Genomic DNA, 107,063 nt, shown 5'->3' with positions numbered 1-107,063 from the left:
GAAAGAAAGAAAGAAAGAAAGAAAGAAAGAAAGAAAGAAAGAAAGAAAGAAAGAAAGAAAGAAAGAAAGAAAGAAAGAAAGAGAGGAAGGGAGGAAGGCAGAAAGGGAGGGAGGGAGGAAGGAAGGGAGAGAGGGAGGGAGGGAGGGAGGAAGAAAGGAAGGAAGGAAAGAAGGAAGGAAGGAAGGAAGGAAGGAAGGAAGGAAGGAAGGAAGGAAGGAAGGAAGACAAAGGAAATTATTTCAGTAGTTCAAGTGAGAGGTGATGATGATAATAATAGTTCACTATGATTTAACACTTTACAAATATAATCTAATTTTATCCTTAAAACAACCATGGGAGGTTGGTGCTATCATTAATTCCAATTTACAGATAAGGAAACTGAGGCAAATGGAAGCTAAGTGACTTGCCAAGGGTCATAGAGTTGATAGGTATCAGATGCTGGTTTTGAACTCAGATCTATTAATGACCTATCACTGACCACCTAGCTACAAGCTGATGAGGTTCTGAACTAGTATGATGGTCATGTGAATGAAAAGAAAGGGAAGTATTGGAGTAATACTGTGGAAATAACCTTCTGATGCCTTATCTTGGCTAGAGACTGAGCCCTAGACCCCTGGCCACAACGAGGTCAGCCTAGGATCAGACTGTCTCCTAACCTTAAGTTCCATCTCCACCTCAAACTGAACCTCAACTCTCACCCTCATCTGATCTGTTAACCCCAACCACTGACTGGACCCTAACTCCAACCTGACTCCCAATCTCCCTCCTGACCTTGCCCCACAGCCAGAGTCCTAATGCTGACCGCAGTCTGAGACTCTGAATGGCTTGGGGCACCTCTTCCCCATAACATAACAAACATAAATAATTCCAGGCTCTTCTTCTCATGCGGATGGGTTAAGGTGAAGAACCTACATTGTTAGCTCTTGTCTATTACACCTGAGGATCACAAACTGTTCAGATTTAGCTCTGCAAAGGAAATTAGAAAGAAATAAGATAGTCATGGACTTCTAAAAGCTGAAAGGGATCTAGCTATGGCCACTTCTTCATCTTACACATGAGGAGGCTGAAGCCAAAGTAAGTGGGACCTGTCAAAGGTCAAGCACATTCTAAGTGGTAGAATCAAGATTCTAATCCAAGACTTTTGACTCAAGTGTTCTTTTCATGACATCATGAAGAGCTGGAATCCTCTCTGGAAGGAGAGTTACAAGCTGTGGTTCATAGCCAGCTTTCATCCCCCCAAAATGAGTGAAAGATGATTTTTCCAAAGCAAAATGAGAGCTGAGTAACTGAGACCCCTTCCTTAATCCTCAGTTAAAGCAATCTAATGCTTCTTGGAAGCAGAGTGGGAGTCATGGAGGATCAGGACCCAATGGGATGAAACACACTTTCCTGTTCACATCACAGGAGTTATTTTTGCAGTTCTCGTCTGCCCTGGAACTCCTCTCCCTAATCCAGCTTCCCCAGGCTGCCACCCAGAATATGTTTCTGCCATGTTCTATCCCATCTTCTACCCCATATTCTATCCCTTTAGGGCTTGTAACTCTTGCCTTCTAAGTATCTAGAAAAATTTAGTATTAAAATCTGGGTTGATTTATTTTGAAGAAAGAAGGGGAGTGAAGAAATTACCATTTGGTTCCCCTTTCACATGCACATACATTCTGGGCCCTCTTTCTCTTTGGCAGTATGTGTGTGTTTTTCACAATGATCTTCTAGAGATGGTACCTTCACTATTGTTGCATTAGTAACTATAATGGTAGAAATTTCAGACCAGTTTTAGTAGATAGAATCCAATCAGAGCAAGCCTATAAAAGAAATAGATTTAGAATCATTTGAGTCCTAGAAAGGGAAAGGAAATGACCTTAGTGGTCATTTAATTCAATCCTCTGTTCAAGGTAGGAATTGTGTCTACATTGGGCAATCAATTCATCAAAAAACATTTATTATACCTCGCAAACCTAGGCAAATCTAACAAAAAGATAAGCAAGAGATGAGTTAATGACCTGAATGGAGTCCTAGGAATACTAGATAGGATGAATCTCTGGTAGTTACTGAATGTGAATTAAAAGGAGCATACATATGTCTGAGTGGTATGTAGCACCTTTACAAAAATTGGCCATGTACTAAAGCAGAAATTCCCAAACTTTCTTGGTTCACAATACCCTTAGTGTCTCAGGAATTTTTTCACAGTGCACCTAGGTCAAATGAAATAACTGGCAGTTCCATTTATTAAGTATTTATGTCTAAACAGCTTATGGATTATGTCCTAACAACTTAGTGGTCATTTAAAACAATATACAAATTGAAAGAAAAAATATTTTTATCTCATTCTTAAATAATCACGACTTACTAATGAGATATGTACATCTGTTGGTCACTTACAAATTCTTAGAATTAAAATGGATACCACCATCCTCATGTCCTATTCCACACTGATTTTTACACATTACTTGATTTGATCACAGCAACCACCAAAAACCCCAGCTTTACAAAGATATAAAATCATAAATGAGGAATTTGAAGTTCAAGAAGTTACTGATGTAGCCAAAAGCACAAGAAAACAAAAACATATCAAAAACATCTGAGAATGTCATCAAAAAGAATGTATGGATCCGAATGATGAAACTGTGACCTACCTCAAGCTAGTAGTCCCCATTCAGCCATTCATGCGGTGTCTGACAGATGTCAAGCATCACTGTGTTTCTCTTGAAAATTTAAAATAGCATGGTGCCCCCCTGAGTTCACTGTGGCACCACAATATACAGTTTGGAACCCATGGTGTTATGACATTAAAAACATCATAAAGTAATACAAAAAAGCTGGAAAAATTAAACGCATCCTCGCCTGCATATAGCACAATGAGAAGTGCAATCCATAAAGGGCATTTGAAGAAAGGATTCAAACTTAGCCTAAGTAATTTAATTCTAAAGAATATGTGGGTCAAAGACCAAATCACAGGAACAATGCAAATTTCATCAGAGAAAAATGACAACAATAAGACAATATAGTAAACCTTCTGGAGCATAGCCAAAGCAGTCCTTACAGGGAAAATTATATCTCTAAACATACTTGTATCAACAAAAGAGAGAAGGAACAAATCAATGATTTAGGCATGCAACTAGAAAAGAGAAGAGTCTAGAGGTGTCTATTCTCTTTCCCTTCAAGCCACACCATGACACTGCATGGAGAGAACAGCCCTTACTCTCCTCATAAAGCTGTTGTGATGATCAAATGAGATAAGAAGGGAAAGCATTTTGAAAACTGTGACCTATTAAGCTATCATTGTTCTTGGTACACAGTAGGTGCTCAAAAGATAATTATTAAAGGAATATACTTGGATTTGGACAGGCTTAGATACAAAACCAGCTTTCAACACTTACTTAGCTCTATGGTGAGTCACTTAACTCTCTAAATCTGTTTCCTTATCCATAAAATAGGGATATTAGCTGTACTTAGCTGATAGAACTTTTGTGAAGAAATTTTGAAATGCCTCAGGAATAGGAATTATGGTGATTAAAAGATTCGATAACTTGAAGGAAGCTTAGGAAGTATCTAGTTCAAGTCTTGTACCTGCATTACAAAATTGCTGTGAAATGCCAATGAGATTATCTATGTAAAACATCTTGCAAACCTTAAAGTGCTATAAAAATGTCAGATATTACCGTTATTAGATTGTTCTCATTTGATGGAGTTGAGATAGAAACAGTTAAGGAGCAAGCCACTATTCTGCCATTATTCTTTCATGTTTGATGTTCTGTGGACTTTTACAAAGGTAGATAAAATGGATTTTTGAAATTGGATATAAGTTTTAGAGATAAGGTTCTCTTAGGTAGGGTCACTAGAAACACCTGAGGTCATACATAACTCTTGGAGCTATAGAACCTTGGATATGGTAGGCACCTCTTCCCATTCCTACACTGGTTGATGACTTCCACTAGTTCTCTATATTTTGAAAACTGTTCATTTCATGTGGCTTGAAGATTGTCAGTATTTGACATGACAACATCTATTGAAAACAGTGTTCTTAAGTCTTTTTGAGGCAATGTTATATCCGGACAATTGTAGGCAATAGATTTGTCTGAAATCATCTCTAGTTCCATCACAATTTATTTGTTGGATTCTCAAGAGAATTTTGAGGTTTGTATTTGTAATATGGGGATTTATCATCTATTAGTTTATAATAATGTCATAATTATATTAATATTATCACAGTAAGATATAATTATACCATGTATATTAATTATAATATATCAAGTATTAACATATTGGTATAATTACACAATTTATTAACATAATATTTATAGATTTTTTAAAATGAATATCCAAAATATCCAAGTATAATATTTATAAAGTTTATTATTAAAACTAGAGGGAGCTCATCCAAGCCACTCACATGGAAGAGAAAGTGAGGGGGAGGAGAAACCAAACCTATATACAAACAATGTAATGACACACATACATGAAAGGGAAAAGGAATTGTGGGAAACGTAGTCTTGGGGGTACTACATTTCTAACTGCACATTCCCCCCTGTGATCCTTTGGGAGATCAATCTCCCCAAAGGGATTATGGAAACAGAACTAACTTGTAACTTTAACTAGAGATTTACACAATATTACAAGTTCTAAAGGGAAATTATAATAATTTGGGGATAAAGGGAAATAAAAGAGAAAAAGAACAAAACCAATGTTAGGTGCATTGACAAAAAAACCAATTAGGAGGCAATCCCCTTTGGTATAAGAGTGTACTTTCAAAATAAATACATTCAACATCTCAAAGTTCACTCTGGATCTTCTGGTGCAACATGTGGTCTCTGTAGAAATCTTTGTGGTGTCTTCTCCAAACAGTTCACTTTCTGGATTCTGGGAGGTCATCTCTTGTTCTAAATTAGGCTCAAATTGAAATCAAAGTCACAACAATAACATAGTTCTCCCTAAGGAGAATAATAATACATTCTCCCCTGAGGAAGATATAAGGATACACATAGGAATCACACAGGGATACATGGTCGAGTCAGAAGGCATATGAATCAATTATCAAAAACAAATAAAAGAATCTAAGGAAATTAAAAAATAACTTCTGAGTGAAATATAGAATATCAAATCTGTGAAAAAATTCTAGGAAAAAGGAAAAAATTCACAAATAACAACAGTGATCCATGTCTGTTGTAATTATGGGAGTGTAGTTGAGGAAGTAGTGGTGGTGGTGGTGGTGGTGGTGGTGGTAGTAGTATTAGTAGTAGTGGTAGAGGTGACTCAGAGTTGAAAGACTCCAGTAATGGAGCCTCTTTCCAATGGGGCTTGACTTGGGCAATGATCTCTGCTTTGCTTTCTTTTAATCTGGCATCCTATGTGGGATGGCTGAAGAAGTGTCCCTGTGGTTAATAGCTTGAATATTTTTTTTCCTATCACTAACTCCAGCCTTCAAAGACTTGATATAATTGTACTGACCTCAGCCTTCAGTCTCCTAACTGGCCAGAAGAATATTCTCAGGGATGAAGAGCTTCTAGCTAGGGTAGCTCATCTCACTTGAATTCTATTCCCATTTTCTTGCCCCTCTCTAGTGGGCCAGAAGTTGTAGGTCCCCTCTTCTGACACTGTTTTTGGAAGCTGCTCTGTGTTTCAAAGAGAACCAGAGTATATTAGAAAAAGAAGAGATCTTAGTCACAGCTGGGAGAGATCCTTAGAACATAGAATGTTGGAGAAGTAAGATGACCTTAGAACAGAAAATATCGGTGCTAAGAAAAATCTTAGAACACAAAATGTTGGAAAATAAAAGGACCTTAGACCAAAGAATACAGAAGCTTAGAAGGGATATTAGATCAGAGGCTCTTGATCTGGAGTCCATGAACTTAATTGTTTTTTATTTTAATCATTATTTTGTGAACTGTATTTCAATATTAATAGTTTACTTGTAATCCATGCAATTTATTCATTTAAAAACATTATTCTAAGAAGGGATCCATAGGCTTCACCAGATGGCCAAAAAGGAAAAGAAAAGAAAAAAGAAAAAGGTTAAGAATCCCTGTCTTAACATGTCAGAGCTGGCAGGTACCTTAGGACACCTAATCTTGGAGCTGGAAGGAGCCCCAAAGATGATCTAACCCCTTTATTTTACACATGACAGAGCTTGGGCCCAGAGAGAAGTGATATGTCTGAAGTCAAAATTGCTAGTTTCATGGCCACAATGGGAAATAGGTCACTTTCTGAGTAATCCACTTGTTTGGCTTCTCCGGAAAGCAAAGCTTTCAACTCATTGACCTGAGCAAGATGTAAGCAAAAGCAAAAACTTTGGAACTAGGAGAAGATGGGGGCGATGGAGGGGGAGGAGGAGGAGGGATGGATGGTCCAGGTGTTCTGCCATCTTCCCAAACAGATGTGCTGCCTTCAAGATACACGAGTGTTTGTTCAAAGCTTTCAGCTCAGCTCGACAAAGCTTTCCACCCTGGGTCGGATGGAGGATTAGGGGCTTAGCCCACAGGTATACAAATAACTTCTCTTAAGCTCTAGGGAGTAAGATGCTGCTGATGTAGCAACTCCAGCCCCTTGGCTTAGCACCTAAGATGCTTCCTGAAGTCTGAGAAGTTGGGAAAAGAAAAGAAGAAAGCAAGACTTTACCCCATCTTGCTACCATTTTCATCTTTCTGGCTAGGAATGATTCCGCCTATATGAATGTTTCTTTCTGGAGCTACAGTTTCTCTCTTGGCTTTTTAGGGTTACCTTAGCCCAGTCACTCAGCTGTGTTTATGAGCAATATCAGGAAGAAAACACAAGCAATCTCTGAAAAGAGGTGAATAAACAAATGGGAAATCTGGCCAACATTCTTAGTGCTGATTCCTTTAAAAGAATCAACTATGAACAATTTTGATTAGGTCAACACCTGGAAATTTCTCAGGGTTTTGCCTACGGCTGTGGACAAATAAAGTTTTCAAACTTGAATGCCCCAAATGAATTTGATTTAATGAATATTAGATGCATGCTCTGATACTTACCGGATGTTTGAACACTGCAAGTCACTGAACCTCAGTGTCCTTGTCTGCAAAACGGAGACAAAGAGACTTGCACGGAGTTATTGCAAAGAAGATATTTTGTAAGCTTCTAAGCCAAAGGCTCTTATGTTGGGGCCTGGAAGCTGGTTTATTCCTTAAAATGTGTTTGATACCTCACTTAAGTCAGATTGGTTAACATGACAGAAGAGGAAAATGACTGGAGGGGATGTGTAAAAATCGGTACAATAATGTACTCTTGATGGAATTGTGAACTGGTCCAGCCATTCTGGGGAACAATCTGGAACTATCAGCAAAGGGCTATAAAACTGAGCTTATCCTTTGACCCAACAACATAACTATTAGATCTCAATCCCAATGAGTTCAGAGAAAAGGGGAAAGGACCAATTTGTACAAAAATGTCAATGGCAGTTCTTTTTGTGGTGGCAAAGAATGGAAAACTGAAGAGTTACCCATCAACTAGAGAATGACTGAACAAGCTGTTGATGGAATACTATTATGTTATAAGAAATAGACAGAAAGACTTAAATAAACTGATGCAAAGTGAAGTGATCAGAACCAGAACACTATTTACAGTAACTACAAGATTTTAACAATCATCAACCATGAGAGACCTGACTATTCTGATCCACACAATGATCCAAGACAATTCTGAAGGACACATGATGAAACAATTGCTATCAACCTCCAGAGATAGAACTGATAAATCCTGAGTGCAGAGTGAAGCACAATTTTTTCACTTTATTTTTCTTGCTTTTCTTTGGCAACATGGTTAATATGGGAATATGTTTCGGATGATTCATATGTGTAATTGATATTGTATTGCTTGGTTTCTCGATGAGTAAGGAAGGGACTAGGGAGAGAGAATTTGAAATTCAGAATTTAAAAAAAATAAATGTTTTGGGTGGGAGGAAGGGAGGGGAAGAACATGAATCATGTCACCATGGAAAAATAGTCTAAATTAATTAATTAAAAATGTTCATATTAAAAAATAAATATGTTTAAAGTGTTTGATAACCACATTTCAATATAGTTGATTTCTTTTGTAATTTGCTTTGTATTTTGTGCATTTAAAAATGTAATTCCGAGATTACCAGATTCACCAGATTACCGAAGGGGTTCAGGACACAAAAAAAGGTTAAGAACTCTTGCTCTGAGCACTATATAAATGTGAGTTATCTTTAAAAACAAAAACAAAAAAAGAACCCTTCTCTTAAGCCTGCCATGTCCTTAAACTTTCATTTTGCATCTCTTCTCATTTAGCACCAAATTTCTAAGAATGCCTCTTTAAATGCTCTAAATACAATGGCCTTCCCTCCATTCCCCTTTTCCTTTACTTCTCCAGCTTCTGATCCTGTTGGCCAACCCTTCCTGCTAGATATTCTTTACTCCCTTGGCTTCTTGGATGCTGATTTCTCCTGGTTCTCCTCCCACCTGTGTGACTCCTTCTTTTCCGTCTCTTTTGCTAGATCATCAGTATAAATGCCCTCTAGGATTCTGTCTTCAGCTCAGTCTTCTTCTTACTCCAAACTCTCTCCCTTATGGATCTACTATGCCCTAATGGAGTCAAGTATCATTTCCATGCAGATGACTCCCAAATCCCTCTCCTCACTTCTAATCTCTCCTTCTTGAATTTAAGTCTCACCTTCATAACTGTCTGATGAATATCATAGATTAAGAGGTGGAGAAGCAATGGGGTGGTGAGTTGGAAAAAGAATCAACACCTCTAAGACCTAGGAATTTACAAACAAAATGGAGGCCATCTCCTTGCCATCCACCGAGGTTGCCACTAGACCAAACTGTCCGGCTTCAAAGATGAATCCTTTGAACCAGAAAGTTCAGGACTTAAGCCTCTCTCTCATCTCTGGAACAATTCTTTCTGTACTATCTTCCTCTATTAGAATGTAAATTCCTTGAGAGCAGGAACTTTCTTGCTTTTAATATATACATCCCCAGCTCTTGGCTTTTATTATTACTATTCTTTGTGCTGGTGAATTAGAATCAGGACTTAGAATTGAAAGTCTCTAGTAATGAGGACTTTTTCCAAAGGTGTTTGAACTGGGCAAGGACTTCTGATTTGCTTTCTTTTAGATCTGGGACCATGCATGGAATGGAGTGAGGATGTGTCCCTGTAAGAACTTAGTAAAGGCTTCTTCACTGTACTTATGTATTCATAAACAACAACAGCTCAAAGATACGGGAGGATTTGATGAAAAAATTTTAAAGAAGGGGGAAATCTGGATATGGTTCTAGTCAATAGAGAAAGAGCTTATAGGAAGGGAGAGGTTTAATGTGGGAGATTCCCAGAAGGGATCCCAGGAAATGAGAGCCAGGGCACAAGCAGAGGGGTTGGCCTTGACAAAAAGAAGGACCACCTATTCCTCAGAGGCTGGAGCAAAGGAGAAAGGACATGTAGAAATGTAGAGAGTTTGGGAGCATGGAATAAGAGATGAGATAACTTATGGATGACTTCAATTTTTCAGCAAAATAGCAGGCACTGTCACCTGCTGGGGAGTCTGGGTTGTGGGGGGTGGGAGTGGTTGGAGGAGAAAATTGGGAACAGCTGCTGTAGAGAGCATGACCGTCAATCAGGGAAGAATCACTAGATGGTTGTGCAGCCGGGAGGTCCTAATTAGAGTTAAAGAATATGAAATTGAGGTGTACCTAATCCATTCAGCGGTTCAAGAAAAGGAGCAGACAAGGTGGATGGGGGGATGACTCAGAGTTTATTATTAGCAGGATTTGAGTGATGGTTGTATAAGGGAGCTATTCAATTCACTTCAAAAAACATTTCTTGAGTGAGAGAACCAAGGAGAGAAGACAGTATATACTTAAACTGGTCGAAAATAGGCTAAAAAATTATAAAGAGAAATGAAGACAGAACAAGAATGGTAGATTGGAAGAACAGGAGATGGATAAACTAGAGATTATGGTCAACAAACACCCACAGTGTCCTAGATTCTGTGCTAAATTCTGGGGATAAGACAGGCAAAAACGGTCTCCGTCCTCAAGGAATTCGCAGCCTAAACGGTTAGCACAAAGTTTTAGGGAGAGTGAGAAAAAAGGGAACAATGGAAAGAGATTATTATGAGAAAAAGGAATTTCAAATTTTGAGGTTAGGGAGGAGGCAGTTATGGTCACTCCATATATATTATTGACATGTTTTCTCTCCCAATGGAATGTGATGTCCTGGAAGCCAGGACTGTGTTTTGGCCCTTTTTTTTATACTCCTAGAGCTTAGTACAGTGCCTGGTACACAGTAGGTGTTTCATAAATGTTTGTTGTTGGTGATATGATGGTGAGACCTAAGACATGACTACTTCTATGGGTGAGAGGTCAGGAGAGTTGATGAGGCTAAAAAAAAAAAAAAGAGAGGGCGGGGCATTTGAGGAGGAAATCCCCAACTATGGAAACAATGAGTTGGAGAGGAATGGGTTGGAGAGGAAGGACCATGAGCCAAGTGCTGGACTCCTTTAGAAAGGAAGGAGTAAGAGCTGGATGCCAGTAGATTACAGCATCAAGAGTCTCTACTGGATGATTTAGTCAAATGGAATTAATCTTGAAGTTGCAATCAGTCAAGCAAAGAGACATTTATTAAGTGCCTACTATATGCCAGACACTATGCTAGGTGCTGGGGATATCATGACAAATGCAAGAGAGTCTCTTCCCTCGAGAAGCAGTTGACAACTGCAGAGGGAAGGCTTGGAAGACAGATAGGCAGACAGAACAAAGGTCAGAGATAGAGATAGAGAAAGAAAACAAGGAGGGAGGAAAGAGAGAACAAAGAAGGGAAAACACAGAGAACAGACAGAGACAAAGAGAGAGAGACAGAGGCACAGAGATTGAGACAGAGAGACAGAGACTGAGAGAGACCGAGACAAAGACACACAGAGAGAGACAAAGAGACAGAGAGAAAAGAAACACCAAGATCGAGATAGACAGAGAGAGAGTAAGAGAGACAGAGACAGACAGACAGAGACACAGAAGAGACACAGAAATTGAGACAGACAGAGAGGGAGAGAGAGACAGAGAGAGACAGAGAGAGAGACAGAGAGACACAGAGACAGAGACAGAGACAGAGACAGACACACACACATACACACACAGAGAGAAAAAGAAAGAGACAAAGAGAGAAGAGACATAGAAATCAAGAGAGACAGATGGAGCCTGAGAGAGAGTCAGAGAGAGAGACAGACAGAGACAGACAGACAGACACACAGAGAGAAAAAGAGACAGAGAGAAGAGACAGAGATCAAGAAAGACAGATTGAGACTGAGAAAGAGAGAGAGTCAAAGAGAGAGACAGACAGACAGACAGACAGACAGACACAGACAGAGAAACCTTTATTTTAAATGGCTCCAAGCTCTTGATGATCTATCTCTACCTTTCCTGTCTTTACAGTCTCCCTCTGAGGAAGCGGGTTGTCATTTATCTCTATTTCACAGGTAAAAAAATGACCAGAGAGATGAAATAGCCCTAGATCAACAGTGGTTGATATAATAATAGAAACTCAGAGTCAGAAGAGATGCTCCTGCACTCCTTTCCAAATCCCCACACATACACATCTCATTCTTACATTCTTATAGACTGGGAGTGACTTGTCCAAGACTACTTAGGGGCAACACCTAGCACAGTGCCTGACACACTAGAGGTATTTAATAAATTCTTTTTTAAAAAATTCTTACCTTCTGTCTCAGAATCGATAACCAAATATTGATTCCAAGGCAGAAGAGCAATAAGGGCGAGGCAATAGGGGTTAAGTGACTTGCCCAGGATCACACAGCTAGGAAGTGTCTGAGGCCACATTGGAACCTGGGACCTCCTGCCTCCAGACCTGTTGCTCTGTCCTCTGAGCCTGCTTAATAAATTCTTGCTGGTTAATTGATGGTCACAGCCAAGTCTCCCCATCCTCAGTCCAGTGACCTCTCCATTGGGCTAACTAGGCTGGGCTTGAGGTTTCGCAGTGACACTCCTAATTTCTGTGCTGCCTTCCCTGAAGGCTTTGGAGTCATTACCTGAGCTAATGCCCATCTCCATCCTCAGTCGCCTCTTCCCATCCCAGTGCCTTCCACGGCGGACCATCTGATCTGTCAGCATGATTGACATGTTGCTAGGTAGGGGAGGTTTTCCCCCTATCTTTTCCCAGCCAGATGACTTCAGTTCAAGTAACACACTGATGAAAATCCTAACACATTCATAAATGTTTAGCTAGAAAGCACGCATGCATGATTTTAAGTAATTAGATACTCCGATGGCAGGAGTTCTGTTGGTGCAGCACTCCTTCTGCTTTTCCTTCATTTCTCTCCAGAGAATATACATTTCCTAAATGCGATTTCCATCTTGGCCAGTGCAGGTAAAGAAGGGAGCACTAACTGTGGTTCGGAGCATCTGGGAAGGTTCGGCCTGGAGAACAGCAAGATTAACGGAGGACCAGGGAAGGGGGAGGAAGAGAGCACAGACGTGTTCTGCTGGACCCCAGAGGGTGGAACTAGGAGTACTGAGTGGGAGCTGCAGATTTGAGGGGAAAAAGGGCTTCCTAACAAGGAGAGAGTAATGGGGTGTGGAATTGGAGGAATGGGTTCTTAGGGGGCCAGGGGAGGTCTTCTAAACAGACCCTGGCTAGTGCTAGTTAGGGATCTTTTAGAGATTCCTCTTCAGGGACTGGTTGAAGTAGATGACCCAGGAGGTCCCCTTCTGAGTCTAAGATGCTAAGATTCTGTCACAGCAGAACAAAGAAAACTCTTCTAACAAAGGTAGCCTGATTTTAGAAAGAGCCTCCGAGTGGAAATTGGGAGAATTAGATTTTAGTCACAGTTCTGTTAACTAGCGACATCACCTTGAGTCACTTTACTCCTCTGAGTTTTAGTGTCTTTTGTTTTATGAGAATAATAATCCCAGCCCTCACTCAGGGGCTGAGAGGATCTAATAAAACATGGCTTGAGATGAGGCTTTGAAAGGTATCATGTTCTTTAGAAATGGAAAGGACACGACCATCACTGTTATTTGTCTTTAAATGTCTTCCTGTACCGAGGTGAAAGCTGTCAGGGGACAGAATACATTCAAGACAATTTGGGCTGAATCCAAGATGGGTTTGAGAACCAGAAAAGTGAGATCCGCTAGAGAGATAAACTCGGATGTTGGCCAAATGGGCAGCTTGGTTGGCCCAAAGTTGGGACGGTGGTCTTGACCAGTTTTCTAGCTTTGAATGGAATCATACTTTGATTCCACAATTCTTTGTTGTTCAGTTGTGTCCAACTCTTTGCAATCTTCATGGACCATATTGTCTGTGGGGTTTTCTTGGCTGGAGTGGTTTGTCATTCCCTTCTCATCCAGTGGATTGGATTAAGTGACTTACCCAGGGTCACACAGCTAAGTGGCTGAAGCCACCTCTGAACTCGCGGTGTTCTCTCCATTAGGCCACCTAACTGCCTCCTTTTAGGATACTTACTTTGACTCTACTGCTTGGAATGGTTTGGGGTTTTTTTTTCCCTCTTTTCTGATAGCCTAGTTATCTGCTTTCTGCCTCTTTTCCCCTTGTGGTGTCCTCCTTGCAAATTGAGATGCTAAGAAATATTAGGGTCTATCTAATTGCATTTTCATTCCAGTGAAAGGCCAGGAAGTGAAGGGTTTATGGTGGGCCGGGGAGAGCAGGATGAAAGTCAGCCTGGAAAAAGAAAGCTAAGGAATAGGACTTGGCAGCCCCCTCAAGATTCCAAGACAGCTAACTACCTTGCAGGATTCTGTAACTGTAGCTTTGGATTTTCCCCAGCTGGCTCCCCCTCTGCGTTCCCTTATGGTTTCTAATAGCAGAAACTTTAAGAAAACTTGAAAAGTAGTGTTTGATTAAAGAAGCATAGGAAAGGGTGGAAGAAATTAGGCCTATGGCTTGCATCTGCAAGTGAGCTGGAGCAAGGTTCTGAGTTGGGCAGGAAGAAAAGGAGGGGACCAAGTTTCGGGTATCCCTGAAGCCTTTGCAGCCACAGAAAGCAACCTAGCCTGTAAAGGTCTGGGGAATGGTAGGGCCACGTTCACACCATTCTAAACTGAATGACTAGCTGTTCCCTGGATACAACCCCATTTTGTAAAGGAGGCCCCCCACCTGGAATGCACTCCCTTGTACCTCTGTACCTCAGAACCCCTCATCTCCATCAGTGTTGCTCAGGTGCCACTTCCCAAGGGATAGCTTCCCCAGGGCTCCCTTCTTACCCTTATTCCATTAGAATGGAATCTCCTCTAGGGCGGGAAGGTTTTGCTTCTCTCTTCTGGGAGCACTATCTCCCCCACTCTTTTCTCATTTCCCCTCATTCTGTCTGTTTTCTTATACAAGAATGATTTTTTAACTGACTTTTGCTCTAGAAGGACAGCTTGATTTTTAAAAACTGTTCTTGCTTTCTGTGGCTAAGCCAGGTATTTATTTCTTTGTGAATACTGTTCTTGGTAATATAAAAACAAAATTTTAACCTGCTCCATATTATCATTTCAATTAAATTAAATTTTAAGAGCACACAAATGTAATGTTCCTCCCTGATTAAATTAGAAACAGGTGCATTTTTGCATAAGGAAATTAAGTTGCAGACAATATGAAGATTTGCTAAAGTACAGACACTGATGAAAATAAGTAGCCCTTTTATTTGCAATTATTGAGGCAATCTGTTCGCAAAGTGTACATGCTAATGGTCTGACAGATCTGTGGACTCCAGCAGGCTGCTATGAACAACTCCAATCAACTTCAAGAGTAACAGATTTTTTTTAATAGAAAATATATGTACGTTCTCTTTTCCATCTCATGGTGCTATTTACAAAGCAGAAAATGCCATAAATAGAAATTCCCTAGTTACACTTTCCTCCCCACTCCCCGATCCCCCAAAATAATTTTCATCTGGACAGAAAACATTTTGATCGTTTTAAATGTTTCATCTTTTTTATACAAATATCTTGTAAATCTGAAAACGCCTGGGCATAACAAAGGCAGGGCTTTGGGGTAACTGGAGGAGAGTCGGGGAGGGTCACTGGCTGGCTTCGTCGATGCGTCTCCGGCAGTACGGGCAGCAGTTGTGTTGGAGCACCAGAAGCTCGTAATCCTCCGAGTGAAACATCTGGAGAGAAGGCGGGAGCCAAGGCCTCTTCAGCACCTCTGCACTGGGGCTCCCCGAGCCCGAACCAAGGGCCTTCCCTCCCCCGAACAGCCCTTGTCAGGGCTGGGCGGCCTCTGCCCGCTCCGCAGCCCACAGGCAGACAAGGCCCGGGGAGGAAGCTCCTACCTGGAAACAGGAAGGACACATCGTGATGGAGGCGTCTGGGAGGAGAGAGCGGAAGTACTGCCACTGCAACGGCCTGGGCCAGCGCTTAATGAGGACGTCCCGCCTGCTCATGGACCGAAGCACCGCCCGGTTCACCACCACCGGAACAAATTCAGAGCCTCCTTGCTGCAGGAAGCAGGAGAGAAAACAGGGAGGAAGAGGGCCCCGAGGCTCCGAGAAGAAGGTGCTGCCACCCTTTAGGCCCCTCAGCCGGCCTCAGAGGCCCTCCTCAGGCCACCACCTCATCCATGAAGGAATCTTCCGACAGCATCCGTGTCTGCCAGACGCAGTGGGGCGGGGAGCTCACTACCTCTCCAGTTCCCTTCTGCTTCCTTAACCTGAGGGGAGCTAAGCCACCCTGTATTTGCCATCCTCTGGTGACCCAGAACAGGCAGTGGATTCTGCCTTTTACACGGGACACCCCTCGAGCACTGGCCTCAGTCCTCATCCCCAGGACACACACATCCTGGCCGTCCCTGACGGCGACACTCTTCAGCTGTCCACGTTCTCCACGAAGCAAAGTGCCCCGATCTGAACATACGCTCTGGATGGTCAGCTCTCTGCGGGCACGACTTCGAGGATCCCCGTGGCCTGGACACACCGCAACTCTTGAAGGGCCCCCTTCAAGTCCCCCCTGCTCTCGTCCCCAGACGCCTCACCTGCCAGGGAGGCCTCGCCACGGCGCTGCCCGGCGCTCCTGTGGGCCCCCGAGGCTGCAGGCTGAGCTTATCCTTCCCTGCCTAAGTCAGCCCGAAGTCAGGACTCCTCAAAAGGCCAGCAAGGGACCTCGGCAACAGCCCTCCACAAAGCTCTCACCTCAAAGCTCAGCTTGGCCGTAAATGGGTCGTCTTCCTCAATGCGGTCCACAGTCTCATCGAGTCTCAACGTCTGCGAATCTGGAGGATTTTAGTCAAAGGAAGAAGCCTTGGGAGGCCTTATGCAGCGCCCCGAACAGTTAGGACTCCAAACGGCGCTCCCTTTCTTCCCTGGCCGTAGAGCTCATATTCAAGGTGTGAAACCTGACATCTGGGAGGAAGAGGGCGAAGAGCAGCCCAGGGGTATTTAAAAACCAACCTCTCAGACAGGGGGCAGAAGGTAGAAGGATGTCTGCCTAAAGTCACCAGTGAATCATCAACAGCCCAGAACAGGCCCAAGTCTCCTCCCTAGCAATACAGCCCTCGGGCCACTGTATTAAATGATAAAAACAACAATACTAGGAATGGGGACAATGGCCACAACAAAGGCTCCTGCTTTACAGCACCTGAACAGCCACCAAGCACTTCCATAGGGAGCCTTCCTTAGTCCTCACCTGCTGGTTCCCCAGGACTCCCCATCACCCCACCCCACCCCACCCCACAAAGGATACTATTGTTGGCTATTTCTTGCCATTTTCTCTCCTTTTTCGTTAACCTCGGAGCCTCCAGGTCAATGAGAGCCACAGCTTCTTCATCAGTAATTCCTTCTTCCAGGTAGAATTCCACCAGGTGCAAAACCTCTGGAGACCAGGAGTCCGAGGTTGGAGATAAAGAGGATGTTAGTAGAGCTGAATGGATCCCAGTGTTGGACCTCTGCCTCTGTTTGGATCCCCAAAGGCTTTACAGATTGTCAGCCACCTCCAGGGGCTGCTGAGGGGCCTCACTCATCCTCACAAAGCCCCCTGTTCCCTTACCATTCACAGAGTGAAAAAGGAGGAGGGAGGCTCCCACTGAGCACTCTCTTCAACTCACCGTACGAAGAGGCTGAGAAGACAAAGGGCTGCCTGCAGTTGATGCACACGTTCCCCAGGTTGTTGAGCAGAGGGTTGTTGGTGGAGCACCTGTAACACAGGGGTACGAGCTCCTACAAAGACAGAACCCAAGACACCGCCTGAAACCACATCCACAGACCGCCTTCCCCGTCCACAGGGGCACAGGCAGGGCCAAAGCAGGGTGTCTTCCTCCTCCACCTCTCTTTCACTTTTTCTTTTGCTCCCACAGTAAGCTGGGCACTGGACCAAATGGACAATCGTGTGTCCAGAGGAAGCAAACACTATGGCCAGCAGCTCTGTGGGCAGAAAGAAGGGGCATCTGGTGTGCCTGCTGTTGGGCCGAGTCTCATTTCAGTATGCCCTCACACAGGACGAGCTAGTCCAACCCCTTTATTTCATCCAGGAGGGAGCTGGCCAAGAAGGGAAGTCACACAGGAGACATGAGGAACAGTCTTCACAGGCACCGAGGGTTCCCCTGCCATCAGGTCCACACTAGGGACATGGGGAGGTAGGGCAGGAAGAAGGAAGAGCCCTCAAAGGTTCCCTCGCTTCTGACTCCTCTGTTGCTCCCATTTCTTTCCCACAACATAAGAATGGTTCAGGGCAACATTGTGAATGATGCGATTAGAAGTCATTGGTTAAAGTGTTCGAAAGTTTAGAAGGTGAGGGGAATGACCAGCTGGGTTGGAGGAAAAGGAAGCTCAAGGCCAAGGGGCAGCAGGAGCGAGTGCCCAGCCCAGGTTGGCTCCAAACCTTGGAGGCTGGGAAAGTTCCTGCTGCTGTCTGGAGACTGCAGGCTGCTTCCCAGGAACAACATAAGCAAGAACATAATCAAGAAACTGAGGGACCTGGAATGTGCCTGGACCACTGGAATCCCTCAGGCCAGGCTGAAACCGACTCCAAATTAAGGAAAGGATAAGGGAACTGGGAGCAAGGTCATGCCTGGGACTCTAAAAGGGGAAGATTACGGGGAAGGTGGTAACAAGGGAGATTCACCCGGAGGAGTGGGGTCTGGGGTCAGACAGGGAAGGGAACAAGAATCCTGGGGGAGCATTTAGAAACCAGCACAAAGTTTAAATTGAATTTGGAGAAGGAAGCCATCGAGAAGAAGGGCTGGGCTGACTGGGGCAGGCACTGGGCGGCCAGAGGGACGAGGGCTCAGAGCCCACACCAACACTCACCTCACTGTCGTGAAAGGGCTTGGAGCGGATTGTCAGGCTGCCCAGTTCAATGGATTTCTGGAACCTGGAAGGGATCTGCAGACCCTGCAATTTGTCGTAGGCATGACGGGCCAACTTATAAGCACCCAAAGCTTTGCTCTGTTTGGCCAGGGTGAATAACGTATTTCTGTCATCAAGTTGAGGAAGGAGGCAAAAGGCAGTTAGGTAACCAAGGGTTACTTTGGGAGTGAGCTTCGCATTAGAGCTCAGACCTTCCCAGTGCCAGGAAGGTGTGGGTAGGAGCCTGAGAAATGCGTTTGCACATTTGTAAGATGCAAATGTACTTCTCGGATGCAGAGGCATATGATTTTTTCCAGAGATAAAGGCAGTGCAGTTTCCATTAATATTTTAACCACACTTGGGTTCTCTGGCCTCCTTAAGGCTCATCTTGCTCCCTAAATTCAGGCCAGAATGTTCTACTGCATTTAGCAATGGCCTGTGACCCAACCTTCAGGCAGAGACCGATAGGCTGAAGGCTGGGACAAATGATGCCCTCTGCCCTTGATCTGGCCAGGGCTAGAAGCAGGTCCTAAAGCATCTGGTTTGGATCAGGCCTGTTCTTTTCTCTCCTCCTTCCCACTCTAAATCCTCTTCCCCCATGTATGTGATGCCTTCCCAGACCTCCCCCACGAGCCGTGTCTTTCTCATTCTGCTGTTTCCCGCAGGGTGTCTCCATGAATTCAGGTCACTAGGACCTGGACCACCTGTGTCAGGAGACACTCCACAATCTGCCCTCACCCTCACCTGGCCCCACCTTACCACCCTTTAACAGCTTTTCTTCTACTTTAGCCCAGATGTTCCCTAGAACAAAGTATGTTCATTTCTGTCTTTGTCACTTTGCTCATGCCTGCTCCCTCCACCCAAGCCCCAAGCATGCTTTCCAGATCCAAGTCTGAGAAATCCTGTAGGACTCCCACACCAATCGTGCCTTCTCTGGGAAGCCTTCCTGGTTAGCTTGCTCTCACTGATGTCCCTCATCTCTGAACTCCTTTAGGACTCCGTAGAGGTGTCCCAAAACTTAACACACGTTTAGACTGTTTCTTAATTGTTCCACATGGGTCAGTCTTGTCTGTCCTATTAGATGGTAACATCCTTAAGGGCAAGAACCGTATCTTATGCTTCTGCGTCCTCCATGATCCTAAATACAGTGCTAAGGAAAAGACTGTTGCTCAATCAATAATGGCCGATTTACAGGCTGATGAGCAGAAATGAGACGGCCACCATCCCAGGCCCCTCCTCTCCATAAATCCCTCGGTTCTTTTTTTTAATCTGTTATAGTCATGTGTTTTGTTTCATTAGATGTCACAGAGGAAGAACGGCTGAATGACATTGTATAAAGGATGTTGTCCAGGAAATGAATATGCCATTGGAAAAGAGATGGTGACTGTAGCAGGGGGAAGAGGTAACAGCTAGCTAAAACCAGAGAAATGTTAAAAAAAAAAAAATTTCCTCGAATGAGGCCCCCAGCACAAGGCAGAAGTCCTCTATGGAGAGCAGAGACAAGAAGTGCACAGAATGAGAAGGCTCAGCAAGGTCTCCATCAATGACCGGAGTGCTGGCCCATGAGATGGACAGACAGATTATAGGTGCCGATGGACACACATCTGAGACACAGGAACTCCTAGTGGGAGACCTCCCTCCACTGATGCAAAGGAACTCTCCATTTGTAGCTGAGTCTGAGAGAGAACAAGGTCCTGGGACAGTGAGTTAGTGTGAGGCGTGGGCCCTGAGCATGAGGATTATTGATTAGGATACTGACATATTACCCAACTCTTGAAGACTTCTGCTCCGAGGCTTCCTCACACAGAGAAAGTATTCAATCAATGTTTGCTGAGGTGGATGCTGAGGGGCTCCTTTACGGGCCACTCTGCAGGGCACTTACAAAGACACAACAATGATTCTAGGGGTTTAGGGACAGGATATTAGGAACAGAAAACTCCCCGGAGGCCACCAGAGCCCAGAAGGTCCTTTAGTGCTAATTCCCCCTTTGGCACAGCTGCCTTCCTTTCCCTGGCTGATTCTCTACCATAAAAGAGGTCTAAGGATGGTTAGCTTGCTCTCTTCAGGGGCTGTTGCAGAGATAAATGGTTTTGTTTGCAAAGTGCTCTAAAAGGAAAAGCTCTGAGCAATTAGGGCCAGGGGTGCGGCAGAGTTTTGCACAGAGAAGGTAGAGCAAGGATACACTTTAGAGATACCCAAGGGTGTCTCCTTAGACAGGCTGTGAAGTAGGAATCTGGAGATATTGAAAAGTGTTTCAGGAAGATGAAAACTGAAGGGCTCCTCCTGCAGCAAGAAAGGGGGGGGGGGGAAGAGAAGAGTTAAATTCCTTAGTTAAATACATGGCATATCAGATCTAGAATTCATTTCACTAAATTCTGAGATAATTCAATTTAAGCTGAGAAACATTCTATTTTTGCACTAGCTATGAAAGACCTTAGTAGGCAAATTTGTAGTATAAATAAGGTTTTGAGAAGAGTGGCCTAATTGATTTGAAACAAAGCATTTTTAAGGAATTTGGTACATTTCGTAGTTTGTAAGCACATAGATGATTTTAATTACATACAGGTCTTTGGATAAGATTGATTCGAGTAACCTGGCCAACCCCCCTACATGGCAACACTTTCTCAGCAGTTTGTTGTAATTGCAATGGGCCCTAGATGAGAATACAACTAGATTCCTTTATAAGATATTTAATAATTTAGATCTTTTGCTGAGTTTCAAGGTCTTCTCTCAAACCAATCTGAACGTTTCTGGGATAACTGCATTATATTCTGCCTTTCTAGGGGCTTAGTACTTTCCATTTCACTCTCTACTCTTCATTATCGACATGATAGTCCCAGCCAGGTACCCCTTGGAGCCCATCCTCTTTCCAGGCCCCTCCTGGGCATTGGCTTCCCCAATTAGACTGTCAGATCCTTGAGGGCAGGCCTGCCTTTTTCTTATTTGCATCCCCAGTGCTTTACATAGGGCCTAGCACACAGAAGGTGCTTAATAAATGTTTGTTGAATTGAATTGAATTTTTGGCTACCTCACTTTTCTATGCACTCAGCCAGCCTTATAAAAGTGAATTATTGTCTTAATTCTCCCCTGAGGATTTTGCTTTATTTTTTCTAATGAGGGAGGTAGAAGAGAGAAAAGGAATGCCTGTTAAATGAAATAAAACACCCCCTACCCCCTGCAAAAAAGTTCTAATTAAAAAAAAAAAAACAACCCTCAACCCTGGTGGCTTTCTTTACCAGTCTAAAACTGAGTCTAAGAACAGGCTCTACCATGGCAGGAGTAAGTGGGAGGGGAAAGCACTATCCCAAATCAAACCTCCCAGATTCAAGCTGCTCCTCTGGAAAAGGAGCCCTGCCCCTGGGCTCTGGACGAAGGGGCTGGGCTGTCCATTCTCAGTCTGTGCCTCTATTATTCCAATGCCAGTTTGGGAGAGAGGAGGATGCTCCTTAGTAGACCCTAATGCCAAAGCCTATGGCCCACTGGTTACTGTGGAGCAGAGGAACCCATGCTTGGGTCAGTACTTCAAGTCACCCAGGACCAAGTGGGTGGCACTTAACATAGCAGAAATGACCAGACTCAAGAGAGCCTAGTACTTAGAACAGAGCCCTAAACAAAGCAGATATTCAGTTAAGTGTCTGTGTTCCCAGAACTTAGCACAGTCCCTGGCATACAGTAACAGTTTAATAGAAGCTGGTTGTTGGAACTGATTCTGGAGAACAATTACTGGGTGTTACAGAAGTGAGAAAATGGAACATCTTGTTTCTTTTTACCTCTTAATGAAATAATGCCAATATCCCCCTAGTAGAATATGAGCTCCTTAAGGGCAAGGAATGCATTATTTTTAGCTTAATAAATGCTTACTGAACCAAATGAAGACATCAATTTCTGATCTTCTGAGTTTAGATGAACACCTAGTGATTTCCCTCCCCACCCACAATGCCCAACATGGAACCCTTGGTAGAGACTGAGAGACTTATGGAAGGGGAAATCCACAAAAAGGGATCAGAACATTTCAGGGCCCAGGAGTGATGTCAAGATCTTAGGATCATCCACTTTTCCAGGATCCAGAACAACTACAAGAAAAGTAGCTGTCCAGCTTCGCTCTCCACACTTTAAAAAGTTTATGAGCGGGGGCAGCTGGGTAGCTCAGTGGAGTGAGAGTCGGGCCTAGAGACGGGAGGTCCTGGGTTCGGACCCGGCCTCAGCCACTTCCCAGCTGTGTGACCCTGGGCAAGTCACTTGACCCCCATTGCCCACCCTTGCCACTCTTCCACCTATGAGACAATACACCGAAGTTAAGGGTCTAAAAAAAAAAATTAAAAAAAAAAAAAAAAGTTTATGAGCTAGCTAGCTCAGTAGATTGAGAGCCAGGCCCAGAGATGATAGGTCCTAGGTTCAAATCTGGCTTCAGATACTTCCTAGCTTGGTGGCCCTGGGAAGCCACTTAGTGCTTACTGGCTGGGCCTTACTGCTCTTCTTACCTTGGAACCAATACACAGTATTGATTCTAAGAAGGAAAGTAAGGATTTTTTTTTAAGTATATGAAACAATTGGTGGGGGGGAGTACAGATAAGAGGACTCAAAATCATTAAAGAGATGATCACAATCTTTGGAAAAAATCCAAGAAGTTGAGGAGCAATTAGGGTAGTTATAAAGATATGGTTGAGGAAATAAGCTTAAAATGAAAACAATTCATAGAATATTAGAGTTAGTAGGGCCCTCTGATCATCTGGCCCATCATCTCATCTTACAAAGAAGAAAACTGAGGAAAAGGAAGTATACTTGCTCATACAGTAACCTGCCCAAGGTCACAGTAAATAAGTAGCACAGCTGGGCCTAGAACCCAAGAGTCTGGGTAGACTTCACTAGGAGGTGAATTAAAAAGTGGAGGGGATAATATGGAATTTGCATTTCCAGTAACCTTTAAAAAACCAAGAGACCAACACTTCTAGGAATCATCTGACTTACTAGTGTACATTTTAACTCTAGAATTCTGGCTATATACCAACTAAGTAATCTATTATGAAAAAAACCCCAACATTTCTAAACAATGTTTCTTAGCAGTCAGAATTACTCAGCAGTAGTTTGGGTCTAAATTGGTTTCTTGTGTATCAAGGTCTGCTGCTCATTAAACAGAGCAGAGCCCCCTGCTCAGTGAGCCCCACTTCCCAGCCCACCAGCAGGCTCACCGTGTATCGCTGAATGGAGTGATAAACATGGTACAGCTCAGCCAAGTGCTGGAAGTGGTGAAACTTGACCAGCATCTCCTTCTTCTGGTTTTTGTCTACTGCATAAATGGAGGCAAGAGGTAGAAGACCAATCAAACCTAACTCCCAACTGCCTCTGACTCAGTCATTGGGGGGGGGGGAGAAGGGGCCAAAGGACAGATGAGAAGGACTGGAGACAGAATCAGTGCTTTAAGGGTCGACCCTGGGATCTAGGAAGTGGCTGGAAGGAAGTCTAATGTGTTTGATGGCTTAAGAACCGGGTAGCCAAAGCTGGGGGGTGGGGGGGGGTGATTCTCAGCTAGATTATTCATGGTGGAACATCCATTCAGCACAGTGCTGTAGGAGGGACAGGTCGAGATCACCATCAGCTGAAGAAGCTGGGTTGTTAGGGCAGCAGAAGAATGGACACTAGCCAACAGCACCCATGTCATTTTGTGCAAAGAGAAGGCATGAACAAGTCACTGGTTTTGCTCTCAGCCAAATGAAGGAGAATGCCTTTCCCTTCCACCACCATTCATTCACAGCCATCCTTTTATGAGAAACTTTCTAGAACCGGACCAATGCTGCAGGCACCAGTTTTCTCCCTAGCCCATAAGAGCCAAATAACAAATTCCAAAGTGTGCTATTACATATGATTTGTTTTTCTTTTTATGAAAAAAAAAAAAGACAGAAAAAAACTGGTGCTCAGATGGTTACAGCTACAGGTTCCTGCTGCAGAGGGAAATGTTCTGAATTAGCATGCAGGGCAAGGACTCTCGGTTATAACCTCAGCATGGCATTCAGGTATTTGTTAATGCTTACAGGCAAACTGGAAAAAGATGACATGCTAGATTATGCTTCAACACAGGGTTCTAGACAGCGCAGGCCATAAACAAGCCCTGAGTTTTAATTAAAATGTTACAGCTCGTGAGATGTTTATCTCCACGCTGGAGTGGGGGGTGGGTAAAACAAGGCGGCCCTCTGCTGTAGCCTTACCTTGAGCTATATCAAGACACTGCATGGACAACATCCAGTAATAATACGCTGCGTCATTAAATCTGCTTTCGACCACAGCATTGTGAGTGAGTTGTTCCAACACTTTGACTGCCTCGCTCTGACGGCCAGCTTTGTGGAATGCTGCAGGAAGCGAAACATTAAGGAGGTGATGCAATTAAGTTGCTGAAATGGCATTTCACAGGGAAGAGAACGAGGACTCAAAAATGGGGATGCCCAGTTTGCAGGTTGTTTCAGCCACATTTGGATCTATAAAAAGTGTCTGCAATTACCGAGTCGCTGTCAGGTTGGTGCGAGGCCCCAAGTTTCTACATAACAGTTGTGAGAACTGCACTAAAGTTAAGCTAGTGGGGAGCCAGCTTTTGTACAAGGGAGACAGAGCTAAATACTGAGGGACCTTTTAAACTAACTAGTATTCAGAGCACCTGGTGTCAAATTTCACATGAGAATTAAAATTCCGTAGATCCACCTCACTGATAAGTCAAATCTGCTCTGGGGTTGACCATTTTCTTTTCCCTGCTCATCCTCAGCTGAGGCATCTTTGGAGTCCTGGCCTCTGAAAAACTGGGTTAGAAAGTGCATCAAAATATTTGGATAACAAATGAGAATCGTCTCTAAGCGTGGCATGGGCTTTTCACCTGAGCACCACAGACCAAAAGCCTCTACCCAGGACGCTCCCACATTCCTTCCAAACTTACAATGTCCAAATTCATTTTAAAGAAAGGAAAGAGACTCTTGCCTTTGTTCCAATCCTGCCTCAATCTCTTCTCTGAGTACCAAGTTACTATGGTGATGGATTCTTAGAAATGCAGAGACAGACAGATGGATAGGTTGATATGTTTTGCCCAAACATTCAGATACTTCAGCAACTGGGTACTCTGGAAATGCTTACGTGATAAAAGAACACTCTGTCGTTTGGTAATGCCTAAAAACCGTATCCCCCAACTCCTCTATGAATTAAGTAGATGACGGCTGTTCCTGAATGTATCTAAGTAAGAACAAGAGGCTGTGGAACAGAATATGGACCCATTTTCAAAAGAGAGTAATAGTTATTATTATAGCTCTCCTTTCCCACTATCTCCTGCATCCCCACTGCAGTAGAATAAGCCCTCTTTTGAAACTTCCAAGAAGAGAAAATTATTACACTTTAACAAATACCTCCTGTAGGATACCTATTCTATAGAAAAGGGGGCTACAATGATTCCGAGTAGAGCCAAAAACAGAACCCAAAAGTGAATTTGGGCTTTTGCCACTGAAAACATCTCTGAATGATGAAATACAAGATCTGCAGCCCCAGGGAAGATGGTGGGAAGGCCAAGGCCAAGTCTGAAAGCTGGGCTTTTGCTGCCAACAAAGGCTCTGGATTGTCTAACCTACCTTTCTGAGCTTCTTCAAAACGATCATTCTCTGCCAACCACTGGGCATAGGGCACATAGACATCGTCCTTAAACTCGGGATGCTTCTCACCCAAAGCAAAGGCCTAGAAGAAGGAGCAAATGTGTTCTTAATGAACCAGCTTACTTTGTCCTATGAAAACACTGCAGTTGGATGAATTAATTATGGAACTGTCAGATTTCTCCAGCATGACAACCCTGCATGGGGAGGGGCTCTTTCCCCTCCTCCCTGTCTCCAGAAAGGCAAAAACAAAACAGCCTCTTTGAAAACAAAAGGCAATTAACAGCAATATGCAGAAGACTGGATTCAATAACAACACAGTCTGTTTCTGGACCACAGAAGCTACACCAAATCGGAAACATTTTATTTTGAGGGCTTGCGTGGGCTTTGGTAGTGCTGAAAACAGATTTCTTTTAATTGAATCTGACACCTAAGGAAATATAATTGACGTTATCATCATCACTGCTTATTATCTGTTGAGTGATAACTGTGGCCTCCGTGCAGTACGGCCCAGATTAGCCATTTCTCCTGAGCCCCAGAATCAGCTGTCAAGTCCTGCCTTGTGCCCATTCTCTCTGCATTTCAAATATCAGATACTGAGGCATCCACTCCAACCTCACTGCTTATTTTTAAAGAAAAGGAATCAGTGAACAAGAAACAAGCTGTAGCAGGAAACTGTATGTGGCAACCAAGAACTGCCTGATGCACAGTCTGGATGGAAGTGTTCCAAGATGCCATAATTTATGCTTCTTGAAAAACCTTCTTATCAATCAAACTCAGTGAGCTCCTGATTCTGGACCCCTTTCACCCGCTCCAAATGGGGTCACATGGACAGAAAATGAGAATTGCTCTTATCTGGAAAATGTCTGCATTCACCCACAACTGGCAGCTTTGAAGAACCAGTCAGAGAGGGACATGGAGCATGGAAACAAGCTGACCCAGGTGGCTTTGGAGCAACAGGGGCCGACTGGCCTTCCCATCAGGAGCCTTTCCACCTGGCCCTGCTCATTCCTGTCCCCCCCCACACACACACACCCCAATGGAGTAGAAACTCCAGGGTCAGAAGGGGGCTTTCTGGCTCATGAATAGCACAGGTGTAGTTCCCAGGCAGGAAAACTTCTAAACATGCTTCTATGGAAACCAGGCAGCCACAACCTCAATTTCAGTGAGGAAAGAAAGCAACTTGTACAGGGCTTCACCAATAGTGGCAGAGCCACATCTCTACGTATATCTGTTCCACTGTCCCTCCCTGCAGAGCCCCATCTGTCCCCTCTTTCCGACAGCTTCTCCTGGTCCACCGAGGCCCCCTCCACGGTCTGAGCCAGCACCCTGGCACCCTGGATGAAGCTCTCCTCACCTCGTCCCAACGCTGAGTTTCCACATGAAGCTGCACCAAGGACTTCAGGTCCCCTATCTTCAGGTAGGTCTCCGCCGCATAGCCAGGATTGTCCAGTTTCTTGAAGTAGTGAGCGCACAGCAGCAGGGGCTCTCGTTCAGCTTTATCCAGTTTCCGGGCGATATCGATTAACCTGGGAGCAAGAAGAGGGAAGGCAGGAGTCAATGGCTGAGGCTAATGGAGAGGATGGGACCTGCAAACTGTAAGCCTGGCCTTACCCCTGCGAGTGCCAGACTTGACCCAGTGGCTTGTGACCTGCTCTGTTCTTACCTCTCAGAAGCAGGAAAAAGCCCACCCTTCCCTGGTGATTCTTTGGCGAACCCTCCAGGGCAGATGGAGTCAGCACACCTGGCCCTTACAGACTACAAAGGCTCTTTAGAAGTAACAGACTCTGCCACTGAGATGGCATGGGGCCACAGACTCAGAGCTTGCAAGGGACCTCAGAGGCTATTTAATTGAACACCCTCATTTTACAGGTGTGGAAACTGAGGCCCAGAGAGGATGAAGGTCATGCAAACAGTAGGTGACAGGAGAATTTGCACCCAAGCCCTCTGACTTCCAAGTCTTGTACTCTACTACCTATTCCAAATGACTCCCCAGACAGCACAGCTCCTTTGCCAAGATCAAACCCTTTCATACCGCTAAGAACAATCCCTGAGGTACCTCTGGCCTCTCAATCAAGATGAATTAATGATGGCACAATCACAAAATGATACCAAGTTTTTTAGAAGAGTTAATACAAGTCTTTAACTTCCATGATGGCAGCCTACTTAATTGACAGGAGCTAGTCCAACCTTCCCTGGAAAAGGGGACGCCCCATGAGCCCACACGGAGTCATCCTGAGAAGCATGAGGGGACACAGGAGTTGCCCTTTGAAGTAGAGGAGAGAAGGAGCTCTTAAAAAAATCTCACCTTTTCTCCTGGTCAAACCCAACCAGCCCCCCAGGATAAGATGGCAGAGGTGGTCTGTATGTCATCTCTCTCCAATGGGGAGTGGTTCTCCTATACTTTGTAAAGAGAGCCAAGGATGAATGGGATGTGCTCATTTTCTGGTCAGACCAGAGTTCAGAGGAAAACCAGCTCTTCTGGAGAAAGGGGCCATGGACAGAGATTATCACTCCTTCCCCTCTCTAGCAGAAAGGAAGGGAGGTAGCTGTCTCTAGAAGTGCCTGCTGTAAGAGAGTCCTGTCTTAAGGTTATGTCAATCGGCACTTAAGAGAGTAATAACACCTAAAAATAACTCTTTCCAGCAGAGAGGACACATTAAGACAGAAATATGACACAAGCAGCCTTTCAATCAAATGGAACATCCAGAGGGTGGCACTTTTTAACAGAAGCCACCACAGACCTGGAAAAATATAAAATATGTTTAAAGCCTCTCCTCTGGGTGGGCTTAATGTGCAGAGGTACTTGGAAAATGTCACTTGATAATGAAACATCCTAAGAGAAAGAGGGGACCCTAAATCTACACAGCTCTTACAGAGCTCAGAGCATTCCTCTCTTGGTGATAAAAATTTATCTTATTGTCTCAGCCTGTAGCTTTTCTGTTAGAAGCTTTGTTACAGGCCAGGGGGAAGGAGGCAAAGGCCAGGTGGCCAAGGGGGAGGGCAGAGGTGGCAGGAACACACTCATTCTGTCTCTACCATGGCTGCCCAGACAGTGCCCTGCTAACTCATAAATGTCCAAATCTGTGACTCCAAGTCTTTGCCATCTCCCCATTCATCCCACCCTGCCTTCAGCTGTCCTTCAAAGGCAGCTCCTCACCTACGCTTTAATTCACAAGCGCAGGGCCCCCAAGGCTCTGAGTCTTACACTTTAGTTTCCTAGAATGCATGAGGAGAGAACCCAGGGGGCAGGCATCTGAGGCTTCTTTGAAGAAACATTCATTTGTCATTCTCCAACCCCACCCCCAATTCGGTCAGAACCCAAGGGATGAGATGGCAGATACTTCCAAAGGCTGAAAGTGGACACCTACATGTCTACCCAGCCATGATCACCACTGATCTCTATGGCCTTGATGTGTTCTCCTGCCGAGAGGTACATCTCCACTGCAGCTTTGGGCTCATTGATATTTCTGGCCCAGTCAGCCTGTTTGGTAATCAGCATCTTGGTTTCTTTGGGGTCTCCAGATCCAAGGAAATCCTGAGGAAGCAGAGCAAACAAAAACAACACTAGCACTTCCTGCCACAAGCATTACATCAGGCTGCTAAAATCTGAAAAGGGGAGGGCTCCGTCAGGCTAAGCCGAGCATTAAAGACCACCCCTCCCCACCAGCCATGCTGCATGAGCCAGTTTCAGCAGCCTGGGCTGAAATAGGGGAGGGAGGATGTAGGGAGGAGAAAACAGTCCAGGGGCACCTGGGCTCCACACAGGAATTGAGACACAGACCAAAGGCCCTTCCTTCCCCTTTCTAATAACAAGCAGTTATCCTGTTTTGAAGACATCTATAGAGCACTACACCTCTATCCCATGAAACGAATGGCCAGTGAGTCACAGTATCATAAAAGAACACACATAGGCCTGGTAGTTTAGATGTTCTACATCTATCACCTCACAGGATCCTCATAAGTGCCCAGGGAGATAGGCAGGGCATTCATACATGAATATATAGATAAAAATTCCCCCCAAAATAAAGCCAAAGTACACTGAAAATCTACTTTAATTTTTAATTTTTGTGTGGCTTCCAAGGGAGACTATATAGATAATATAGAAATAGTCTAGTAGCAAGGGTCTCTGGAAGTATGGCTAGAAGATCTCAACTAAGACTCAAGCTGTGCTATCACTATTGGGATGATCTTAGGCAATCACTTAACTACCCCTGGTAGCTTATCAATAAAATGAGAATTCTAAAAATGGGAATGACTGCTGTTATTATTAATAATAATGTAAAAAATGGTCACCATCCACCTTGGTGGGGCTCCTGGCGGGGGTGGGGGTGGGCATAAGGAGAAGCAGCACTCTACCCTTGGGGATCCTCTGATTTTACAATTCCCAAAGTGGAGGGGGATGGATCTTTTGGTAGGCTTGTGTTATACCAATTATCTATTAATGACTATCTGAGGATAAGACAGACAGACTCAATTTCTGTGAAGAATCTACATTCTCTACACAAAGTTGTGACATTTGATAATCTGGTCAACTAAAAAAAGGTTGGTGCTAAAAAAGTCTGCTCAAAGTACCCAGTCATCATAATGGGGGAGAGAGGCGGCATAAATCTGAGTCTAGTCTGAGGGCCACTGGCTTGGTCCACAATTCAAAGGTTCTGTGGTATACTTCTGTAGAAGAGACATGAGGTCTTCACAATGGTGGCCAGTGAACAGTCCTATTCTCCAATCTGTGTAGATCTGACATATTCATCAGAACCCTAAACTGTTTGTTCAAGGTTTTCCCCAGGTTTTCCAGGGACTTCTGGTTCAATGAACCTAATCTACACTTTCCCTAGGGGTCATGGTGAAGACATTGTCTTGCAGTAGGCAGAAAGAGGTTGTGTTGAATGGTGCATGAGACTAAATAGTGTTTTGATTCTTGGTAATTTTGATAAGGACACACTACATAAGACATTATTAGCCATTTTATCACCAAATAAACATGTCAGTTATCCAAAAAGCATACAATTAATTTGTATGTAGAAACGTCATTTTAAAATTCCAAAAAACAGATTTAATCCTGAGAAGCAAATTTGTGAATAAACAAAAATATGCCATGATAATAAGCTATGTATTCCACATTCCCTCAAAAAACATAATGTGTATGTACACATTTTCTCAAATTCAAATAGTGATACAGAAAAGTTAAAGAAGAAACAATCCACTTTGAATCCTGATCAAAAAACTTCAAAACAAAAACAAGGCCCAGAGTATTCATATTATAGGCTGTATTTTCTAGGTAGAAAATTCTACATAGACAGGAGAAAGAAATATTAAGATAAACAAATCTGAAGGGCAACCAAGTGGCACAGTAAACAGAGTGCCACGCCGAGAGTTGGGACAACTTGGGTTGAAATCTGGCTTCAAACACTTCTTATGTGAGTGACCCTGGGCAAGCCACTTAATCTCATTTGCCTAGCACTTGCCCTTCTATCTCAGAGTTGTTACTAAGACACAAGGTAAGGGTTTAAAAAAAGATAAATTAAACTGCTACAGCTGAAGTTAAATTGTAGTAGGGAGGAAGAGAAGCCCAGAATCTAAATGTGACGGTTAGCATTTATGATAGCAGCTGACACAAACTTAAGGGGTGTTAAGAAGATGTCCATGTCCCTTAAAATACTTCTGCTACTTATTTCTTGAAAACCCAAATTCTATCTACCATCAGGTTTATAAGACTTCATCCCACATTAAAAAAAAAATGCAAATATCCTGGAGAAGAATAACCGAGAATCCCCAGTTTACATGGAAACGGAGCTCAGATATGATCTGGTCCAGATCATCAATTCTGCAAATTAGGAAAAGGCAGCTCCAAGAGAAAGGGGTGCTTTAGTGCAGGTCACAGGGCCATTTAGTGACAGTGCCAGGACTAGAAAACAGGTCTTTCCTCTGCTTCTCCAAAGCTCCCAGATTTCTTGTTCACTAGTTTCATCTTAATTAAACTGTTTTGGGTAATTTACACCTCAGTGAGAATTAGTTTTATCAGCTCCTTCTGGGTAAAGGTTTTGAAAGATAAAAGTAGCACTGAGGACCTAAAGACCTTTTCCCAAATAAAGGAATCTATAACAGGGGAAGAACCCTTATGAGAGGCTTTGGTTGATGGTTTAGAAACATCAGGAAGAACAGTATGATCAAGTTAGTCAATTTAAGGTCATCAAGAACAAGGCATATCACCTCAGTATATAGAGTCAAAGGAAAGCAACTTACAGTTTTCAGAAGGTTATCTATTGTAACATGAAAAAAGGCTCTAAATAACTAATGATTATAAAAATAAAAATAACTCTGAGGTGCCATCTCACACCTATCAGAAATTATAAATGCTAGGGAGGATGAGGGAAAATAGGGACACTAATGCATTGTTGGTGGAGTCGTAAATTGGTCCAGCCATTGTGGAGAACAATATGAAACTATGCCCTAATGGCTATAAATTTATCCATGCCCTTTGACCTAGCAACATCTGAAAGAGATAAAAAACAAAATTGAAAAGGGCCTATATATACAAAAATATTTGTAGCATTTCTTTTTTCTGGTGGCAAAGAATTGATGCTCATCTTTTGGGGAATGACTGAACAAACTGTGGTATATAATTGTGATGGAATACTACTATTGTGCTATTAAAAAAACAACAACAACATGGCAAGACTTATATGAACTGATGCAAAAGGAAGTGAGAAGAACCAGGAGATTATTGTGCACAATGACAACAATGTAATGATGATCAACTGTGAAACACCTGGCTACTCTGATCAATACAATGATCCAAGGCAATCCCAAAGAATGCCAGAAAACACAGTATGCCCACAGTTTAAAAAACATTTTTAACAGTCTCCCATGACAGCCTGGGTATAGTTGCAATTTCATGTATAATCCTTTTTCATTCTAATATATATACATATACATATACACATATATATATGTGGAAATGTTCAATTTATTTGGTATTTGTTTAGAATTAAAACAGAGAAAAGGGGAGAGAGAGAGACAAATAGAGGAGAAAGACAGAAAAAGATAAAAAGAGAAAGGAGAAATAAAGAAAGAGTGAGAGGAAAGAGAGTCATCTAGCACTGAGGAGTCAAATCACTTGCTCAGGAACCAATATGTGTAAAAGGTAGGCCTGAAACTGGGCTTTCCCTCTAGAAGGTCAGTTCCTTCTCTATAGCATGTTGTCACTCCCTTCTTCCCCTACATTTGCCTGTTACAATAACATAGGAACATACAATATGGATACAATAAGGGGGAGAGGAAGTCTGTATCTCATGAAACTCATTTGTATCTGAAATAGTAGGCTCAAAATGTAAGTAGGTAAGGATAGGGAGAAAGAAGAGTAGGGTTAAGGATGAAGGTAAAATCAGGGGACCTTGATAACTTTAAAATAAAGCAAAAACAATGAGGGACTTCAATTATCTAAGTATTTGTTGAAGTTTGCTCTGTTCAAAAGCAGAATAGCTAATATTTTCCTGGTTTTTTAATTATAATATCATCCCTCTAAAAAGGGATGATAAAGGAAGGGAGACCAATTGGGGGAAATTATGCATCTGATTCTTACCAACAAGGAGAAACTGGTTGCTGGGGTAGAACTGATAGAAACTTTGAGAAGTGAAAAGTGAATCTTAGAATTTATGACAAAAAATAAGAGGAAGGCTGGGTCTAGTCTGACATATACCTCAGATCTGGGAAGAGCAGATTTCAGCAAGTTCAGAAGAAAGATAAGACAGACTCTATGGCCTAAAATTCTATAGAAGGAAGTCAGCCCAGGAAGGACAGGAAACTCTTAAGAAGGAAATTCTGAAGAAAAACAAACAAACAAAAAACTCCACCAATTTTTATTAGGAGGAATCAATCAAAAAATAAATTGGCAACCATTTATCAAGCACTACAATGGGCCCAGCACTGTGCTAGGAGCTGAGGATAAAGACAAGAGGGAAGTTGTCTAAAGAAACTGATACAGAAGCCCAAGGAATGAACATATTGGTGAGATGAGATTTTAAAAAGCTGGATTAAAGGTTTCCACAAACGGGTTCTAAAGAATGAAAACAAAAGTGTGGCCTTCTTATCACAATGAATGCTGGTAGTATGAATGCTCAGAATGAATCGATCAACCAACAAGCATTTCAGAAATGCCTTGTGTGTGCCTTGCTCTGTGCCAGGAGCTAGATACAAAAACAAGAATGAAAACAGTCCCTCTCCTCAAGGAGTTTACAACCTGTTGGGGGAGGTACACGAATCTAAGTAAGTGTATAAAAAATAAGCACACAACAAATATGGTGATCAGAGTGGGCACTGGCAGCTGAGGGGATCAGGAAAACTTGACAGTAAAGGTAGTGCCTAAACAGTTTGGAAAGAACGAGGGATTCTAAGAGGTAGATGCAAGGAGGGAAGCATACTAGGCAAAGGCAAGGTGATGGCCAATAGCATTAGTAGGAGAGCCAGTCCCTGTTTGGCCAGGCCTTCCAGTTTGCGAGGGGCAGAACAAAGACACAGAGGTGAAAAATGTCAGGTGTGAAGAATCACAGCATGGATGATTGGTCTGAAAAGGTAAGTGTAAGAAGACCATGTCATGAAAACTGTAAAAGCCAAACAAAAGGGTTGGTGTTTGATCCCAGAGGCAAGAAGGAGCCACTGGGATGGGATGGGGACAGTGACTTGGTTGGAGCTACATTTTAGGAAGATCACTTTGGCAGCTTTGTGTAGGATGGGTTGAAGAGGGAAGAGACAAGGCAGGGAAACTGAGGCCAATAAGGAAAGTTGAAGACAACCAAAAATGCCCTATATTGGAAAAAGAAGAGTAGCAAAGAAAGGCCAGACCGGTGCTCAGGGCTGATGAGACAATGGTTCTGCTCAATGCTTATTACCTTCTGGTTTCTCTGCTAAGGAGAATGGTTTTGGATTAATAATGGACAAAAAACAACATGGTCATGGCTACTAAGGAGTTATTAAACAGGGAGATAAGAGAACATCTAGTAGCCAGTGATGAGTTCAAATTTCCAGGCCCACATGAGCCATGTCATCAGGCTCTGAAAGAACTAGGAGATATGACAGCTGAGTCAATGTCAGGGAAAGTAGAGAGATTCTGGAGAAAAGGAAAAGAACTTTTGGACTAGAGAATGGCAAATGTGGTCCTAATTTTCAAAAAGGGAGGAAAATCTAGTGTACAAACTATAAGTTAATGGTTTTGACTCAGATTCCAGGAAAAATCCTCCAACACATTAAAGGGATGAATATCTACAAAAAGAAGTGATCATTAAGAAAGAGCCAACATAATTAAATCAAGAATAGATCATGCTACGTTGACCTTATTTTCCTTTTAGATTTGGTCATTAGATAGAAAATTAAGGGAACAGCATATAGTTTTCCTAGATTTCAGCAAAGCATTTGGCAAATTCCCTCATATTATTCTAGTGGCCAAGATGAAGTGATGTGGGGTAGATGAAGGTATAATTAAAGAAATTCAAAACCAGCTGAACCTAAGTGTACTAATTAAAGTTCAGTGTCAGTTTAAAAGGTCTCTAGTAGAACATCCCAAGGTCCTGTGCCTAATTGTGTGATGTTTAACATTTTCTATCAATGATATGGAAAAAGGCACATTAAATTCTCAAATGACAAGAAGCCAGAATGTACAGCTAACACACTAAATGATAGAGTCAATATTCAAGAAGATTATGATGAGTTAGAACACTGGGTCAAATCTATTAAGAAAAAATTTAATAGACCTAAATATAAAAACTTACACTGCAGTTTTAAAATTATCCTCACAAATAAAGGACGCATGACCAGACAGCTGCTCATCTGAAAAAGATCTGAGGAGTTTAATGAACTATACGTTTGATATGAGTCAACAGTACAATATGGTAGCCAAGAACACCAATGCAATCTTGGGCTGCACTGAGAAAGACATAATTTCCAGGACTAAGGAAGTGACAGTCCCACTGCCCTTTCCTGATTAGGTCACATCTGGAGGATTATATTTGATTCTACACACCACAATTTGGGAAGGACTCTTTTAAGCAGCGATAGAAGAGCAACTAGGATGGTGGAGACCACCATGTTCTGCAATTCAGTCTGAGTCAATAATGTGACCCAGCAGCCAAAATGGCTGATACAACCTTAGAATTCAATCAAAGTACAGCACGCAGAACAAAGGAGGTAATGTTCTTAATGGACTCTGCCTTGGACCAGTTCAGTTCTGGACACCTCATTTAAGCTGGATCATGTGCGAAAGAGGGTAAAGAGACTAAAAACCACACCACATGAAAATCAGTTGGAGATGTTTAGGCTGGACAGAAGACATATGGGAGACATGATGGATGTCTGTAATGCAAGCATTTGAAGGGCTGTCATGCAGAAGAGGGATCAGACTTGTTTTATTTGGCCCTGCATGGCAGAATTAAGACCAATGGGTAGAATTTGCAGAAAAGCAGATTTTTGGCCTGATACATGGGGGAAAAAATATGTGTGTGTGTGTGTGTGTGTGTGTGTGTGTGTGTGTGTGTGTATATATATTCTTGACACTCAGAGTTGTCTAAAAGTGGTACAGGCTGCCTCAGGAGGCTGAGTCTTCCTTCACTTGTGATCATCTAGCAAAGGACTGATATCTACCTATTACAGAATGATGTTGTAGAAGGGAGTGTCTTACTAAGAAATGGGTTGAACTTTATGATTTTTGAGGCCTTTCTGAATCTGACTTTCTATGATCACAGCAAGGGAATGAAAAAAATGTGAGGATCCTAAAGTCTAGGATAAGGGCAATGACAAGGCTGGAGAAAAGAGGGAAAGCATAAGGAGGAGAAGCTATCAGAGGAAATTTTACCTGCTTCACAATTTGTGTAGGATTGATCCTGATGATGAAAAACAACTATGAGGCACATTACCTATATTCAAGGTATAATAAAGGAAACCCTAGAATCCTCAAATGCTGGCGACTCTCTCCACAGGTATATAACTGGTGTGATTTTCAGGATACAATGAAGTAACCAGAAAGAAAAGGAAAAAGTGAGATCTTCAAGAACAGAAAATTGAAAAGTGGGAATAATTTCCATCTTAAATTTGTGAGCTAGAAAAATACTATTAATAATGACTAATTGGTGGTCATGTATGGTTCATTTAATAATCTTCTGGCTACCTCCTTTCATATTATTGGTAAAAGTAGATTACCACCATTCATAGAGGAGTCAAAGTTATTCAATGTTCTGAAGGGTAATTGAAGCTCTAGGTTATATGCTAAGCTATAATTTGCATTCTGAATGATTCTGTACTCCTTAATTGGACCTAATTTCACTGAAGCCACTGGGAGCCTGGCCTAAGTCAGACTTTAGCAAAAGGCCCTTTTGAGTCCAACACTGTTGGAGTATTAAATGGAACGGGATGTCAGCAAGCCCTCCAAATACAAAATTGAGTCTTGGCTGCACAGTCAGTCACACGTAGCCATCACTAGGAGTGAATGAGGTGTGGTTGTAAAATAAGGATCCTCATTCTCACCATATGGCCTGAAGACTCCAGCTCAGTCTGTTATTGTGCTTGATATTGGGCAGAAACACCTATGTGTTTTCAACATGACCTCCCTAACTTACTAGAGAAATGCCCTCCTGGATCAACTCAGTGTTCTCTCCAATACTTAAGTGCCAAAAGAAACCCCCAGTGACTGTGGTTCTTCCTGACTTTGGCAGAGCTTTATGGATCTGTTAATCAGTTTTTCTAGGACCTCTGGGAATCCATTTGTGTGGTCTGTCCCTACCAACTTTCATGCATAATAAGCCTCCCCAGGCTGGACTTTGAGAGGATTACCTTTGCATACTCAAACATGCGTAGGTCAGTATACATGTCCAGTGCCAGGTTCTCATGCCCACTGCGCTTGTACAGCTTGGCAGCCTCGTGGAACTTCCCTTGGTAGGCAAAAACATCTGCTAGAAACAGTTCGGTATTGGTCTCTCCACGCTTCTTCCTCTCCTGGAAAAATGAGCAGCACAGGAAATGGGCTTTGCAGTGCAGGCAGGAAGCAGGCTTTGCAAAGGTTAGACAGAGCTATTTCAAGGTACCCTCCCTCCCAGGCTTTCCCTTGGGAAGCCAGAGAGGACAACTGGGCAGTTGGGTCTCTTTCCCAGGTTTTTGGTGGGAATACTTGACAACAAAGGCAGGTTTTCTAAAACAAGTTAACAATAAAATAGCGGGCTGCATAAATTTTAAGGAAATAAAACTGAGAATTTGGTAGAGACCTCCAAATGTGTAAAGGCTCTGTGTGAGCATAAGACAAACTCCTAAAAACACAATATGGAGATTTGGCTAATTCCATAGAGGTATGGAGAGGAAAGTGGGGCTGGGGAGTGGTGAGAAGTGGAGAGGGTAGTGATGGAAGAAACCACAGAGACAAAAGATATCAGATAGAAGATTACACCAAGCAACCTCTAAAAGTCATAGGATTTTAGAGCTAGAAGGGACCTGAGTGATCATCCTGCCCAATCCCTTTATTTTGCAGAGAAGAAAACTGAGGCCCAAAAGAGGGAAGTGACTAGCCCAAAGTGATTTAGGCAGGAAATAGAGGAGGCAGGATTTAATTGAGATCCTCCAAGTTCAAACCCAGGGATCTTCCCATAGAGACCAGGCTCAGAACATGTTCCTGCTGATACTTAGGTTACACGTGTGTCAGATTTTAGGTGATTTTCTGACTATAGAACAAATCTGCAGTTTCAAAGAAGGAACTGGGAGAGGGGATGAGACTAGAAGGTCTATTAAGTTTACATTCCAATAAATCTCCAACAACACACAGAGAAAGAAAAAGGCAAAGAAAAATTTAAAGATAAAGACACAAAGCATATTTTCTTTAAAAACCCTTGCCTGTGATGTGTTTGTTGTCAAGTATTTTTATTAAAAACCAGAGAAACAAAATGGCACACATCTTTTCTTCCTATGTTGGAGAGTATTCACTGCTATGAAGCCAGAGAATTTGTCAAAATGGGTCTTCTAATAGTTTATTTTGCATGCTTCCTCTTAACTACATTATAGCATTTCATTCTGAGTGATGAGGAACTCATTACTTCATAAGGCAATCCATCACATGCATGGACGACTCTAAATGCTAGGAAGTTTCTTTTGCTAAATTGGAATCTGCCTCTCTATAACTTCTACCCAGTTAACTTCATCGTGCCCTCTGATAAAACAGTGAGTCTAATCAATCCTTCTTCTACATGATAGCCCAAGTACTTGGAGGACAAAAATCATGTGCCGTCTTCCTCAGTTATCTTCTCCAAGGTAAACAGCCCCAATCCTTAAACTGTTCTCCACAAGTTTTCCCATCCCCACATCTCTGGACACATTCCATTTCATCAATGTCACTTGTAAAGTATGGCACCCAGAGACGAACAAGTCTTGCAGATGTGAGCTGACTAGTGCAGAGTTCAATGGGCCTTTTTCAGGACACTACTATTAATGCAGTCTAAGATTGCTTTAGCATTTTTGGCAGCCAAAACACATTGCTGATCACATTGACTTGGCGCTCATCTAAACTCCTAGATCTCTTTCCCATGACCTGCTGTTAAGCCAGGTCTTCCACATCCTACGTTTATGCAGCTGATTTTTTTTCTGTAATGGTAGGATTCTACATTCCTCCCTATTCAATGTCATCTTGTTAGCTCTGGTCCATTGTTCCTGGTCTTAACAAGATCTCTGGGTACTCCAATTCTGTCCCCCAGTGTATTAGCTTGCTCTCTCTCTCTCTCCCTTACCAGCTTTGTGTACCCAGCACATGGGATCAGCATGTCTTTGGTGTCTCATCCAAGTGATTGATAAAAATGTGAAACAGGACAGGGCTGGGGACAAAGTCTCTAAGTACACTATGAGGGCTCTCCTTGCTAACGGACATCGATCCATTAACCAATGCTCTTTGCCTAAGAGTATTATTTGGTGCCTACGTCAGTTAGCTGGGTTAGTTAGAGTACTGTGTTAATGAGGCCAAGGTTATAGGCTGAATCTTTACGTAGGCCACTTATTTTTGCACAGAGGAAAAACTCTGTTCCATAGTTGTAGATTGCAATCTCGAACCCAAAAAGTTATCTAGCATAATGCATGTCACTGGTGGGAGGAAACTGAGCAGACAGAATGGGTGGACAAATGCAAATCTGTCACCACTCCTGGAAAAACAATTCAGCATTCATGTTCTCCTGATGGGTGTTTAGGAAGCTGCATTTTTTATAGAAGGCCCAGTGTATATTTTCATTGTTTTTCTACAGCTTATCACCATTTAGAAATTCAAATGTGTTATTTACTCACATATCCTTACAGAAAAGTTTTCAGAATAGAAATCACATTTTTGGCTCATCCATTCAACAAATGGTAAATGCTTGAAGTGTGTGACACAATTGGAGGGCACTGGGAGAGATAATAAGGCATGCTCCCTGAGCTCCAAGGGTTCCCTTTTACATACTGCTGACCCCATGGCACAGAAATTTAAATACTTTGAATGCATCATCCAGAAAATTGGGGACAGGGCTCAGGGTGAAACTTGGGTTTTGAGATTCCTGGAGTCATCCACTCATGAAAGCACTTGATTATTTTACCACACCAGGTTCTGATGATACACAGATGCTTAAAGCAAAAATGGGAGTCAGCCCATGCTGCTCCAAATTCTCCCCTCTGCTAAGAAAGCTGCCTAACATAGCCCACAGACAACCCAAAGGGCCTTTCTTAAGGAGAAGGGGGACTTTAGGGTAGACTTTTACCTCAATGCTGTTGATCAGTTCTAAATACCGGAGATCTTGTACCCTGGTAAATGCCTAAAGAGGGAGGGGATAGAAAGAAATAAACAAAGTCAGTTGCTTCCTCATTCATTCTAAATGTCTGTAACTGGTTTGTGGTAGAAAGTCAGGATTTAGAAAAGCAAAAAGAAAGAAGGAGCAGGTAATGATTAATCACAGAGTCTTCGTGTGAACTCGGCCTCCTAGAGAGAGAAACCTTTATCCCTGGGATTATCCTATAAAAGAAACAGAGAAAGAGGTCTGGATAGATCTATCCCTTTGGGACTAGGCAAAACAAAATTATGATGCTGCAGTCTGTGATTCTACTTACTAGGGAGTATCCCTTTCCACTGGAAAAAAAACTGTGCTCTATCTTTGGGCTTGTAAAGGGAGGTGGCTTGCATCAGAGTAGGGGTGAGCAAAACGTAACTGAGTGCTAAAAGACAGCAAGTACATCTTGGAGACTCAGAGGAAAACCAGGAGACAGATGTCTTTACCTGACAGCTCAGCAAACATTGTGCAATGGGGGCAAACACATTACCATGCACAGAGGGAGAGAAAGAAAGTCAGAAAAGATAAAGATGGTTTCTAGCAAATGGAGAAAAATGTTTATCACTCAAACTCCCCAAGAGACAGAGCCTTGCACAAACCATAATGGTTCAGCTCTTGCCTGAGATGGGTAATAAAGCAGGTCACTTTAACCCATGGACTTCTGAAGGTGCTTTTTAGTCTTGCAGGCTGAGAATTCTATAAGGGATGCAGATGTTTCACAGCCCATTCTATTGGCTTAAGTATTGAGAATCTCTATTGTTGATCTTTTTAAATTTGGCTGTGTTTTGCAAACATCCCTCATTTGGATTTTGATAACACAAACCAAGGAAAATAAGGGTCTTTAAGATTTAAAATGGTTTACAAGGACACTGGCAATTTGTAGCTACTCTTCATCTGCATGAGGCAGCCAGTTAGTGCAGGGAACAGACCTTGAAGACTAGAAGACCTGAGTTTGAATTTTACCTCACATCTTTATTAGTTTTGTTTTTAAATCCTTAATTAGAAGGATCAGTTCTAAGGCAGAAGAGCAGTAAGGCCTAGGCAACTGGGGTTAAGGGTCTTACCCAGGGTCACCCAGCTAGGAAGTGTCCGAGGCCAGATCTGAACCCAGCATCTCCCATCTCTAGACCTGGCTAAGGCTCTCTGTCCACTGAGCCATGTAGCTGCTCCCCCTTTACTAGCTTTGTAACCCTGAGCAAGTCACTTAAACTCTCTTAGCCTCAGCTCCTTCCATATAAAATGAGGATAACATCATCTAGCTCAGAAGGTGGATACAGGGATTACGTTTAAAGTACTGCAAACCTTAAAGCACCAAATAAATGGCATCATCATGTCCTCTCCTTTGAAATGCTTCAAGATCATGAAAAAGTTGCCCCTGGTTCTGACACAGAGGCTCCACCTTCAGGTCTCTTTAGAGCTCTCAGCCGAGGAGGCTCGGGGCTGGCTCCACCCCTGGCCAGGGGACATCCACGTGGCCTTCCTGCCTGCTATCTATCACCCAGCCACGCTGTGCTCACTCACTCCCTGCCTCTGGCCTTAGTTTCCTAAGCTGTAAACTGCAAGGGACAGTCTGGATCACAAGGTTTCAGGTGGGAAGACGCCCCCCCCCCACTACCCGGTTCCCCATCCCAGGCCTCCAGGAGGGCTAGCAGGGTGTGGGAAGGAGGGACAGGGAGGAGGCAGGACCAGAAAGCAGCTCTTCTCCGACATCTAGCGGAGAAGGTCAGCCATGGCAGGAGGCTCCAAGCCTCCCATTTAGGGCTTCCCCGAAGGTCCTTGCACAAGCCCGCAACAGCCCATCTTTAGTCTGTAAAGCTGAGCAGGAAAGCGTGCAGGGCTCTGAGACAAAGGGCTCAAGCGTTCAACTCTGCAGACAAGGGACTCATCTTGTCAAAAGCACTGAATCCAGGGCTGACGTGTCTCTGGGACGGCCTGGCGCTCATGCCACTGCCACTGGCTGGCCTTTACGCTTCCATCCCAGCCTGGAGGAAAGGGCGAATGTGCCCAGGAAGGGGGCAGCTTATGGAATGGGGTCATTTGGGAGGCTTCATGTAGAGTCTGTGGAGGGGAGAGATGCATACCTGGAAAGGTGAGCTGGAATCAGATGGTGAAAAGCTTTGAATGTTAAGAGGAGGACATTGTATTCGGCTCTTGAAACAATAGGGAGCTATTGGAGCTTCTTAAGCAAGGAGCTGACAGGCCAGAACTATGTTTTTATATTATTTGGTACTTGTGTAGAAAGTGGATAGAGAGGGGAGAAGGTTAATTAGAAGACTATTAAAGGAGTTAATTCTAGGGGCAGCTGGGTGGCTCAGTGGACAAAGAATGAGGCCCAGAGGTGGGAGGTCCCGAGTTCAAATCTGGCCTCAGACACTTCCTAGCTGTGTGACCCTGGGCAAGTCACTTAAGCCTCATTACCTGGCCTTTACTCCTCTTCTACCTCAGAACCAATACTCAGTATTGATTCTAAGATAGAATGTAAGGGTTTAAAAAAGAGTTCATCTAAGATAGGTGACAGGGCCTCAACTATGGCAGTAGCTATGTGAATGGAGAGAATAGGATGGATGCAAGAGCTAATTATGCAGGTTCAAATATGGCCTCAGACACTTCCCAGCTGTGTGACCCTGCGCAAGTCACTTGACCCCCATTGCCCACCCTTACCACTCTTCCACCTATAAGCCAATACACAGAAGTTAAGGGTTTAAAAAAAATGAAAAAAGAGCTAATTATGGAGGTAGAACTGATAATGGTTGTCAGCTGCTTAGCTATGGGAGGAGTGAGAGTGAAGAGTTGAGGAGGTTTCCCAGGTTAAAAACCTGAATTAAATACAAGGACTCTGACACCCTCAAGAGAAATAAGAAGATACAAAGAGGCAGGTGTAGAAGAAAAGATGGGCTCTGCTTTGGACATATGGAGTCTGAGATGCCTACAAGACGCCCAGTTTGCTAGTGACAGAGGACAAAAGTTCAGAGAGAGACTAGGACTGGAAAGAGAGATGTGGGACTCATCAGCATAGAGATCACTGAGCTCATGGGAGCTAATGAGGTTAACAAATGAAAGTGTAAAGAAAGAGAAGAGAAGAGGGCTTAGACAGAGCCCTAAAGTACACACACAGTTACAGGGAGGGACATGAATGATAAGCCAACAAAGGAGATAGAGGAGCAAGCTGTTTAGTAGAAGAAGAACTAAAAGAGAACAGAAGCATGAAAACTCAAAAGAGAAGAGTGTCTGGGAGGGTAAGGTGGTCACTAGTGCCAAATACTTCTGAATTGTCATGAAGGAAGAGGACTGGGAAGAAGCCACTGGATTTCTCAATCAAGAGGTCACTGGCCGCTGTAAAGAGAAGGGTTTTAATCAGTGATGAGGTCAGAAGCCAGAAGTGAGAGGAAAGGAAATGGAGACAATAAATGTAGACAGCTTTTTTTTTTTCTAAAAAAGCTATTTTTTTTTTATATTTCCTAAGCAAGGAAACAACAAAGTGACTCAAATGCATGAATCATCTCTCCATTGCCCTGAAGCTAAGCAGGGAGCAAAGACATTTCTCTAAGAAGCCCCCTTTGCAAGCTGAGGACACAACTGTCTTTTCATCCACATTTTGTACCGTGCAAAGAAAGTTGGCACCATTTCATAAGGGTTCCATTTAAAAGCCATCAAATACCATGTGGGTTTCATGTTGTAAATGGTCCACCAGGTAGTAAATCTAGACCTCTGACATTCAATTAAATGCTTTACCTTCTTAGCTGTTTCAAATTCCAATCCTTCTAAGGCTTCCATGGCCAGTTCTCTCCAATCAGCATCAGTTACACCTAAACAAGCAATCTGGTAGGCTTCCTTGTACATTTTCCGGTCCAGGTACTGGTACATTGGGGCAGACTGCATATTTTCATTGAAAAGGGAAAGAAAAGGGTTGTTTTCAGAAATAAAGTAATAGTAAAAATTACAAGACTTTTTCTTCAGAGAAGTTTAAGCATTTAATTACAAATAATAGCCACAATAGAATACATTTATTCATATTTTGTCTTCTCTAGAATTCAAAGCATTTTTGAATGTGTTTAGTTTTTCTATGTACGCCAAGAGACTTTCCTTCTTTTTCTTATTTGCATCCCCAGGGCTTGACACGATGCCTGGTACATAGTAGGCACTTGAAGTTTACTGAAATAATTTTATCCAGCAAGGCAGCTGTGTGACACTCATTTTATAGAAATGGCAGTCAGGCCCCCAAATGTTAAATGATTTAGCAAAGTTCACACAGGCAGTGGTATGGGCAGGAAACAAATTCAGCTATCCAGACTCCCAACCTCGGGGTCTTTCACTAGGTGATATCATCCCTCAGTATTTCTGATGCCTTAATAATGATTTTATGAGGCAGGAGAAAAATCCGAGGAAATTGGTCTCTCTTGGCAGCGAGAGCAGACAGAGCACAGCAAAGTTGAGCAACTTATCCCAAGTTACAGAGCCAAATCAGAAATGGCTCTAGGGATCCATACTGCCTGACTCATTCGTGCTTCAACCCAACAAAGATGTAATGATAATCTCCATATCTCTCTCGCTCTGCTTGGCCTTTGCTTGCTGTGTAGAGGGGAAATGGATGGCCTTTTCTCAGCCCTCATGAACCTTGACCTCCCATGAGTACGTGGTATTGCTAATGAGGCCTTTCCCTCTTGAAATTTCACCTCATAGAATGCAGACTCTCAGGGTTGGAAGGAGCTCTGAAGTGATCCTTTCCTGAAACCTGGATCCCCCTCCAACATTCAGCAAATGGTCTTTTGGGATTCATATAAAGAACTCCTAGACTCCCTTCCATGGTGCTCTACTGTCCCATATCACCTTCAGTCTCTCTGGAGGGCTCTTCAAAGCTTTCTTTGGTTGACCCTGGTTCCTTCTCCTGCTTTCTGAATCTAGTAACTTACTAAGGTTTATTCCTCAGCCTTCTGTTTTTCTCTCCTTGGGAAAACTCACAGCTTTTACTGCTTCGTAGATGACTCCAAAATTTATGTCTGTAGCCCCTAATATCTCCCCTAAGAGCCCCCCATCTTCAAATGTCTCCTGAACATTTCCACTTCTAAGTTGTGCCATCAATTCAAACCAAATACATCTAAAACTTAACTCATTTTTCTCCCAAATTGTCATTCCCTCCTGACATCCCCTCTTCTGTCATTAAAACCAACCTTATTTCTAGATAGCTAAGCTCAAAATGGCAGTTCTTTTCATCCCCTAGGGCAGTGATGGGCAAACTGTGGCCTGTGGGCTATGCAGCCCCCTGAAATGTTCTATCTGATCAGGGGACATTATTCCTAATCTGACAAATACAATGAGTAGGATACAATACAATGAAACTTTGAAAGAATTGCCTTAGAAACAGACTGACAGATGAGCATTTCCTTTCCTTTGGCCCCTCTTTAAAAAGTTTGCCCATCACTGCTCTAGACTCTTTCACTTAACTATTTAATTAATAAATAAAAGTCCTACTGATTCTTCCATCCTAATGTTTATTGACATAACTTTTACATCAGTCTCTTCTCCAATCTTACTTTATCCCCCAACATTCAGACCTCTGTTCCTTTATGCCTTGATTTCTTCAATCATTTACTAACTTCCCACCCTGCCTCAAGTTCTGTCTCCCTCCAAATTCATCCTGTAATTCACTACTGCATTAATCTTCAAGCAGAAGCTGATCAGGCCAGTCTCCTGCTCAAAAAACCTTGGAGGAGCTGCTCACAGGACACTAGGACTTCAGAGGGGAGGAAGCTCAAGGACCATTCTTGCCCAAGCCACACCTGAAAAGACAAATGCTGCTTCAAGCCTTGGGCCAGAGGGAGCCAGTCTCTCCTTCCCCAGAGAGCTCTTTCCACCCAGTAGGAAGCCAAGCCCCAATTTGTCCCTTTGCCATTTGTGCTCTTGGTTCTGTCCTTGGGGGGCTAAGGAGCCCAATTCCAATTCCTCTTGCACAAGACATTCTTCAAATGTTGGAAGACAATTATCATGTCTGTAAGTTCTTGTCTCCAAGCTGAGGCTCCCAACTCCTTTAACACACCCTCATAGAGAATCAACTCAAAGACCATCACAAAATACAGAGTTGGACATGGAGTCAGAGAGACCTGAATGAAAATTCTACCTCAGATGCTGCCTATCCATGTGATCCTGGGAAATTTATTTAATCTCTATTTGCCTCAGTTTCCTCATCTGTAAATGAGAATAATAAAAGCACTTACTTCACAGGGTTGCTGTGAAGATCAAATAAGGTAACATGAACAGTGCTTCACTAGTATTTATCTGTTATTATTATTACTGTCCTTAGTCCACCTCATCTTCCAGACCAAACTCCTCAGCCCAGCATTTGCCACCTTCCCTATCAAACCCTGTTTTTCATTACTCCTGGATGTCAGTCAGTCCCAGACTACACCAATACTGGAATATGTTATATCCTCCTGTCCTTTGATATGTGTCTTCTTTGCCCATCTCTTCTCTCTCCAAATTAGCCTTTAAGTGACTGACATCGTACCTCACACGTCTTGTGTCCCCACAAAGAGCTGGGCAGAGATGGTGATTCGCTCATTCAATGCTCTGCACCAACAATGAACAGCCAGGCTTGTCTGGGGGCTCCAGGTATGAGAATTTAAAAAATAAAATAAATATCCCCTGAACCATGTGACTGAATGATTCGCCACCATGAGTTTCTGTTCTAACAAATGCTCTCAGGGCTGCTCTGCTGGCTGCCCTGACAATCAACTATTGCCCAAGAGGATGCACATTTTGAGAGGAAACCAGAAACCACCCGAGTGACTCCAAGGTTTTCCCCCTCCTCTTCTGTCTACCACACAGGCTGGCTGGAAGCAAGGCAGCAGATAAAGGGCCTTTGTCTTGAGGCTTCTCTCCCAAGTGCCCCTGGTTGTGCTGTGTCAGCCAAGCTGGCTGTGGTGGCTGGGATGGGAGACTGCTTGGGGACCTTGCGGAGGGCTTCAGTAAAGGGAGAAAACTCAATTCTCAGCTCAGATCTTTTGAGCAAGACAAAGGGAGGGAACAAGAGGTTCTACCTTCTTTAATTTTTTTTTCACTTTTCATCTGCTCTCTGCCCTCAGTCCACTTATCAGAACTTCCAGAAATAGAGTTTGACTGGATTAAATGTGAAACATCAATTGGAAGTTGTTTCCCTCATCCAAGACATTCTCTCTGATCACTTCCCTATCACCTCAACTTCTCCTCTCACTTCTCCGCCCTTCTCAGAAAGAGGCAGTTAGGTGGAACATGGATAGAGTGCTGAGCATGGTGTAAGGACCTGAGTTCAAAACCAGTTTCAGACATGACTAGATGTGTGACCCTGGGCAAGTCACTTCACCAGTTTGACTTAGTTTTCTCCACTATAAAATAGGGATGATCTATCAATAATCACATGAAAAGGTGTTCTATATCCCTTCTGATTAGAGAAATACAAACCAAAACAACTCTGAGATACCACCTCACACTTAGCAGATTGGCTAACATGATAGCAAAGGAAAGTAATAAATGTTGGAGGGGATGTGGCAAAATTGGGACATTAATGCATTGCTGGTGGAGTTGTGAATTGGTCCAATCATTCTAGAAAGCAATTTGGAACTATGCACAAAGGGCTTTAAATGACTGCCTGTCCTTTGATCCAGCCATAGCACTGCTTGGATTATATCCCAAAGAGATAATAAGGAAAAAGACTTATGCAAAAATATTTATAGCTGCGCTCTTTATGGTGGTAAACAATTGGGAAATGAGGGGGTATCCATCAATTGGGGAATGGCTGAACAAATTGTGGTATCTGTTGGTGATAGAATACTATTGTGCTGAAAGTAATGAACTGGAGCAATTCCATGTGAACTGGAAAGACCTCCAGGAATTGATGCAGAGTGAAAGGAACAGAACCAGGAGAACTTTGTACACAGAGACAGATACACTGTGGCACAATCAAATGTAATGGACTTCTCTACTAGCCGCAATGCAATGATCCGGGACAGTTCTGAGGGACTTATGAGAAAGAACAATATCCAAATCCAGAGAAAGAACCATGGGAGCAGAAACGCAGAAGGAAAACATAAGACTGATCACTTGTTTTTATGGGTATATGATTTGGTTTTAAAAGATTGCTCTATTGCAAAAATGAATAATATGGAAATAGGTATCAAGTGATAACATTTGTATAAATCAGTGGAATTGCTTTTCAGATCTGGGACGGGGGAAGGAAGAGAGGAGGGAAAGAAAATGAATCATGTAAACATGGAAAAATATTTAAAAACTAAAAATTTAAATTAGGGATGATAATGACATCTACCTCTCAGGGTTGTTAAGAGGACCAAATGACAACATTTGAAGAGTGCTGAGCCCAGTGCCAGGTAAACAGTAGGGACTATATAAATGCTTATTCCCTCACTCCCCCATCCAGCTGTGGGGTCTATTTTCCTGGGTTTACAGTTGCTAGTGACTACCCCACTCCTACAACCCTAAAATCCCCTTTTATTTATTTTGCCCATATTTTCCTCTGCATATATTGTTTCCTCTCACCAAATGTAAGCTTTTTGAGGGCAGGCAAATTTGTTTTTATATTTGTATCTCTGCAGGCCTAGCACAGTGCCAGGCACATGGCAGTCATCTGATAGAGGCATGACTGACTGATTGCTGCCTTACCTGGGGCACTTCCACTGCAGACATAGAGAAAACATGGAGGCAGAAGATCTTGGAGCCATTATAACCCACCACGAAGCCTTGGAGCTTCTGTTGGTGTACAGGGAAGTTGCTGGCTTTGATGTTGAGATAGCCTCCTCCAGAGAAGCAGAGCATGTCCTCACACTGCGTGTTCCAGGCCACACTGTTAGCATTGGGTTCCTAAAAAGTGGAAGGCAAGGCCCATTAAGTCATATCTGCATTAAGGGCTTTTTCTTTAAAAGCACATGGCTCTCATTCCTCAAATAGCCTGGGAGCTGAGTCAACTGATAAGAATAAGAGCCATTCCCCAACTGATAAATGGTTAAAGTTTAAGAATAGGCAGTTTTTAGATGATTAAATTAAATATAATCATATAAAAAAGGCTCTAAATCACTACTGATGAGAGAAATGCAAATTAAAACAATCTAGACCCTATCTCCCATTTATTAGATTACCTAACATGACAGAAAAAAGAAATGACAAATGTTGGTGGGGATAAGTGAACATAGGGACACTAATACAATGTTGGTAGAGTTGTGAACTCCCAACCATTCTGGAGAACAATTTAGAACTATGCTTGAAGGGCTATCAAATCGTTCATACCTTTGACCCAGGAATCCCACTACTAGGTCTGTTCTTCAAAGAGAATAAAAACAAAAAGGAAAAGAACCTATTTGTACAAAAGAATTTATATCAGTTCTTTGTAGTAGCAAAGAATTTGAAACTGAGAGAATATCCATCAATTGAGGAATGGCCAAATAAGTTGTGATACATAATTGTAATGGAATACTATTGTGCCATAAGAAATGACAAACAGGGTCATATCAGAAAAACCTGGGAAGACTTATATGAATTCATACAAAGTGAAATGAACAGTACCAAGACAACACTCTACACAATAATAGTAATATTATAGTGATCAACTATAAAAAACTGATCCAAGTCAATGAGCCAAGACAATTCCAAAGGACTCATGGTAAAAATTCTATCTACCTCTAGAGAAAGACCTGATGAACTCTGAATGCAAATTGAAATATAGTTTTCTCACTTTATTTTTCTTGCTTTTTTTGCAACATGGCTAACACAGAAATATGCTTTGCATGATTCATATGTATAATTGATATATTGTTTTCCTTCTCAGTGGCTGGAGGGGGTAAAAAGAAGGGAATTTAGAAGTCAAATTTTTAAAAAGAATGTTAAAAAATGTTTTAATTTTTAAGAAAAAAATAAAATTTTGATAGAAATAAAGAGCACATGGATTCTGTCACTATTTCAACATTGCATCTTTCAAGTCCAAATGAATATACAAGTTTTTCACAAAATCTGTCCTGTACTTACAGTTTATACACAATAAAAATATAATCACCAAGGGATTAAAAAAATTTTTTTTTGCTTGGCTCTTAAGCTTCACAGAGACCTCAAAAAAGAAATTAAAACCAACAGCCAAAGGATCTACATCGATGGGCAAGTTCTAATTGTACCCCACTCTTTCTCCCACTCCCCTCCATCTGACCTACGGCATCCCTACCAGACATACAACTTCCAAAGCTGTATATATTCCATGGATAAGGACTGGAGGCAGGAGTAAGGGTGGGAAGAGTAGAATGAGTTCAAGGAGTGGGAGTAGAGGGGGAACAAACTGGAATTCAGGTCTACCTCTAGTTTAGAAGAAGGTCAGTGGGATGAAATAATTATAGCAACAGAAAGTAGCTTCTGTATTAGGTGGTATGTTACCCATCCCCTTCCATAATGCTTGACCTCCTCTAGTTATCAACAGAATTCTAGAAAATTCTAGTGGAGCAAGAAAGGAACGATGACAGAGTAATCCCATCTTTCCTCTGCTGTTTAAAAATAGTTGCACAGTCAAGTGGAAAATGGGCCTAGCTCCAGGGTCCTCTGCTTCATGCAAACCAGCCTCACTATCTCCTAAGGGAGAAGGACTGGGCAGTAGTGTTCCTTCAGGGAGAAGAGGAAAGCTGGTGGGTGCCTGAGCAGCCTGTTCCCCTTGCACACTTAACATCTTCCTTCCCAACAATGTGTACCATGCCTGGCTATTGTGGGCTCTCATACTATCTCTGTGAGATAAGGAGGGGAAGACTGAAAAGCCTTTCATTCTCCCCAGGGCCATCACCTGTCCTCCAGCTGGCCCAGTGGCTCACTGGAGTTTCTTACCTGAAAGAGCAGCTCCTTGGTGTGAATGTCATACACCAGGCAGGTGTCGTTTTCATCCACCACAGCTAACTTGTTGCGAGAGGCACTCATGTCCAGGCACCGCACGGCCGTGGCCTGCTTGAGCAGGACGATGGCAAAGAGATTATCTACAAAAATCTTTAGGATCTGCAGGGGTTCAAGGACAAGTGTTAGTCGCTGAAGCCCTAAGCACAGGAGGTGTCTGAGGAGCTCATTAGCACTGGGGGAACGACTCCTGCTGATTTCATGTGGACATGCCATATGCTAACAGAGCCAAACTGGGGTTCTCTGCACATCTGCTGAAGGACTCCAGCATCCCTCCAAGGCCCCAGAACCAACGCTTCGTGCCCTGCTCAGCTGTCCCTACGGGTACTGGAGTCAGGAACTAACAGAGGGCGAGGTGAGTCTCCTCCAGCGGAAAGTGAGCCTTTCCTTCTCAAAGGGCCCCGGGCTTTCCAGGTGCCCGAGAAATGTTTATGAACCGGATGGAATGCAGCTCCTTTCAGTAGGTCAGAGGAATGAGCTCTCCTCTTTGGACCCTGATGGCATGCAGCGAGTCGGCCAGTCCCCCGTGATCATGTTGGTGTTTCTGTCCTCAGAAAAGATCTGGGCAGCCCCATGCAGACACAGACAATGCCCACGAGCTACTATACTATGCCAGGGAAGCCACAACGTAGCTGTCAAGGTCTCACCCAACCCACTCAGAGCGTGCACATGGAGAGCTAACTGGTGTAAGACTGGGAGGACAGAATACAAAGACAACCATCCCCCAGGACCGGCCTCCAAGGAGCTCAGCTTCCAAAAGGGAGAAAGAGGGAGAGGGAGGTTTCCATGTAAGTATAACGTACGTATGGCCAACAGGTCATTTGGAAGAGAAGGCACTAGAAGCAAGGAGGATTGGCACAGATTGGCACATAGAAAGCAGCGCTTACTTAAATGTTGAAGAAAGGGAGAGGTTTGGAGAAGCGGCGATGAGGAGGGAGGGCATCCCGGGCCCCAGGGAGGCCCAGAGCAAAGGCGAGTGTTGAGTAGGAGGAACAGCAAAGCAGTTGGTTTGGCCCCATCATTACGTGTGGGAAGGGAAGAAACGTATAAGGGTGAAAAGGGAATTTGGCCCAGGGCTTTAAGGGCCAACAAAGGAGTGTCTAGGTGATCCTGAAGGCAACAGGAAGCCACTGGAGTTGACTGAGAAAGGAAGTGATAAGGCCAAAATCACCCATTGGGAGAATCACTTTAGCACCTGGTTGAGACTGACTGGAGTAGGGAGAGACTTGAGACAGCGAGACCAGTGAGATTAGTGCGATGGGCCTGGAAGAGGCAATAAGGGCCTGAACTAGGGGGATGGCTACCTGAGCAGAGGGAAAGAAAGGGCAAGAGATGGCATCTGATTACATACAGGAAGCAAGAGGATTCGAGGATAACCCCAAGATTGTGAACATGAGCGACTAGGAGGAGAAGAGGGAAGAGAAGTTACAAGCATTTAAAGAGGGCCTCCTGTATGCCAGACACTATACTAAGAACTTCACAAATAGGATCTCCTTGGATCCTCCCAACAGTACTGTGAGGTAGGTGCTGTTATTCTCTCCTTTTGACAGTTGAGGAAAATGAGGCAAACAGAGGGGAAGTAACTCACGCAGGGTCACATAGCTAATAAGTGTCTGAGATTGGATTTGAACTCAGGTCTTTCTGACTCCAAGCCCACAACTCTATCCACTGTGCCATGAGAGGAAGGAGGAAATTTGATTAAGCAGCCCCTCATTTGTATGAGCCCAAGAATCCCTTCAGTTTGCTTCCTTGCAACTGTGTGATCTGTGGTAGGAATACAGCCCTAGACAAGAGTCTGTGCATGTAACCAGATTTAGAATGAGTGTGTTACTATATCAATCATAAGAGATTTACTATGTTAATTCTAGATAATGTGAATCTATTTTATAAAGCACTATTTTATAGCAAACTAATCCATCAGAAGAGGCTACAGAGACTAGATGGTTACCCAAAAGGCACCCACCAGGAGGCCAGGAAGGACCTAGAATGGCTCTGAGGGGTGCTGAGGATTTCTTGGAAAGAAGGAGGTTGGGGACAGCCATGAAACTATAAAAGTTTGTGTATTTTTCAATTTGGGGCCTCAGATTCAGCTAAAGAAGTAGGTATTTCCCCTCTGCAGGTAGTTACAATGACAATTCCTTTCAGGTTCGGATGGGCTATATGGACACTGAAGGCCATCTAAATTCCTAAAGGCATGTCTAGGTCATAATGCCCAAGAACCAAGTAGTAATGCTAGTTCAATTGGTTTTCTGCCTCTGGAGGGAAGATGAAGGCTGAAACACTATAGAGAGGGGGCAGAGACCACAAAGTAACATTCTGTTATTGAACAATATCGATCATTAAGGCCAAGATAGCTGTGTAGGGAACATCACCAATCATTTTTCAAGCATACAAGCTATGCTACAAGTCTTTTGTTGCAAGTTCTGAGCACAATCTAAGACTAACTAAGCTCTATTCATTTCATTCATAAGAATGTGACCTAAGTCACAGTTTCTCTCTCAACATCTCCCTCCCCCATTTCTGTGTGACCTTAAATAACAAGCCATTTTTGACTACTCCAGCTCAGTGATTGCAATGACAATTCCCCTAGTGTGCAAACACGCCATGAATTTGAGGCATGCTCTTCCACTAAGCTGATGACTAGGAAATGCTGTCCCTCTGGGCTCCTTGGTGCATAAAGCCCTACTCTGGGTTCCCTTCTACCATGCCCTTGGTAAAAAGGGAAGTGTTTTAACAACTCTCTGAAACCTATATTGGTGTTAAGTCTGTTCTGGGCCATGTAAACTAGCATACAGATTACCTGGCATAGCCCTCATCACTGGCAAACATTTACCTGACCATTCTTCAGGCCAACTAGAAGGCCTTCTCTTCCAGGAGGGCCTCCAATCACCTTGATGTAGCGAATAAGGGACTCCATCTGCCACTCCCGCTCTTTCGTGCCTCCAAAAGACAAGCACTGTAGCCTTTTCTCCTAGAAACGGGGACAAAACAAAGCAAATACTGTTCAATCCTACCCAAGGAAGCCTTCTTCCTATGACCAGAAGCATTCCTAAGTCTTGCACAAAGCTCTGGATTTTAAAGAAATATTGAAAATCAGCTCTACTGCTAAAAAAAGCTAGACACTTCATTCAAAGCATCCCTAAATGTCACTCAATACTGGTCAATAGCTATGGGCTAGAGCCATTCCCTAGGTAGCAAAAAGGCCTTCTCTTGATTAAGAATGCTTTCCTTGAATGCCTAATGGGCATTAAGCATTAGTTATTGCTAGGCTGTATACAAACATACAAACACACACACACACTCACACACACACACACACACACACACACACACACACACAAATAAATGTATGGGAAAAAATCCATACAGAAATACAAAGTAACCTTGATTTCATGTGTTACTAATTCAAATACTGACAGCTACAGGTCAAATCCTATTAACGCAAAATTTTCTGCATTACAAAATGATCTTCAGGTCCTAACCACCATCTTACTTATTCCAAGCAGTATCTGATGCTACAAAAATCTAGTATAATGAAAAACAACTGAAGATTCTCTGGAAATTGTCTGAAAAGTTTTAACCAGAAGTACCCATTAAAGAACCCTGATCTGACAACCACATTCTTGAGAGAAATGTAGAAAAGACAAATCAAAAATATATTCTCTGTGCATGCATATCGCCACCACCTCCCTTTCCATCTCCCCAACACAAACACATTGCTTCAGACCTGGCAGAGGATGATGTGATCAGAACACACCACCAGGAGGTTACACTCAAATTTCTTGACAATCTTTTCCTTAACTCGATAATGCATGTCTGACGAGTCATCTGAGTACAACTCATAGATCAGGATCCTTTCCGGAAGCTGGATAGCCAGTCGGTTTTTGTAGATGGCGATTTTCTTCACGAGCTCTTTGCATTTAATTCGAACTGTCAAGAAAGAAAACAGGTGTCTGGCATTGGGCTTCCCTCTGAGGCTAGAGGTATCAAGAGAAGAGGGAAATGTCTCTGCCTTTAGGCCAAAGGCTGTCACAATGGGGTCTCCCAGACTAGCTGGAGAGACAAAATAATGCATAATGCTATTAGTAGTATAGACAAAAGTGTTAAATTCAAAAAAAGAGATTGACCACTGTGTACTGAGCAGTCAGGGGAAGTAGAAGCTGCCTGAGGGATTCTCTTAGACTTCTATGGTTCTGTAGCTCCAAAAACATTTGTTTCTACAGATAACTGACAATGAGATGCACACCTAGAACTACAAGACAACTCCAGAACATTAGATAATAGTGACTTTTACACTGGAGGGGATGTTTTTGGTTCACAAAAAACTTTGCTCTCATCAGATCCATACCACCTTGTCAGGTAAGCAGCCCAATCACTGCCCTCTCCATTCAGTAGGTCAAGAGCCTGGAGCTCACAGATATGAAATGACTTGCTCCAAGGCACAAGACTAGAAAGCAGCAAAACTGGAATTCAAACACTAGTCTACCAGATATCCTTTCCACACTGTGTGTATTGACTATACATGCTGGTCTATACTGGCCAAAACATCCAGGTGCAAGTCTATTCAAAGCATTTCAACTCTTTAGGATTTGTTTTAACCCCCCCCCCCCATTTCCATACCCACAGTGGGCACAAAGTCAACTGTTTCTAGGCAACTCCCTACTGCACCCCCAAAAAAACCCATTGTCTGCTAAAATAATGGAAATGCTCTTAAAATGCTGAAAGACAGTGACCTCTAGTGGAAAGGGTGCAAGCCCACAGGTTGCCATTCCTTATATCTTCTCTTCCACATCTTTCCATAAAGAGGTACCAGCACAGAACATCATCAGTCTCCTAACTGATTTCAGTCTTCTCAAGCCAATTTCCCTTCTTGGGGCGTGTCCATCCACACATGCTTACATCGGGTTTTTCCTACCTTTCTGCTCTGTGATCAGGTGCTGGACGATCACATCAGTCATGCTATCCCTGTAGGCATAACGATCCTTATAGAGCCCATGGACTGTGCTAAAAATAAGCTGATAGAAGGAAATTGTTCCATCCTGGCAGCCAATTACCTAAAAAGAAGGGGTGAGAATTCTAAGATCCTTGTAAGTCAAGGGTCTGGTCTACTAATCTCTGTGAAGGGTCTTCAGATATCACCTATTATAATCACTTGACTGCATTAATAGAGAAGCAAATATGGACATATTTGCTCTCAATATTCAACATCTACTTGGGGCGGAGTCCTTCAGGGAACATTTCTTTTCTTACCACATAATTGGAATCTGGTTTAACTTTACACGTCCACACCCAGGAGCTCTGATCCCCTATGGTCCCAAGACGCACTCCATCTTTGGTGAAAAGGGAGACCTGTTTGTCAGATCCACCGAGCAAAATATATTCTCCTTTGGTAAAATAGCTAATGCAGCAAGGGTCAAAGTTCAGTGACCTATCCTTCCCAACCTAAAGGGAGAAAAAACACAGGCAAAAAGAACATTTCTTAATTCGTAATCACACTGAAGCAATAAAAAGAAAAACAAATTACATAGTACTTAAATGTTGATAAAGGGACAACTGGGCAGTACTGTGGATAGAGCACCAGGCCAAGACTTGGGAGGACCCAATTTGGCCCCAGACATTTCTTAGCTGTGTGACCCTGTACAAGTCTTAACCCTGAATGTCTAGCCCTTGATGTCTTCTAAGACATAATGTAAGGGTTTAAAAAAATAAAAACAAAAACAAAAGTGTTTCTAAACCACTTTCTTTAAAAACACTGTTGGGGAACAGCTGGGCAGCTCAGTGGATTGAGAGCCAGGTCTAGAGACAGGATGACCTAGGTTCAAATCTGACCTCAGACACTTCCCAGCTGTGTGACCCTGGGCAAGTCATTTAACCCCCATTGTCTAGCCCTTACCACTCTTCTGCCTTAGAACCAATACATGGTATTGATTCTAAGACAAAAGGTAAGGGTTTAAAAAAAACAAACATCCCTGTGAAGTTCTTAGGTAGTATAAGTACAATTGTTCTCACTTCATAAATCAACTGAGGTAATGTGATATGCTCACATCATACATATAGTAAACCCCTTTCTATGGATTCCAAATCTAGCTGTCTTTCCAGTGCATCCCTCATTGCCAAGGACTTTCAAGTACTCGTAAAAATTCTCCCTCCTCAAAATACTCCTAGTTCTCTCCATGTATACAAATTCCAACTTTCTCCAAGGTCTAGTCCTCTTCCTTCTTCAGTCAAGTGCAGAACTGACTACACCATACCCCCAAACACCCATTCAAAAAGGCTCCCTCTTATCTCCAGGATCAAATATTAAAATACCTTTTGGATTTTAAGCCCTTCAGAATGTGGACCCTTTTACATTTCCAGTTTTTACTCTCCACTACAACTCTAAGATCTACGGCACTGATTCCCAAGGTGGGCGCCACCACCCCCTGGTGCAGGGGTCAGCAACGTATGGCTCTTTCTGCAGGAGCCATAAAGTCCATTTTTTTTTCAGGCCCTGTTACAGGAGCGGCACTGTGAGCACTGTATGGCTCTCACGAAATTACATTTTAAAAATGTGGCGTTTATGGCTCTCATGGCCAAAAAGGTTGCCGAACCCTGCCCTGGTGGGTGCTGCAGCGATCCAGGGGGGCAGTGATGGCCAGAGGTGCATTTATCTTTCCTATTAATTGCTATTAAAATTTTTTTAATTAATTTCCAGGGGCGCCAAGTAATATTTTTTTTGGAAAGGGGGGAGTAGGCCAAAAAAGTTTGGGAACCACTGACCTAGGGTTACTGGTCTTGTTCTTCCTTGCACCTAACACTCCATGGAGTCCCCCAACTCTATACCTACATGCAAGCTGCTTCCCAGGCCCCAAATGCACATTCTCCTCACTCCTGCCTCTAAGCTTCCCTGCTTTACTTGAAGATTCAGTTCAAATCCTACCAGTCTCCACAATTCTTTCCTCTGATATGGTCTTCTATTTATACTTTATATATCTTGTGTAGTTAATTAGTTACATGTTATTTCCCCACCCCATTAGAATACAAACTCCTTGAAGGCAAAGATGGGTTTTTTGCCTTTCTTCATAACCCTAGTACTTAGTCCAGTGCCTGTTTCTCATGAACTAACTGAACCTCCCCCTTCCTCTGAATACCTGTCATACTTACTATTCATGACTCTCATGGAGCAATCGCATGCTGTCTGGCATCTGACTTAATTGTTTCAGGTGTGTATATCATCTCTTTCCAATCATACTATAAATTCCTCAAGGAGAGGCCCATTTCTTCCTTCCTCAATGTCTAATACCAACCTGTTTGCCACTCAGTTGGTAGAAGGAGAGTTTCTGCCCCCAGTCAGCAACAGCCAGGATATCATTATGTTCATCTCTAATCAACAAAAGACAAAAAAGGTCAGATAGGGCAAAAGCCTTTAGATGTAATTGTTCCTAAGGGATTAAAAACACTAGGAAGGAGAAGATACAGTTCATGGCTACAAGGGGCCAAATACTGCACAATTGTACCAGAGCCAAAAGCTGCTGCTATTTAGCACAATACATCAATCAGTCTAATGTGGTAAAGATGAAGCAAGGTTAGGGCTCCCTCTGGGAACCATTGTTTAATTGAATATCCTTTGCACTGGGCTCCCTTTGTTGGGTCCTACCACAATCAGAAGCACTGATGCCTAAGAATAAAAGGTTCTAATCAAGGATTTTCTCAGGAAATACAGTTTATGGAATGAAGGATTTCAAAGAACTACAGGCCTAATGGCTTCATTTTTAAAAGACCTAGGACCTTTGTTTTCAGAAACATTTTGGGGAAGGTGATAAAACAAGGAACTCAAAAGATTGCAAACAATATTCTATAAACAAGGAAGGTTGGGAAAATCTAGTTTATCAATTTTTTTAATATTCTAATTCTTTCTCTCCTTTTTAATGGAGAGGAAGCATTAAAATCTGAAACCAAGATGATTTCTCTCACTGAATTTTAACCACAGATAAAATGATCACTAGCTAGATCTAACAGAAGGGTAATTTGACCCTTTAAAGATGTAATATTACTTCAGAAACTGAACCCCATCAGGGACAAATTAATAAAAGTCATTTTATACTTTCAGGAAAAATTACTGTACTTGAGAATGCCTAGAGTAACCCTAGAGAGTAGGGAGCACCTCTGGTTGGGCATTAAAATGCACTAAACTAGAAGACAAGTGGCCATAAGTACAACAGACTACAAAAGTATGACTGCATCAGTGGAGGGAGTGAGCAATCCCAGAAGTCTACGAGGGAAAAAACCCCAGAGAGAAGGGGTCTAAAGGGCCTAGGACAAAGAAAAGGTAACATGGGCTGGACTACATGCTACTTCTGCTTCTCTCAGGAATCCCCACCAGGAGTATGTCTTTCCATTTAGACCTCTGGGAATTTTGGAATCCCAAAGCCACCAAAATTTGCCAAGTGGCAGCTACTAAAATTGTGGGCATGGGGTTGAACAGGATTTTTAAGTTACTTTACATGGTTGGATCTACATTTCTAAACCTATTAAGTGATGGCAAATCTCACACAGAGAACAAGGGGATGGTACCTTTGGTTCCTACATAAGTAAACTGATCCACAAGGAACATTCATTGATTTGTTTGTGTTCTACATAGGGCTAAAGCTTAACTATATAAGGTTAAGTGAATGCCCAGCAGACTATCCTGGGAGAGACTGGCTCAACTTCATGTGTCCACCACTCACTAAATCATTGTTTTCACCCAAAATGCAATGACTGTGTTGTATAACCAAGTGTATTTGGTTCTCATAATATCCTCATTTATTCTTCTTTACCCATTCTTTTGAGAGCTAGTAACATGACATAGAAGTCTATAAATGTAACGGTCTAAAGGATTTTCAGGGGGGAACATGATTTATGGAATACAGACTCTCAAAAAATTAAAAACCTAGTACCTCTATTTTTAAAAGCCCTAGAATAAGGGGGCAGCTGGATGACCCAGTGGAACAAGAGGCAGGCCTAGAGATAGGAGGTCCTAGGTTTAATTTTGGCCTCAGATACTTCCTAGTTATGTGACCCTAAGCAAGTTACTTAACCCTCATTACCTAGTCCTTGCCACTCTTCTGTCTTGGAACCAATACATAGAATTGGTTCTAAGAGCAAAAGGTAAGAGCTCAAGAAAAAGTCCTAGTATTTTAAAAGCCCTTTTATTTTTCAGAGATAGTGAGAGATGGCAGAAATTGTAATGGAGAGAAGAGGCAGCATGGCTGCAAAGGAGAGGTAGGGGTGTGTGTGTGTGTGTGTGTGTGTGTGTGTGTGTGTGTGTGTGTGTGTGTGTGTGTGTGTGTGTGTGTGTTATTTATGCCACATGGCATCTTCTGGAAACATAGGAGTTTCCATCCCCACTAACCCTTTATCCCCCTCCTCCTGAAGTGACTTTAAGACAGTATATCGACCTCAGGGGGTTCTCCCACTGAGGCCTGGATTCTCACTGGAAGGGCTAACTTTAGCTCTCCTCAGAATACACTCACGAGTTGTCGTCCCTGGGACTGTCCTCTTCTTCCTCAGGTTCCTCCTCCTCTGCCTCACTACCCTGACTACTGTACACGGCTGACTTCAAAGCAGAAGGGATTTCCTGAAAATATCTGTTGACAATGACTTCCTCGGCTTCCTCATTTTCTCTGTTCATCCAGAAACTCTCCCATCGGCTGTAGACAGTAATCGTTCATTCATAATCACATTAGCTAGAGCTAAAGCTATAAATTCAAAATGGGTAATGGGGAGATTGAGTTATACCCAAGAAGAATGTGGGTATCAGGTACACTGAGTATCCTGTTTTTCATGAATTAAAAATGATACGCTGAAGCCACAAAGTCATCTATGGCCACAAAATCAAACAGGCAGGATCTCTAAGATGGACATCAGAGTCATAGAGTGGAACATATGTCATACAAAATAGCTCAGGAAGCAACAGGAAACTGGTGCAAACAAGGTAAAGGACTTACACCAATGCCCGTGTCAAAAAACCACTGAGCTAAAAAAAAACTGAAGCAATGAACTGAGAAAAGTTGGGTGTCTTTCAGTTAACCTTCAAGGGGCCCTGTGAGGTTTGGGACTGGTTATTTGCAAAAATCTAAATAAAAAGTTATAAAGATACCCCATCCTATTCACTGACTCAAAAATGTCCTGGGTAGAAGGAAAATGTTGGCTGTGGATTTTGGGGTTTGATGCCCCAAATCAGAAAAGGCTAATAAAAAAAAATTCTGTACACCCACAGATATTTATGGAAACCACTTGATAAGATTTCATTGCTTTGAGAAGTCTGCTTCTCAACAAATGGAAGCTAACAAGCTGCATGAAAATAATGACTCTTTTTGTATCCTCAGCACTTAGCACAGTGCCTGCATATAGTAGGAGATTAATAAATGTTTATTGATTGATTAACTGATCTCAGGTGGCCAAGAATATACTCTTATTACCACATGGATAAAGTGGCCAGTGGTTTGCCCTCACCTGAGGTGAGATGCTGACAGAAAAGGGGGAAAAAAAGACTAAAACATATCTATCTGCATTATTAATTAGACTCCAGGGAATATCTTAGGATACAGATGAATAAGCTAGAGAAAAGTAAAAGGTAGGGAAATAACCCAATGACAATGAGAAGGGATTCACACTTATTCAGATCCAAAAAAAAACCCAAATCTACTTCAGGCTTAACCTTTGGCCTTGTTTGACCTAGGAGACCTACTCCAGATCCTTGAAAAATGAGCTGGGGCTCTATTCTAATGCAGCCTATTTTAAAATTAAACCAACTAGTGAGTCTAACTAGGGATCTGTGAGAAGGGCTAAGAGCCCTGGGAGGAGGCAAAAAGGACTAACTCCTCTATGAAATCTTCTCTTAAAAGAAGAAAGCTATCTAGATCCTCATACCTGGAAGGGTTCCAGCAGATGGACCAGATGGGGGAAAGGGCTCCTCCTGGCCTCTCAATCTTCACTTTCTCTTCACCATTTTTATTCCTGATGCTGATGATTCCATTGAACATCCCCAGAGCAAGGTACTGGCCGTCATTTGTCCAACTAGTCATAGAACCCCCCAGAGAAAGAGAAACCAAGGAGACAAACCAAAGACAAAGTGGTGTGAGAAGTGACAATTTGACAAGACTTTAATGAAGAATCACTGGTTGGATTATAAAGAAAAACAACTTAGAAAGACTTCAGAACTCAACATTATAATGGTCAGTTCTGAGTCTCAAGGACTGAGAATAAAGCCCACTAGGTACCTCTTGGCAGAGGGTGATGACACGGGTGAAGGCACATATTTGGGGACACAGTTCATGGGAGAATATGTTTGGCTGATTGTGCTTTTCTGTTAGGAGGATTTTCTTTTTTGCTGCCAGTGGAGACTAGGAATACAGTGGCAAGGGATAAAAAGGAAGAGAGTTCACTGAGGCATCCTTTTAGAAATGAAGAGTAGAGTTGAGAAGAAAGGTCAGTAAGAACAAACAAGGGAAAACTACAGGCTGAACTTACTACATATTTCACACAGAAAAAAAATCCCAGCTATGCCTAAAGGAAACCTGCTGTTCTACAATGTATATGGAAATGCCCATTTTATTTGGTGTTTGTCAAGTTCAGAAAGGGGAGCTGGGTGGCATCATGCACTGAGTGCCAGGCTTGGTGTTAGACTCATCTTCTTGACTCCAAATCTGTTCCCAGACACTTTCTAGTTGTGTAGTCCTGTCTGCCTCAGTTTCCTCATCCTTAAAATAAGCTGGAAAAGGAAATGGCAAACCATTCCAGTATCTTTGCCAAGAAAATCCCAAATGAGGTCACAAAGAGCTGGACATGACTGAAAATGACTGAACAACAAGGTTCAGAATAAAAGCAAAATTTTTAAAAATCTCGTTGGGTTATAATGTTGATCTCTTCCTAGTTCCAGGACACAAATACAGAGAAGAACATTTAGTGTCCTTTTTGACTTCTCCGGTCAACATTAAGATACGGAAAAGAAGCCTATAGGATCAATCCTGTACTGAAAGGCTGAAAAGGGATCTTAGTGTGAAATGAGCTCTGGATAATTTTCATTCTCACAACAAATCACTGGGTTTTGGTGATCCTGACAACTTCTACAGCCTCAGTGAGGTTTCTCTCTGGATGATAATTACTACAAAAGGTAGCCCATCACTCTAGATCCCTCTTTCTCTGTCTCTCCCTCATTGGCAATGGAAGTACAAACAGCTTTACTGATCATCTTTCCATGAGGATGAAGAACAGAGAAAGCACAAGGAGGGATGTCAGAGGTGGAACCTTCTCTGCCCCCTGGCTCTCCCTGGAAGCTCACCTGCAGCAGGTGATTTTACTACTTGATTTATGTTTGGAGACAGACTTCTGCTCAGGAGACCACAAGCCTTGAGAAAGGAGAAGACAAAAATAAACAATAAAGCTCAGCTGAATTGTGCCAAATTCTAAACAATTACTACAATAAAATAAAATGTATCTGATAAGCTGCTTTTGGTGCCCAGAAGGAAGATTTAAGGCAGTGGTTCCCAAACTTTTTTGACCTACCACCCCCTTTCCAGAAAAAATATTACTTAGTGCCCCTGGAAATTAATTTTTTTAATTTTTATAGCAATTAATAGGAAAGATAAATGCACCTGTGGCCATCACCACCCCCCTGGATCGCTACAGCACCCACCGGGGGGCGGGGGGTGGTGCCCTCTTTGGGAATTACTGATTTAAGGAATCATAAAGCCATAAACTCTTCAGAGCAGGAAGGGATCTTTGAAGTAGGCTGATCCAATCCTCTCATTTTCAAAGGAAGCAAAGAGAGGAAAACTAATTTGGCTGGGGCTATACAGCCAAACAGTGACAGGGTTGGGATTCAACCTCAGTTCTCCTGCTTCCTACTCTCCATTAGATCATATTAAAATAGTGTTGAGTTCTAGCTACAGGACACACAATGTGTTTTCAAAGTAATCAAAACTAAGATTTCTCTGTGGCTCCCATATATTAAAAGAAAGCAACTTAAAAGTTTAAAAATAAAAAATTTCTTGATTTTCCACTTTGTACATAATCCATGGCAAAATAGCTTTCTCCTGATCCTGAACCTGCTTGTTAGCTGATTTGTGTTCAGGAAATAGAACTAATATAAGATTAAGCTAAACAAAATCAGGAAGATAAATATGATGCAAAAATACATTTCTAGGGGACAGCTAGGTGGCTCAGTGGATTGAGAGCCAAGCCCAGAGATGGAAGGTCCTGGGTTAAAATCTGGCCTCAGACACTTCTCAACTGTGTGACCCCGAACAAGTCACTTAACCTTCATTGCCTAGCCCTTACCACTCTTCTGCCTTAGAACTAATACACAGTATTGATTCTAAGATGGAAGGAAAGGGTTTAAAAAAACACACACATTTCTACAACACAATATCAACTCTTTAAAAAACTGCTTCCATATTGTTTACTCTTTTAGATTGTCTGTGCAAGGCTTTTCCCTCTTCATAACACCACCTCGAGTTTCTAGAGTGATTTTTTTTGAGCCTTTAAGTGACTTCGGCTAAATTCTCTCATTCAGTTTGTCTTTTCCTACTCACTACATATGCCTATCTATCAAATATAAATTACCTATAACAGGTTCCAACTACGATGCCATGAAGTCAGCTTTTGGTGCCCAGAAGATTTAAGGAACCATAAAGCCATAAACTCTTATGGCATAGTAGATAAGATCCCATTTTACAGAGAAGGAGACAAAAACTTGTAGTGATTATGTGGTTTTGCCCAGGGTCACTCAGATACCAAAAGTCAGTGCTAAGGTCCAGGTCTTCTGTCAACCTCCTAGTCCAATGAAGGCATGAATTAAAATCCTCCTGAGACTCTTTACTTTGACCCTGAGAGAGCCACTTTTACCTGCCTCCGTTTCCTCAACTGTAAAATGAGGATAATAATAGCACATACCCCCCAGGGTTGTTGTGAGGATCAAATGAGGTGACATATGTAATGAATGGGCTTTGCAAACATTAAAAAAACTATGTAAATGCTAGCTATTATTATCACGATTGTGATGCTGACTTAAATATTGACACTTCATCAGTTGACTGTACTAAAAAAAGAGATGCCTTCTATAATTCAGATATCTTAAATTATCTGTGCCCTTCCTTTGGGCACCATACTGGTTATCTCTCCCTTCCCAATGGCATCCTAGTCTGCCTACAAGAACCATTCTCTTTCAAGAATCCTTCCTATTCTCAATACATTTTTAAAAGATTCTTTTCAACAATGTTTGGCTATCTCAGAAATTATGTTGAGGTGGAGGAGTAACAGCCAAACCCAACACACTATTATTGGATTTGGGTGTTTTAAACCCACTCCTGATTCACAGTTGTACACTCATTCACGCAAGGGCGAAACTTTGGGAAATTCAACCTACCAAAGTCACTGGAGGAACAAGACGCCAGCTGGTGGGTAACAGGGTTGTAGGAAACACACTGTATGGAATCATTGTGTCTGGAAGAAAACATATACATACACACCACATTTCAGTGGTTCCTACCAAAGAGTTCTCAAAGCAAGAACAACATCCTAGATCACATCCTGCTGGTTCTTCAGAACCCAACCAATACTAGGCCCAGAGACTGCCTCAAAGTTAGAGTCCCCAAGTCACTTTCTGAGTTTGACCAGGTGTATGCTGCTCTGTAGAGGTTGTGGGAATAGGATGAACATGGTGAAAGGAAAACTGTCTATCAAATTCCAATTAAATGATAAGTACGTGAATGACTAAAAAATTGGGGATACCTAACAGTGACACCATGTTGGGCATTAATTACATCTCAGGTCTCCATTTTTATTTTTTATTTTGGATGCTTCATCTCTGTTCCTAGATGTTCTCTCAGAGTGAAGGAAGCTCATCTCATCAAACACAAACACAATTCATTTCAAACGCTGATCCTTTACAGTAAAAGAATTCTGCGTGTCAGATTTAAAGATCTCTTGCTACAATCATTCAATAAGGAAGAATTAATTTTTTAAAAAGATTACGTACGTGTATTTCAGAATACCTTCTAGTTTTGCTGTCCAGATGATAACACTTTTGTCAGCTGATCCAGAAGCAAAACGCTTCCCTAAAATTTTTTCAAAAAGAAAAACCCTCCACGTTAATTCATGTTTGTTTTAAACAACCATCTCAAGAAGAGTAAGTTTATATTCTGGGATCCTGAGCAAAATTATGTCAGAAAGGGCCTCTTTCCTCTACAGAGACCAGCAGCCAACCAAATATAGGGACTTCTAGAGAGTGGTGCTCTCTTTGGTCAGGGACTATTTAAGTAACATTGATACATATATTACATCACCATCAATGACAACAAACACCTCCAAGTGATAGCCCCCCCGAGAAGGCCACAAGTAAGGGTCCCCACATTGGAACTCAGTCTGGCCAAGATATCTCCTAACACTCCCCTTCCTGTGTCAGACTGAGCCCTACCTCCAAACCTGAACTATTCTACTTATGTGGAATGTTCTCAGTCTTTCTCCTCCTTTGTATATCTTACCCATCCTGCAGATACCAATATAAGACTCCCCCCTCCTCAATAAAGTCTTCCTCAATTCCTTCTAGCTCACTCTGGTCTCACCTCCAGCTTGACTCTTAAGACATTTATTGCCTCTACTCCTCAATTGAAGAGCAAATATTTATGAAGCAGATACCATGAGCCACACACAGGCCAGAAAAGTGAAAAAGACATAATCTCTGCTGCAAAGAGCTTAGACCCTCCTAGTGAGGACACAAATGCAAATTAGCAAAAGGCAAAATATGACAGGGTGAACAAGAACTCTGAACAAAGTAATGGGAAAAGTATGGGGAAAGAAAGAACACTTCCAGCTGGGAGGTAAAAAGACAAAGTATGGAAATATCTGCTACCTCAATTTACCCAAAATATAGTGTTTTTAAAGGTGGTTATTACTTCTGGAAGAAATGAATTGGATCAATATTGACATTCTCACTATAAATAAAAGAATCAAAACCAAACAAAAGGCTACCTCATGGTGCTTAATAAAAAGTTGTTGGTTTGTGTTGAGAGGTCACAAGGAATATTATTGAATGGAATATTTTGTCATCATCTCATCTGGTAGTATTCAAGACCTAGAGAAGCCAACTGAAACCAAGGTACCAACATTTATCACAAATGATGAAGACCCAGAGATCCCCTAAAAAGTGGGCAGATTGCTGGTCTTGGAGTCAGGAAGGCAAGAGTTCAGATCCTGCCTTTGCCCATTACTTGCTACATGACTCTGGGCAAGTCAGGAAACCTCTCTTGTGCTTCCTAATCTGTGAAGTGGGACATGGTACTCTCTGGGCCTTTCTAGCTGTGGTCTACCATCTGATGACCCTTCTTCTAACAGTCATGCCACATGAATGTGAATGATCAGAGAGACAGCACAAGTTAAAGAATCTTTCTAAGAATCCTTTGGTGCCTCTTTGCATCACAAACAGATGAAAGGTCTTCAAACAAAGATTGAGGATATCCTAATGGGGATTGTTATTCAGTCCAGATTGCACTAGATGGCCTTCTCTGACTGGAATTACTGTTTTCCATGCCATTTTTTTCTTCAATACAATAAAGAATCTAAAAGGGAAAAGAAACACATTTTGAAGGGGATGTGGGAAAGTGGGGATACTAATACACTGTTGGTGGAACTGTGACCTGATCCAACCATTTTGGAGAGCAACTTGGAATTAAGCCCAGAGCTATAAAACTGTGCATACTTATGCTTAGGTGTATATATACTTAGAACCAGCAAGACCATTGCTGAATCTATTTCCCAAGAAGATCAGGGGAAAAGGAGAAGAACCTATGTGTTCCAAAATATTTATAGCAACATTTGTTGTGGTAGCAGAGAACTAGAAATTGAGGGATGTCCATCAATTGGGGAATGGTTAAACATAATGTGATCACAAAAATGATGGAATACTACTGTACCATAAGAAACAATGAGTAGATTAATTTTTTTTAATTTGGAAAGAACTACATGAGACAATGAAGAGTGAAATGAGTAGAACCAAGAGAACATTATACAGCTACAGATTTAATATTTGAAGAATATTAACTTGTGAATGTTCACCTCCAGAGGATGAATTGGGAAAAGGAAACACAAAAGATGTAATCTACCTATTTTGCAGGATGCTGTCTTCTATAGTATGGGAAGAGGAAGAAGGAATTGAATTAAAAAAAGAAAAGAAAGAAAATACAAAAAAGAATTCTAGATTATGGAAGTGTGTTTTGTATGACAATAAAATGTAAAAAAAAAAGAATCATAGATTAAGAGACTTAAAAGCAGGAAGGAAGCTCACAAAGCATCACAAACCCCCCATTTGTACAAACGAAGAGACTGAGCCCCAGAAAGGCTAATGATTTTCTAATCACACAAGAAGTATTTAAAGGAAATAGAATTTGTTCTCTTATCTTACCTCTAAACCCAGCTCTTCCTCCCCTTCTCCAAATGCTGCCTGTCCCTAATATATAACAAAAGGTCAACTCTAAAGCTTTATCATCCTGTGAAGGGTTCCCAGTGTTCTTGAAGTTAAGTCAGCAGAGGCCTAATTATGGCAGTTCTAAACCACACTAGAAAAGTTTTGAGCACACACCCAGGAAGAGAACTTCTTGGCTTTCAGAGGACTAGGTTTAATAGAAAGGGACATTACCAGTGTACTGGGTGTCACATGAAGTTGTCCTTGGACATGCCAAACCATGAGCCAAAAAAAAAAAAAAATCCACAATGGCCTGTTGGTTTTGCTTCCTCAGTGACAGTAACAGAATGGTGGAAAAGGGAACAAGACAGTGCTGAGAACTGTATAGTTTCTAGACTGGCTATAGACAGTTTAACTATCACACTATAGACATGAGATTCTTGTTCAATGATGAGTAAATTTACATCCTTCTAGAGGAATTGAACCATTTCCATACAAATATTCTTACTATAAATAAAACTAGGATGCATAAGCAAGTTGCAGTTAAGTAGAAGGACAGGTCTTGAGTTCTTCTTAAAGAAGCCAATAAAGGAGCTGTTGCAGCTGATTTCCTTAAGCCAATTGTGGGATACTATATGATCTCTCCCAGATAACCAACAAACAGGTATGAATTGTCTGCTGTGTACCAAGCACTGTGCTTTACAATGCACTTTACAATGATTATCTCAGGGGGTCCTCACAACAACCCTGGGAGGTTGGTCAATGCTGTCATCATTCCCATTTTACAGATGCTAACCCTGAGGTATGCAGAGGAGTCTTGCTGCTAGTGGATCTTCCTGAGTCCAGGCCCCTTGCTCTGTGCACTATGGCCCCCATGGTAACAGCTTGAAAACAGCAACGGTTTTTTCCCTTCTGCTGCACCCTCTCCACCTGCCCACAGTAGCCTCCTAACAAACGCTTGCTGAATTGGGTTGGATAGAAGCAAGCAATTGTAGCAGAGGACAGAGAGAACAAAGATCTTCATGATCTTATAAACCAAGTCAAGAGATCACTGACACTCAGCAACTTCAATGAGAAGGTGGACCTGGGAAAACAGATGGGAAAATTGGTTCATGACTAAGCAGCAAATGAGGTCTAAGCCTGAGGACTACCCAAGAGCCTTATATCTATAATTGTAAGACCCTTCCTCCAGGAGAGAGTGGAAAGAGATTACAAGTAAGGTCAGCACAAAAAAGAAAATGACTAAAACTTAAAAGCCAGGAGAGGACTGGTTTATCACATAGGAGTCATTTCTGAGGCAGCTATCTCTGTAAAGTTAGAACAAAGGTCAAGATCAACATCAAACTCAAAGAAAGAAAAGAAAAGAAAAGCCATTATGGGCAATTCCAAAAGCCCCAACTTGACCTAAAAATCTATTTCCCTTTTTCTTTTTTGTAATAATTACTACAACAGGGAAGCCAACGGTGCCCAAGAATCATCTCAACTGGCTAGTACTTGATCTTCTTACCAACTGGACAGATACGGGGACTTGAGGAAACATTCGTTTCAGATACAGACATTCTTAAAATACTACAGAAGAAGATTATAAGTGGTAAAGGAGATTTAACTAGGGTCTGTGAAGGAGCAGAATTCTTGCTAACTCCATTCTTGATGGACTCAATAAGAAGCAGAAATGGCACTTTAAAAATGAAGTTTGGAAGAGAATGAGATTGGGCCAAGTGCATGGAAGAGAACCATGCCTAGAGGCAGCACAGTGTTGAAGGCTCTGAGGAATCCATTTTTAAACAATCTGAAAGGGAGGATGATACTGAATGGTTGGGAAAAAAATCATGCAATTGTTATCCCTGAAAGCTGGTTTTACCATCGTAATGAAATACAAGAAACAAACCTCACGGATCATGTGTGAGGACAATTGCTTTTTTTTTCCTAAAATGCTGACCTCACTAAGTTCTGAAGTATGAAAGAAGCTGTAGCCCCACAGGACCCCTTACCATCTTTGGCATAGGCCACACAATATACAGTGTCTTTGTGTCCTTTTAGGGGCTGAATTAAGGTTCCATCAGAAGTGTCATAAACCTAGAGAAGAAAAAGAAGAGACATTAGCTCTTGTAAAATGAAGGGCTCCATAAACAACAGCAACAAACACTTCCTATAGACCCACTAAGAATTGGAGACACAAAACAGAAATGCAAACCCTCACAGTCATCAAGGAGTTCACAATCCAACAGAAAAATAATTCTTTCATTGGTACCAACATCAGCCCTGAAGCACTGGAATGACCAGCTAGCATTCCCAATACTCAGATCTTTTAAAACAACATTCAATGCTTTGGTGCTAGTGGCCAACAAGGAATGAAAGGGAACAGGAGCTGATGAAGCTCTTCTTGAAAATGGAGGAGATTCAGGCTCTTCAAATTATGCTGACCTGAGCAAATATTGCTAGCATAAGAAAGCCTGAAGCCTTACAAAAGACTGTGACAGAAAGGGAGAAGATTCTCTCATCCCCAGGAAACTAAAATGGGGGTTAAAGACCTGGGATGTTTCAGAAGTGAAAAATAGCCCAGACCCCTGCCAACCACACCATGTGACCTCATTCTTAAACCTTAAACTTAAAAAGTAAACAAAAGGTTTATTTCTCCCATTAGATGTAAAATGCGAGATCACAGACATGAGGGTTAAAGACTCAAAGACTGCACGGATGACACCCAAGCTGGTCCTCTTTTCATACCAGCTACCCCTCATTAAATGCATGCTGATTTATATATGTCATGGGTAACACATAGCTTCTATAAAATGGGACAGGGCAAGAGGAGAGGAAAGAGGCAGAGAGGAGAGGGAAGAGATAGGGAGAAGAGGAGGGAAGAGGTGGCCCTCCCTCAGAGGAAACTTCTTGTAGGGGCATCATTTGAACAGGTAGAGGTGATTCTAAACTTCCTTTTTCAAAAGGTGAGTATAAAACAATTTCATTTACTCTGAGACTTAAAGCATCTCTGATTTCATGATAATCATGGCCCAATTACATCCTCCTGAGGGCAAATCCCAGTCATGAGGTGGGGGTGGAGAGTTAATACTTGTTTGTTGAAATGAATTAACTAACCTTGGAAAAGGTCAGTTTTGGAGGGGGGGGCATTCCCCTGTAAAAAATAAATGGTGAGAAAACTCCCAACGATCCAGTGGTTAACATCAAAGGATAAAGAGGACTTGGTCAATGTGTCCTTTTTCTCTTCCTCTCTCTATTCTTTGTGTAAGGGTGGCTCTCTTAGGGGCAGACAGGGCAGAGATACAAGAGGAAATGTAAGTGATGTAAAAAAATAAATCAATAAAAATCCACTTTTAAAAAATGAAACATTAAAGGAGTGTGGATTGTTTAGCCTAGGAAACAAAATAAGAGGGAGCAATTAATTTAACCATAGTTTTTAATGATATATAGTTATTATACAGAACTTAATTATACCATTTCCAGGGAAAGCTGAACAAGAGGAAATACATACTGTGTTGTTTTCGTTTTTTTTTAAGGAGGGAGAAAGTATCACATAAAAGGTTTAGGTTAAACATAAAGGAGAAATTCAGTTCAGCATAAAGAACTCTCCAAAAAGGAATTTTATTCCAGAACAAGTGTATGATCTTTGACATGCACTGAAAAACTGAACAAATTCTGATCCTCTTAAGAGTGACTGGGAGCAATTATGGCTGAGAGCTGTCTCAATGACAGATGCATGAACTCTCAGAGCCCCTTCCTGCCCTGTTACTTTAATTCTTCCCAGAGAAAAAAAAATCAGCTGCTGCTAGCCTATATTTATGTACAGTCTGGATTAGCAATTTTCTATTTGCACCTGGTTATCTCATAGCAGAAAGATTAATGAGTGACATGAAAATATTATTTTCAGGATCCTATTTGATTCTCCACCTACCTGTTTTAAACAACCCATTTCCATCTCCATTAAAAAGTACCAATTGATTTTTCCACCCTGCCCGTTTTATCTCAAAAAAGGTCATATTTTAGGAGCACTTAGGAGAAGGAAAGAAAAAGCACTTTATAAAAGGAAATGCTGAATAAATCCTACCAGTAATCTGTTTCCTGCAGCCAAAATCAACTGAGTTCCGTCGGGCTTAAATGCAAGGTCATATATACTAAACAGGAGACAAGACAAAAGGAAGATTATGAACCCAAGTGGTGAGGTCTATCAATGGTTAGGAAATAAGATTTCAATTCCATTATCAAATGCTGTCTCCACCTCAAGAAAAAACTACAGTAAGAACTAGTTTTGACGTCAAATTCCAGTCAATCACTACTCCTTCATGGCCTACTTTATTACTACCAAGTTCTGCAGTTTGCCATAAATCCACAGCTCCACCTGGCCAGTGATAATTTATGGTAGCCCAGGATACTGGCAATTTACAGTATTTATATAATACAATTTAGGAAGTATGGAAGAACTGGCTGTTGAAAATCTATGTGAGTTGGTAAAAGTGTACTTTTCTGCAAAGCTGGTTGTCCTTGTTATTATTGTTTTCATAGTTTAGTTGAATATAGTAATAACTCGTAGCAATACTAGTCCCATTAGCTAAATATATTACAATAATTTATTATTTGGATAGAAATCTCAAAGGGGCAGCTGGGAGCTCAGTGGATTGAGAGTCAGGCCTAGAGACGAGAGGTCCTAGGTTTAAATCCAGCCTCAGACACTTCCCAGCTGTGTGACCCTGGGCAAGTCACTTGACCCCCAATGCCCACCCTTACCACTCTTCCACCTAGGAGCCAATACATGGAAGTTAAGGGTTTAAAAAAAATAAATCTCAGGGGCAGCTGGGTAGCTCAGTGGAGTGAGAGTCAGGCCTAGAGACAGGAGGTCCTAGGTTCAAACCCGGCCTCAGCCCCTTCCCAGCTGTGTGACCCTGGGCAAGTCACTTGACCCCCATTGCCCACCCTTACCAATCTTCCACCTATGAGACAATACACCAAAGTACAAGGGTTTAAAAAAAATAAATAAAAAAAAACATTTATAAAAAAAAAAAATAAATCTCATACATCAAATATGTAGAAATACATGATATCAAAGTACAACAGATCCCCATTACTACTGCCACCATTATTATTGCTATTTATAACATATATTCCAATTGACAAAAAGCTCAACTTTCCTTCATCTCCACATCTTATCAGTAAGCATCGACAACAAACATTTAAAAGAATCTATTTGAAAGAAGACATTGGGATACATTATTTAAAATGTGGACCTTGAGAAATTTATTTTATATATAAAATACATATAATATATAAAATCTACTTTTTCCACATAGCTTTTTACAATATTTCTACTAAATGAGAAGGGTATTTATATGAATAAGTGTTTTATTATAATAAATATTAATGTTTTATCAAATAGTTGAAATATTAGACCACTGATATCTCTTTTCTCATCTTACACCAATTACTTTCTTTTTTTAATTGATAAATTTTTAGATACATAATACAAAACCCTAGCATATCCACAACTGAATCCTCCACAACACATAACCCTCAAACACGGCTAAGTAAAATTGCACAAATAATTGTGACTAGTAATTGTACATGAAACCTGAAACTTGAAGTATTCTCCTGCCTGCTAAAAGGGTGAGTATATATAATATCAATTTTGTCCAATAAAGTTTTTTCAATTTTATTAATCTTAGTATTTATTTATTACTAATCTAAGCATTTTATTAATCTTAGTATTAATCTTAGTATTTTGGCATCTCCTTTAAGCAAATTAAAAAAAAACAATAAAATAAACTCTAAATACCTAGTTGCAGAGTCCATCAAAACAAATCCCATGTTAGCTATGTCTGAACCATATGTCTCTTTTTGCATTTTCACTTCATCACCTCTCCCTCTACCAGAAAAAAAAACAACCATGAAGGACATGTTTTACCTTGATTCTCTTGGATTCTTGGTTTATTATTTTGTTGATCAAAGTTCTGTTGATCAAAGTTTTTTAATGTTGTTATGGCTTTAGAAATTGTAAATCATGTAAATTTTTCTAGTTCCCTTTGAAACCATCCATTTCATCATTTCTTATAGCAGTTTTATTGCATTATAGTCATAGGCAACAATTTGTTTAGCCATGGTGCAACAGGCTAATTCCTGAATTTCCAATCTTTGTTTATCAAAAAAGAGCTGTTATAAATATTTTTGTATGTATTTTCCTTTTCTTTTTTCTCTTTGATTTCTTTGGGGTATAAGCCTTGTCAGTGGTATAACTTGGTCAAATATATATGTATATATGGAGGGAGAGAGAGAGGGGAGGGGAGAAGAGAGAGACAGAGAGATATCTTTATATGCAGATTAGTATATTTTGGAGTATTCTTCCTTATTGCTTTCCAGAATGGCTAGACCAATTCACTGCTCCACCAGCAATATACTTGTTTTCCCATAGTCCCTTCTACATATTCAGTGTCCTCTCTATTGCAGGTATGAGATGTAACTTCAAAATTGCTTTAATTTGTATTTCTCTATTAGTGACTTGGCACATTTTTTCATATGGTGGTTGATAGTTTCGATTTCATTTGCAAACTGCCTGTATTTGGCCATTATCTATTAGGTGTCCCCTGTTTTTTGAGCTGAGTTTCAATGATAGTTAAAGCTGTCTTCATTTATATAGCTGCAGTAATTGTGTTCTCCTTTGAGTGCTATTTTGTTTATTCTTCATTTACTTCAAAGAAGTCTTCCCAATTTTCCTCAAATTCTTCATATTCATCAATCCTCAATTTACAGTAATATTCCATTACCTCATTTCATTATCTCATTTTATGAAAACTCAACATACACAAATTTGTGTATATGTGATTGGCAATAAAAATAAATAAAGGCAGGAAAATACACAAAATAAACATTTTTAATTATACACTAAAACAGCACCATTTTCCCTAATGGCATAGTCTCATAGCAGTTCACCCAATCACTCATTCTCATTCTGAGAAGCTTTATTATGAGTCATTACATTGTTTCGCTCCAAACATTAGCTCCTGAATCAGTCTTTATCTGGAATTTTCTCTTGTTATAAGTTGTGTCAGTGTCAGAGAAATGTTTCTCTTTGTTTCATTAATGTTATTTAGTTATTAATGATGGCCCCAAAATAAAAGGGTAATGATGCTGGTAGTTCTGATAAGCCTAAGAAAAGTTGTAAAGTGACTAAGTATGTTCCTATAAGAAAGATTAAATGATGCAGTTTGCTACTATGTGTGATTTCAACTTATATAAAAGATCTTAGAACATATTGATTGTACAAAATGATTTTATACCACAGTTTCTTCAGCCCTTCCCCAATCACTGGGCATATGGTTTGTTTCCAATTTTTCATTTCAACTTTTTGTTATTGTAAATAGTACTAGTATGAGTACTTCTGTCTGTCAGTACCTTCCTTGGAGTAAACACAATTAAAAGGATTACAGAATCAAAGCATTAAAATCATTTTGTAACTTTTCTTGCAAAAAAAAAAAAATTCTAAATCCTTTTGTAAAATTGACCAATTCACCACTCCAGCAGCAGTAACTTAATATGCCCATTTTCCCATATCCCCACCAAGATTTATTTTCTCCATATTTTACCACCTTTGCTTAATCTAATGAGAGTGAGGCTGCCTCTGACTGATTCATAAAACCTGGATAAGTCACTTAATTTCTCTGGGCCTCAGTGTCCTCATCTGTAAAATGGATGGCTGTACCAAATGGCTTCGGAAGTCCTTCTATTTCTACAAATATGATCCTATGATAACTAAGATTTGGTTGAATTTGCTTTTCTGCAACAGGAAGCAATTTGAACACATTTAGATAAATGCTTCTAACTTACATGTCTTCTGAGAACTATTTTTTATATCCTTTACCCTTTTATGGCATTTATAATCTTAAAGATTTTGTCAAATCTCTATAGATTTTGGATATTAGAATGATTTTTTCTAAAATATTCTTGATTTTATTCCTTTAATACCATGTTAATTTATCAACTCACATCTGAGGATTAATTGATATACATAATCAATCGATTAGTCAACAAACATTGATACTGAGCACCCACTACATGCCAAGAACTAAGGATACTGCATTTAAGGATATTACACTCTATACATACATGTTCATAAAGAAATAAATACAGAAAATATATAAAATAAAAACAAGGACAGCCTCTCAGATAGAAGTCTCATAATTAAAATATAGAGAGAATTTCATCAAATTTGTAAGAATAAGAGCCATCCTCCAACTGATAAATGGCAAAAGAGATGAACAATTTTCAGATGAAGAAATTAAGGCCATATATAAATATGTGAAAAATGCTCTAAAGTCACTACTGATTAGAGAAATGCAAACCAAAGCAATTCTGAGGTATCATCTCACACATATCAGATTGGCTAAAATGACAAAAGGTCAAAATGGAAGATGTTGGAGGGGACGTAGAAAAATGGGATAATGGTACAGTACTGGTGGAATTGTGAACTGGTCCAATCGTTTTAGAAAATAATTTGGAATTACTCCCAGAGTTATAAAACTGTGTATGTACATACTCTTAGACCCAACAATACCATTGCTGGGTCTGTTTCCCAAGAAGATCAGGGGAAAAGGAAAGGAACATATATATTCCAAATATTTAAGCAGCAATCTTTGTGGTGGCAAAGAACTAGAGATCAAGGGGATATCTATCAATTGGGGAATGGCTAAACAAACTGTGGTATATAATTGTGATGGAATACTATTGTGCCATAAGAAACGATGAGCAAACTAGGTTTTTTTTATTATTAAGATATTTTAGTTTACCAATTACATGAAATAATAAATCTTCACATAAATTTCCCGAAGTTCTGTGATCCAAATTGTCTCACTCTCTCTCTTCCCTCCCCTTTCCCAGAGCTGGCAAGCAATTTGATATGGGTTATACATGTATTATGCAAAACATATTTCCATATTGTTTATTTTTCTTAGAGAATACTCATATAAAAGTAAAACCCCCAAATAAACAAATGTGGAAAATCATATGCTTTGACTGGGATTCTGATTGCAATAGTTCTCTGGAGGTGGATAGCATCCTTTGTCCTAAGTCCTTCAGAACTGTCCTGGATCATTGTACTGCTGAAAGTAGCTAAGTCTGTCCCAGCTGACCATCACACAGTACTGCTGTTACTGTGCACAATGTTCTCCGTGTTTGAGCAGGTTCATTTTTTTAAAAAAAACTTGGAAAGAACTTCATAAGATACAAGAGAACATTGTATACGGCTAAAGATTTAATGCTTGAAAAATAACTTGAGAATATTCACATGCAGAAAATGAACTGAAAATGGAAACACAGAAAACAATCTATATACACATATCCATTTGCGAGATGATGCCTTCTATGATGCAGGGAGGGTAGCAAGGGGCTGAGTTAAGTGAAAATAAATTCAATTAATTTAAATAAAATAAAATAAATACAAGGGAAGGGCACTAACAACTGGAGAAAGGCATCTTGAAAGAGAAGGCACTTGAACAGAGCTTTGGAGGAAGATAGGCATTTCAAAAGGTTGAGAGAAAGGTAAACAAGGTAAGCAGGGTAGCTTTCATAAAAGTTGTACAAAGAAGAGCAAGTAGACCAGTTTAGTTGGAACAGAGAATGGATGAGGGAGAATAACATATAATCGGTCTGGAAAGATTAGCTGGAACCACACTGTGACAGGCTTAAATGCCAATAAGAGAAGCCTGTTTTTATCCTATTGGCAATAGGGAACCACTTAAGCTTCTTTACTAGGAAGGGTTATAAAGTCTGACCTGAGCTTTCAGAATATCAGCTTGGCAGATGTTTGAAGGATGGGCTGAGAAGGGGAGAGACTGAATGCAGGGAGATCAGTTAGGGAGTTATTGCAATTATAATCCAGACGCAATGAGGACCTGGACTAGGATGGTTATGGTGTGAACAGAGAGAAAGAGATAGGAGACACTGAGCATGTGGAACCAATAAGATTTAAAAACCATCTAGATATAGGGGGAGGGTGGGTTAAAGTAAGTGTGTCAAGGATATCTCCTACATGATGAACTTCAGCAACTAAAAGAAGTGGTGTTGCCCTGGACTGAAAAAGAGAAACAAGGATGGACAGGGATAGTGGGGAAAGATAATAAATTCTGACTTAGAAATATTGAATTTAAGATGCTTATTGGGTATCAGATGTCCAGCAGACATTTAGATGGGCAGGAAATATAAAATTGGGAGCCAATGGCATAGAGGTGATAACTGAAACAATCAGAACTAATGAACTCACCAGAAGAGAGTGCAGAGAAAGAAGAGAGAGCTCAAGATGGAGTTCTAGAGTACATTCACAGGTAGGAGACAGGACACAGATACTGCAAAGGAGACCAAGAAAGATGGAAATTCAATATATTACAATATATAATGTCTTCTATGGAACACAAAGTCCTGGGTACTTATAAGACGCTTAATTATGATCAATTCATCATTATCTAAAACAAGAGTTCTCAACCTAAGGTCACTGAACTTTTAAAAAATATTCTGATAAGCATAATTCAATATAATTGGTTTTCTATGAATTTTATTTTATTAAAAACATGATTCTGAGAAGGGGTCCAAAGGCTTCCCTAGCCTGCCCAAGAGGTCTATGGCACAAAAAAGGGTTGAGTCCCTCTTCTAAAAGCACCTAATCCTCTGCTAGATCCAGAAAAATTAAACAAATAGCCCTCTCTAAAAACCCATGAACCAAAGGCATAGAATCTATGCAGATAAGAATACAGTTACAGGATTTAAAATTAGAAGGGACCTAGAGTTAAACTCTTCATTTTACATATGGGGGAATTCTATGGAGGTGAAGAGACTTTCCCAAGGTTGTAGAGCAGATTCCCAAAGTAGGTTCTACCGCCCCCTGGTGGGTGCTGCAATGATCGAGGGAAGCAGTGATGGCCACAGGTGTATTTATCTTTCCTATTAATTGCTATTAAAATTTTTTTAAAATTAATTTCCAGGGGGCTAAGTAATATTTTTTCAGGAAAGGGGGCAGTAGGCCAAAAAAGTCGGGGAACCACTGTGTAGAGTGTGAAAAAGCACAGCTAGGGGGAGAGCCCTGATCTTCTGCCTCAAAGGTGCCTCACAGTACTCAAGGGATTCTCAGATGCACAGGATAAAATCTTAGAGCCACAATTTCAAGGAATAAGACAGATGATAGATACACACAGACTGATAGCTATAAATGCACAGATAGATGATAACTAGATATAAATATGTAGATAGATGGCAGATAGATGATAAAGGGACTGTGAAGACATGCACACCAATTCAATGTTGCAGTTGTAAATTGTTCCAACTGACATGGAAAACAATTTGAAATTATACTTAGAAAATCACTAAACATTCCTTCTGATCCAGTAATATGACATTTAGGCACAGATAAGTAGGTACTCATTAATTAGAAAATGCTCCAACTGTGGAATATGAATATAATGAAATGTTATTGTGCCATAAGAAAGGCCAAATGTGAAAAATTTAGAGAAAATTGGGAAGACTGGTATGAACTGATAATAGGAAAAAAGTCAATATAACCCAGAGAATAATTTACACAATGACCACAATAATATAAAGAAAATAACCATGAAAGGCATTAGAACATCAATCCATGTGGTGACCTCAAAGGACTACATGAAGCATGCCTCCTACCTCCTCACAGAGGTGGAGACTGTGTACATTGAATGAGGCTCACATCTTGAAAAGGGGCCAATAATATCATGTTGATTTGTTTTGTTTGACAACACTAATATTTTGGAAGGAAAGCTTCTGTTTGAGGAAAGTATAATGGCAGTCAGAGCATCAATAGAGGCAGGAAATGTCCTGTCATGTCCAGTGAGTAAACAGCTTCATAGGGCAGTTTATCAAAAGGAAAGCAGGTGAAGGGCAATAGCATGAAATAGGACTAGAAAGGTAGGTGAGAATCAAGCGGTTTCTATTACATACCAGAGGCAATGGAGAGTTACTGAGGATTTTAAAGTAAGGAAGTAATACTAGGTTTCTCTAATCTAGGTTTCTGTTTGCTAGCTAAGTAGTAGATGAATAAGAGACAGGAAAGACTGAAAGCAACAAGCCCAACTAAGAGGTCAATGAAATGGTCTAGATGGGAGGCAGTGAGGGCCTAAACCAGGGGAGAGATTGTTTAAGTGAAGGGAATAGGACAGATATGAGGCAGAGGCAGAATCAATAAGACGTGGCTGCTGATTAGATAGGGGAAATGAAAAGAGAGAAGAGTCAAAGATGACTCCAAGGCTGCAAACTGGAAGGATGATGGTACCCTCAGCAGAAATAAATCAATAAGAATTCATTAAGTACCTACTATGTGCCAGGTATTGTGCTAAACACTGAGGATACAAATAAAATAAATTAAACAATCTCTACTGGAAGTTTGAAAGACAGATAACTTTGGGGTAAAAATATAGGTTCTATTTTGGACATATTGGGAACTGAGATGCATACAGAACATGTAAGTATATTGATTTATATTTGATGGAGAGGCATTCAGATTAGTAGTGAAAAAGATTATGGGAATGATATGCTACTAAAAATTAAAAAGTTATGTCACAAAGAAGATAGAGTGCTAGGCCTAGAGAGGAAAGGTTCTGAGTTCAAATCTGTCCTCAGACAAGTCCTACCTATGTGATCCTGGGCAAGTCACTTAACCCCCATTGCCTAGCCCTTACTGCTCTTCTGCCTTGAAATCAATACATAGTATTAATTATAAGATAGAAGCAAGGTTGTTTTTTTTAAAGGGTTGCTACTAAGACAGAAAGTAAGAGTTTAAAAAAAATTTTAACCTGGTTTTTATTGATCTTACAGGTACTAACCAGCCTTTTTCTTATAAAACCTAATAGGGACATCAGTGAAGCTCTGCAATCAACTATAAGGCCTAATTGGAACAAAAATAAGCAAAATCTATTTTTTAAATTGATGGACTTGTTATATCAGGATTAGTACAATACAAAAAATATCCTTTAACAATTAGGCTGTATGAGCTCATTGTTCCCTCTTTCCCTCTCCACCCTGTGCTTCTCAGAAGACCATGCTATTAATGAAGATAACAGTAATGTCCATCTCTGCCCAGCTAGCGATTCCTACTATGTATATAGAATATTGGATCCTTAAGGGTAGGGACTATTTCTTATTTGTTTTTGCCTTGGTATCCCCATCACCTAGCACAGTACTTTACATAGAACAGATACTTCACACTTAATAGATATTTGCTGAATTTGGCAGTTGTTGAATTCTGGCTACTAGAGCTTTCTAGAGCTAGCTTTTTTTGACCCTGACATCTCTTAACTAAAGAGGTTGTTCTCTGCTGTTCTGTGCTAGGCCAGGATTTGGGGAACAACTCTTTTCCTGAGAATCCTCCAACATCCTTTAGTGGACCCTCTGCAGTCCCAATGAGGTCACCCTCTGATGACCCAAGGGTGTAAGGTGAGGCCTCAATTGGTCTTTGAAACCAAAGGAAGCTCTGTGACTACCCGACTAACTCAATACCTTTGAATCTGTTTTGTAATAGGTTAAATGTGGATAATGGTTACACAACCAATTTCACAGAGTACAAAATCAAATGAGAATGTAAAATACTATGCATATGATAGTTTTAAACAGTTTTAAGTATAGTGTGCTAAACTATTGCAATTAGGATGACAACATACCCACATACAAATATGTTCACAATCTCAAGAAGAATCATCTCCTTATACAGGCAATGGTAACCCTCTATTTTGTATAGACGACAAAAATGAGGTCCTGACAGTTTCAGTTAGTCTTGCAAAAAGCTGATAACCATCAAACTGGGCACATAATCCCAATAGTCAATGGTCTTGGAGCTGTTTCCAACCTAGGCCAATTCCCTCTCCTAGGAGCTCACCGTTGTGATGCTGACTTAATCCTGACACCTGAATGGCACAACCACAAGCTCAGAACTCCTGAGCTCAGGAGATCCACTAGCCAATAGAAGCTGGGATGACAAGTATGCATTATCACACCAAGCAAAAATCAACATTCTTTTTATTAACCCTGAAAAGATCAGGTGATCTGTTCAACATGACTGCAGTACCTTCCAAACTTTTTAGATGACAACACTCTATATTGGAAGGGCTTGATTTTGCCTTTTCCTTTTTCCTAAAAGTGATATATAGTTTGGTTTTCCCTATGAAATAATTGTCACATGGGCTTTATCTTTTTAATTTCTTTTTAGAGGGCAGGGATACTGATTCTGTCTCTCTCATCCACGCTAGAAGTGCTACAAAAGATACTCATGGGCCTAATCCCATTGCTGATTGGCACCGGCTCCAAATCTATCTAACCTGGGCCACTCTTCCCTTTCTTCAACAGTCTAGTAGCCCCCAGTTCCCAGAGGCTTACCATATTGTTGCAGGTCTTAGTGCAAATACTCATTGGTTTCAACCCTCCTGCAGCTCAAAACTCTTGAGCTCAAGAGATCTACCTGCCTGGGGCATCATCAGTAGCCGACTCCAGAAGTACAGCACACCTGGCTTATTTCACCAAACTCCTTGGAATAACTAAAAACATTCTGAATTGCTACATCATCAAGGAGAAATCTACATCTTCTTGATTTAGACTTCTATATAGAGCTGGTAATACACACTTTCTCTCCCAAAAAATCAGAGGCTAGAGTCCAGAAAAATAACTCAAAATTTTTAGGTTTTAGCCTCTGCTTGAGCTATGTGAGAATAAAATCTCACCCCTGATTCTCAACACAAGTATTTATTAAGCACCTACCATATACAACACTACTGGAGATGAAAAGATAAGAAAGACTCTGCTTATAGTCTATTTGTTGGGAAATGATACATATGCAGAGTTGATACAAAGAAGAGAGTGATGGCACAAAATAAGGATTCAGATAAAGTGATAGGGGATATCTGAGGTGAGATAAAGTACTTTCATCTGGGACAATCAGGAAAAACTTCATGGAGGAGATAGCTCTTGAGCCAAGATTTAAGGATTTTAATAGATGGAAATTAAGAAGAATATGCATATACAAAACCAGACAGAATATAGGAGCTCAGAAGCCCCTGAGTATCCAGTTTGGTTTGAATATGGAGACCATGAAGGAAACTAACATTATTTTGGCAGTTAGGAAAGAGATGGATGGAAGAAGGAAGAGCCTGGAGGCAGGAAAGTCACATAGGAGATTCTTCCAATAATCCTGGCAAGAGGCAAGGGGGGCCTGAACCATAATGAAGATAAAGCAAGAAAAGGAGGAAGAAGGAAGCACACCAGAAACGTGGGGCTTGTAAACTGAGAGATGTGGAGACTTGATGGAGAAGAAAGAAGCAAAGATGAGTTAGAGGTTTCAAACCTGGGTGAGATTCCCAAGAATAAGATCAACATATAAATTCTCTGCAATGAACAGATGGGTCATCCAGGCTTCACCAGAATACTGTGAAATCCAGGGACCTCACTATTTTACAAAGCCATTTATTCCATGGTTGAACAGCTTTACATATCTAAAAGTACATGGATTGCTTCAGTTGAATCCATTTGTTTCAAATTAATGTACTTTTTCATACATACTCCTTAGAGGGAAACAGACTCTCTTCCTAACCTACACTCATAAATAATACTGTCAAATGCACCCCTAGTAGCTTCTTCAACCCACCTTCACAACCTGACATAGCATGCCAAAATGTGTCTAGCATGTGTTTATCACAGAAAAAAGTCATAGAACATTATAAGATGGAAAAGGTCTAGAAATTAGCTAGTCCAACTCCTTCATTTTAAAAGAGTAACCTGAAGCTCAGAGTAGCAAAATAACTTGCTTAGGAATTAGGAATAGGGCTGTCTACTACAGAACTAAATGTAGTGGTGGAGTTTCCTTCAGTGAAAAGAGTGCTTTTTCTTTGAGGCAGTTCGAATTTAATTAGGTAGGCACAATAAATACTGGGCACATGTGATCAAAATACAAAATGAATAGTTTAAAAAATCACAGCTACACATTAGTTCTGGCAGTTGTAGAGGCAACTAGAATTAGATAAGAACTTCAGCAGTGTTTTTAAGGAAGAAATATAATTTAGAGAGAAAAAAGAAATCTTTTTCAGATAAAAGAAAAGGCACAAGTTAAGGGAATTGATAATAAGCAAAACTTTTTGGCTGAACTGAAGGGTAGGCATCAGGTGTCAGATCAGTGGTGTGGGAATTTAAAGTCCCAATGACATCAGTCTGAGAGGCACATGGGAGTATCTGTAGCTCCAGAGATGAGCCATGTACAGCAGAGTATGCCTCAACTCCAGAAGCACTTGTATTTACTTTGTATGCATTTAGCATATATTTCATATATACTTATTTCTATACAAGCTGTATCCCTAGGAGAAAGTAAAGCCCCCCCCAGGCAAATGCAACAGTTTCAGTTGCCTCTGTTATCTCTAGCACCTAGCATAGTACCTTGCACATAGTAAGTGTTTCAATAAATATTTGTTGTGAATAGATTTGAATCAAAGCAATGTCTTTAGAGGAAACTAGTCTGGTATTTTGGTATAGAGCAGTGATTTCCAAAGTGGGCGCTACCGCCCCCTGGTGGGTGCTGCAGAGATCCAGGGGGAGCAGTGATGGCCACAGGTGCATTTATCTTTCCTATTAATTGCTATTAACATTTAAAAAAAATTAATTCCCAGGGGGCTAAGTAATATTTTTTTCTGGAAAGGGGGCGGTAGGCCAAAACAGTTTGGGAACCACTGGTATAGAGGAAAGAATTCCTACTTGGGATTACAAGAGCTGGGTTTGAATCTCGACTCCTTTTTTATTCCTTGTACCATCACGTACAAGTCATGTTACCTCTTTGAACCTCAATTTCCCCAACTATAAAATGAAAGTTGGAAGAGATGATTTCAAGGATCCCTTATGGTTCTGAATCCTATGATTCTGTGATTTGGCTCTTACTCCCCATGTAACTAAGAAGTCATTTCATTACTATAACTCAGTTGCCTCTCTTGTTACATGGGGATGATATTTGTTTTGATAATACAAAGATATGACTGAAGTAGACCTTGACTTTCTATAATTTATTACATAAGACTTAGAGTTGCCTGAAGATCAGAAAGGTCTACAGAGACATGCCCAGAGTTGCCCAGTCACACAACTAGTTAAGTCAAGTCTTAAACTGTATCTACCATGTTATGATTATATTTGGTTATGAGAATCAAAAAAGATAACAGATACAACTGTGCTTTAGCCCAATGGATAGAGTACCAGGCCTGGAATTGGGAAGGCTTGAGTTCAAATCCAACCTCAGATAGTAGCTGTGTGACCCTGGGCAAGTCACTTAACCTTGTTTGTCTTGGTTCAATGGCAAACTACTCCAATATCTGCCAAGAAAACCCCAATGGGGTCACAAAGACTCAAAACAACAAAACTTAAGTGAAAAAGAACAAGATCCACCCGTGGTACAAAACACAGGACACTTTTTAATATTACTCTTTATTAGTATTTTTACTACCAGAAAATTCTATTTTCCATATCATTTAGGTATTTATCTTGCAATTATGTCAATGTGCATTTGATACTGTGAAAGCTTTGCCTTACAAACCTTGTAATGGGTAAATAAATGTCTTCTTCCAGCTCTATAGATAATGTAATTAAACGGATGTCAGGGAAAATGAATTCAATTCTACTCAATCTTAATTAAAGGTCTTGTCTGTCTGAAGGAATGGGCAAAGCACTGTCCTTGTTACAAATATGGTAATAACATTTATATAAAAATATAAAATTCAATTCAACAATTAACTATTGTTTTTAAGCACCTACTAAGTACCAGGAGCATTGTGCTAGGCATTAGAGATACAGCAACCAAAAAATAATTCCTGTCCTCAGAAAACTTATATTCTACTGGAGGAAATAACAAGTACAAGATAAGTAAATACAAAAGCCACACAGGCATGGAGATGAGAGTCCTGGGTTCAAATCTAACCTCAAGACAATTTCTAGCTGTGTGACCCTGGGTAAGTCACTAATCCCAACAGCCTAGCCCTTAATCACTCTTCAGCCTTGGAACCCATACTCAGTGTAGACTTTAAGACAGAAGGTAAGGGTTTAAATTAAAACAACAATAACAACAACAAAACATTGCAATGGGGAAGGGGGGAGGAGGATGGACACCAACAACTGAGGGATTTAGGAAAAGCATCTTGAAGGAGAGAAAGATGATGCCTGAGCTGAGCCTTGAAGGAACCAAGGGGTTCCAGAGGGGAAGGTGAGAAAGAAGAATGTTCTGGGCATAAAGCCCCATTGATGGGAAATGCAATGTCCTGTACTAGAAATAACAAGTAGACTGGTTTAACTTAACCAGCCAGGAAATATTTCTTAAGCACCATTGTCCATGGCCCTAGGGAAGATACAAAGCACTTTATATGCATTATTTCATCAGCCCCATTTTATAGATAAGCAAATTGAGTTTAAGTTGAAGGTTAAGAGACAGGCCCTTGGTCACCAAACTGAGAAGTATGGAAGATGGGATTCGAAGGCAGATCTCTAGCTCCAAGACTCTTTTCTTTTTAACCCTTACCTTCTGTCTTAGAATCAATACTGTGTACTGATTGCAAGACAGAAGAGTAGTAAAGGCTAGGCAATAATAATTAAGTGACTTGCCCCAGAGTCACACAGCTAGAAAGTGTTTGAGGTCAAATTTGAACCGGGGACCTCTCGTCTCTTAGGTCTGGCTCTCAATCCACTGAGCCACCTAGCTGTCACCCCAAGGCTCTTTTCACGGATGGATCCTGGTGAACAGAGCCCCTGACCTCACAGGCCCTACGTTCTACTGGAGGAATGGACATATGCCCCAGTAGGGAGGGAAGGAAAAGGGGGAAACAGGAATCCAGAGTGTCCATCCCACGAGGGATGAGCCCGATGGTGGCTGGGAGGCTGCCTAAGGTTCACTTTACAGATGGGGAGGCTGAGGCCCGGGGAGGGAAGGGAGTACCGAGCAATAGGAGGAGAATCGAGCTGGGGAGGCCTCGGCTCCCCCCTTCTCCCCTGCCTCCTCCCTCCCTCTCTACCCTCCCCTCTCCCCAACATTCCCTTACTTCCCCCAATCCCAGATCCTGGTCTGGGGTCCTGGGTAACCAAGGAGGCTCCTCTCAACCGCCTCCAGCCCCTGCTACTCCCGCCCTCCTTCTGGGCCTCCCCTCGGCTCACCACTGCTCCGCTTTATCTCTCCATGTCAGGACGGCTCTCATAGCCGCTCCCCTCAGACCCCGGGCCGGGCCCTGGGTCTCTCAGTCCCTCCCAAACCGCAGGGACCGGTCGAGAAGCCACTTTGGCTACCTGGGCTACCCAGGGCAACGGACATGCGCTTTGAGTTTCACGGGCTACCTAGAGCAACGCACATGCGCCCAGTGTTCCGAGAGCTAGCTAAAACAATGCACTGGCGCTGTGTTCCGAGAGCTAGCTAGAGCAATGCACATGCGCCTTGGGATCCGAGAGACAGGACGAAGCACATGCGCCGTTTGTTTCTACAGCTGACTAGAGTTCTGAGTGCGCCAGAGGGATAAACTAGATTACGCATGCGTGTAGGGTGGTCGGGGGCGCGTGGGGAAAATGAGAGAAGATAATAGAGGAAAGGAAGATAACAGAGCAGTCTGGCAAAGAAGGCTTGCAAAGAAGCCCATTCGAAATACATCCGTCCATCTGCACACATACACGCCCGTACGCACACGATCAGCGTTCCTTCGTAGTGAATTCGCTGTGCGCAAAAGGGAATTACGAATTGAGACCTTCAAGGTGCATTTGCGCATGTGCGAGTTTGGAGTGGGGGGTGGGGTTAGACGCTGAGATTATCTGCGGTTGCGCAGTGTGTAGATATTTGGCGGGAGCTGGGAGGAACCAGGAATCATGTGACCTGCGAGGTGGACTCAAGATGGCGGCGCCCGCGATTCCTGGGAGAAGGGCAAAAGCGAGCTAACAGGCAGATTCCCTCGGTTCCGGGGGGCTCGGCAGGTGGGAGAAGTGTGGTTCCACGCCTCCGTAGCCGCGGCTGCCCTATCTCTTTACTCCTCCCAAGTGGCCCGACCCCAGTTTACGCTCTACGCTCTACGCTCTTCGCTCGACCCCACCCCCAACTCTTGCTTGGAGCTTCCTCTTTTTGCCCCTTGCTTTCCCGCTGCCTCATTTCTCTGCCACGCAGCCCTGCCAAGGTGCCGGACAAACTCTCCGGGGTTCCTGGTGGCAAGGCTTGCGTTCTTCTTCGGCCGCCTTCCCCTGGGCTTGGTTGGACTCAGCGTCCTCTCCTAGGGGCACTGATACGGCCCCTTCTTTCAGGTCCAGTCACCTTCGTGCTTGCCCAAGTGTCCAGGATAAAGGGACTGAGGAGAAAGGAAGAGCTGGTACGGTCATCGCCCTTTAACCAACATCATGGAGTGGACAAAGCTTTCACTTCGAAACAAGGAAAGGACAAGTGTTATTAGGACATGTGTGCCCTTTATATCGAAATTAGGAGATTAGCTTGGAGTAGAAAGACACTCGAGAGGCCCAGGGATTTGACCTGGGGCCAATTTAAGAGATTCTTTGACTGCTGGAATTGCAAGAGAATTTGAGCTCATGAGAATTTGAGCCCCAACTATTTACAACAGTAAAATTGTAGTCAGTGATATTTGTAATTATGCGTGTATCATATAATTGTGACCTAAATTATGCTATAGGAGTCAAAAATATGGGGAATTCTGGAGGCTTTTAAAAAGGTGTCACAGATGGTTTGATCTGGGTCCAGTTGGTCATTTAAATTCATCCCTCTTTTTCAGATGAAATAGTCAGAAATGAGTCTTATCTAAGGTCATAAAGTTGAGATTTCCGATCTAGATCTCTCAACTTGAATTCAATACTGTTTTTCTACTATAACAGCCTGACACTGTTAAATGTTCAGTTTTTTGTTATATTCAGAGTACTCTTGCATTCCAGTATCTAACAATAGCATCAGAAAACTTTAAAGTTAGCCAGATATGGGAGAAGCAGCACTATACTAAAAGTCTTACTTATTAATCTCTAATTATCCAGCTTTGAAAAAAAGTACTTGATTACATACTTAATTGAAGAATTATAAAGTTGACTTAAAGAGAAACTATAGGGGCAGCTAGGTAGCACAGTGGATAAAACACCAAACCTGTAATAAAGAGGACCTGGGTTCAAATATAGCTTCAGACACTTACTAACGTGTGACCTAGGCAATTCAATACCTGTCTGTTGCCTCTTAACTTGGAGAAATTTCAGGCAAAGGACAGTAAAAGGCAAGAAAAACTCAAGCCAGAAATATAAGCAGTATGAAAAAAAACCCTTGCCACTTAATTTGCTATTCTTCTGTCTTAAAATTGATGTTAAGACAGAAGGTAAAAAGTTTTTTTTTAAAAAGAGCAACTATATAGACATTTCTTAAAATCAACCAAAGCTTATTTGTTGTAATGGAAAGAGCATTGCCAACCACTAGTTGTGTGACTTTAGGCAGATCATTTTACTTTAGAGTCTATTCCCTCCCCTGTATAATGAGAAAAGTGGATATCTCTAAGGTGCTTTCCATCTCCAATATTTTATAATTCTCTCACGTAATGACTGACAAGTATTTAAAGTGTTCTTTTCTTTTTTTAAACCCTTACCTTCTGTCTTAGAATCAATAGTCCATTCCAAAGCAGAAAAGCAGTAAGAGCTAAGCATTTGGGGTTGAAGTGACTTGCCCAGGGTCATAGCTAACTAGGAAATGTCTTGAGTTTATCTTTGAACCCAGAGCCTCCCATCTCCAGGACTGACCCTCTATTTTCTGTACTACCTACCTGCCCTTCCTCCCATAAAACATTCTTAAATTTATGAAATTTGATCAGAAATTTTTACAGTGTTCTTGATTAACAAAACAAAATGAAAGGTCCTGACAAATAGTCTGAGACTTGAGAATTGTGACTATTTGTGGTGCCTGGTAGGGGACCTGAAGCCCAGACCTCTTTCTACACAACATAGCTAAGTCCTTAATTTGAGTCTTTCCTTTTATTCCAGTAACCATTGGTTCTTGCTTTTATCCAAATAACCTCTGATTCATGTGTCTGGTTGAATGAGCAAGTCTAGTAATTTGTCATTTTCTCCTTCAGTCAGGAAATTTACATCCCAGCAGTTGAAAAATGTGGAAGATGAAGAGAAACAGTGGCAGAAAGAAGAAAAGAAATAACCCTCTGGCTTCAAGAACCTAATTTGAGCAGTCAGTGTGTTGGAACTATCATGGAACATTCTAAATCTATTCCTTGTGGATGGGAAAGGATTGTGAAACAAAGATTATCTGGAAAAACCGCCGGAAAATATGATGTGTATTTTATCAGGTAAATAAAGTAGGAAGGATATCTCATGAATCATTTATTCAGCAAACATTTATTTAGAACCAACTCTGTGATATGCCCAAGTAGATGAAAAATATAAGAACAGTAATTTTGTGATCTAATAATAAACCCTTTTCCTTTTTTTGCCTGCATTGTAAGGCAAAGATTAACCTACCTACATTACTATATTATAAAATACTTTGAGATCTTTGAAATCATCTGGGGCAGTTCAGTGGTATGGTGGATAGAGTGTAATCAGGAATATCTGAGTTCAAATCCTACCTCAGGCTCTAACATTCTTAGCTGTATGGCCCTGGGCAAGTCACTTAACCTCTGTATGCCTCAGTTTCTTCATCTGCAAAATGGGAGTAATAATAATAGCATCTTTCTCCAAAGTTTGTTAAGAGGATCAATAGTATTTATAAAATGCTTAGTACACTATATATAAATGCTGATTCCTTTCTCCCTTCTCCCTCATCTTGAATGGAAATACTCTTAAAATCAGAGTTTGATCATTTTCAACAGTAGAAGTTAAATGCCTTTTATAGGTCTCAAAATGGAAATTCTTGATTAGTTATCTCAAATTTAGTTCGTTCCTCTTTTTCAGTTATTCATATTCGTCAGTGAATCAGTTTTCTTTGTTTCCTTTTCTAGCCCAGAGGGAGTGAAGCTCAGATCCAAAAGTTCACTTGCATGTTACCTTCACAAAAGTGAAGAGACTTCTCTTAAGCCAGAAGATTTTGACTTCCGGGCTCCTCCCAAGAGCAACACTCCATCAGGATCCCCACATCACATAGTGGAAACACAGTTCCAGGTGGAGCAGAACTGCCTGAGCCCAAAGCAGAAGCTTAGGAGGCCTCACAGAAAAGAGGAAGATGTACTTCCACCCCCATGCAGGGTTTCACAGGTACAGGACCAGAGTAATCAACTGTCTCACTTTACTTTCAACCACCAGCTCCAGAAGGATGCTAATGTCATTGACTCTCAAAATTTTGAAAAGGCTACAACTACAAGAGGAAGTCACATTAAAGAAACTAAGAAAGAGTATAGGAAAGGTCATTCTGGTTGCATTCAACAACAAAAAAAGGCAGCATCTAGTAAAGAAGCAATTTTCATTGCACAAGACATTCAGCTCCAGAGACCTGTGAGCAGTTCCGACAACAAAATGAGTGACAAGAACATAAAGGAGACAGATGAAGAAAAAGAACCAACAGATAAAGTATTGGCTTCAAGCTCTTATTCCCAAATGTGTATTGCACAAGTAGCTTCATGCACAGAAAATACATTATGTGCCAACAAAGTTTCAGAATATAAAGAGAAGGGTGGGCGTCCTTCTGTAGAATCTGAAAGGACCTTTATAGAAACTGGAGGAAAGAAGGAACATTTGCATGCTGACATTTTGAAATGTAATTCTGAAATAGACAGTTGCAGCTCCCAGGATGAAAAAGACTTGACTTTTGTGACGAAGCTTCAAGGTATACTTGTGTTTTCAAGAACTACTAAAAATTCTTTGGTGGGGGAGTTCGTAAGACTTCTTGTTGTTCAGTTGTTTTTAGTCACATCCAATTCTATGACCCATTTAAGGTTTTCTTGGCAGAGATACTGGAGTGATTTGCTAGATCCTTCTCCAAATCATTTTATAGATGAGGAAACTGAAGCAAACAGGGTAAAGTGACTGCCCAGGATCACACAGCTATGTGTCTGAGATTGGATTTGAATTCAGAAAGATGAGTCTTCCTGATTCCAAGCTTGATGCTCTATCCACAGTGCCACCTAGCTACCTTCTGAAATTTACCATTACAGAATTTTGTACCATGTCCTTGGACACTGATTAGAACTTAAGAATCTAAGGTCTAGGGGACAGTGGGGTGGCTCAGTGGATTGAGAGCCAGGCCCAGAGATGGGAGGTCCTGGGTTCAAGTCTGACCTCAAACACTTCCTAGCTGTGTGACCCTGGGCAAGTCATTTAACCCCCATTGCCTAGCCTGGTGATGGCAAACCTATGACACACATGACACGCGTAGCTATTTTCAACGACACACAGCCTCATACAGAAATATGGGGCCGCATGCCAAGGATGAAACATTTGCTGTAGTGTAGACACTCTGTGCACTATAGATGACAATTCTACCTATATTAATTTACCTATTTTGTTATTACAATTATACATTTTTGTTATTTAAACTATGAATATCACAAAATTATGTTTTTTTTTTCTCAAAGTGACACACCACCTGAGTTATGCTCAGTTTTTTGGCAAATTTTGACACACCGAGCTCAAAAGATTGCCCATCATTGGCACTCTTCTGCCTTAGAATCAATACCCAGTATTGATTCTAAGACAGAAGGTATGGGTTTAAAAAAAAAAGAATCTAAGGTCTAGAGGAAATTCAAAAATATTCCACACCATAGGCCCCCAATGAGTAGGTCACTATTTTGGGGTGGGGGGAGGCAAGATTCTTACGTTTTCTAAATATAATTTAAAATTCTTACAATTATATAACTGACTATGACAGGATTTTCATTTTGACAAACTGGAAAAAAAGCCAGAGTCTTAGACAAATGTTGCCCATAATATTTATATTAAGGTAGGTTTTCCTCTTTAATCTTTCCCTGAAGGCTTTCTAAGCTGTTAACCCTTGCTGCCTCCCCCAACCCTGGAGGCTCCCAAGTAGGTTAGGTTGATGGTTAGGAATACCAATAGGGAATAGAATGTGGCTTCCTCCTCTCCCTCCCTTCCACCTTCTACCATATTAGCAAACCCCCTGGGCTAGGGTTTGGCTGGATGGGCCCACAAGGGTCTTGTGCTTCATTTTTGTTCTATATGAACCAGTAAGTAGATATCAGTTTCTTTTCTGCTGTCCTTCAAATCTCTATATATACTGTGTTATATCTACCAATTGTTTATGTAGAAGTCATGCAGGTGTTTTTTTAACTTGATGTAAGTGTACTCTCAAATGTTCCTTTAAATAATTCATGACTGTCATCATGTGGTTCATCTCCAATTTGCAAGCTACTTTTAATACAGACACCAGAGCTTAACAGTGGTTTACTTTTATGATTCCTCAGTGGAGAAGAGATTCCATATATAATCTCTTAACGGTGACTCCTTTTGAACACCTCTGTAGCAGTTTATTTCATTATGACAATGAATACCTCTTTGCCCCACTAAAGGCCTCCTCCAGCTGTGTTTGGAGGTGTCCCGGGTTCTCTCTATATATGCCAATAGGGTGAACAGAAGCCCTGGCAGGCCTCACCAGGCAGAATCACATGGCAGGGATTTTGTAAAGAGGATTCTTATTCAAATATAAGATAGACTGGATGATCTTCTCCCATTCTGAGATTCTGAGACTAGAAATAGAACATGTTTTCGAGTGTTACCATTAAGAACTGATTTCAGATTAGAAGATTTAACTGCAGTCAAGGAGATGGTTTAATGGAAAAACCATAGAATTCGAAGTCCTTACCATTTCACCTCATAGAACTGAATATCAGAATGAGATCATCTTATGTTGCGTTGTCATGTTTAAAGTGGTCAGTTCTTATTCATATTAAAGAGAGTAAATGTAATTGTTTTATAGAAACTTCTCTGGAGAGCTTTGATAACACTGTAGAAATTATCAGTTACATTCCATATGTAGTTCCCTTGGGGTAAATGCCTTCAGCATTTAAACCTTTCAGGAAGATACAGTGCTTGGTCACCATAGCTCCAATGCCTGCATGGTGTTTAAGCCATTTTTAGTGCTTATAACCTCTTATGTTATAAAATTTGGGGCGAGAATTTGCCTTTCCTTTTTGTTGTTCCTGCTCCCCTTATGTTTAATCATGAATTTTCTAAATGGAAATAAAAGCTGGCATTTATATAGCATTTTGCAGCACTCTTTACAAATGTTTTCTCTTTTGATCATGCCATGATCACAATGTCAATGGTAGGTGTTACTATTATCATCCCTATTTAACAGTCAAGGAAACTGAGGCAAAATGTTAAATGACTTGCCCAAGATCACACAGCTAATAAGTTTCTGATGTTGGAGTTGAGCTCAGGTCTTCCTAATTCCAAGCCCCAGACTCCATCCAGTGTTCATTTTCTTTCCAGAAAACATCATCCAGCGAACCCAAGTGGAGAAAAGGAAAACCAGCCAGTATTTCTCTAACAAATACAACAAAGAAGGTATGGGAATGTAACAGTTGGATTCTAAGGCCACTTTGAGTATCTAGCATTGACATGATAAATTTTGTTTAGCCCTTAGTCCACCTCGAAGGAAACTGTTTAAAAAGTGGACTCCACCTCGGTCTCCTTTTAATCTTGTCCAAGAAACACTCTTTCATGACCCATGGAAGCTCCTCATCGCTACCATATTTCTCAATAGGACCTCAGGTAAGGGAGACCACTCTGATCTCTGTTTTGTAGCCTTGTATTAGTAGAAGAAAAGCATGATAGGGTGATCAGGAGACCTGGTTTCTAAGCCTGATGCAGCCACCAACCAGATGATATCATTTGGGCTTGCAAGTTGTCTCTCTGGTCCTCACCTTTTTGATTTTTAAAATTAGGGGTCTGAACCAGATGATAAACAAGGTCCTTCTTTTTATCTTTCAAATTGGGAGTGAAAATGTCTCATTCATTTTTTACCAAGATACTTTCCTGCTTCTATGAAGAACCCTCTAGGTTTTAGTCCTTAATGGAGCTGTCATTGTTTAACATCATCCATCCTATTCAAACTATTTCTCTATATTTTTCTTGGAAACCGATGATTCTTAGATTGTGTCACCAAGCTCCATCCTCTTTTGCTTTAGTCTGTAGAGCTACAGCTCCTCAAGTCTCACCATTTCTGAAACATTTTTTCTGTTATTTGTTCTTCCTTCTCATTTTTTCCTCTCTCCTTAGGAAGGCTTCAGTGAGATTTTTTATAATCTTTTTTTTCTACATGGCTTTCGTTCTTTATCTTGAATCGAACCATCTTATTTCCAGTCGTTTGACCTTCCCATGAACCCTGGATTTGCCCATCTACCCTCCCTACATATGTTATCTCCCAGGTTAGAATATAAGCTCCCTGAAAGAGGAGAGACTGTCTCAATTTTTTTTTCCGATTTGTATCTAGAGGGCTTAGCGTAGTGTTATGGTTATAATTGAGGGACCAGCCATGGATTTTATTATTTAATTAATCAGAAAGGAAAAGGGGAGATAGGTGAAAGAGAGAGAGGAGGTAGATAACTTTTATGGAAGATTTACCCTAATCTAATTTCTCTGTTTAGCTTGTTGTTCCGCAGCAGCCATGTGGGCCACCCAGTCAACACCAACATGAAAATAGAGAGACCGAAATCCGGGCTTGCCGCAGTTTATCAAACTTTCCCTCTGCTCACTGACTCTCACATGGTTCGCGAGCCAACTGTCTCCTTTCTCCTTTATCTGGGCCGCCCAGGAGACAGCCCAGGCCTGCCTCCTGCTACGCGATCCCATACCTCAGTTGTTGGCTTTTCCGGCTGACTACAGGGAGCGCCAGAGCTTCCGTTCTATCCTCCTGATCAAAGTCCCCTCAGTAATTCTCTTCACACAATAATGCTTGTGAGAAAATGAGAAAACATTTAGTAAAACCGTGAAAAAAAGTCTGCCATCATATACAGTACACTACACCTGTCTCCCCGCATCTCTGCAAAGAAGATTTACTTCCTTCTTTCTCTCCTTTGAAAACAAGCTTAATCATTGCAATTCACAGTAATCAGTTTCTATTTTTTTGTTTGCTGTTCATTAGTTGTAGTCATTATGTACACAGTTGTAGTCATTGTGTATATTGTTTTTCTGGTTCTGCTTACTTTGTGTCAGTGGGTCTTCCCATGCTTCTCAAAAGTCATCCGATTTATTCTTTTTTATATCTCTGCAATATTTCCCTTCGTTCAGGTACCACCACTTGTGCATCCCTTCCTCAGTCAATGGGCATCTACTTTATTTTCAGTTCTTCAGTACTATAAAAAGTACTAGTATGAATATCTTTTTTTTTTTTAACCTTCTGTCTTGGAACCAATTGGTTCCAAGGCAGAAGAATGGTAAGGGCTAGGCAATGTGGGTCAAGTGACTTGCCCAGGGTCACACAGCTAGGAAGCTAGATTTGAACCCAGGACCTCCTGTCTCTGGGCCTGGCTCTCAATCTACTGAGCCACCCAGCTGTCCCCTCTAGTATGAATCTTGAGGTCTATGAGGCCTTTCTTTTTATTATTGAACTTAGAATAATGGCCCCCAATGTAATCTCTGGGTCAGAAGGCTTAATGAGGTTCTTAACAACTCTGCACCTTCTTACAATATGCCTATTAGCTATTCTAGCAGTAGTCAGTCTTATTCTTCTAGACCAGGGGTCGGCAACCTTTTTGGCTGTGAGAGCCATAAATGCCACATTTTTTAAAATGTAATTTCGTGAGAGCCGTACAGTGCTCACAGTGTGCTCCTGCAACAGTGCCTGAAAAAAAATTGACTTTATGGCTCCTGCAGAAAGAGCCATATCTGGCCCTCAAAAGAGCCAGTTATGGCTCGAGAGCCATATGTTGCTGACCCCTGTTCTAGAGATTTCTCATTTTATTTTATTTCTCATTGTATTTATTTCTAATTTTCTTTAGACTTTCTATTAGTTTTTCATTTAAAGGTTTCTGCTCTTTTCTCTCTTTGTTTTTATCTTTAATTTTATTTGCTCCATTTATTATTCTTTTTTTGTGATCAAGGGACTGGCTTTAGTTGTAGTCACTCACTCTGCCAGACCTGCCAGAAGCTCAATTTCTTAATTATGCACATTTCTTTCCAAAAGTTCCCTAATATTTTTTGGCATTTCTGCTTCTTTTTTTTCTTCTTAGTTATAATTTTATCATTTTGTTACTTGGGTCAAAAAATTAACATATGTCCTTCAACAATTAATATCACATTGAGCCCTTGACTAGTCAGGTTTAAATGTTTTAAGCTGTTAACCAGCAAGTACTGGTTTTTGAGTGCAAATAGTTGCTGGTTTCAGTAATGATTGCTGGAGGTAGTACCACTTAGCCTGGCCTAGCAAGAGGGCTGATCCTGACCAGATCATCTTATTTCTCTGGGTGTCATCTGTAAAACATGCCCAGGAGTGTAAAAAAGTTCAACTCCAGAAAATCTTTTTTTTCAACCAAAAGTAAATCTGCTTTGAGCTTCACAGATTTTGAAGGAGAAAGAAGCAAATAGAAACCTACCTTCTTGAATGACTATAGCTGTCATTTTTATCTAGGCAAGATGGCAATACCTGTGCTCTGGGAGTTTCTGGAGAAGTATCCTTCTGCTGAGGTGGCAAGAACTGCAGACTGGAAGGAAGTATCTGAACTCCTCAAGCCTCTTGGCCTTTATGATCTTCGAGCCAAAACAATTATCAAATTCTCAGGTACTTTCACCTTCAGGGACAACCACAACTAAAATGCTAGCATCCTGTTCTACCATATTAATGGAATGAATTAATTTAAAACACAGGCCTGGACACAATATCTTAAAACCCGTCCACCTGTCCTGAGCCTCTGTTTACCAGTAGGTCAAACACAAATAGTTAAGCACTTGATAAAAGTCCATCACTTTAATAGGCTATTAGGAAAAATGCAGAGTAATGTAGTGTTAAGTTCCTGCCCTGCAGGTGTTTAGAGTCTAATCAAAGATCAAAAATGTAAATATAAGCAAAAAGATGATCAAAAGTACCACATGGGTGCCCTAGAAAGTGTGTCCCAGCCATGCAGAGAAGAGAGAACTGATGGTCTCTTCTCCCTTTAGAGTTTGTTGCCTTAGGAGCAAGTGACTTAGTGTGCACAGGAGAACAAATGAATGGGTGTCCGATCATTTACTAAATGCTTAGATTGTTAAGGAAGACTTCTGGCCTCTTCCCTTCTCTCCCTATCATTAGGTCCCCTTTTCTTGGGGCTTATAAAACCTGCTTATTTTATAAGTCTTTCCACTAGATGAATACCTCACGAAACAATGGCGGTACCCAATCGAACTGCACGGGATTGGAAAATACGGCAATGACTCTTACAGGATTTTTTGTGTTAATGAATGGAAACAGGTAAGGGAGGCTCCATACCTAGAAGCCTTACTAACCCACAGCTTTTGTGTCTGAGGAAGAAAAGCCTTCATTTCAGCTAAGCATCGCTGCCACGGCAGCTGTTGGAGGGTTTTACTGGACAACGATGGGGTCTCTCTCCATCTGTTAAGGGGCATCCAAAGGAGATCTTCCTGTTCCCTTGCTCAAGGACATCTGCCCTCTCTGGCTGCTTTCAGCCTGTCCGGGTCACATCCCTCCATACCCCAATTTTAGAAGACACCTTCAAGGTCTTCCAGACCCGGCCCAGCCTGATTGACTCTTACCTCCCCATAGAGATGGGTGGTAAGTGGGAAGAGCCCAGGGCCCAGCTTCACCACCTTCTAACCCGGTAGCCTTGGGCGGGTCACTTTCTTTTTCTCTGCCTTTGTTTCTTTATCTGTAAACTAGACCTGAGCATATTGTCATTATAATGCTTGGGGGACCTCTGCTTCAGAGTCATTCTGAGGTCAACGCTTTGTGGACTCTGGTGCCAGGCCACTGTCAGCCATGAGCTGGCCTGCTGACAGCATCCCCTACAAGATTAAGCCCAAAGCTCTGACCCAGCGTGGCAGCAGACAGGAGACTCTCCTCAGGGGAGCGGCTCGTTTTCATTGTGAGGGAGTTCTTCTTATGACTGAGCCAAACCACATCTGCCTCCCCTGACTCCTACCTGTTCCCCCTACTTTGACCCCTTGGAAGAACAGAATCCATCCAGTTCCTCTTTCCCAGGACACATCTTTGATTCTTTAAGTGATTTTGTTTTTTAAACCCTCACCTTCCGTCTTGGAGTCAATACTGTGAATTGGCTCCAAGGCAGAAGAGTGGTAAGGGTAGGCAATGGGGGTCAAGTGACTTGCCCAGGGTCACACAGCTGGGAAGTGTCTGAGGCCAGACTTGAACCTAGGACCTCCTGTCTCTAGGCCTGGCTCTCAATCCACTGAGCTACCGAGCTGCCCCCTTTAAGTGATATTATCCTTTGCCTAAATTTCCTTGTCTCCAGGTAAAATCTCACCAGGTCCTTCCACTTCCTTGTATGATGTAGTTTTAAGTGCCTTCACGATGCTGGCCTCCCTCCCCAGGAGATACTCTGATCTGTCATTATTGCTCATGTAATGTAGCACCCAGAACTGAACACAGTGTTCCAGATGCGGTCAGTCTAACCAGCTCCTGTACCCTGGATGGCAGTGAATGCAGCCTAAAGTAGCATTTGTTTCTCATGTTGGGGGACAACTAAGTCATGCTGCTGATTAATATGGACATTTCAGTCCCTAAACTCGCTCAGACCCAGTCGTTTCTCTGGCATCTTCTACTTGACTTTTTCTGAAACTGAGACATCCCCAAGTGCAAGGTTGGCCATTAATAAGTCCTATTATGTGGGGGGCCCCAAGAGTCTTGGTGCCACTTTAAGCTTTTCTAAATTTAATTAGTTACATTTGGGTTAATCTCTCCAGCCTTTGAGAATCTTTCTGGATCTCAGTTCTGACATCTCATGTATAAATTTTGCCTCCAAAGTTGGTGTCATTCATAAATAAGTGCGTTCTGTTTTCATCAGTATTTAAAAAGATTAAAGAGTCCTCTGGTACACACCACCAGAAGTCTCCCTCTGGAGTGATAGGATACTGTGGATCAGCTCCCCTTCAGTTTGTTTGTTTATATAGTGATGAAGCCACCTAAATGTACCAGGGGCTGCTGGGTGCCCAGTAGATAGAGTGCCAGGCTTGGGGTCAGGAAGACTCATCCTCCTGAATTGAAATCTGGATTTAGACACTTACCAGCAGGGTGACCCTGTACAAGTCACTGCACCCTGTTTGCCTCAGTTTCCTCATCTGTAAAATGAGCTAGAAAAGGAAATGACAAACCAGCCCAGTATCTTTGCCAAGAAAACTCCAAATAGGGCCACAAAGAGGCAGACACACCTGAAATGACTAAAAAACAACAAATATACCATGATCTCATACCTTACCTCCTCCCTTTATGTCCACAGAATATTGTGAGGTCTTACTAAATGGCTTTTTCTGCACCTTCCTCAGCCCCAAGACAAGCTCCCCCTCTCCTCTCAGGATCTTTCAGACTGGAAGGAACTCTTGCATCATCCCCATTTGAATGAAGGCACTGAGGTCCAGAGGAGTTCAGTGACTTAATTACAATCATATAGGTAGTAAGGATTTGAACCCATGCTCTGACTGTTAATCCAGTGTCTTCTGTCTATTGCATTGCCTGTTTGTAGTTATCTCTATTAGATAAGATGCCAATATCAAACTAAAATAAAACAGGAAGGTTGGGGAGCCCTACTTAAATTGCACTGTGGGTATGACCCTGACGACTCATCCTAATGATTCTGCTTCCCATCCTTTCCTTAAGAATGCATTGAACAGAAATTAATATTTTTAGGTTTGTTTCTGTTTATTTCTTTTTTCCTAATTTTTTTTCCTTTCCAGGTCCATCCAGAAGACCATAAGTTAAATAAATATCATGACTGGCTCTGGGAAAATCATGAAAAACTCAGCCTTAGTTAAAAAAAGTGAACATTTTAAACTAGATTTCTAACTGCCCCATGCATGCCTCCCTTTTTGAGGAANGTGAACATTTTAAACTAGATTTCTAACTGCCCCATGCATGCCTCCCTTTTTGAGGAACATGTGGTCATCCCAACCACTCATCACACTCTACCTGCACAGGTTTAAATCACAACAAACACGAATGGGGACAGTTACATACATTTTATTAAGTACTAGCTGTGCTCTCCATTGTTTTTGTAACCAGATGTGTCAGAAGAATTCTCGGATACTTTCTTAAATAAACTGATCAAATTTGACTTCTTTTTATAAGGTTTGGGTTTTTTGGTTTTTTTTCTTGAAATTCTTAATTCCAAGGCTGATTTTGCACAGGAAGGAACTTACATCAGATTTAAGACCTAGAAAAAAAGGATGCCAGTGATCCTCTAATTTATATTCCTTCTGACTGTGGGATTTCATCTATGTTAAAAAAAAATCATGAAATTCTCCACACACTGACTGAAACCAGAATTCCACAGCAGTAAAAGCTCTGATTGGTGTCACAATTCAAATATCCTGGAAATGGGGAACAAGGAATGCCTATCAGTCACCTATCTGTATATATACATATAATATGGCTGATAGGTTTGTATATTATGAATTTCTTTGAAATAGACTCCAAGAGGGGCAGCTAGATGGCTCAGTGGATTGAGAGCCAGGCCTGGAAATCGGACATTTTGGGTTCAAATGTGGCCTCAGATACTTCCTAGCTGGGTGACCCTGGGCAAGTCACTTAACCCCAGTTACCTTCCCCTTACCACTCCTCTGCTTTGGAACCAATATTTAGTATCAGTTCTAAGACAAAAGGTAAGGATTTTTAAGGGGGGGGGGGGATGGATTATAAAAAGGGTACAGAGATACTGAGTATATCTCAGTAAGTATAGATTTATTTATTGTGAACTAATAGGGGAAATAAGGAATCCCAGAGCACTTGAAGTTCTGAAAGCTTGGGGTGGGGAATCATTGTACCCTGAAATCCACCTCTTCCCCACAGGTGCAGTTCTGCCTCACATAAATAAGATTCCTATCCTGATGGGTCTCTTAGACCCTCTGTAAGCCCCGAGCCTTCCTGGATCTAAAGGTCATGGACTTGCCTTTAATCTTGTGAGCCCTGAGACCCGAGGTGGAAAAATGCCAGCTTCCATGATCACGCACCCCCCACCTCCACCTCAGCCCCCCAAAGGGTGGCTAAGGGCTGATACCGGGGTCACAGCAGTGGCTCCAAGCTCAAATAGAGATGGCGGCCATTCATCCACACATAAGGATGCTTGAAGGGCTGTGGGCTTCATTGTTAGGCTTTTTTAACCCTCACCTTCCATTTAGAATCTAATACTGTGCATTGGTCCCACGGCAGAAGAGCAGTAAGGGTTAGGTTCATGGGAGTGAAGGGCCTTGTCCAGGGTCACCCAGCTGGGAAGTGTCTTGAGGCCAGTTTTGAAGCCAGATCTGACTCAAACCACTGAGCCACCCAGCTACCCCCATCTCTGAATGATTACCAGAGAGGTTCCTGTCCTAGAGACACTCCAGTCCTCACATAATGCTATCCCTAACAATCCTGGTTGTGACATCACAAAGGAGCCTAGGTCACTGCCTCCTGGAAAAGCTGTTCATAGTTTTTACAAGATTGCCACTGAAGGAAGGGGGGGAAATAGAGTCATTGAGCATTTTTCTTCTTTTTGATGCACAGAAGAGAACAGAAAGAAACATACAAGTAGGAAGCTGCATTTTCAATTTATTACATTCTTAAAAGGAAAAACAAGCTGTACAAACTAGAGATGAGCAGTTGTCGACAGCCCTCTTTTGGTTCTGTGTAAATGAAAATACCTGTTTTATTTCTGTTAAGTGCAGAATAAAGATTTTTAAGAAAAAAAAAAATTGCCTCACTACATTCAAGGTGTCCCAAATGTCTTAGTTTAAACTGCAATAGTGTAAAACCACCAAGACTTTTGAAACATCTCAGAACTGCTGTTGATACCTCGCAAAAAGGGAATATCCTGAGGGAAATTCCTGAGGTCACCACACATCTAATTCTCCTCACTAGGAAAGTATTAGGACGCTGTGTGCAGTCCAGGGAAATGACCACTGGCTCGTGAGTCAGAGGACTTGGGTTCATATTCTGACTCCTGCTGGGTGATCTTAGTCAAGTAACAACTTCCCTGAATGAGACAAGAAATGCCAAATCAAAAGTTTGGGGCTAGGGGCAGCTAAGAGGCTCCGTGGATGGTGAGTCAGGCCCAGAGATGGGAGGTGCTAGGTTCAAATTTGACCTCAGACACCCCCTAGCTGGGGGACCCTGGTTAAGTCACTTAGCCCCTATTGTCTAACCCTTACTGCTCTTCTGTCTTGGAACCACTATACAGTATTGGTAAGGCTTTTATAAAAATAAATAAATGAAAAGTTTGGGGCTGAAGTCCTAGCTAAGTCACTTAAGCTCTGAGTCCTCAGGCTCTTCCTCTCTGAAATGAAATTTCAAGCGCGTTAAACCTCAAATTCAGTAATAGATGCAACAGTCTTAAAAGCATTGTGTTAAATCTGGACCCAACTACAAGTAGGACATTGGACAAGTCATTTGACAGATCTAGTCCTTGGTTTCCCCTTCCATAAAATAAGGCAAATGCATAAGGATCCCTGCAGATGCATATTAACTAAAGGCAACCACATAGAAACATTGTCTTTATTTTGTTAAGTATTTCTCAATTACATTTGAATCTGGGTCCATGCTTGACACTCCCCAGACTAGCTGATCTCTCATCTGTCTTCAATCCGATCAGATCTTTGGAGGGCAGAATCAGGGGCAAAGCAGTTGTATGTGAGTAGTACATGTTCTGAGGCAACTATCCTAACTTCTGCTTCTTTGTCCTTCATGAAGGACTCCAGATGGATTTCTTTTTTTTTTTTTTAACCCTTACTTCCCATCTTAGAATCAATACTGTGTATTGGTTCCAAGGCAGAAGAGCAATAAGGACCAGGCAGTGAGGGTTAAGGGACTTGCCCAGGGTTGTACAGCTAGGAAGTACCTGGGGTCACATTTGAATCCAGGACTTCTCTCTAGGCCTGGCTCTCAATCTACTGACCTACATAGCTGCCCCTTCTAGAAATATATGTCTGAGAGACTGGGGAATAGAGTCTTTGTAATGCTGTAGCTCATAAGTTTCCTCCAGTGTACTTCCACTTTGAAGAATCATTTTAGCCAGCCAGACTTAAGTAACTTTTACAAAGAGTTATGCAGAAGCAACTAGGTGGCATAGTGGATAGTGCACCAGGCCTAGAGACGGAAAGTCCTGCATTCAAATATGGCCTCAGACACTTCCTAATTCTGGGACCCTGGGCAAGTCACTTAAGCCTGTTTGCCTAGCCTTTGGCCTTCTGTCTTAAAGTTGTTATTAGTACAGAAATTAAACGTTTGATAGAAAGGAAGGAAGGAAGGAAGGTAGATATATAGATAAGATATATAGAATGAAAAAATGATAGAATCAGAGATAGTTTACAGAAAGATAGATGATAGACATAATTATATGTTTATCTATAGATAAGAGGTCCATAGGCCACATTAAGTTTCCTCAGCCAAATTCAGACATTTCCCATCAACTTCATACCAGTTCATCTAAGGATATTTTGCACTAAATCTAAAGTGTTAGTGTGATTAGTTGATTCTCACCTCTTAGAGGCATGCAATATCTTACCACTTAAAAGTGGAATGGAGTGACTTAGCTGATTTATTCAACCAACTTTTCCCCTCCATATGTTTTGTGATCTTGTTATCCTCCCAAGATCCCTGATTGCCTAGCAGAATCTACATCAAATCAATGATACATGTAAAACCCAGGGGAATTGCTTGTTGGCTACAGGAGTGGGGAGGGAGATGGGAAGGGAGAGGACATGAATCATGGAACCATGGAAAAATATTCTAAGTTAATTAAATGTTTTTTAAAAATCTACGTCAAAGTACCCATTTTCACATTAGAGTATAAGTCAAACTTCTGAGTAGAATATTTGCTCAGATCTCTTAGGGGCAGTCCTTGGGCAACTCTGAACTGGCCAGAATTTTCTGGCATTTGGAATGGTATTATGGACTCGAAAAGCCTACTGTGAAGAGGATAGTAGCAAGATGAAGCTATAACAGATAGCATTCTGCCCTCGTGGCGTGTGTAACCTAAAAGGGAAATAAAACACACATGTATACAAAAAACTAATGCAGGACAACTTAATTTAGGAGCAAGATAAAAGACTCAGTGAGACTGGATGGGGAAAGTATAAAGTTGTCATTCAGTCCTATTTGACTTCATGGACTTTGTCCAGGGGAGATTTCTTGGCCAATATCACTGGGGCGGTTTGCCACTTCCTTCTCGAGTGTGTCCCCATTTTACAGATAAGGCAAACAGGGGTTAAATGGCTTTCCCACCGTCCCATAGCTAGGCAGTGTCTGAGACTCCAGGCTGGGTGCTCTTACATTGCACCACCTAAGTTACTATTATTACGTGAGGTCCGTATCACCGGCAGCACCCAACAAAACTCCCTGACCATAATCAATGTTTGAACAAAGCAAATGCCAATTGCCGGGAATTGAATATCCGCCTGTAGTCCCGGCCTCTGCTTTCTTTCTGGCCAAGGGAGTAAGACAAGCCTGGCTTTCTCTTCGAGAGAGCCTGAAGAACGAGAGACCAAGAGGATATGAACTATTAGATTTGACGAAGGCTCCACAGCACCCTTCCTTTTACCCCCAAGGTAGGCAGGTATCACCAGTGGCAGCTGCGGCCACTACGTGGTTGACATTGAGGAACCCCAAGGTTCTAACAAAGCCCTTCCGCAAAATCGTAGTCATGGCATCCAATTTTGCTGCTTCTTGTAGTTCGGAGAAAATAGCGCGACAGGTCGACCAGTCGGCCGTAGCCTCCCTTAGATTAAAGCCTCATTTATTGTCCCTAAACGCCCTGATCCCAAATTTACTTCCTATACCCCTTCTTACCGTTTCCCACAGCCGTCAGCCACCCTTCGGGCGACTGGCCACCACAAAACGAAGGACCCACATAGATGATATTAGGTAAGCCTCCACGCGTTGTAGTGTCCCCGCCGCCCCCGCGCCCCGCCTTCCCCC

At 41.6% G+C, this 107,063-nt stretch overlaps 2 protein-coding genes across 8 annotated transcripts; one reads left to right on the top strand and one right to left on the bottom strand.

Moving 5' to 3' along the window:
• Positions 1-14,632: 14,632 nt before the first annotated feature.
• IFT122 (intraflagellar transport 122) lies at positions 14,633-62,621 on the bottom strand. Of its 2 annotated transcripts, XM_044656865.1 has the most exons (24): positions 62,494-62,621; positions 61,095-61,271; positions 58,887-58,962; positions 56,851-57,042; positions 56,516-56,654; positions 55,328-55,530; positions 54,434-54,571; positions 51,538-51,702; positions 49,348-49,545; positions 44,431-44,571; positions 40,633-40,686; positions 37,706-37,867; positions 29,257-29,423; positions 27,243-27,414; positions 25,868-25,970; positions 24,473-24,613; positions 23,459-23,553; positions 20,452-20,552; positions 18,231-18,396; positions 17,030-17,141; positions 16,669-16,797; positions 16,119-16,198; positions 15,264-15,428; positions 14,633-15,098 (listed from the first exon to the last, which is right to left on the bottom strand). In XM_044656865.1, exons 1-24 carry the CDS (start codon positions 62,604-62,606, stop codon positions 15,009-15,011), a joined length of 3,279 nt encoding a protein of 1,092 aa, XP_044512800.1. In that variant the 5' UTR covers positions 62,607-62,621; the 3' UTR covers positions 14,633-15,008. The 2 variants fall into 2 exon arrangements, with proteins under 2 accessions (XP_044512800.1, XP_044512801.1); XM_044656866.1 differs by lacking the exon at positions 61,095-61,271.
• Positions 62,622-88,832: 26,211 nt separating this feature from the next.
• LOC123230711 (methyl-CpG-binding domain protein 4-like) lies at positions 88,833-102,241 on the top strand. Of its 6 annotated transcripts, XM_044656858.1 has the most exons (9): positions 88,844-88,993; positions 91,127-91,347; positions 91,999-92,819; positions 95,441-95,515; positions 95,588-95,722; positions 98,580-98,729; positions 99,280-99,395; positions 101,852-101,940; positions 101,999-102,241. In XM_044656858.1, the coding sequence occupies exons 2-8, from the start codon at positions 91,250-91,252 to the stop codon at positions 101,927-101,929; spliced, it is 1,473 nt and encodes a 490-aa protein (XP_044512793.1). In that variant the 5' UTR covers positions 88,844-88,993; positions 91,127-91,249; the 3' UTR covers positions 101,930-101,940; positions 101,999-102,241. The 6 variants fall into 6 exon arrangements, with proteins under 6 accessions (XP_044512794.1, XP_044512793.1, XP_044512799.1 ...); XM_044656859.1 differs by lacking the exon at positions 101,999-102,241 and having other exon boundaries at positions 88,833-88,993; positions 91,123-91,347; positions 101,852-101,974; XM_044656863.1 differs by lacking the exon at positions 101,999-102,241 and having other exon boundaries at positions 88,846-88,993; positions 99,292-99,395; positions 101,852-101,974.
• Positions 102,242-107,063: the final 4,822 nt, after the last annotated feature.

The sequence above is a fragment of the Gracilinanus agilis genome, chromosome 1 (genome assembly GCF_016433145.1).
Source record: "Gracilinanus agilis isolate LMUSP501 chromosome 1, AgileGrace, whole genome shotgun sequence".
Lineage (NCBI taxonomy): Eukaryota > Metazoa > Chordata > Mammalia > Didelphimorphia > Didelphidae > Gracilinanus > Gracilinanus agilis.
The sequence above is the reverse complement of the archived record's forward strand: the minus strand, read 5'-3'. Positions and strand labels throughout refer to the sequence as shown.

Excerpts from the sequence above, each read along its gene's own strand:
- IFT122 (XM_044656865.1), bottom strand. The coding sequence starts at position 62,606 with ATGTTCAATGGAATCATCAGCATCAGGAATAAAAATGGTGAAGAGAAA. Across the intron at positions 29,424-37,705 it reads GCATGTTTGAGTATGCAAAG|GATTTCCTTGGATCTGGAGA; the intron begins GTAATCCTCTCA and ends CTGCTTCCTCAG. Across the intron at positions 15,429-16,118 it reads CGGCCAAGCTGAGCTTTGAG|CAAGGAGGCTCTGAATTTGT; the intron begins GTGAGAGCTTTG and ends TGCTTCCTGCAG.
- LOC123230711 (XM_044656858.1), top strand. The coding sequence starts at position 91,250 with ATGGAACATTCTAAATCTATTCCTTGTGGATGGGAAAGGATTGTGAAA. Across the intron at positions 92,820-95,440 it reads TTTTGTGACGAAGCTTCAAG|AAAACATCATCCAGCGAACC; the intron begins GTATACTTGTGT and ends TTTTCTTTCCAG. Across the intron at positions 95,516-95,587 it reads TAACAAATACAACAAAGAAG|CCCTTAGTCCACCTCGAAGG; the intron begins GTATGGGAATGT and ends AATTTTGTTTAG.